The sequence below is a fragment of the Haliotis rubra genome, unplaced genomic scaffold (assembly GCF_003918875.1).
Source record: "Haliotis rubra isolate DU_JTF1 unplaced genomic scaffold, ASM391887v1 Scf536, whole genome shotgun sequence".
Classification (NCBI taxonomy): Eukaryota; Metazoa; Mollusca; class Gastropoda; order Lepetellida; family Haliotidae; genus Haliotis; species Haliotis rubra.
In genome coordinates this window covers 135217-257112 of record NW_025767231.1, presented here as the reverse complement: position 1 = coordinate 257112, position 121896 = coordinate 135217, and the positions used below count along the sequence as shown (strand labels likewise).

The following is a 121896-nucleotide window of genomic DNA, read 5'->3' as shown; positions in this document are numbered from 1 at the left end:
TACACATGAGACACTATTTCACTGGTTTACTCCTTGCCATTATCGAGTAGATAAGGCGGGGTTTGTACCGCGTTTAGTACTAGTCCAGCAATAGCTGGACGGTGAAACCCAATGCAGAGTTTGACACATGTACCCATGAGGGGATTTGAACTCGGGTCTTCTACGGCACACTGCCCTTCTCATGAAGTTTAGTATGTGTCCGTTCTATATGAATACCCATGGTTTGAGTACATAATTGAACCTGTTGGTCAACAGATGTAGTTCTAATGACAAGAAAGTCAAGTAAACAGTAATTGTAAACTAACCGTTGTCCTCACGTCGTGTTTAGGTGGCTGCTTCTCGCCATTGGGTCATCAAGTAGATACAAGTGAACAGTTAAATTGGTGAACACGCGTATGGTTCCATGAACACCCTACCGAATAATCTAACAAGTCTTTGCTAATATAGATGAGCCAAGTTGATCAATGTTAGTGCTTCACGGGACTGACTGGTGGTTTCAGCGGTGTCCTTCCATCGGTTCATTGATTGAAGCACATCAACACGTTATGACCAATCAGCGACCTGTGTTTCCGTTACACCATAATCACGTATTAACGTCGAATTCCCAGTCGTCGAAGCCTCTCATTGTAAATTTATAGCAATTAGGGTCGGACAGAGATATTGGAGAAGGGCGGGATTTTACGCAAAGTAATTCATTCTGTTTGCAATGCATTTTGTCCTGTGAAGAAGAGCAGCATAACGTCTCAGTACCCATTTGAAAAAGGATTTAATAGGATTACGCCTTTACCCTTGGATGCATCAGCTACTATTTCGGTGGATTTAGTGGGCACGCGAAATCGGAATTTAAGCTCTCAGTCACGTTACTTCCGTAACCGAGGGCCTCTGCTGGATATCGCTTTAAATTAATGAAAGAATCAAATATTTACATTTGTGGAAAGTTTTCTACTATACAGTCGATCACACCGCTGTTTAGCATAGGCACCAAACACAGGAGTTCTCTGTGGTATCTGTGGAATAAGGAGCTTGTCAGGTGAGTGAATACTGTTCACGAACGCTTCTGTCTGTAGTGAGTAACTGGCTGTAACAGACTCAGTGTAACAGAAGTGGGGAAAGGATACTCGCGAGTGACTAATTTACAAGGAACTGATCATTATCATCTGCTTGGATACTGTCCATCTGTTGGGCCTACACATTTGAAATACAGTCAGTCATATCAGTTGGAGTAAAATAATTCCCACAAGATATCAACGGGCACTAAACATTTAGATTCTCATGATTTACCTCAGTATCTACTGACGTACATGTTCAAAACAGGGGATCTTATTAACCATGTAGAGCTAAGTGGCATATTTCATTCCGTCGAAGGTGAACTGTCATCTTACGTTATCTTGTCAGTAGAAGGAAAGTTCATTTGCCCTTATCAGTATAGACACTGTATTAACTGAGAATGTAACCGAATAAAGGATGATTAACCTGGGAAGGTTTATAATCTGCACAGGTTTACAAACTTTAATCATTCAGATGAAGTAACTGATGTGCAGTCATCTTGAATCATTCAGCATACTGATATACAGTCATCTTGAATCATTCAGCATACTGATATACAGTCATCTTAATTCATTCAGCATACTGATATACAGTCATCTTCAATCATTCAGCATACTGATATACAGTCATCTTGAATCATTCAGCATACTGATATACAGTCATCTTCAATCATTCAGCATACTGATATACAGTCATCTTGAATCATTCAGCATACTGATATACAGTCATCTTCAATCATTCAGCATACTGATATACAGTCATCTTGAATCATTCAGCATACTGATATACAGTCATCTTGAATCATTCAGCATACTGATATGCAGTTATCTAGAAGCCTTCAGCATACTGATAAACAGTCATCTTGAATCATTCAGCATACTGATGTGCAGTAATCTTGAATCATTCAGCATACTGATATACAGTCATCTTGAAGCGTTCAGCATACTGATATGCAGCCATCTTGAATCATTCAGCATACTGATATACAGTCATCTTGAATCATTCAGCATACTGATATGCAGCCATCTTGAATCATTCAGCATACTGATATACAGTCATCTTGAATCATTCAGCATACTGATATGCAGCCATCTTGAATCATTCAGCATACTGATATACAGTCATCTTGAAGCGTTCAGCATACTGATATACAGCCATCTTGAAGCGTTCAGCATACTGATGTGCAGTCATCTTGAATCATTCAGCATACTGATATACAGTCATCTTGAAGCGTTCAGCATACTGATATGCATCCATCTTGAACCATTCAGCATACTGATATGCAGCCATCTTGAATCATTCAGCATACTGATATACAGTCATCTTGAAGCGTTCAGGATACTGATATACAGTTATCTAGAAGCCTTCAGCACGCATACTGATATACAGTCATCTTGAAGCGTTCAGCATACTGATGTACAGTCATCTTGAATCATTCAGCATACTGATATACAGTCATCTTGAATCATTCAGCATACTGATATACAGCCATCTTGAATCATTCAGCATACTGATATGCAGTTATCTAGAAGCCTTCAGCATACTGATATGCAACCGGAAGCATCATGAACTGTAGTATTGAAACATATTTGGTATTCCAAGGCTTCTTGTGGGTGGTGTCAAGGATGTCCATAATCCTCTTTTATTTTTCTCTTTTTTTCAATAAGGACAATTAGAGATGTATACAGTTGTGCTCAGTAGATGTATTTATACTACTTTTTCGAGATGACATCATTATGATCGATAGTAATGTGCTGGGGGATATTTTCGTGCTGAGGCAAGTCTGGATCTCAAATTGTGCATATCCAGACCACCTGTCATCATTAGGAGGTTGGCATCCCACACATTCCCAGCAAGCCGCACAGGTTTTAAATGCTTTAACAAATAGAACTAGACCTTTCTATAATCTACCGTATGATGTGTTCTTTCATATATTCGATGTCATTTTCTTGCCAATTATTCTGTATTCATCTGAAATCTGTGTATGTCATCCTTCTCGAGAGGCTATTATGTTCATGGTGTTTTTTGCAAAGATATCTTAACTTGACAACGCTGTTACCAAAGTTTCGGTTAATGGTTTGAAGTTTGGACAAACCAAGAAATGAACCTAGTTTCGCTATTGTAGGTATTAAATGCAGGACATAAATGCACAGGTGTTATATAACTAATATGATTTGGGCTTTATATAAGATGGTCAAAATACTGTAACATTTCACGTGTTTCCTTTTCTGAACAAATATGCCTCAGAATTGAAAAACAAAATCATTTTGAAAAGATCTTCTGTTCTACTTCTAAACTGGATTTTCTTTGTACAATGAAAGCTTACTTTTGTCGAAAAAAACGTATTTAGCATGTAAAACAGCAATAACTTACCATTGTGCATTCAGTCTTACCAGGTCACAGTCTCGTGGTTGAAATAGGAGGAAAACTGACTATGTTACTTAAAGATAGCTATAGTCCGTTTGGCTCAAAATCGGACCGATGAATTGCAATCAAACTCGAAAGCAACTAAACATAGAATACTCAATGAAACACTGATCATAATCATAACATCAGACCAACTCTGTGACTTTTTTAAAGACTTTATTACCTGAAAATAATACAGTTGTTTAACAAACTAATATTAAAATTTTGACATTGTTCACAGTTTGTTACGAGGGAGGACTGCAAAGGGAGGAACAGCCAGGTGTATGCGAAGCACGTGCACAAGTGCCGATAAAGTCATTGATTCATTAACCTGTGCTGTGCCGTCTCCATCCTTTCTCGCACACCTGGCTGTTCCTCTCACACCTGGCTGTTCCTCTCTTTACACCCCTCCCCCATAACAAATAGTGAACTGTGTCAAGCTTTTAATGATAGTTGGTTAAACAACTTTATTTATTTTTAGGACATAAATTCTGCCAAAACATCGGTCTGATATTTTGATTATGATCAGTGTTTCATTGAGTACTACATGTTTAGTAGTTTTCGAGTTAGATTGCAATTCATCGGTCCGATTTTGAGCCAAACGGACTATAGACAGATATTGGTCACAATAGGTAGAACACTGACTACGTTACTTAAAGATGGCTAGATAGATATTGGTCACAATAGGTGGAACACTGACTTTGTTACTTAAAGATAGCTAGACAGATAGTGGTCACAATAGGTGGAACACTGACTATGTTACTTAAAGATAGCTAGACAGATAGTGGTCACCATAGGTGGAACACTGACTATGTTACTTAAAGATAGCTAGACAGATAGTGGTCACAATAGGTGGAACACTGACTATGTTACTTAAAGATAGCTAGACAGATAGTGGTCACAATAGGTGGAACACCGACTGTGTTACTTAAAGATAGCTAGACAGATAGTGGTCACAATAGGTGGAACACTGACTATGTTACTTAAAGATAGCTAGACAGATATTGGTCACAATAGGTGAAACACTGACTATGTTACTTAAAGATAGCTAGACAGATAGTGGTCACAATAGGTGGAACACTGACTATGTTACTTAAAGATAGCTAGACAGATAGTGGTCACAGTAGGTGGAACACTGATTATGTTACTTAGAGATAGCTAGACAGATAGTGGTCACAATAGGTGGAACACTGACTATGTTACTTAAAGATAGCTAGACAGATAGTGGTCACAATAGGTGGAACACTGACTATGTTACTTAAAGATAACTAGACAGATAGTGGTCACAATAGGTGGAACACTGAGTATGTCACTTAAAATTAGCTAGATAGATATTGTTCCTGTTTTTGAAACAGTAAACGTTTGTCAAGAATGTACATTTATCACTCTGACATCAAAGCATCTGGGAGTATATATTCGGGACATTTGCCACCAAAACGTATCATGACATGGAACTATTTTGAAGCATCCTCATATGTCTCATACACACATACACCCAGCTTCTGATATTTCTTATTCACATACACCCACCTTATGACATTTCTTATTCACATACACCCAGCTTCTGATATTTCTTATTCACATACACCCACCTTATGACATTTCTTATTCACATACACCCAGCTTCTGATATTTCTTATTCACATACACCCAGCTTTTGATATTTCTTATTCACATACACCCAGCTTCTGATTTTTCTTATTCACATACACCCAGCTTCTGATAGTTCTTATTCGCATAGACCCAGCTTATGATATTTCTTATTCAGATTACCCGTGAAGGTCCGGGTTAGAATATTGATCTTCAGTAACCCATGCTTGTTTTTAGAGACGACCAACGGGATCGGGTGGTCAGACTTGCTGACTTGGTTGACACATGTCATCGGTTCCCAATTGCGCAGACTGATGCACATGCTGTTGATCACTGGATTGTCTGGTCCAGACTCGATCATTAACAGACCGGCACCATATAGCTGGAATATTGCTGAGTGCAGCGTAAAACTAAACTCACTCACTCTTATTCAGATACACCCATCTTAGGATATTTCTTATTCAGATTCACCCAGCATTTGATATTTCTTATTCAGATACACCCAGCATTTAATATTTCTTATTCAGATACACCCAGCTTATGATATTTCTTAGACAGAACTGTCGTTGCTATGTAAGAATCGAGATAGTAGGCTATATCCTGAAAAACGATATGAAATTAGCAACATACGAAATGTTTTCTAGTTTTTTGTGGTATATTTTCTCAGAGATTCTAAACACTACAACACAATGTAAATTGTTTTAGATATATTTTTTCTGTTTTATCCAGAAATAACGAAAAGAGGTAATTTGAGATATTATCTGTTTCACGATTACCAAATGTACCAAGCAGGTATACGGCCCTGGTGCATCCAGTTTGGGATAGTCCCATTTAAATACGTGAGTTATCAATCCCCACTTGATGATCTGACTGGTGGGACGTGCGACGAAAGAGAGATCTGGCTAATGGAATCACACCGCGCCAACAGTCAACGTTTATTACATAACGACAGCGAGTGTATATCAACTGTCAAGACCTGTCACACGGTACAGTCATGAGCTGATCTAGGAAACAAGTCCACGGTATTGGTTTTACATTATCACATGCAAACGTATTCATCATTTATGCCGGATTCTCTAAATAACTAAATTATCGCATATCGATCTCCTTATTCGGTGATGCATATTGTGACTGATTAGGTTATGTTTTACGCTGGAGTAATTTCTATCCATAAATAAAACATTGACATTATTGATCTGAAATACGAACTGTCTGGCTATACAAGGAGGCAGCAGTATGCAAACAAAGCATTGGCAAGCATCCTACAATTAGGTACCTGATAAATGAATATACTGAGACGTATTTGAAATGGTTCTCGTCATTAATGTCGCTGTGTTTTCCGATGTTCCTTGTGATAGGTTTGGCATCATCATCAGTAGTCAGCGTCAAATACCAACTTGCTACTATTGTCAGATACTATTTTCATGAAACAAATAATAAATGAATAAGCCCTACAATAATGTTCATCATTAACGCTGTTATTATTGGAAATACTCTGAACATGTTGTCATGCTCATCCTCTCATAATTAAATTTTGACAACCCGCACTCCTTTCACGCGCGAGGACACACACACACACACACACACACACACACACACACACACACACACACACACACACACACACACACACACACACACACACACACACACACACACACACACACACACACACACACACACACACACACACACACACACACACACACACACACACAACAATAACAACAACACCAAAAAACAGAGTGTCAGTTTATAATGACCATCAATACAACCTCGCCGCTTAATTCCACCCCACCCTTCTCAGTATACTGCTTATCTGGCAGCACACCAAGGTATCGATGGGTCGTTAGAACCCTACCGTGTAGAGTTCAATTCCATTTCAATTTCAACAGATTAGTCTCCATCAAATGTGTACTTCTCTGGGAAGGTCGCCCTAGTTTACCTCAACAAGTGATCTCTCTGTTCCGGAAGGATTTCCACATCCTACGGTGACATTTATTACATGTTAGTTCAAAGAACGAGCAGCAGACCCCCCAACAACAGCTTCCGTTCCATGTCCAATATTGACCGCATGTAAGGTGTTAGAAATCCACGAGCTAGTGAAAAAACACGGTAATTGCGTTGTTCACTTGCCAACAAGATGAAAGTGGCATTCTGCTGCTCCTGTAAGAATGTGTCGACACGTCTACATCGCTTCACTCACACATATGTTGGCAATATGCGATCAGTTGACAGAATGATTGGCAATTACGCGTTCGACATTCCCTGCAATCGCTGCTATCTCCGACAGGTAACATCGTTAGTTCTAGGATAGCGCCTTCAGATGTTTATCACAGCGACTGTTTGGTTTATTCTTTGGCACGTCCTTCTTGGACAATTTGAGATGACCGCATATCGGGATCTATGGGGGTCCTGCTGAGCATAGCTTGCCCATTAAACACCTTCACTAGAATAGGTTACTGTGGGAAAGTCTGTTACAGAGCTAACACAAAAACGTATCACACCAAATGCTGCACTTAAGATTGACCCAATTTCCGCGGTAATCCACAAGATATTTTCATATTAAAATACAACGTAAACATGTCATCAGAAATATTCCCGTCATGGTGATACCATGATGAACAACTACCTTGTCATCTTGAAACAGATGAAAAACTATCCTGTCATACTGACACAGATGAAAAACTATCCTGTCATATTGACATACAGATGAACAACTACCTTGTCATATTGATATACAGATGAACAACTATCCTGTCATATTGACATACAGATGAACAACTACCTTGTCATATTGACACACATATGAACAACTTTCCTGTCGTATTGCCACACAGATGAACAACAACCTTGTCATATTGACACACAGATGAACAACTACCTTGTCATATTACCACACAGATGAACAACTATCCTGTCATATTGACAAATAGATGAACAACTATCCTGTCATATTGACACACAGATGAACAACTATCCTGTCATATTGACATACAAATGAACAACTACATTGTCATCTTGACACACAGATGAACAACTATCCTGTCATACTGACACAGATGAACAACTATCCTGTCATAATGACACACAGATGAACAACTATCCTGTCATATTGACCAACAGATAAACAACTATCCTGTCATATTGACAAAACAGATGACAACTATCCTGTCATATTGACACACAGATGAACAACTATCTTGTCATATTGACAAACAGATGAACAACTATCTTGTCATATTGACAAACGGATGAACAACTAACTTGTCATATTGACACACAGATGAACAACTACCTTGTCATATTGACACACAGATGAACAACTATCCTGTCATATTGACAAAAAGATGAACAACTATCCTGTCATATTGACACACAGATGAACAACTATATTGTCATCTTGACACACAGATGAACAACTATCCTGTCATATTGACAAACAGATGAACAGCTATCCTGTCATATTGACACACAGATGAACAACTATATTGTCATATTGACCAACAGATGAACAACTACCCTGGTCATACTGACCAAGATGAACAACTACCTTGTCATCTTGACACATAGATGAACAACTACTTTGTCATATTGACAAACAGATGAACAACTACCTTGTCTTATTGACACAGATGAACAACTACCTTGTCTTATTGACAAACACATCAACAACTATCCTGACACATTGACACACAGATGAACAACTACCTTGTCATGTTGAAACACAGATGAACAACTATACTGTCATCTTGACACACAGATAAATATGTCAATATGTCAGACTACACGTTACGTCGTCATTGCTGTCAATGTGTCAGACTACACGTTACCTCGTCATGGCTGTCAGTGTGTCAGACTACTCGTTACCTCGTCATGGCTGTCAATGTGTCAAACTACACGTTACGTTGTCTTTGCTGTCAATGTGTAAGTACACGTTGCGTCGTCATTGCTGTCAATGCTTCAGACTAAACGTTACCTCGTCATGGCTGTCAATGTGTCAGACTACACGTTACCTCGTCATTGCTGTCAATGTGTCAGACTACACGTTACGTCGTCATGGCTTTCAATGTGTCAGACTACACGTTACCTCATCATGGCTGTCAATGTGTCAAACTACACGTTACCTCGTCATGGCTGTCAATGTGTCAGACTAAACGCTACGTCGTCATGGCTGTCAATGAGTAAGTACACGTTACGTCTTCATGGCTGTCAATGCGTCAGACTACACGTTGCGTCGTCATGGCTGTAAATGCATCAGACTACACATTACGTCGTCATGGCTTTCAATGTGTTAGACTACACGTTACCTCGTCATGGCTGTCAATGTGTCAGACTACACGTTACCCCATCATGGCTGTCAATGCGTCAAACTACACGTTGCGTCGTCATGGCTGTAAATGCATCAGACTACACATTACGTCGTCATGGCTGTCAATGTGTTAGACTACACGTTACCTCGTCATGGCTGTCAATGTGTCAGACTACACGTTACCTCGTCATGGCTGTCAATGCGTCAGACTACACATTACCTCGTCATTGCTGTCAATGCGTCAAACTACACATTACCTCGTCATTGCTGTCAATGCGTCAGACTGCACGTTACCTCGTCATTGCTGTCAATGCGTCAGACTACACGTTACCTCGTCATGGCTGTCAATGCGTCAGACTACATGTTACCTCGTCATTGCTGTCAATGCGTCAGACTACATTTGTCATGGCTACAATCGTCATGGCTATCAATGTGTCAAACTACACGCTACCTCGTCATTGCTGTCAATACGTCAAACTACACGTTACCTCGTCATGGCTGTCAATGTGTCAAACTACACGTTACCTCGTCATTGCTGTCAATACGTCAAACTACACGTTACATTGTCATGGCTGTCAATATGTCAGACTACACGTTACCTCGTCATTGCTGTCAATACGTCAAACTACACTTTACCTCGTCATTGCTGTCAATATATACACTCCACATGGAGCAGCACAGCATGGACGAGACAGCATTTTGTTATGGAGAGCCATTAACCTGAGACAGACAGGAAACACAGATCTTGAGACAGCAGAGAGCACAGACAGCAGGAGGAAAGCACAGACGACAGACAGGAGGACACAGAACGAGACAGACAGGAGGAACACAACGAGACAGACAGGAGGAGACAGAAAGAATGAGACAGTGAAAGCAGGAGGAAAGACAGGAAAGAATGAGAGAGACAGCATAGACAGAAAGAAAGGAGGAAAGACAGACAGAGACAGGAGTAGCATAAAGAAGAAGGAGGAAAGAGAAAGAAATATAGAAGACAGAAGGAGACAGACAGACAGAGGAAAGAAAAGGTGGTGACAGAGGAGCATAGAGAGAGGAAGAAAGGAGCATAATGAGACAGAAAAGGAAATATAAAGAATGAGACAGAGGGAGAAAGTATAGAATGAGAGGAGGAAAATAAGACAGAGGAAGGATGACAGAGAGTAGTAATATAGAGGAAAGTGGAGGAAAGAAAGAGAGTATGGAGAAAGCATAGTATGAAAGGGAGTATAAAGAAGAGACAGAAGGAGAGTAGCATAAAGACAGAAAGAGTAGTATGGGAAAGGACAGATGGAGGAAAGGAGACAGAGGAAAGAGAGGAAAGGAGGAAATATGGTAGAATGAGAGAAAGAAAGAAAGAATGAGACAGAAGGTGGACATAGAAAGCATGACAGGAAGAGGAAAGCATACATAGAGCAGGAAAGCAGCATGAGGAGTAGCATAGGTGGGACAGGAAAGTACAGACAGATGGAATGCGTCAGGATCCATATTGCCACCTTTACCATGTTCACCGGTTATCGCGAGGCCGTCCGAACTACATGCCACGCGCCAGACCATGGCTCGCCATGTATTAGCCACCGCCAAACTACACTTTACCTGCGCCATTGCTGCTGTCAATGCGCCAGACTACACGCGTTACATTGTCGCCATTGCTGTCAATGCGTCAAACTATTAATGCTACGGGCCGTCACTGCTGTCATCGCGTTAAACCACACGCTACGCCGCCACCAGTTGTCAATGCGCCAACTACACTCTACCTCGTCATTGCTGTCAATAAGGCAAAACTAATCATTACTCTGCGGGCATTGCTGTCAATGAGTAAGTACACGCTACGCCTTCATGGCTGTCAATGCGTCAGTGACTACATCGCTAAGTCATTATGGCTGTAAATGCATCAGACTACACATTACGCCGCGTCATGGCTTTCAATAATGTTAGACTACACGCTACCCTCGTCATGGCTGTCAATGTCAGTCTACACGTTACCCCATCATGGTATGTCAATGCCCAACGCTACACGCTATGCCGCCATGGCTGTAAATGCGATCAGACTACAATTACGCCGCGTCATGGCTGTCTAATGTTTAGACTACATCGCTACCTGCGGCATGGCTGTCACCGCGCTCAGACTACACGTTACTTTCGCTATGGCTGTCAATGCGTCAGACTACACATTACCTCGCCATTGCTGTCAATGCGCCAAACTACATTATTACCTCGCCATTGCTGTCAATGCGTCCAGACTGCACGTTCCCTCGTCATTGCTGTCCAATACCGCGCCAGGACTACATCGGCTCCCTCATTGGCTCGGCTGGTCAATGCGCCAGACTACATGTTACCTCGCCATTGCTGTCAATGCGCCAGACTACACATTAATACCTCGCCATGGCTATCAATGCGTCAAACTACATCAGCACTTCGCCATTGCTGTCACGTGGTAAGTACATCGTTACGTCGTGGCATGGCTGTCAATGTGTCAAACTACATCGCCACTTCGCCATTGCTGTCAATATCGCCAAACTACATCGCTATTTGTCATGGCTGTCAATATGTCAAACTACACGTTACCTCGTCATTGCTGTCAATATCGCCAAACTACACGCTACGCTGTCATGGCTGTCACGTGTCAGACTACATGTTACCTCGCCATTGCTGTCAATGCCGCCAGACTACACGCTACCTCGCCATTGCTTTCGTCAATACCGCCAAACTACACGCTACATTGTCATGGTTGTCAATAATGCCAAACTACATCGCTACCCTCGCTATTGCTGTCAATACCGTCAAACTACACGTTACGTTGTCATGGCTGTCAATGTGTCAGACTACACTTTACCTCGCCATTGCTGTCAATGCGCCAGACTACACATTACCTCGCCATGGCTGTCACCGGCAGACTACATCGCTACGTCGCTATTGCGTCACGCGCCAAACCACACGCTCAACGCCTTATTGTCAATGTGTAACTACACATTACGCCGCCATGGCTGTCAATGTGTTAGGACTACACGCACTCGCATTGCTTTCAATATCGCCAGACTACACGCGCACCTCGTCATTGCTGTCAATGTGTCAGACTACACGTTACCTCGGCATTGCTTTCAATACGTCAGACTACACGTTACGTTGTCATGGCTGTTAATGCGTCAGACTACACATTACCTCGTCATTGCTGTCAATGCGTCCTACTACACATTACGTCATCATGGCTTTCAATGCGTCAAACTACACGTTCCCTCGTCATGGCTGTCAATGCGTCAGACTACACGTTACCTCGCCATGGCTGTTCACCGTCAGTGACTACACCGCTACTTTATCATGGTTGTCAATGCGCCAAATCATACATTACCTCGCCATGACTGTCAATGCGCCAAACAACATCGTACATTACCTCGCTATTGCTGTAGATTCGTCTGACTACACGTTACGCTTGTCATGGCTGGTTCAATGCGCTACAGACTACACGTACACCTGCCATGGCTGCCAATGCGTCAGGACTATACGGGCATTCGCTATTACCGTAAGCCAAACCACGTTACTCGCTATTGCTATTACCGCGCTGTAATTATTAAAAGCATTTCGTTAAGGTTACCGTGGGTATTATCAAGTATATTGCCATATTATTACTGCGCGACTATTATCGCTGCGCTGCTGCTAATAATGTATTAAATCTATCAAGTACTTTCGCTATATTATTAATGTGGTTAAATCCATATCGTGAATTCGCTATGGCTAAGTTACCGTGGTTAAATTCATCAAGTACTCGCTATGTATTACTGTGTTGTCTATACAAGTACCTTTGCTGCATAAGTTAATGTGTTAAATTCATATTACCTTTGCTAAGTGACTATTACTGCATAAATAAATACTGCAAGTATTGCCGCGGTTTGCCAATGCGCTAGACTACATCGCGCATTTCCATTAAGTGGCTGTTACTGCGCTAAATAAATATCGCATTTCGCTATTAAGGTTACCGGTTAGACTACACGCATTTCGGTATTGTTTTCTAATACGCTAGACTATATCAAGCATGCTTGTTAAGCAGCATAAGTACAGACTACATTATTTTCGTTAAGTTACTGCCTTACTACATACGTTTAAGGTTAATAAGGCCAACTATATGTGCCATTTTGTTATGGCTAAGCTACTGTGTTAAATCTATTATTACTTTGCTGCGACTGTTACTGCGCTAACAATATTGCAAGCATGTTGTTATGGCGTTGGCTGCATGGATTCATTGCATTTTAATATGGTTGCTACGTTAAACAATACGCATTTCATTGCGGTTACTGTGGGCTTAGACTTGCGACAAGTACTGTATTGTTGTATTATTGCCAGACTATTAATAAGCATGTTGTTACAGCAGTACGCGCTAGATTTACATTACTCGTTAAGGTTAATGCGTCTTACTACATATTATTGCTGTTTAGGTTAATGTGTTAACGAGATAAGTATTTCGTTGTTAATGGTTAAATTCATATATATATACTTTGCTATGATTGTTAATGTATTAAATAATATTAAGTATGTTGTTAAGTATATAATGTGTTGGGGATTACACGTTACTTTACCATATACACAAGTAGTTAAATAATACGCATGCTGCTATGGTTGTTATTGTGGTTAAATCTATTACTTGCTATATAGTTAATAGGGTTGAATACATTGGCATTTCGTATGGCGGCTACATTGCGGCTAGATTACATTGCATTTTGCGGGCAGGTTAATAAGCTAGATTACTGGCATTTCGTATTGTTATTACGCTAGACTACATTGTTATGGAGCAGTAGCATGCAAGGATTACATATTTTGTTGCGGAGTTGTTAATGTTAGATTTTACACAGCATTTTGTATTATTATTGCTAGATTACATTGCATAAGAGCTATGAGCATATTGCTAGATTCTCAGGACTGGCATTTCGCTATGGTTTCACGCCAGACTATATCGCTAATTCGCCATGGTTAATAATGCGGTCAACCACATCTACCTCACATTGCTGCCAATGCGTCGGACTTACGCCGCCCCGGTATTGTTGCCAATGTAAGTAATAACGCTATGTCAGCCATATTGTCAATGCGCCAGACCACACGCTATGCCGTCATATTGCTCAATGTGTCAAACCACACTTTTACCTCGCCATTGCTGTCACCGCCAGATCCACGCTACCTTCGCCATTGCTGTCAATGTTGCCAAACTACACGTTACGCCGCCACCGTTGTCAACGCGCCAAACTACAATTTACCGTCATTACCGTCACGCGCCAAACTACATCTCTTTAATCTCGCCATTGCTGTCACGCGCCAACCACGCATTCGCATTGCCGTCACGAGTAAGTACATCGCTACCGCCTTCATGGTTGTCAATGCGCCAATTCACATCGCCGCTTTCAAGGATAAAATGCACTTCAATAGACCTCGCCACATTACGCCGCCATGGCTTCAAATGTGTTAGACTCATCAGCACTTCGCCATGGCTTCGCTTCAATGTGTCAGACTCACACCATACCCCATCATGGTTGTCACCGCGCCAAACCACTCGCTATACCGCCATGTATTGTACCGTGACTACATTACTGGCCGCCATGGCTTTCTAAATGTTAGACTACACGCTACCCTCGCTAAGCGCTATTGTCAATGCGGCCAGATCACATCGGCATCTTCGCCATGGCCACCGCGTCAGACTACATTACCTCGCCATTGCTGTCAATGCGCCAAACCGCCACATTACCTCGCCATTGTTTGCTTCACCGCCAGACCGTATCGCCCTCGCCATTATGTCACCGCGGCCAGGACTACACGCTACCCTCGTCATGGCTGCCACGCGCTGACTACATGTTACCTCGCCATTGCTGTCAATGCGTCAGACTTCGCGCATTAATACCCTCGCCATGGCTATCAATGTACCAAACCTGGCGATCGCTACTCGCCATTGCTGCCACGTAAGTACACGCTATACCGCCATATTGCCAATGTCAAACTACACCGCACTGCCATTGCCACATACAAACTACACCGCGGCATCATTGTCATGGCTATCAATATGTCAAACTACACTGCCAATTCGTCATTGTTGTCAATACGCTAAACTACACGCTACGCTGTCATGTATTAATACCGTCAGACTACATGTTACCTCGTCATTGTCACGCGCCAGATTCATCACGCATCTTTGTCATTGCTGTCAATATCAGCTAAACCATACTGCTATATTGTCATGGCTGTCAATATTGCCAAATCCACATCACACTCGCCATTGCTGTCACGCGGCCAACCACTACAAGCTATTTCGCTATGGCTGTCAATGTGCTGGACTTCACCCTTTACGCTCGCTATTGCTGTCACGCGCCAGGACTCACACATTACCTCGCCATGAGCTGCAATGTGGTGCACCACATCAAGGCCTTGCTATTGTTGCTCTCACAATGCTCAAACTATACTGTTCAATCATGCCTTATTGTCAATGTAATACATACACATTACTCGCCATGGCTGTCAATGTGTTAGACTCACATCAAGTACTTTGCATTGTTTCTTAATACTAGGACTACATTGCCACTTTGCTATTGTTACTAATAAGCTGACTACACAAGCATTTCCTAGACATTGTTAATATTGCCAAACTACATCACATGTACTCTCACAGTGGCATGAGCCAGGATTCACACATACTTCCTTTGCTATTGCCACAAGGTCTCTACTTACATAAGCATTATGTATTTTAATAAGGCTAAATCTACACGTTTTGCTATTGAGCATTAATGTATCAGGATTTTACATTGCATTTTGCTATATATAGCCATTGTTGACTTAAGACAGCATTTTATTTTCATTAAGGTCTATATTAAATTCATATATTACTCTGTTATGATTGTTACTTCTAAGCAAATAACATTGGCATTTCACATAGATTCATTAGGATTACATTGCATAAGAGCCAGGAGCAGCTACTGCATAGATTTGAGACACACTTTACAGGAGCAGCACATAGATTTATATGTGGCATTTTGCTATGGAGCAGCCACTGGGGTTAACGAGACAGCATTTTGCTATTACATAAGGACTTGAGAGCCATTTTACAGGAGAAAGCATTGCAGGCTAGTATGGAGCAGCCACAGGTGTTGGGACTACACAAGCAGGCTAAGCCATGGCGAGCACTGGCTGTCAATGCGTCAAACTACACATTACCTCGTCATTGCTGTCAATGCGTCAGACTGCACGTTACCTCGTCATGGCTGTCAATGCGTCAGACTATACGTTACCTCGTCATGGCTATCAATGTGTCAAACTACACGTTACCTCGTCATTGCTGTCAATGCGTCAGACTACATGTTACCTCGGCATTGCTGTCAATGTGTAAGTACACGTTGCGTCGTCATGGCTGTCAATGCGTCAGACCACACGTTGCGTCGTCATGGCTGTCAATGTGTCAAACTACACTTTACCTCGTCATTGCTGTCAATGCGTCAGACTACACGTTACCTCGTCATTGCTGTCAATGCGTCAAACTACACGTTACGTCGTCACTGCTGTCAATGCGTCAAACTACACGTTACGTCGTCACTGCTGTCAATGCGTCAAACTACACTTTACCTCGTCATTGCTGTCAATGCGTCAAACTACACGTTACCTCGGCATTGCTGTCAATGTGTAAGTACACGTTGCGTCGTCATGGCTGTCAATGCGTCAGACTACACGTTGCGTCGTCATGGCTGTCAATGTGTCAAACTACATGTTACCTCGTCATGGCTGTCAATGTGTCAAACTACATGTTACCTCATCATGGCTGTCAATGTGTCAAACTACACGTTACCTCGTCATTGCTGTCAATGCGTCAGACTACACGTTACCTCGTCATTGTTGTCAATGTGTCAAACTACATGTTACCTCGTCATGGCTGTGAATGTGTCAAACTACTTGTTACCTCGTCATTGCTGTCAATGTGTCAAACTACACGTTACCTCGTCATGGCTATCAATGTGTCAAACTACACGTTACGTCGTCTTGGCTGTCAACGTGTCAGACTACACGTTACCTCGTCATTTCTGTCAATACGTCAAACTACACGTTACGTTGTCATGGCTGTCAGTGCGTCAGACTACACTTTACCTCGTCATTGCTGTCAATGCGTCACATTACACGTTACCTCGTCATTGCTGTCAATGTGTCAGACTACACGTCACCTCGTCATGGCTGTCAATGTGTCAAACTACATGTTACGTTGTCATTGCTGTCAATGCGTCAGACTACATGTTACCTCGTCATTGTTGTCAATGTGTCAGACTACACATTACGTCGTCATGGCTTTCAATGTGTCAAACTACACGTTCAACGTCTTGGCTGTCAATGTGTAACTACACGTTGCGTCGTCATGGCTGTCAATGTGTCAGACTACACGTTACCTCGGCATTGGACTTCAGTATTAGCGGAATGAGGCATGAATGTTTATCCCTCGTTTAGAATGTATTTGTTTTTAATGAACACCGTAAGAGATCAGGGGATAACTTTATTTAAATAAATGACAAAATGTTTCAACATTTTGTGGAGGGATGTCAGTGGTTCCATAACGCAGTTTGCAAAATCAATTGCCATTGTTTATTCTTGACTACAGAAACAAGGCAAACACAAATCCAGTTTGAAAAACAAAATCACACTGCTCTTGTAGAACGTTTTAATGATTCAAAATAATATTTAGACATCTCTTTGCGATTTTTGACAACCCTTTTTCCAAATTTAGAATGAATAAACCAGCCCTCAGACGACAATATTGCTGTAGAACCGTTTCAATAATGGTATCCATTGTGCCATTACACGATTGAAGTCTAACAAGACAATGTTGGTAACTACATTAGGGAAGTCATTATTTTCTAAATAATCCACACATAAATGTTCAGTGAAAATTAAACTTTCATCAGCTTTAGAAAGACATTGATTAGGAGAAACGTTAAAAATCCTTCGAGAGCCAGGTGCCTTGTTCTCACACTATATATAATGAGACTGTGTTCACTGTTGCAGTGAGAGAACCTCAGATGTTAGCACCATTATGTGTTATCGATTCCGGTGCTGACTATAAACCACAAAGAGTACTACTACCTGATCATGTCTGTAGCTATGTGTTGGGCTGGAACAAACAATGGCAATAAGAAAGTATTGTACTGAACCACTTATAATGATATGGACTTTCTTTTTCATATTTTCTGCGTAAGTATGTGTTATGAATTTTAAAACGTAACTACAGTTTGGGAATAACTTACACCATTTCAAGGTGATTTTTGTCGTTTTGCAAATATTATTAACCACTTTGTGTTGATTTTGTCTCTAAATATCCTGCTTGTAATTTACAGAAGGAAATGTCACCAGGTTATTGCCCCTGGACATTTGGCGAAGAATCCTCACCTCGTTTCGAAGACATATTTAGTTTTCAACTTTTGTTGCAGGGAGATTGCTTTTAGCATCGGGCTTCAACGAGACCCAGTTACCAGAGATGAACTGGTCGACGCCATTGCCTCGAAGCACTTCAATGTATGACGTCACCGGAAATGGACCAACAACGATGTTTCCAACCTCCAATCGGACAAACGTCACAGTTCATAACCAAGAACAGATGATAGATTTTTTTCAGGTGTGCACCCTTTAAGATTTTGAACACAGTCTATTGAAATACCAACATCTTTAAAATAGGCGATTTTAACAGAAAAACAGTATTTGTGCATCATAGATACGTTTGCTTCATGAATGTCGAAAGAGTCGAAACAATCACGTGTTACCTGTTACAATGTGTATATTCTTTTCGTCAGGACTCGGTTGGACAGTCGTCGTCTCTGAAATCGCAAACCCAACTGTCGAGGTGAGAATCCCATGTCCACGGGTTTCCAGTACTCATGGGTTTCTTCTATCAGGTGGTTGATTACGGTGATAAAACATCTGTCCAAACTGACCATAAATCAAACTCCATGTCTGGTTTTTTAATCACAGGATGAGCAGATAGCATTTCTGGTGATCCTACTCCTGTTGATCATCGTCGGCAACTCAACTGTCCTTGCCGCCATTGCCCTGTCACGTGAGCGGAGAAGATCCCGGATGAACTTCTTTATCATGCATCTAGCCCTTGCAGGTAATAATGATTGCATATGTCACCGCTCTAGGAATGTCAGGTCCAGAGTATGATGGTATGTGTGTCTGTATGTGTATGGATGGTTGCATGTCTGCATGTTGATAACTAACTTCCCATGATGTTGATTACCTGATTGTCTGTTCCAGACTCGATAATATATAACAATCCGCCATATAGCTTGAATATTGCTGGGTGTGGCGTTATTTTACGCCCTTGTGGTACATGACACTGGGAATGTGTTACTCCAGTGTGGTACATGACACTGGGAATGTGTTACTCCAGTGTGGTACTTGACACTGGGAATGTGTTACTCCAGTGTGGTAGACACTGGGAATGTGTTACTCCAGTGTGGTAGACACTGGGAATGTGTTACTCCAGTGTGGTACATGACACTGGGAATGTGTTACTCCAGTGTGGTAGACACTGGGAATGTGTTACTCCAGTGTGGTAGACACTGGGAATGTGTTACTCCAGTGTGGTACATGACACTGGGAATGTGTTACTCCAGTGTGGTACATGACACTGGGAATGTGTTACTCCAGTGTGGTACATGACACTGGGAATGTGTTACTCCAGTGTGGTACATGACACTGGGAATGTGTTACTCCAGTGTGGTACATGACACTGGGCATGTGTTACTCCAGTGTGGTACATGACACTGGGAATGTGTTACTCCAGTGTGGTAGACACTGGGAATGTGTTACTCCAGTGTGGTACATGACACTGGGAATGTGTTACTCCAGTGTGGTACATGACACTGGGAATGTGTTACTCCAGTGTGGTACATGACACTGGGAATGTGTTACTCCAGTGTGGTACATGACACTGGGAATGTGTTACTCCAGTGTGGTACATGACACTGGGAATGTGTTACTCCAGTGTGGTAGACACTGGGAATGTGTTACTCCAGTGTGGTAGACACTGGGAATGTGTTACTCCAGTGTGGTACATGACACTGGGAATGTGTTACTCCAGTGTGGTACATGACACTGGGAATGTGTTACTCCAGTGTGGTACATGACACTGGGAATGTGTTACTCCAGTGTGGTACATGACACTGGGAATGTGTTACTCCAGTGTGGTAGACACTGGGAATGTGTTACTCCAGTGTGGTAGACACTGGGAATGTGTTACTCCAGTGTGGTACATGACACTGGGAATGTGTTACTCCAGTGTGGTACATGACACTGGGAATGTGTTACTCCAGTGTGGTAGACACTGACATGTGTTACTGGGTACATGACACTGGGAATGTGTTACTCCAGTGTGGTACATGACACTGGGAATGTGTTACTCCAGTGTGGTAGACACTGGGAATGTGTTACTCCAGTGTGGTACTCCAGTGTGGTAGACACTGGGAATGTGTTACTCCAGTGTGGTACATGACACTGGGAATGTGTTACTCCAGTGTGGTAGACACTGGGAATGTGTTACTCCAGTGTGGTAGACACTGGGAATGTGTTACTCCAGTGTGGTACATGACACTGGGCATGTGTTACTCCAGTGTGGTACATGACACTGGGAATGTGTTACTCCAGTGTGGTACATGGCACTGGGAATGTGCTCTCCAGTGTGGTTCATGACACTGGATTCGCAGGTTCCGGCATTTTCACGATTTTGACACGGGTCATAGGTTTCATTTTCTTTTTAAATTACACATTTGTACAACATATCGTATGAAACCTTCCTCAGTAGCTTCGATAAACGATTACAAAACCCTGATGCTCACCGTGATTTAAGATGTAGCTTCGATTAACGATTACAAAACCCTGATGCTCACCGTGGTTTAAGATGTAGCTTCGATAAACGATTACAAAACACTGATGCTCACCGTGATTTAAGATGTAGCTTCGATAAACGATTACAAAACCCTGATGCTCACCGTGATTTAAGATGTAGCTTCGATAAACGATTACAAAACCCTGATGTTCACCGTGATTTAAGATGTAGCTTCGATAAACGATTACAAAACCCTGTGATTTAAGATGTAGCTTCGATAAACGATTACAAAACCCTGATGCTCACCGTGATTTAAGATGTAGCTTCGATAAACGATTACAAAACCCTGATGTTCACCGTGATTTAAGATGTAGCTTCGATAAACGATTACAAAACCCTGATGCTCACCGTGATTTAAGATGTAGCTTCGATAAACGATTACAAAACCCTGATGCTCACCGTGATTTAAGATGTAGCTTCGATAAACGATTACAAAACCCTGATGCTCACCGTGATTTAAGATGTAGCTTCGATAAACGATTACAAAACCCTGATGCTCACCGTGATTAAAGATGTAGCTTCGATAAACGATTACAAAACCCTGATGCTCACCGTGATTTAAGATGTAGCTTCGATAAACGATTACAAAACCCTGATGCTCACCGTGATTTAAGATGTAGCTTCGATAAACGATTACAAAATCCTGATGCTCACCGTGATTTAAGATGTAGCTTCGATTAATGATTACAAAACCCTGATGCTCACCGTGATTTAAGATGTAGCTTCGATTAACGTTTACAATACTCTCCGTGATTTAAGATAATTGTTGATTTCAGACTTCCTGAACGGACCCCTAAACGTGATGATAGACCTTATCTGCAAAGTGACCATATATTGGTATGCTGGGAATGTCATGTGCAAAGTTATACAGTATACCAGGGTAAGTAGTTCACGTATACCACCTACAGCTGGGTGAGTGAGTATGGTTTTACGCCGCTTTTAGCAATATTCCAGGAATATCACGGCGGAGAACACCAGAGCAGGGTACAGGATAGACGTAGTATGAGGGAAGTGTTATAGAATTTGTAATGGTATGAACGTTCAGAAAGAAAGGAACAGTAAGTCTCTTGTATTGAAAGCGTCGACCAATGGGTTTCCTTAGGAAATATAGAATTACCCGGGTCAGGTTCCTGGAAGGTAAGAAGTAGTTCAGTGGCCATTTACATATACATATTTCGACAAACGTAATAGCAGTTGCTTATAGGCCTGAATTGATGATGTAGTGTTGTAAAATGAGGGAAAGGTAGTCGTTGTATACTTACACATTAGGTCAGTCTTACTGACACTTCATGCTGCATTCTGACTGAGTGTACTGCTGCTCCCAGATGAAAACCAGTCACGTTTTTACACCCACAACTGCCTGGTAACTATAACAATAATTTGAATTATAAAACACATCTAAAGATTTTTATCACAAAATTTCCGATTTGTCAATCTATTTTCATTAAACAATAAATGTCCCCAGTGCAATGAACATGCAGTTAACTGCCCCCACCACAGTGAAAGTAACCCGATAGGGAGCACTCTGTCAAGGGCGTGTGCAGCTAATCAAACCCTGGACAACCCTGGGTATAAAATCTCGCAAATCGAATCTCGCGTAATGCACTCAGATTTCCCCCGGGATGTTTAAAGGTCATGACGAGGTCTGTTGAAACTTACCGGCAGTATTCGCCCCTGGATAGCTAGACGTTTTCATTCATGGACATGGACAGATCAGGCATATCGTGCACCAAAGAGCACCATCATGCTGGATCATGTCAGTGGTGATCACGTTCATACAGAGGTTACTCTCGTCGCCTCAGTTGGCATAACATTTTGTGTGAACGATCAGATAGAACTTTTGTTTCCTAAGTAGTTTTTAATTGGAACGATATGCGTCTTTTCGTAAAGAGGAGAGATCGGCCACATATCTGCGCAACTTACGTTGATCAGTGTATGGACGACACATTCTGACGTCCACACGTTTTCCCCGAGACAGTAATACACTGATGCAAACACTGACGGACTACTTTCACAAGCACCAGTAAATACAGAACCGTTGTAACTGATCATTTAGACCCTGTAAAATTGAACTTTGCTCATTACCACTAGGATAAGTCAGATAGTTTGGTTGCATGCCCGTTGAAGAATATCTTCGCCTCGAATTGACATAGTGGACGAAATACCACGCCAACTCATTAGGCTTGATCAGTGTTTAGACTGGCAAATGACAGTCTACACCAGTCTTAAGCTGTCTATAAATTTAATTCAGTATCTTTTTGACAGATCTTTATATTCATCTTTCATTGATTGCCTTACTGATCAATGGTGCCTTATACTTCAATCCCCACAGGTTTACGAACAACCTCGGAAATCTCGCCTGTCACGTTTATCTTGAAGGTTATAATTACGACCTGTATTCGATGTAAATGTATTACGACTTCATGTCACTTGGGCTAACCTATTGACGCAGTTCGTAAGACGCTTGTGTTTCATGTAATGATGGTATTATCTGAGTCTGTTTTGTTGCAAGTCAACGACAACAAAAATACTATTGGAGAGCAAGTTGTGAACACATACACACATCTCACCTCTCCTTTTGATGAACAGTTCCGCGTTACAGTTGGTATGCTGTATGTTGCAACAACTGATGTGCAAGGAACAGTCCGCACTGAGGGTGGCATAATTATTTTGATCCAATTTATTCATGTGATTCTGTTAAAATGATTTGTTAAATTTATAGTTAGCCTCCGTATTTCAGTCGGTAAATGATAGATTTGATTGTAAAATGACCTAAACAAATATACAATGGATCATCAGAAAGGTTGGCAGAAGTCAGAAGACAACTAAACACTTTCGAGGCCAACATGGCGGCTTTCATTTTCTTGTTCGTAAGCGACAAGTGCATCTGGCAATTGTGGAAGAACAATGCTGTCGTCCAATTGCAGTTTCGGATCTGCTGCTGTCGAAACAGCAGGTACCTGACAAGTGTTAGCAATTATCTCTGATATTTCATGGCGCATATACAGTTTCAGTCGTCGGCGCTGGTCATGAATATTCTGCTCTGACGGGTATGCATTCATGGACATGGTTTTGTGCCAGTGTTGCTTTATATAATTTGTCATTTATTCGCGGATTATCTGGCCATCCTGTCGCCATCACACATTCTAGAAGTATGGATTGAGTTGATGACGGGTTCTGTGCCTCTCCCCGGGGCAAGTCCCCAGATTTGATGGTTTGACTACAGAGGGGAGACTGACTGGGTTACTGAGATGATTGATTCTGTACTTTTTGGCTTTCAGGAACCAAGTATTTAACCAGTTTCGAGGAGTCAGCCCTGACTGGGTGATGTAAGTTTAGTTCAAGGGATTAAATCAACCTATCTAGACCCACCACGTAGAGGCGTACATCATCAGACCGCTGGGTTTATTATTATTATATTTTACAGATTAAAAATATTATGCAGCAGGGGGGTTCGGGTGATCTGGCACAGTTAGGCTGGTAAGGCTCATCATCAGCTCAGGGTCCTTGTCCCCTCTACACGCAGCCCAGACAGCAAATGGGACTTCTCCCAGGAAACGCTGTCTAGTCGAGCCCATTAGTCGAAGAATATGTAGACTCCTCAACATTGCAGCCATCTGCATGACCCAGTGTGTCAGAAGGGCTGTGCTCCCGGTGGAGAACCCGGGCACTCTCCTGATTTGCGCCAAGAGATCAGGAGGTACCAAATCAAGGGCACCGAGAACAATGAGGAGTCGACAGTGTACTTGGGATGCAAGCGAGACATTTTAATATCGATAACTATTGATACTTGGCCCGTGGCATTTTGTTTGTGGCTGTGGAGAGTTTTACTGAGACCGACAAAGTCATCAATATGCATGTTAGACTTCGATTGATTCCTTGGGAGCACCAATGGCTATGTTGTAATCGTAACGCGCCAACAGACAAAGAAGTTACATGAATAATAAAGTGTCAGTGACGATTAAAACAAAAAAATATACATCTTACAGTAATCAGTAAATCTCCAGGTCATGTGGCAATTTGTCAGTATGTATACTGAACGATACTATGAGGTAATGTACGAAAGGACATGAGGTGATTGACAAAAGAAACTATACCACGCTATTTAACAGGCTTGACGAAAACGAGATTCCAAACAGGGCGTTTTTGTCATCCTATATGCTAATAGACAACAAGGACGGAGTTAGAATGCGCTTGCAACGAATAAAGGACCAACGACGAAATGTGAACACAATACGGTTTTGGTTAAAGTCACTCAAAATGGATGGAATTGAAATGCACGCGACGACCTGTAGAGTGTGCCGGGGTACATGCGCTAAGTCACGTCTCTGTGTAGGATGGTTAGCTTACATTTCGGTCATTAAGGACCAGACATGTTCTTCTGACGACATGCCAGGAGAGCGATCTGGTTTGGGGAACACGTTGACCTTCCAATCGTGATGGACGTAGGTGATGGACGTAGGTGATGGACGTAGGAGATGGACGTAGGAGATGGACGTAGGTGATGGACGTACGTAGGTGATGAACGTAGGCGATGGACATAGGAGATGGACGTAGGTGATGGACGTAGGAGATGGACGTAGGAGATGGACGTAGGTGATGGACGTACGTAGGTGATGGACGTAGGTGATGGACGTAGGAGATGGGCGTAGGTGATGGACGTAGGTGATGGACGTAGGAGACGGACGTAGGAGACGGACGTAGGTGATGGACGTAGGAGATGGACGTAGGTGATGGACGTACGTAGGTGATGAACGTAGGCGATGGACATAGGAGATGGACGTAGGTAATGGACGTAGGCGATGGCCGTAGGTGATGGCCGTAGGTGATGGACGTAGGAGATGGGCGTAGGTGATGGACGTAGGTGATGGACGTAGGAGATGGACGTAGGTGATGGACGTAGGAGATGGACGTAGGTGATGGACGTACGTAGGTGATGAACGTAGGCGATGGACAAAGGAGATGGACGTAGGTAATGGACGTAGGCGATGGCCGTAGGCGATGGCCGTAGGTGATGGACGTAGGAGATGGACGTAGCAGATGGACGTAGGTGATGGACGTACGTAGGTGATGAACGTAGGTGATGGACATAGGAGATGGACGTAGGTAATGGACGTAGGCGATGGCTGTAGGTGATGGACGTAGGAGATGGACGTAGGTGATTGACGTAGGTGATGGACGTAGGAGATTGACGTAGGTGATTGACGTAGGTGATGGACGTTAGGTGATGGACGTAGGTGATGGACGTAGGTGATTGACGTAGGTGATGGACGTTAGGTGATTGACGTAGGTGATGGACGTAGGAGATTGACGTAGGTGATGGACGTAGGAGATGAACGTAGGTGATGGACGTACGTAAGTGATGAACGTACGTGATGGACGTAGGAGATGGGCGTAGGAGATGGACGTAGGAGATGGACGTAGGTGATGGACGTAGGTGATGGACGTAGGAGATGGACGTAGGTGATGAACGTAGGTGATGGACGTAGGTGATGGACGTACGTAAGTGATGAACGCAGGTGATGGACGTAGGAGATGGACGTAGGTGATGGACGTAGGCGATGGACGTAGGTGATGGACGTGTGGCCTCGTGTTGTCAAGTTGAAATGGGGACAGTGGGCTATGCTGTTGGATTGGCTGAGTGAGTGGCTTTAGTTTTACGCCACTTTTAGCAATATTCTAGCAATATCACGGACGGGGACACAAGAAATGGTCTTTAAACATTGTACCCATGTGGAAAATCGAACCCAGGTCTTCGGAGTGACGAGTGAATGCTCGGCTACCCCACCGCCCTAATTTGTTAGAAGGCTAGGTCATCAGATGGAAATACCTTGTCGATGCAAGGCTGTACCCCGAGATTAAGTTCAATCAAAACCTTTACCGTTCGTGACCTCAAATGCAGGTCCGAATCACCCCAACGGCACAGGTTCCATGCTGTTAAGTCACTTGGGGCTTTGACGTTGATATTGCCGTGTCAATGTGATCTCCTTGACTTGTGTATGTTCTGACACCATGTCCAAGGACAGTCAATGCTTATGACGTCACACCAAAGACTATATTCCTGAAATGAAGAATACTTACTACCTTCTTTAGGTGTGGTGCCGCTTAGTCTGTCACTCCTAGGATTGTCCACAGCCTGCCCTCTCCGCCTGTAACAGGATAACCTGATGGTTTGATAAAATAAACAAAACACCTGTCATGTGTTGATTCCACCCCCGTATTGACGGTGCTTTCTCTGTTCTGCTGATACATTTGACGTCGTGCTGTGGATATCAGAGGTACCTTTTAGATGAACACTTTTGATGAATGCCATAGATTAAAATCATATGTTTATAAGTGAGTATTTTTGAGTTGTAGGTACCAGTGTTGCCATGCATATAAATTGCCTGGACTGGTCACACTGGTCATTGCAAAATGGCAAATGTATAAGTTCGGTTTGTTGCTAACTCCCAAGGTGGACAGAATCTAGTTCATAATGATCACAGATTTAGAATTAAGAGCAGAAGAAACACCTCTGTGAACTGTCCGGCAACAATAAACATATCTAACCACTTCATCACAACATGTCGTGATATTCACAACCATACAGGAGACGACAAAGATATTGTCGTTCATGAATTCCTCTTAAGGAAACAAAGGTAGACCTGCCGTAAGAAGGGCTGCGCAATATAACCGGTTCAGACATGAAAACGATACGTATTGCGATACGCTGATCGAAAACCGGTATTTTGACATGCATTCGGAAAACTTCGTAACAGTCGGAAATCTTCGGATATTTCCGTTTTTTGAATTGTTCTTTTCCCTGTTTCATTAGTGCCAAATGTTACTTACATTTTTATTTTGTCATGATTAAAAGTTTTTATAAAAGGTTAATCAATCATAGTGATTTTGTTGTGTTTTTGCTTTATAATCAATCATTAACTCGTTTATAAGTAGTTTATGTTAAAAAAATAATCCTTGCAATATATTGCAATACATATCGCAATATATGCTTCTGCATCGCAATATATCGCAATATGAAAATTCTCTGCAATACCCACCCCTAGCCGTAAGCATGTATTGTCTGTCATTAATACAGTTAAGAATATAACCTTGTCGGAAGTCCATTAGCCTGTGGTGGAGACGACAAAGATATTGTCATTCATGAATTCTTCTTAAGGAAACAAAGGTAGACCTGTCGTAAGCATGTATTGCCTGTCATTAATACAGTCAAGAATATAACCTTGTCGGAAGCACATTAGCCTGTGGTGGAGACGACAAAGATATTGTCATTCATGAATTCTTCTTAAGGAAACAAAGGTAGACCTGCCGTAAGAGTGTATTGCCTGTCATTAATACAGTCAAGAATATAACCTTGTCGGAAGCCCATTAGCCTGTGGTGCTGTTATAAGGCTGCTAGTCTTTCCGGAGAAATCAACTTGTATGATAGTAACATCCTTTTGTTTTAATTTCGTCTCCTTCATTTCGTTTCTTGAAATGTGCTATGACAAAGAGCTGGTAGCCAAAATCCAAGAATCTCAAGAATATCCCAAGTGGTGAAGATAATGTACATAGCGAGAAACATGCCAGGAAATGTTATTGATGCGAATATAATATAAAAGCTAATTAACAACCTTATAGAGTGAAGACGGTAATTACCGTGAACAGATCGCATGGATGCTCTGAGAGTAGGAAGACAACCAGAAGCTGTCATTAACCTCTGTCCTTACTCAGACCCAATTAGCCTTAGATCAGGTGTCCGGTCGCGGTCCTAAAGGTGTCATAATGACGTGTCCTGGAAGTGGTTAACCCCTGGGACCACCACTGCCCGTCGGTAAGGAGAAGTGTACGCAGTCTCGTGTGTGCAGGAATCTATGGGTCGAGTGTAGGACATGGATGGTAGGTAATTGATAACGCTCCCCAGCCCTTCTATTTGCTCGGAAGTACAAGAGTTAAGGCAAAACGTTCATGCATACGAATGAACAATTTTATCAGATTATTCCGGGTGTCAACTTCTAAAGTGAAAAAAATCAATTGCCAACAAGATAAGGGTGTTTTTCATGCTAATTAACCATTGCTACTGGACGATCGTGCGTTTCGTAGTGAATAACACCCTATTAATTAAACAATATTAGTAGGGATGACATAATTTCATGTTTGGCACTTACTGGTTTCCACACTTCCAAACGGTCCAAGGTGTTGTACACGTCATATGTCCACGTTACAACACAAGGGTGCTGATCACCATTGTAATCTGATTGGCACCGGGGTTATCACAAGGTCTTCTTCGGATGATCAGACATTTCGACCTTATGAAATCTTTCTAACAACAGTTGAGAAATATGCATTGTAATTCACATTCTTGGTGAGTGAGTGACTGTAATTCATGGAAATGTACCGAGGAATATGTGGATAAAGACAGAAGACGTGACACAGAACTTATCTGACCCAGTCAGTATTCTTCTGATTTTTTGTTTGTTTTTCTTTCCTTTTTTTGTTAGTTTGTTTCTATTTTGGCATTTGCTCGAAAATACGTTTCTTGACTTCATTCAATATACAGCATTTAAGTTTGGTAATCCTTCAGATTTACCGCAAACCTAAACTGACAGGAAAATATGTCTGATTTACATCTGAAAAATGTGTTTCATCCTTAAAGCATTTACAGTTTCGTACCAGTGCGTGTGTGCGTGTATTCAGTTATCTCTTCGTTAATCTCTATGTCTATGTCGAAGTGCGTGTGTGCGTGTATTCGGTCATCTCTTCGTTTTATCTCTATGTCTATGTCGAAGTGCGTGTGTGCGTGTATTCAGTTATCTCTTCGTTTTATCTCTATGTCTATGTCGAAGTGCGCGTGTGCGTGTATTCAGTTATCTCTTCGTTTTATCTCTATGTCTATGTCGAAGTGCGCGTGTGCGTGTATTCAGTTATCTCTTCGTTTTATCTCTATGTCTATGTCGAAGTGCGTGTGTGCGTGTATTCAGTTATCTCTTCGTTTTATCTCTATGTCGAAGTGCGTGTGTGCGTGTATTCAGTTATCTCTTCGTTTTATCTCTATGTCTATGTCGAAGTGCGCGTGTGCGTGTATTCAGTTATCTCTTCGTTTTATCTCTATGTCTATGTCGAAGTGCGTGTGTGCGTGTATTCAGTTATCTCTTCGTTTTATCTCTATGTCGAAGTGCGTGTGTGCGTGTATTCAGTTATCTCTTCGTTTTATCTCTATGTCTATGTCGAAGTGCGTGTGTGCGGGTATTCAGTTATCTCTTCGTTTTATCTCTATGTAGAAGCAACACAATAAATGACACAGGTCGTATACAATTATCACTTCGGTGTTTAAATCTCCCGACCCTTCATCAGTTACAACCAATAGTTTACGTCAAATAGGAAAATGTATTTTGCGCCTAATGCCCTGACTGATGCTGGTTACTGTGACTGCTACAGTGTGAGATACTGCCTTGAGGAGCGTCATGGCCTGACTGATGCTGGTCACTGTGACTGCTACAGTGTGAGATACTGCCTGGAGGAGCGTCATGGCCTGACTGATGCTGGTCACTGTGACTGCTACAGTGTGAGATACTGCCTGGAGGAGCGTCATGGCCTGACTGATGCTGGTCACTGTGACTGCTACAGTGTGAGATACTGCCTGGAGGAGCGTCATGGTCTGACTGATGCTGGTTACTGTGACTGCTACAGTGTGAGATACTGCCTGGACGAGCGTCATGGCCTGACTGATGCTGGTCACTGTGACTGCTACAGTGTGAGATACTGCCTGGACGAGCGTCATGGCCTGACTGATGCTGGTTACTGTGACTGCTACAGTGTGAGATACTGCCTTGAGGAGCGTCATGGCCTGACTGATGCTGGTCACTGTGACTGCTACAGTGTGAGATACTGCCTGGAGGAGCGTCATGGCCTGACTGATGCTGGTTACTGTGACTGCTACAGTGTGAGATACTGCCTGGACGAGCGTCATGGCCTGACTGATGCTGGTTACTGTGACTGCTACAGTGTGAGATACTGCCTGGACGAGCGTCATGGCCTGACTGATGCTGGTTACTGTGACTGCTACAGTGTGAGATACTGCCTGGACGAGCGTCATGGCCTGACTGATGCTGGTCACTGTGACTGCTACAGTGTGAGATAGATACTGCCTGGAGGAGCGTCATGGCCTGACTGATGCTGGTTACTGTGACTGCTAGTGTGAGATACTGCCTGGAGGAGCGTCATGGCCTGACTGATGCTGGTTACTGTGACTGCTACAGTGTGAGATACTGCCTGGACGAGCGTCATGGCCTGACTGATGCTGGTTACTGTGACTGCTAGTGTGAGATACTGCCTGGAGGAGCGTCATGGCCTGACTGATGCTGGTTACTGTGACTGCTACAGTGTGAGATACTGCCTGGAGGAGCGTCATGGCCTGACTGATGCTGGTTACTGTGACTGCTAGTGTGAGATACTGCCTGGAGGAGCGTCATGGCCTGACTGATGCTGGTTACTGTAACTGCTACAGTGTGAGATACTGCCTGGACGAGCGTCATGGCCTGACTGATGCTGGTCACTGTGACTGCTACAGTGTGAGATACTGCCTGGACGAGCGTCATGGCCTGACTGATGCTGGTCACTGTGACTGCTACAGTGTGAGATACTGCCTGGACGAGCGTCATGGTCTGAGTGCTGTATTGTCACTGCTTAGTTCGTTACGAATATGTCCTCTTCACACTTCGGTCGTTCCATCAAACGACTTACGGCTTAATACGGACCCATACTCAACATTGACTCAAAGTAAATGAATTTTCTGTTGATCACAAAGTCGTGGAGCTTCCAAAATGGACGGCCAGCCCTGTTGGTAGTTGGTGGTCTCTTTTATGCCTTTGTACTCATCACGACGTCATCGATCGCGAGATCTTCAGTGTAAACACCAACTGCATTTCTATAACAATACTATGTCGGTTATTTCCAGGTAATATTTGTTTCAATACTATGTCGGTTATTTCCAGGTAATATTTGTTTAAAGAACAATTACATCCGGCTGTGTGAAACAGTGGATAGTCCCACTGGCGGCAGCTGTATCTGCCTCATACATCTGATCACTTTTCCCAGAGTGTTGATGATGTGAGTGCTTCTTGCTTTATGTTAAAATTCAATATAATTGTTTCCAACTCTGCTGTAATCCAGGGATTCAATTATTAAAGAGAATGCTTCAATTACGTGTCGGCGTAATAACCCAGGATACATTGTGGTGGAGCGGGGTGTATGATAGAGCCACATAAAGCCAGTAACAACGGAGAACTGGATGCATAATTAACTATCCTACTTGCGAGCAACACTGTGGGGTGTGAGACACTACTCACGGTGTGCCAAACATGTTCGCATTTCCATGTTGTTCTACGTTGTAAACCTGGAGCTTCTGGTGTACTTCATGTGATACGTTTACAGCCTTACCCATAGGAGCCAACTGAACTTTGTCAGGCACTCAGCGGATGGCAGTTTAACTTTCAGTCGTTTAAATGTAAGAATAAAGTGAGAATAACATTTCGCATGAAAACAAAATCTGAGAAGAATATTGAAAGGACGTTTACTGTTTCATGACCTGTACTGCGTGCATTATATCCGGCCAAACATAACACAATTACATTGCTGTCGCAGACTTTGACACAAGTTTTCCTTCTGTGTAATATGATGGTAGTATGCCTGTACTGCAAGTACTAATCTATGTCCAAGTATGTCACACTTTTTCATCTGAGACATTTAAACTGAATAACTTTGTTTTGTTTCTTTCTGGTAACCGAAATTCGCTGACGTTGCTAGTATGTGAGGTATCCTGTGAGTATCTGACTGCGTTTTCTGTTTCAGTCTGTGGTAATGTTTGCCTCCACGTACATGCTGGTGTCGCTCAGCATCGACAGACTCGACGCCGTCGCTCGCCCCATGCTCTTCAGTGGAAGCTGTATGTATAGCTATATGGCCATTTGTGGGAGTGCGCGTGTGTGTACATGCATGCATATATTTATGAATGTGTGTTTGTTTTAGTGTGTGTGTGTGTGTGCGTGCGTGCGTGTGTGTGCGTGTATTCAATTATATCTCTTCTTTTTATCTCTATGTAGAAGCAAGACAATAAATGACACAGGTCGCATACAATTATCACTTTGGTGTAACCCAAGAGAACAGATAAAGTGATGGCAGCTCATGAATCACAATTGCGGCGTTCATAATAAACACTTGACTGTCAGGCCGCCGTCCTACAGCTCCATCCAACAACTCCGGCGTTAAATATCCAGCAATTTGTATGTTAACCCTATATGTGCTGTTCTATTGAAGGGAAGCGAGCGAGACTTCTGATAGGTGGAGCGTGGGTACTGTCTCTCATCTTCTCCATCCCCATGTTGGTGCTGTTCCACGAGGCGAACGTTCACGGAGGCCCCCAGTGTTACATCACCATGCAGCATGACTGGCACTGGCAGGTACATCAACGAACAGTTCACTCAGAGCCAACCACGAACAGATCACTTATAGAGCCAACGAAAAACAGTTCACTTACAGAACCAACCACAAACAGTTCACTTACAGAGCCAACCACAAGCAGTTCACTCAGAGCCAACCACGAACAGTTCACTTATAGAGCCAACGACAAACAGTTCACTTACAGAGCCAACCACAAACAGTTCACCCATAGAGTCAACCACAAGCAGTTCACTCATAGAGCCAACCACAAACAGTTCACCCATAGAGACAACCACAAGCAGTTTACTTATAGAGCCCACCACAAGCAGTTCACTCATAGAGCCAACCATAAACAGTTCACTTATAGAGCCAACCACAAACAGTTCACTCATAGAGCCAACCACAAACAGATCACTTATAGAGCCAACCACAAACAGTTTACTTATAGAGCCAACCACAAAGAGTTCACTTATAGAGCCAACCACAAGCAGTTCACTTATAGAGCCAACCACAAGCAGTTCACTTATAGAGCCAACCACAAGCAGTTCACTCATATAGCCAACCGCAAACAGTTCACTCATAGAGCCAACCACAAACAGTTCACTTACGGATCCAACCACAAACAGTTCACTTATAGAGCCAACCACAAACAGTTCACTCATAGAGCCAGCCACAAACAGTTCACTTACGGATCCAACCACAAGCAGTTCACTTATAAAGCCAACCACAAGCAGTTCACTCGTAGAGCCAACCACAAACAAGTCACTCATAGAGCCAACCACAAACAGTTCACTCATAGAGCCAACCACAAACAGTTCACTTATAGAGCCAACCACAAGCAGTTCACTTACGGATCCAACCACAAACAGTTCACTTATAGAGCCAACCACAAACAGTTCACTCATAGAGCCAACCACAAACAGTTCACTCATAGAGCCAACCACAAACAGTTCACTTATAGAGCCAACCACAAGCAGTTCACTTACGGATCCAACCACAAACAGTTCACTTATAGAGCCAACCACAAACAGTTCACTCATAGAGCCAACCACAAACAGTTCACTCATAGAGCCAACCACAAACAGTTCACTTATAGAGACAACCACAAACAGTTCACTCATAGAGCCAACCACAAACAGTTCACTCATAGAGCCAACTGCAAACAGTTCACTCATAGAGACAACCACAAACAGTTCACTTATAGAGCCAACCACAAACAGTTCACTTATAGAGCCAACCACAAGCAGTTCACCATAGAGCCAACCACAAACAGTTCACCATAGAGCCAACCACAAACAGTTCACTCATAGAGCCAACCACAAACAGTTCACTCATAGAGCCAACCACAAACAGTTCACTTACAGAGCCAACCGCAAACAGTTCACTCATAGAGCCAACCACAAACAGTTCACTCATAGAGCCAACCACAAACAGTTCACTTATAGAGACAACCACAAACAGTTCACTTATAGAGCCAACCACAAACAGTTCACTTATAGAGCCAACCACACGCAGTTCACTTATAGAGCCAATCAGAAACAGTTCACTCATAGAGCCAACAACAAACAGTTCACTCATAGAGCCAACCACAAACAGTTCACTTACGGATCCAACCACAAACAGTTCACTTATAGAGCCAACCACAAACAGTTCACTTATAGAGCCAACCACAAACAGTTCACTTATAGAGCCAACCACAAACAGTTCACTGATAGAGCCAACCACAAACAGTTTACTTATAGAGCCAACCACAAACAGTTCACTGATAGAGCCAACCACAAACAGTTTACTTATAGAGCCAACCACAAACAGTTCACTGATAGAGCCAACCACAAACAGTTCACTCATAGAGCCAACCACAAACAGTTCACTCATAGAGCCAACCACAAACAGTTCACTTATAGAGCCAACCACAAACAGTTCACTCATAGAGCCAACCACAAACAGTTCACTTATAGAACCAACCACAAACAGTTCACTTATAGAGCCAACCACAAGCAGTTCACTTACGGATCCAACCACAAACAGTTCACTTATAGAGCCAACCACAAGCAGTTCACTTACGGATCCAACCGCAAACAGTTCACTTATAGAGCCAACCACAAGCAGTTCACTTACGGATCCAACCACAAACAGTTCACTTATAGAGCCAACCACAAACAGTTCACTCATAGAGACAACCACAAACAGTTCACTCATAGAGCCAACCACAAACAGTTCCCCATAGAGCCAACCACAAACAGTTCACTTATAGAGCCAACCACAAACAGTTCACTTACGGATACAACCACAAACAGTTCACTTATAGAGCCAATCAGAAACAGTTCACTTACGGATCCAACCACAAACAGTTCACTTATAGAGCCAACCACAAACAGTTCACTTACGGATCCAACCACAAACAGTTCACTTATAGAGCCAACCACAAGCAGTTCACTTACGGATCCAACCACAAACAGTTCACTTATAGAGCCAACCACAAGCAGTTCACTTACGGATCCAACCACAAACAGTTCACTTATAGAGCCAACCACAAACAGTTCACTCATAGAGCCAACCACATACAGTTCACTCATAGAGACAACCACAAACAGTTCACTCATAGAGACAACCACAAACAGTTCACTCATAGAGCCAACCGCAAACAGTTCACTTATAGAGCCAAACCACAAGCAGTTCACTTACGGATCCAACCACAAACAGTTCATTTATAGAGCCAACCACAAACAGTTCACTTATAGAGCCAATCAGAAACAGTTCACTTACGGATCCAACCACAAACAGTTCACTTATAGAGCCAACCACAAGCAGTTCACTTACGGATCCAACCACAAACAGTTCACTTATAGAGCCAACCACAAGCAGTTCACTTACGGATCCAACCACAAACAGTTCACTCATAGAGCCAACCACAAACAGTTCACTCATAGAGCCAACCACAAACAGTTCACTCATAGAGCCCACCACAAGCAGTTCACTTATAGAGCCAACCACAAGCAGTTCACTTATAGAGCCAACCACAAACAGTTCACTCATAGAGCCAACCACAAGCAGTTCACTTATAGAGCCAACCACAAGACGTTCACTCATATAGCCAACCACAAACAGTTCACTTATAGAGCCAACCACAAACAGTTCACTTATAGAGCCAACCACAAACAGTTCACTCAAAGAGCCAACCACAAACAGTTCACTCATAGAGCCAACCACAAGCAGTTCACTCATAGAGCCAACCACAAAGAGTTCACTCATAGAGCCAACCACAAGCAGTTCACTCATAGAGCCAACCACAAACAGTTCACTCATAGAGCCAACCACAAGCAGTTCACTTACGGATCCAACCACAAACAGTTCACTTATAGAACCAACCACAAACAGTTCACTTATAGAGCCAACCACAAACAGTTCACTTATAGAGCCAATCAGAAACAGTTCACTTACGGATCCAACCACAAACAGTTCACTTATAGAGCCAACCACAAGCAGTTCACTTACGGATCCAACCACAAACAGTTCACTTATAGAGCCAACCACAAGCAGTTCACTTACGGATCCAACCACAAACAGTTCACTTATAGAGCCAACCACAAGCAGTTCACTTACGGATCCAACCACAAACAGTTCACTTATAGAGCCAACCACAAACAGTTCACTCATAGAGCCAACCACAAACAGTTCACTCATAGAGCCAACCACAAACAGTTCACTTATAGAGACAACCACAAACAGTTCACTCATAGAGCCAACCACAAACAGTTCACTCATAGAGCCAACCGCAAACAGTTCACTCATAGAGACAACCACAAACAGTTCACTTATAGAGCCAACCACAAACAGTTCACTTATAGAGCCAACCACAAGCAGTTCACTCATAGAGCCAACCACAAACAGTTCACTCATAGAGCCAACCACAAACAGTTCACTCATAGAGCCAACCACAAACAGTTCACTCATAGAGCCAACCACAAACAGTTCACTTACAGAGCCAACCGCAAACAGTTCACTCATAGAGCCAACCACAAACAGTTCACTCATAGAGCCAACCACAAACAGTTCACTTATAGAGACAACCACAAACAGTTCACTTATAGAGCCAACCACAAACAGTTCACTTATAGAGCCAACCACACGCAGTTCACTTATAGAGCCAATCAGAAACAGTTCACTCATAGAGCCAACAACAAACAGTTCACTCATAGAGCCAACCACAAACAGTTCACTCATAGAGCCAACCACAAACAGTTCACTTACGGATCCAACCACAAACAGTTCACTTATAGAGCCAACCACAAACAGTTCACTTATAGAGCCAACCACAAACAGTTTACTTATAGAGCCAACCACAAACAGTTCACTGATAGAGCCAACCACAAGCAGTTCACTTACAGAGCCAACCACAAACAGTTCACTTATAGAGCCAACCACAAACAGTTCACTCATAGAGCCAACCACAAACAGTTCACTCATAGAGCCAACCACAAACAGTTCACTTATAGAACCAACCACAAACAGTTCACTTATAGAGCCAATCAGAAACAGTTCACTTACGGATCCAACCACAAACAGTTCACTTATAGAGCCAACCACAAGCAGTTCACTTACGGATCCAACCACAAACAGTTCACTTATAGAGCCAACCACAAGCAGTTCACTTACGGATCCAACCGCAAACAGTTCACTTATAGAGCCAACCACAAGCAGTTCACTTACGGATCCAACCACAAACAGTTCACTTATAGAGCCAACCACAAACAGTTCACTCATAGAGACAACCACAAACAGTTCACTCATAGAGCCAACCACAAACAGTTCCCTCATAGAGCCAACCACAAACAGTTCACTTATAGAGCCAACCACAAACAGTTCACTTACGGATACAACCACAAACAGTTCACTTATAGAGCCAATCAGAAACAGTTCACTTACGGATCCAACCACAAACAGTTCACTTATAGAGCCAACCACAAACAGTTCACTTACGGATCCAACCACAAACAGTTCACTTATAGAGCCAACCACAAGCAGTTCACTTACGGATCCAACCACAAACAGTTCACTTATAGAGCCAACCACAAGCAGTTCACTTACGGATCCAACCACAAACAGTTCACTTATAGAGCCAACCACAAACAGTTCACTCATAGAGCCAACCACATACAGTTCACTCATAGAGACAACCACAAACAGTTCACTCATAGAGACAACCACAAACAGTTCACTCATAGAGCCAACCGCAAACAGTTCACTTATAGAGCCAACCACAAGCAGTTCACTTACGGATCCAACCACAAACAGTTCACTTATAGAGCCAACCACAAACAGTTCACTTACGGATCCAACCACAAACAGTTCACTTATAGAGCCAACCACAAGCAGTTCACTTACGGAGCCAACCACAAACAGTTCACTTATAGAGCCAACCACAAACAGTTCACTTATAGAGCCAACCACAAACAGTTCACTTATAGAGCCAACCACAAACAGTTCACTCATAGAGCCAACCGCAAACAGTTCACTTATAGAGCCAACCACAAGCAGTTCACTCATATAGCCAACCACAAGCAGTTCACTCATAGAGCCAACCACAAACAGTTCACTTACGGATCCAACCACAAACAGTTCACTTATAGAGCCAACCACAAACAGTTCACTTATAGAGCCAACCACAAGCAGTTTACTTATAGAGCCAACCACAAACAGTTCACTTATAGAGCCAACCACAAGCAGTTCACTTACAGAGCCAACCACAAACAGTTCACTTATAGAGCCAACCACAAACAGTTCACTCATAGAGCCAACCACAAGCAGTTCACTCATAGAGACAACCACAAACAGTTCACTCATAGAGCCCACCACAAGCAGTTCACTTATAGAGCCAACCACAAACAGTTCACTCATAGAGCCAACCACAAATATTTCACTCATAGAGCCAACCACAATACAGTGTAACATTGATCTTGGGTGGGTACCACTGCATCTTCTTGAGAACTTTGCATACATTAAGTAAACACGTCCCGATGTGCGTGAGTTGCTGTTCAGTTGGTTGTGTCGAATAGGTGAGTGGTATTCCACTCGCTGATATACCGCTCACCCACTCGGCACAACCAACTAAACCACAACTCCCACACGTTGAAACATATACAACGGTTGTTGAATGGGTTAAAAACGATAGGTTTGTTTTGTTAATTAATTAATGACCATCAATCAATGTTGATTCACCGCCAACAAGATTGATGTATACTGTACCGCTAAGTGGCTGAGCTGACACTGAGTGAGTTCGCTAATCACGTCGTTAATTGGGTCTTGGGGGTAGTAAATCAGTTAGCTATAGCCGTTAATTCGCTACTCACGAGTTCGTTATCCACGTATAATTTTAATGATATTATAAAGGACTGTTGACGGGACTTTTAAATTTGTTCGCTATATCCGTTTGTACGCTATATCCGTGTTCGCTATAACCATGTTCGACTGTATATGGGAGTTGTGGTTTAGTTGGTTGTGTCGAACAGTGAACATGTCGATGTGTGTGAGTTGGTGTCTGGTTGCTTGTGTCGAGTTTGCTGCAGTATATCTTATTGTAAACATGTTTCGATGTGTGTGAGTTATGGTTATATTATAGCATAACAATGTACTGACGGGAGTGTTAGATTGACATCAATATTCAACTAGTACTTTAATCTTTCCAAACTAAATATAATTATAACTTCAAGCAGTCACGTGAGGCTTCATGTAAGGTCCAAATGCTACGTGACAAAACAGTTACAAACAGTAATTCGTGTTTAAACTTGTCCTCAACAACATCCATATCGGCCTAGTTTCCTTCCAGCTTTACTTAACCCTGATTGCCATCAGTCTGTTTGTCGTCCCCGCCATCATCATCTGCTTCTGCTACCTCGTCATCATCTTCACCATCTGGCGGAGCAGCATCCTGCTCAAACCTCAAGACACGCCCGAACAGAAGAGGGCAAGAAGGAAGTCCAAAGATGAAGGTAAGAACCCAGCGGTAATATGTCACGTTCCCGGTGACAAAGTAAGATATAAGAAACCAGCTCATGGTCGTCCATTAGTACCAGTCATCTTCTGATGTGTTAGATTTATTAGAGAGTATCGGAAAAGGGGGATGGCATATATTGCCGCGTGTTTATAACACACATATCTTTTTGTATACTTTTTATAGTTAATAAAGTTTAGACGTTTCACAGTCAAGTCAGTTTAAAGCGATTGGTAGTCTGTAAAATACCTGTAGTAATTCCTTTTAACCTGAAGCCATTTCTAAGAGTTAACAACACTAGTTCTACAGGACTGGATACACTGGAGAAGTGAAATATAACGTACGCCTTGTCATAATCATCAGGGGAACCATACATATAGGTACAATGTCAGCACTGATTATTACTTTTGATATGATTAAATCACAGAAACCGTTTATTTTTGTGATTCATCATAAAGTTGGACTTATAGGCTGCGATATTACGCCGTCATACACTATGAAGTTTACGTCGTCATACACTATGAAGTTTACGTCGTCATACACTATGAAGTTTACGTCGTCATACACTATGAAGTTTACGTCGACATACACTATGAACTTTGGCAAAGACTCTCTTGTTCCCGCGGCTGCATTAAATAATTATATATATGTGGCTTTCCGAGTATTTCAATATTATGATTGTCCCATGTTTCAGAACCATGAAGTACACGACTACCCCTGTTAATGGCAGGGAAAGCTTACTTGGGACATTGTACATGCATATACTGTGTGTGGGAAAGCTTACATGGGACATTGTACATGAATGTACTCTGTGTGGGAAAGCTTACTTGGGACATTGTACATGCATATACTCTGTGTGGGAAAGCTTACTTGGGGCATTGTACATGCATGTAATCTGTATTAACTGCCTTTGTTTTCTCTTTTAGAACTTTTAACCGGGAGCCTGACAACTTCTCGGAGCGACAGCTGTACCAGTTCAAGGGGAATTATTCCTCAAGCAAAAGTTCGAACTATTAAAATGACTTTCATAATAGTTTTAGGTGAGGCATACAACAAACTCACTACCTTTAATTCATTCGCGAACGACTTTAAGGCGAGGAATTGTTGTCCTTTTGTGACAGAAAAGATATCGTTTCAGTAAGTGCAGTTTTAAAAAAATACTTTTCTACCAATGCTTATTCAACAGCATTCAAAGTATTTTATACGTACTTGAAACATCTCTGACGACACTTATTAAACGATCCATTTTTTATCGGTTGTCAATCTTTTATACTTTGAATTAACAGAATTAGCTTGCCTGTAAAGTGAATAGTTTCAAAATATCCAGAACAAACGTGTCATCGACGCTACTCAAGTCCGCATCATATAATATGTTGATGTATAATAACCACCTCGGCTGCGGCGACCCATAAGTGGTGAAATCGTGTGTTTGTAAATTTTTAGAATTAACTGTTAAATAGTTTCAGATGTGTATAATTGCACGTTTAGCACTGAATGGGTGATTTGGGATTCAGACCCCTTTCTTAATGTGGGCTGAAAGTTGAAGTGATACAGGTCTCAGATATGTACCACTTACACAAACCTGCCCAAGTCCAGGAGCATGAGTGTGGTGCTCACCAACCTAGATACATAATCGGGATGAGCTAGGATTCAAACAGAAAGTGGGCGACTCGCATAGTGTTAATACAGAATGAAAACAGTTCAACTATTTTGCAGAAGAGAATAATTTGTGAACGTTTTACAGGGGGGAGTATTTTCAGTTTCAGGAAGTAATTATTAAAAGTCAGATAGCGTGCTCGTGACTGTCGGTTTGTGAATGACCTCGCCACTGCAATATAACTCAATATATCTAGGTTTATTTTAATATTTGCCAACATTTGCCAACATTTGCCAACAACGGCTCGCGCTGGCTGGAGTACCATACAGGTGCATGTAGTCATTCGTAGAATGGCGTTAACTGAATAGGCTGCCGGTCTGTACCCTGAACGATATTTTGTCAAGTATTTTAAGTGATTAATAGTCATATGTTAAGATATGATACTAGTTCTGTTTGCTGTTCCTTGTCGACCTATTCGTAAATAATTTAGAGATATTATTCAAATCCGTTCGAAATACTGCCACCATTGCTTTAAGTTGTAACACGCAGTACATTTACATTACAAGAAGAACCCTAACCCAACTATGAATATAGAAACGCTTGGGATTCTATATTCTTTTCTAGATACTCTTAGTTGGGCGAGTACACCATATGCAACAAATCCACGAAGATTATGTTATAAACAAGTAACTATCTTGCCAAAACGTCATACATTATAACCATCCTCTCTTTTTTCAGTTTTTATCGTGTGTTGGAGTCCGTACTTTATATTCAACCTGTTTCAAGTGTACGGCTATGTCCCCCACACACCAACCATGGGAAAGATATCCACATTTGTTCAAAGTCTGGCCCCATTAAACTGTGCCGCTAACCCCGTCATATACGGCATCTTCAGCACACGAATCTGCAAATACTTAAGGTAAGTTGGCGGGTGATGGAGAAGTTCCTTACGACAGTGTTTAATGTTGGAATTATAGCTACCAACCTCGTACACATGGAGTGATGGTTAGAGGAGAAAAGCCATACGATTGTCCATTTCGCAGATGTGATTTTACATATTCAAATCCAAATCAGTGCATATTTTATTTTATCCAGGCTGAATCGACGAGATCGGCTTCAAAACACTAAAGATTTATAGAAGTACCTTTTAAAATTAAAGAAGGCAGAATTCTTCAATGCACGGACCGGGATTTTGCATGAACGAAATGCGTCAACTAGGATAAATAATTATATTGATCGTCTAACATTTATTAACTGAGTCGTAACCATAGGTCTCTTACTACTGTTAATTCTCTCTATAACGCTAGCACACTCTTTATATCCACCTGGGGAAACAGCGTCCAGACATTCTGTTTCATTTTATAGGTATGCATGTTGTTGATCACTGGATTGTCTGGCCCAGACTCGACTATTTACAGACCGCCACCAGAAAGCTGGAAGTGCGTCGTGAAACAACAAACAAACATGTCATAGGTGTAGACGACAGTTAGGTCAACTGACTAGCAAACCTGACTAATTTGTCTGCGTGTTATGGCAGGGGGATTTCCTACAGATTCCCTGACCCCATTTCCTGGAAATTAGTGTACAAAGTGTGCCGTTTATGCAATTAATAACAAGGATTGATCTTCGAACGGACATTCCCTGTTTGATACAGCGAACGTCATTCCAGTATTGTCTAGACACTGTTTCCTTTCGACATTTCGTGGGCTTCACAATAGCCAAATAATGGAAAGTTTATGTTTCATAATAGCATCTTATCGTTCATCATCAAATTATCTTGATGCCATCTTGGGAGACATCAATGAACCCACACAAGGAGAAGAAATGGCATCATTGAATGGAGATAGATTTCATTACTGAAAATACTGCTGACTTACACTACCTATCATAATTACACATACAAAGTGTACGTCAAATAACATTAGAATGCCAAACTACAACTCTAGATATACTAATTACTTTGACCACAACGACAACCCTTAAGTTAACGGCCATCTTGTAAAAGCTACTGTATGAAGACGCCACAAAGATTGTTATTTGTAACGGGATTGACATGAACCGTCAGAGCTAAAGACCAGGCAAGATGGTTTTCGTGTTTTGAGGACTTAATGAGAATGTCCTACAGAAATAATTCTTGATCAATTTGACGGCCCGGGCCATTTCCATGATGACTCTTAAACCCCCGGTAAGTGTCTGGGACCAGGAGGAAGATCTCTAATAATGTTTCTAGGACTTACCCCTTGGGGGCATCAGGCGGACCACAGAAGAAAGCATAGACAATAAGGCTATCTTTTCTCCATGCTTAGACAATCACTAAATTAACTACGGCTGACGGTGTAAGCGGGTTTGGGGCCTTGTTAAAAGCGTTTTCATTTCGTCAAGACAATAGTGCTTGTTCCAGTTTTTCCCTTCACTGATGTTGGGATTTATGACAAGCAATTACTGAAAGCAAACTTGGACTGTCTGTGACAAAGGGATTGCGTCGTTCCTTGTCAGTGTTCAGCGATGTGTCCTTCTTAAGTGACCCGTCTATATTGACATACCATTCGATGTATAGTTAAGATGTCAGCGCTGCTATAACGTGATCCAGGAGGGTGTAGACAGCTGCTGTGTGTCAACTTATTCTATAAATTATGTCTAGTCCAGTCCCTTCTCTTTTCACAGCAGTTAATGAAATAAGGGGGTAGTTGAGAAGCTAGCCGTTGGTTCCTAGTGCAACACGGAGGTGATAAAACATATGTTTCATTGACTGTAGAACAGGGAAATATTGATACCTGCATGTATTTCTGCAATGAGTTGTTCTCGCCATAAAGACTATATACAGAATTCTATGAGAGGGTCCTGTACACATTACTTGGTGATTCATTGTCGAATACCGTGAAAACCTGGCATTCAGAATGAGTCGTCCTTTTTCAGCCATATCGTAACTCAAATAAATGAATAGATAAATATATGAATAAATGACGTTAAACTAACTTGACTATCACAAAATTGGATATTCGACAATGAATATATATATATATATATATATATTGCATAGATAAATAAAAACAGAATGCCTTTTTCTCCAACATGTTTCGTTCTTTACTCTTCAGGGAGATTGTAGCGGTTACAGTATGACGTCATTACATATATATTGTGACGTCATAATAGGGACAACATTCTAGAGCGACAAGGTCACAGCTTGCAATGGTTTAACATTGGTTTGTACTTGTCTATGAAGTAGTGTTCTTTTAAAATTCGTTTTACTTTGTCCGAATTTTGAACTTGATAAAAAGGAAATATTGTAAATTTAACATCGTTTTCTTTCGCACAGACATCTAGATGTTCACTCAGTGGGATACATCGGGTTTCAGGACACTTTATTTGTTGTTTGTGGACACGAACCCGGGCTCTTAAATTTTCTGATTGACCAATATACTGTTCATTACAGCCTGTGCATGTTATGACATATATTATGTTTTTGCAAGAGCAGTCAAAATTCTGTTTTACATAGAATTCTCCGTGTCTCGTGAAAGTTACAGAGTGTCCTTCAACAATATGTCGACACGTTCCACAGTTACCTCTGTTGCATCTAGACACAGTAGGATTTGATAAATTCTGTTTATTTGAAATAAATTTGGCTTTTGTTAGTATCTTTTTAAGATTCTGATTTTGTCTTTTGCTATTTATTATTTTTCTAGATTTCAGAATTTCAGCTCTAGAATGTTGTCCCTATTATGACGTCACAATATATATGTAATGACGTCATACTGTAACCGCTACAATCTCCCTGAAGAGTAAAGAACGAAACATGTTGGAGAAAAAGGCATTCTGTTTTTATTTATCTATGCAATATTTATGACTGAACACCAGTACTACTTTGGACATTTTGTGCGTATATATATATATATACAGTTAACCCCCTGGGTGCCACAGGGACATATATGTCCTTCCCCTTCAACCCTCACTTTGAAGTCCAATAAAAATCAAAATATCACACGCACACAAATACACTTCGCAGTTTCGAATTCTGCGGGAAATTTCCTGTTCCTTGATACCATCCACTATTATTTTAGACAAAGCTAAAGTGATGAAAATGACCTTTCAAAATAGGCTTTATCGAAAATGTCGCCATTTTTGACACAGTACGAAATAGCAATTCACAGCGTAATTTCCTGTATGTTTTGAAATGTGAAAATCGGATAATTACTGGGAGTATTGAATTTCAAAAATAACATATTCATGATCACTGATATCAGTTTTACATGAAATCGCTAATGATAATTCTGAAACGTTGCCGATAAATCTAGAATCGGTTGGGATGTTTTCGACAATACACTTACACGAACGCCGTAGAGCGCTTTCCGCCATATTGGATAGTGTTTACAAAATCACGTTTCGCGAAGGCCGGAATTGAGACGCCGATTACATCATTTATATTTCATATTCAGCTTCGAAAAATGCATCACTGAATTCCCCATACATTTTAGAATCAAATTGCAACTGGTCTTTGTCACCAATACCAACTGTCTAGATAAAATGAGACGAAACATATGGGGTGTGAAAACGAACGCTGTGCTCGAAAGGCTGCGCTGGTTCGAAATGTAAACAAAGACAAATTCCAATTTTACACTGCGTAGCATTTTCTGAAACTTTCCAACATTCATCCGTTTATTCATTGCTTGCAATGGCTCAATACCTTTGTGATATGCATGGAAAGAGTATCGTAGCAAGAAATAGGAAATTATAAATATATACAATGCAATGATTTGATAATTCATAAGAAATTGTCAAAATTTCCGTGCAGCGTGACACAAAATCACGCAGAACGACAACTGTAATTATCTGCATTTCTGGCTTCTTCTCCTACTTATAATGAAAACGATAAAAACATATAACAATACACAGATAGTCAGAATCATTATGATTACTTACATCTCATATTTATGTACAAACGATCCCTGAATCAATGGAAGGGTCCTCGCAAAATCCTGTGTACCCTTGTCAGCAAAGCCGCCATTTTGTAAGAAATCGATCATCGGTAGTGATGTCATACGTCAACACTGTTGTACATATTAGGCAATTTCTTTGAGGTGAAGGTCGGTTGAACAAGAGTAAACACAACCGCCCAATCCTTCCGATTACACTGTCAGTAATATGATGTATATTTTGCGTATAGTTCAGAAAGTTTTTCATGAAATGGACTTCAGTTTCTACATTTAGCCTTGTTCAATATCATATCACACCTGCATATAGGGTTTACAGTGTTTTATTTTTTGAAAGGTTTTGATTGTTTGAATAATAATTATATAAGAAATTGGCACATTTAGTGCAATACACCATATTCTAAACCTTTACACAAGTGTTAGAAGATCAAATGTAGCCATAACTGCAACTACTTTAGTTCCTATGATGTACAATATTCAATGCATTTGGACTAATATTGCAGTTTCATATGAACAGGTTAATGAACGGCGATTTAATTGAACCTTATAAGTAAAACTGATAATATTAATGAAAATGATTTATATATGTTATGAAATGTAAATGCACATATATTTAAAGGAATTGTCTTGTTCATGCATATTGTTGGGTTGTTTTATAGACAAAACAATGATGTATATTGATTGGCCAGGTGCGCGTTTGTCGGAAACGTTTTATGATTCACTATCATTGTATTCGATAATATAATCAACTCATATTCGATTAAAACATATTGTGATGACAGGATATCAAACTCTAACTATATTCATACGAAAATTGTTTAAAAATGTATAAACCATGTCATGTCTTAATTTGGACAAATCTTACATCAATATTCTATCATATAGTTCCATATATAAAAAGCTATGTTTTTGCATCTTTCATTGCATACTTATGAAGAGAAATAGCTACATAATCATAAACAAAGAAAATTCTTATCCTAAACAAAATAATCGGGTGTTGTGAAATATCATTTTTCATTTACGTTAAATTGATGCCAAACAAGGTGCGTGTGTTGCTCACAATAAGATACACAGTCATACCGTCTTATTGTTGATATATTCAGGACACTATCTAAATGGTAAAATCAGCCATTTTATGTTTTGTCTAAAGAGTGTTAAATTCTGACATAGAAGCCGAGACCTTTTATACAATTAATGGAAATTAGGTGAGATATATACTAATCAGCAAACCAATGTCGTCGGAAAATGCATAAAACAAGAAATGACGTCAACGAAAATGTTGTAATATTTTCAGTAATTGCGTTACATTTGAAGATATGGCTAGTACTCTGGTAATAAAATTAGTCAAAATACATCTACACAAACAGGAGAATTTGGGAATCTAAGAACTACCTTATATATCGGATAGGGCCATCCAAATCGCTATTATGTGCTTTCACATGTAGTACGTTGTCATCTTTTCTTATAAATTGTGAAACTACCAAAGCGTATCCGCTCACATTGGAGAACTTTGAATTGGAATAGTTTGGTTCATCGTGAACAAAAAAAACCGAAAATATAGCGTCCGTATCCACAACAAATTCTCTCCATGTGGTCTGAGTTACATTGACCTAGTATTGAGCATAACTGAGTTATACCCCCTTATCATTATACGTGTATTACCTCTTTGTCGTCGTTTGACGTCATAGAAGAAAATCCATTTTTGACATTTATTGCGAGTCATTTGTAATGTTGAGCGTATAACGTTATGCATAAGCACATAAACCCAATTCATATACAATTATGTCGTTCAGATATCAGGCTGTATTTTCTTCGCTCACAATTTCTGTAAAGATGCCACATTAAAAAATTCGTAGCACAGTGCTTTTATCGGTGCGCCATAAAAAGTGGAGAAATTTTTTTTAACGCATAACAAACTTTGGACAACATTTAGCAGTGTCTATTTCTCAAACCGCCGGGGTAGTTGCACTTATATTTACACCAACGGATAAGAAATTTATAATTCTACATTTCTGTGTAATTTTATAGCCGTGCGTAGATCCAGGACCACGCGAGCGCAATTCTCGCACAACGTTCACTTTTCAAACCGTATGAAAATTGGCGCCTGAAAAAAACCTCGGCATCCAGGGGGTTAAACGGATTATGTTATGTGTTATGTACATATATATAACACATAACATAATCCGTTTAACTGTAATCACTTCTCCCTGAAGATAAAAGTGAAACATGTTGGAGAAGATCCGTGTCGTGTGATTATTTCAGCAACTTCTTCTATATATATATATATATATATATATATATATATTTATTTATTTATTTAACACTAGCATGTAACAATAAAGATATTGCTAAATTCAGAAATACATTAAAAAGGGCTATACATTACCAGCAACCAAAGCTTTAAAACTCTTTAAATATATACATGTATTATTAAAGGTAGCATTTTTAAAAGATCCCTTAGGTAGTGATTTCAAATATTTATCCCCTGAGATGGAAAACAACCTTTCAATATGGACTTATGTGTATAATTTGAATGGCCAACACCATAGCATAGCCTGATGATCTCATTAAATGTAACCTTACAATCCAAGTTGGTGTAAGCTAGACTATGTAAGATATCTATATCCATATGGTTGTTCCACTTCGTTTCCATTACATGTCTGAGATAGAATCTGATCGCAGTCTTGTAATCTCTGAAATTATGAAATTAGATGTAGTGTCACAAAACTACATGTACTGCAGCAGCAGCAGCCATAACACCCCATAATGTCAACACGACGGGGTATCTGACAAAATAATAATAATACATGCGTTTATAAAACGCAGCAATTCACAAACGTGATGTGCTCTGTGTGCAAGCAGAGAGTTTATCGCTGGAACTGGTAGTCCTGATCAAACAAGTCTGTCTTTAGCTGTGATGTAAAAGAAGAGACAGTGGTAGCAGACGATGTCGTATTGGCCACAGACAAGAGGATTATACCGTACAACAATAATCTAAAATTACAAGAAACTGTTTACGTTTGTTGTTTATTTGTATACTCTAGAGCCTTTAATACTCTTGAGAAGGAACAGTTATCTGGTAGTCAGGGCGACGCAGTCTCGGACCTTGGTGCTGACATCTTGGTCGCATCCTAGGATCGATCTGTAGATACAAATTGTGATGTATTGGAAAACCTTTATAACTGATCATGCCTGTGTTTATAAAAAAGTTGACTTGTTCCTTGCATTTAAATGGTTAACAACTTAAAACATAACCATTGTGCATTTGTCAGTTATTTGCTTCATTGTTACCTGGATTGGTCAAGTCTTTCACTCACGTGTCACAGTCCCTTTATTCAAATCACTTGAAACTTACAGTCAGTGATAAAATGTGTAGACGATATAAGGACATATTACTTGTGAAATGTGTTCTGTGGAACCATAGTAACACTGTACAGCCCTACCAGGCCAGTGATTGGTATCGTTCTGCTGTATAAATCCCCACATTTTGACCCCATAATCCCCGATGATGATCCTTAATTACTGGCAATTACCAAGTCTGACTTATCACACGGGACTCAAACAGAGTCTGGAATCTCATTATACTCTGTAAAAGAAAAAACTAATATGTAATCATGTGACAAAATGAAATAAAAGACATTTTACCCGAACTAAAATCGTATCACTTGGTGATAATGTTCAGATAGGTTGGTTTCATAAACTAATTTAGGTACAATCGATCCGTCGCGGGCTCTTTCCTCCAGGTGACGCCTTTAAAGTAATCACATCCATGCCATAATAAGGCGGTTAATGGTTCTGCATTGAAGCATTTTGCTTCTCGATTAGGGTCCGGTTTGGAACTTAAAGTGTCTTCTGAAACGCTCCTTACTGCTTCTGTGACACCAGACCACTCAGTGCTCGACTGGAAGCCTTGTTACTTCCAGGTCATTCAAATGGACCATAATATTCCGTAATTTTTAGCGCTACGAAAAATAAGGTCACCTGCTCCTCAGATATTTCTTCAAACAAACTGAGACACAACATTTACTTCTTTATTGACTGGATAAATATGCTGTCGTAGAATTGTCTTTTGATAATGATATTGGTCATATGTGTGCGCCTCGCATGAAAACATTCACATGTCACCGTACAATACGAATTTCCGCTTTTTCAATTTGTGTCATTAGACACAGTGTTGTTTGCAAATAACCCACAGGTGATCATTTTGAATGTGTCGGCGGTAAGCAATCAAGATATATATCAGTATGTAATGCATATTCATTTGGGCTTTGAGAGAAGTACATGTGAAGGTGAAGCGTCTGAACACGTTTGTCAGTACAAATGATTTCCTTCCAGATACTCTACATACTCAGTCGGGATGATTGGAAATGCCTGATCTATTCAACTAAAAGCGCATCTAAGTGTTAATGGGAGACCATTCAGTGACATACACAATATGTATTATAGTCTCAAAGATCTAGTGATCCGCCTCAACAATATCCTGCTGGAAGATACAGCACGTCACGATTGAATCAGCTGGAGGGCAATCTTTGCCTTTCAATATATACTCAAGGAAGAAGTAACTGTGCTTCATACAAGTGGTATCAATGTCGGGTTATTGAAGATAACAGCATTTGTTTGAGCCAGGTCTTTTCACAACCAATTCATATGACAATCCCCATAGTGGCAACAGGTGAGATAGTGTTAGGGATGGAGCCGACAGATGGTAGAAAGCAGGAGTAACAGCGGGGCATGGCAGTACAGCATGCTACATCAGAACGTCTCAAGACGTGCGTCGGCTGGCATTGTCCTGTTGCAACGTGACGCTACGTCCCTGCAGATTGGAGAGACATCGTCTCGAACGATGATCGGTACACCATTCAAATTGCCATTAACAATGGTCAGTTGTGGTGCAACACCAGGCCTTTACTCTTCCGCCCCCAACTGACGAAGTTAAGTAAAAATAGAATGTCAGAGCTAAAGAATGTCCAGTCTTGGACAAAATAGCTGTAAAACTGATATGAATGGATCACTAAAACGTTCTCCTGGTCGCCTGATGACCCTCGATGCATCCGATTGAAACTCGGATTTATATGTGAATACACTTTACCAGTCTTGTTTTCTGAACCGCAGCAACTGTCGACACCAAACCGTATCATGCGGTGACGAGGTTAGTGTATATATAGTTTGGTATCGTTTGCGTATAAACACCAACCAAATGTGGTTGTCTGGTTGACGTGACGTCGCACTTGGATGACCAGGGCCGTTGCAATGACGTGATGTCCTAATGACGATAACGTCTCTAAAGACGACAAATGTTCTTGTAACTTTATTTTGCGCCAGTCCTGTTTGCACTGATTTTTAACATGTCCTTTGCTATCCGTAAGCGTTATTTTGACGTTGTTATGATCACCAAAACATTCATCAAAATATTTAAATATCTTAACGATCAAAACACCAATTGATGTCTTAAAAGCGGCTCAAAATCCAATGAAGCACTGTTTCCGTTGAAGCTGTGGCAAATACATTTGGGAAGCTCATTGTGTGAAATACGACAAATGTTATTTTGCAATATAACATACATAAAAGATGGATTGAACTATATTCCGCTGGTTGGTTATAATGTTCTTTGCCAGATACTTCTCACTGGGGAAAGATGTGCACACTTATTTATCTCTCTTAAACTATTATACATAGGACATTCAAGCGAAGGGGAAATTCAGCTAATACATCTACTTTCTTTGACTTTCAAAATATACACCATTATAATTATTTTCAAGGTGGCCATCTTCCTCTTTCATTTGTTACGATTTTACCCGAACATCTGCATCGACATACTTGATTCGTCTGTAATCCAGTTATTTCTCCTATATGAAGCCGGTTTATGAAACGATATCTAAAAGCACACAGCGCTCAATGACGTTATAGTATGGTTCCCAGCCGAAATTCCCCAGATCCCTTTCAAAATGGAAGTGCTTTATTCAAAGCCAGCATATGTATAACGCTATACAGAGTGCCTTGTTTTACTAAGTGGGTTTTATTAGAAAGTAGGAAATCCATCCTCAGATTGAAAGGAATTCCAATTTATTTGCCGTCTCAAGAGAGTCTTTTCGCAATGGACGTCACATCAACATCTCGGTTCTAATCTCCCGGAGAGAAAAACGTTGTCAACGAAGGGAAATAAAATACCTGTCAGGTGTTAAGTGATTAATGAAATATGTAAATTATTTAAATCTACGTGTAATGTTGAGGCTTCCGTGGAGAGATTGGTGTGCCGAGGACATAATAATTTCTTGACGAATTATTGATTTGGGAATCACATCTTGATTGAGAAAATTGTATCAGCAACGCAAAGTTCCCCTCGCATGTGTACATTAGGTTGACGGGTTTTAGAAAAAGATGTAGCTCTGTAGTGGTTGTTTGGCTACATGTGTTTTAGGGGGAAATGTAGATGTTCAATCACAAATGAAGCCGTACGTTGAAAGTGCAATTTGTCTCATGAAAGCGATTTTAAATAAGTATTTACTCTCGCTGTGCAAGGGTCACTGGGGTATTGACCATTATGCAGAGAATGAAGGATGTTTACGAAAACATGTACACTGTTTCATTCGGTAGAACGGTCAACGATCAGTTCACTGACCGGGAAGTGTCGGCCGCGGTGAACATACAGCTCCTGATGACGAGAGATCGTCTGAATGTATTGATAAACTGACTTACAGCAACAACACTGTATAGTTAGACAACAACAAACAGGACAGGGTTACAGTATCGTCAGATGAACATACCGCTCCTGATGACGAGAGATACGTTACCACAACCTTCCATTGGGAAACGCATAACATGTCTATATAGTGAAGAATGTAGTAAATGTAATTTAACATGGAAAGAATTGACTGAGCATTTCTTTTGTTAACATTTTGCACGAACTGCCAAATAAATGAATCAGTATTAACAATATTTTGGAAATCCCAAGCATAATTGCAACGACAAATGTGAATTAGTTTTATGTTTATTTTCCCATGACTTCCGTCCATTTTTATCCATTCTTTTAAGCATAAGATAATATATTTAAGGTATCTATTTTCTTCCATACTTATTAATTTACGCCAATGCGCCAATACATCCGAGTGAATCACAGTAAATATTATAACGAAAAATTGTAGTTACGACAGCAACATTTGCTGCAGTTACCATTTAAGAATGTCTTCAGTACGTGGTATTCTTAAGTACAAATGTATGATTATACTGAAAGGTTACACACACACAATCCCTGGGTAAATGGATTCATATGCGTGTACTTGTTTACTTGAAGCCATTTGGGTCGAACACGTCAAGTCGTCTCAGATCATGTCACATTGCCTCACCCTTGGACTAATGCATTCCAAATTTACCACAATTGCACACGAAATATGTTTTCAGGACGTAAAAGATATAAGATGTCTCGTGAATTTAATTTCGTCTCTTTATAGGAGTCTCCAGAGATGGATCTTCATTTCTGATTTCATGCTGTCCCACAGAGTTTAAGTCTTTCGGTCTTCGTTTCAGAAGAGTGTACGTGTTCCGGAAGTTGTCTGAACGATGGTGCCGGTGCTGCAATGACGACTCCCCGCGAGGAACGTCTGCGACGGAGTACACCAGCATGTCGGAAACAGACGATATCCGGTTGACCGCTGACCCAGGAACGTCATCACGAGTTGGCAGGGTGCCGTATGTGCGGCAAAAACTGTCGGAAGCGGACCGAGAAATCCTTTCTCTCCATGTGACGTCTCATAATATTTGAGCGAATGAAAAACGAAAAGTTTTGCAAAAAATATATATCTTTTTCCCGAAAACAAAATAACAACTTATGGTGAAAGGATCGGGACTACACTGGGTTTTTGATGTGTGTTGTAAGACCCGATCGAGGCGGCAGGAAGGGTATGTGAAATACCATTAGACACATTGACATACGCTAAAATTAGCGGATTTGTAAGTTCTTTCTACAGTTGTACCTTTGTTTTCAATGTTATATTGTCAGTACTGATAACCAATGAATAGTGACCGCCCAGTGCAATGTCCATGTCTCCAGGACCAGAGTCTCTGTGTTAGGAATGACGGCGTGAAAACTCTTTGATTACCGCAAACAGCGTTGGTCGGTCTACACATCGTGCACTTCAGGGTCTGTGGGTAGATGCAAAATAATTGATCCGATGTCCTGTAAAGCTGAAATACAGCCCGTGGCGTTAATCGGATACAGTTTTGTGCTACTACAATTACGACAAAGACCAAGAGTGACAACGGTGAAGGTCGACCTGAAGAACATCAATACAAATGACGTTCATGTATTGGGCATATTCTGCACCGATACTGCTCAGATTATTTTCATGTTCTGACAGAGACTTATGGACAAATCCTGTTGTTGTTTGTTGGGATGTATTTACACGTGCGACAGATTATATTGTTCTTGTTCTAGTTATCTTTTCTACTGAGTCCACACAGGGTCCTTTGATCATTAAATGTCATAGCAGGTGCTTGATGACACGTCGCAGAGCAACAGTGCTATCTAGCACAACAGGGCGCTGCTTCAGAACAGCACAGCAGCAGAGATCATCGAGGATGGCTGGCTACAATTACGGCAAAGACTGGCAGGAGCTGTAGTATGGCACGGCATAAAATAACAACAAATAATCAGAAGATGTCCCCCATGGTAACATATTCTGTCACAGGACTTGAGGAATACTGAATTTTCTGTCGCGACTGTTATTTCATGTTTTCGATGTGGGGTTTCGAACACTGGAAGTCAAGAGTCACACTCAGATGTGAAAATGAAGCAATAGTAGATGGCATCATTATGTTCTCCGATGTTTTATTCTGGAAAGGTGTAGGCTTGCCTGGCGTCCTGCTGGCGAACGGCGTGCTTTCGTCAGCGTTTGGCAACTTCACGGGTTTGGGGTATGATATGAGTCAGAAGACCAATGCACATTGTTCGTAAAACAATGGCACTGACGAAACAACATTTTGATGTTACCGTTTGCTGGCCGTTTGTTGTTCAAGCCGATATAGCCCGTACCCACAGCCATGATCCCTGACAGATGTCCCATAGAGTATATCTTGAGTGGTGTACAAGAGGAGTGGGGAAAACACCCTGAAATTGTAATCTGCGGATTGATGCGGACCTGTCACGCCGTTGAACCATGTCCCATTACGGATTTAAACGTTCATGTTTTACAACACACACACATGGATTTTACAGAGTTTTGTCTTTGGTTGAAGCCGGCTATCACACGTCCACAGATCACTTTAATCATTACATGCTGAGTCAAGAAAATAGATAACTGTATTGTTACGAGTTTATTCCCATATTGAAACCAACAAACAATAAAGAAATGTGATTTCATTCACAATTGAATTCTATGTTTACAACCAAGGGAAATCAGTACAGAGGTGGCAGTACAAACCCAATGGCAGAAAGCAGTGATAACAGCAATAGAGACAGTGGTGGTAATATTCACCTTGCTACAACACTGGTCTAGCATCCAAAACGCCCTATCCGGAGTGTCCAAGGTGAAAGTTGACTTCAACACAACTGCTGGTTTTCTTGTAACTTGAGATGTAATGAAATATGACGAGGGATCGAATCACGACTTTCATATAGAGAATGACTGTTCTTGAACATTCCATCATATTCTGGGTTTGACTATGCTGGAAAGGCCTTGGCGGTTGTAGTATCAAATAGTACCTTCAAGAACTCCCAGTATAAATATAGGACACCACTGACCAATACTGAATATTCACAAAATTCAGCTCGGGCAGCAATGGAAGGAATCCCTGTTATAACTATTTCTATTCATGTAACTTTAAGAAACCTTACTTGCTGACATGCCGCATTTTAATTTGAATACCCGAATATGTCTTAGCCGAATGTGTTGTGGGTTCCAAGCGTTCAACGTCATTTCCAAAACACAATGCAACAACCTGTATGATCGGGCTTGTTTGATGCACAATTTATCAATTATAACACACAACGATAATGAACAGGCTGTGGGAAGCTAAAATCTCCCCCATCCGTTTCAGGCAACGTGTATCTCCCTATAGAGGAACGTCGTTTATATTTTAGGCATATTAAATATCAATAGTATGCACAACAGTCAATTCTACATTGAGAGATTTACATGATGGCAAGGAAGTGTGTAATGTCTGTCCCATGAGTACATACTGATCACACTGCATTCAGCGAGTGTATAGACTGTAACGTGTTGAAAGACGTGCTATGTCTCAACTAGGAAGAGTGAGTGAGTGAGTTTAGTTTATAGTTTAACGCCGATTTTAGCTATATTCCAGCAATATCACGGCGGGGGACACCAGAAATGGACTTCACACATTGTACCCATGTGGGGAATCGAGCCCGGGCCTTCGGCGTGACGAGCGAACGCTTTAACCACTAGGCTACCCCATCGCCCCCCAACTTGGGAGAGGGGATTATGTATGCATGAATAACCAACACTGTAATGCATTTGCGACTGTTACACAATGCATAACTCTGCCACATAAGAGTAAAACAAACACAGTGAAGCCACATGTCATATGTTTTAACAGCGAATCCAGACAAGTCGGAGTTTTGCATTGCGACATTCGGCGCCCAGTGTCATATATAACACACAGGATAAGTACACATATATACCTGGTACGTGTGAAACTCCTAGAGCGGCTGTGACATAGACACATATATACCTGGTACGTGTGAAACTCCCAGAGCGGCTGTAACATAGACACATATATACCTGGTACGTGTGAAACTCCCAGAGCGGCTGTAACATAGACACATATATACCTGGTACGTGTGAAACTCCCAGAGCGGCTGTAACATAGACACATATATACCTGGTACGTGTGAAACTCCCAGAGCGGCTGTAACATAGACACATATATACCTGGTACGTGTGAAACTCCCAGAGCGGCTGTAACATAGACACATATAGACCTGGTACGTGTGAAACTCCCAGAGCGGCTGTAACATAGACACATATATACCTGGTACGTGTGAAACTCCCAGAGCGGCTGTAACATAGACACATATATACCTGGTACGTGTGAAACTCCCAGAGCGGCTGTAACATAGACACATATATACCTGGTACGTGTGAAACTCCCAGAGCGGCTGTAACATAGACACATATATACCTGGTACGTGTGAAACTCCCAGAGCGGCTGTAACATAGACACATATATACCTGGTACGTGTGAAACTCCCAGAGCGGCTGTAACATAGACACATATAGACCTGGTACGTGTGAAACTCCCAGAGCGGCTGTAACATAGACACATATAGACCTGGTACGTGTGAAACTCCCAGAGCGGCTGTAACATAGACACATATATACCTGGTACGTGTGAAACTCCCAGAGCGGCTGTAACATAGACACATATATACCTGGTACGTGTGAAACTCCCAGAGCGGCTGTAACATAGACACATATATACCTGGTACGTGTGAAACTCCTAGAGCGGCTGTAACATAGACACATATATACCTGGTACGTGTGAAACTCCCAGAGCGGCTGTAACATAGACACATATATACCTGGTACGTGTGAAACTCCCAGAGCGGCTGTAACATAGACACATATATACCTGGTACGTGTGAAACTCCCAGAGCGGCTGTAACATAGACACATATATACCTGGTACGTGTGAAACTCCCAGAGCGGCTGTAACATAGACACATATATACCTGGTACGTGTGAAACTCCTAGAGCGGCTGTAACATAGACACATATATACCTGGTACGTGTGAAACTCCTAGAGCGGCTGTAACATAGACACATATATACCTGGTACGTGTGAAACTCCTAGAGCGGCTGTAACATAGACACATATATACCTGGTACGTGTGAAACTCCCAGAGCGGCTGTAACATAGACACATATATACCTGGTACGTGTGAAACTCCCAGAGCGGCTGTAACATAGACACATATATACCTGGTACGTGTGAAATTCCCAGAGCGGCTGTAACATAGACACATATAGACCTGGTACATGTGAAACTCCCAGAGCGGCTGTAACATAGACACATATAGACCTGGAGCGGCTGTAACATAGACACATATAGACCTGGTACGCGTGAAACTCCCAGAGCGGCTGTAACATAGACACATATAGACCTGGTACGTGTGAAACTCCCAGAGCGGCTTGTAACATAGACACATATATACCTGGTACGTGTGAAACTCCCAGAGCGGCTGTAACATAGACACATATAGACCTGGTACGTGTGAAACTCCCAGAGCGGCTGTAACATAAGACACATATAGACCTGGTACGTGTGAAACTCCCAGAGCGGCTGTAACATAGACACATATATACCTGGTACGTGTGAAACTCCCAGAGCGGCTGTAACATAGACACATATAGACCTGGTACGTGTGAAACTCCCAGAGCGGCTGTAACATAGACACATATATACCTGGTACGTGTGAAACTCCCAGAGCGGCTGTAACATAGACACATATATACCTGGTACGTGTGAAACTCCCAGAGCGGCTGTAACATAGACACATATATACCTGGTACGTGTGAAACTCCCAGAGCGGCTGTAACATAGACACATATATACCTGGTACGTGTGAAACTCCTAGAGCGGCTGTAACATAGACACATATATACCTGGTACGTGTGAAACTCCCAGAGCGGCTGTAACATAGACACATATATACCTGGTACGTGTGAAACTCCCAGAGCGGCTGTAACATAGACACATATATACCTGGTACGTGTGAAACTCCCAGAGCGGCTGTAACATAGACACATATATACCTGGTACGTGTGAAACTCCCAGAGCGGCTGTAACATAGACACATATATACCTGGTACGCGTGAAACTCCCAGAGCGGCTGTAACATAGACACATATATACCTGGTACGTGTGAAACTCCCAGAGCGGCTGTAACATAGACACATATATACCTGGTACGTGTGAAACTCCCAGAGCGGCTGTAACATAGACACATATAGACCTGGTACGTGTGAAACTCCCAGAGCGGCTGTAACATAGACACATATATACCTGGTACGTGTGAAACTCCCAGAGCGGCTGTAACATAGACATATATACCTGGTACGTGTGAAACTCCTAGAGCGGCTGTAACATAGACACATATATACCTGGTACGTGTGAAACTCCCAGAGCGGCCGTAACATAGACACCTATATACCTGTTACGTGTGAAACTCCTAGAGCGGTTGTAACATAGACACATATATACCTGGTACGTGTGAAACTCCCAGAGCGGTTGTAACATAGACACATATAGACCTGGTACGTGTGAAACTCCCAGAGCGGCTGTAACATAGACACATATATACCTGGTACGTGTGAAACTCCCAGAGCGGCTGTAACATAGACACATATAGACAGTCTCGACAGCAATGTTGTTCTGATTCTTTGATGCTCTGTGACTTGGTCAAGATGTGTGAAAGGGAATATAGTCAGATGGCCTACGCAGCACAAGCCCCGTTGTGAATGCCTGCAGTCCGGCGATTAGATCTGTTGTCAAAGGGATAGTATTTGTACAGTCATTCTTTGGTGCAACTCAGCATGATCATTTCAACAAGCAATAGTTTGCATACTTGAAGTGTAAAGCCCAGTCAAGATATATATAACAATCTGCATGTTAGTAATCCATTTGCCTGAAGGCTTCACCACGGACATATACAGGCCTGAAGTCGTTGACTGTGGACTCCAGTATCAGTAGAAGTAGAACACATTGTCCGGCAATAGTGAAAGTGAGGATCTGTTGGTGTTTTGGTGTTTTTGGTGTTGCTCTTCAACCAGTCGGTCTACTCAACTGGTTTTGTTCTTTAGCATAGATTCAGGTTTGGACACAACAATATTTGATTCATAATAGCTTGAACTAGGTTTTACACGCGAGACAGCTTGAGGGTACTGAAGGAAGTGACAGTACAATCAGAACCAGCATCCTTCGCCTGCCAACCGAGAGAAGTGTTTCAAAACATATTTTACTGACGTTTCTTTTGAGAATAATGCAATGACGTTGGTTGTTTGTGATTTATATTGTAAACAATTATTTATTGTTGCTGAAGGGGCAACGACAATAGATATTTGTGTGGAAGACATATATTTTTACATTTTGTTGTCAACAAAAGAAAGGTGAAAAAAATAATTTCAATACTTAAATAGGATCGTATCTCTGGGAACATCACTGTGCTGGCTGTGTGGAGGGCACATTAGTTGACAGATCCCACCTTAGTGAGTGGTGCTACTCGATGCTGTAAAGATTACAACCCCTCACTCATATCTACGTTTTACCACTTGTCAGACAATAAGTGACTAAACTACTTAACTAAACGCACATGTAGAATTTATTGTAGCCAGAGGCCATAATAAAGATCTATCATATGGTCTCTGTTGTAGCGAAGCACAAACATAGCTGACAGAGTTATGTTGAACACAGAAGTGTTTGGTGTTCCCACCTGCTATAATTATGACACACACGTAACGACACCTGCATCGTTTGTGCAACATCACAGGGCAGCTCCGGGGATACACTAATGCTTAGTCCCTGAATTTATATACTATTGATAGTAACAAATAAACCCATTTAAACTGAAAAGGCGCCCTATTGAGTTGGGAGATTCTAGGGGAAATCTAGTCTTGCTTCTTTTAGGGCTTTGGCATTGCAGGGAGAACTAGGCAGAGATGTTCCTGGTTGGTTGATTGATACGAACTCACAATTCTTATGATAACCAATCAATTGTAAATAACAGTTCGGCAAAAACTGTTCAAGAAATCAGTTTCAGCATGAACCACCCATGAACTGTGGTCACGTAGAAATTTGGGCTCATTCCCACTTACCCAACTTGCTGGGGGGATTAAAAGAGATTAACAGTTACGGGTCAGTGATTGTGCAGGGTGAATTTGTTACCCCTGCTTTGGTTGTGACATAAGTTCACCCAGCACTCCAATCAGGGCCAAGAAGAGCAATCTCATGACCACCGGTGAACATATAGTTCACAAGACAAACTAAGTGAACTATATTCATACCATTTGTTACAAATTGAATTTTAATTGAGTGAACTATGCCAATGACAAGTATTATAAAGTATGGAGATTTCCTTGTTTCTCCATTGCACTATGGCAAACGTTTAAGTAAACACTCGTTTCATTCCCAATGGACGTGGCAGTCAGTACCTGGTCTACAGGGGCTGTAAGTTTAGTATCAAGAACAGGAGGGTGGAAAGTGATCATGGCCGCGAAATGTGGAACCATTTCAGAATGGAAGGTCCTAGGACAACAAATCATGTAGAAGGGTGGCATCGTAAAGTGAGTGATGTGTTTGCCGAAAGTCACTCCAACTTTTTTAAGAAGGAGCAAGCCTGGGTAGAGGCATACGTTCTACAGCAAAGAAACGGTGCCAGACGTCCACCTAGGAAGAGAAAATATACACCTGGAACTTAATTAAGCACCCCCTGATATATTTCATGATAGTAGAGCAACTGTTAACCATCGTTAAACATGAATAGTATCTCTGTATTACAACACATCTCTAGTAGTCTAAAAAGGTGTTTCAGTTCCTTTGCACTCGTCACAACGCATCCCTTGTGCACGTGAAGCATACAACCCACACTTTTCCCAAAATTCAGTTTCTCTGATATGCAATTTATGGGTATAAAAGCAGACAAATTTGTAACTGTCTCCATTAATAAATACTGAAATGGCGAGATGACTTTCTGAAGCACTCAGGTGGCAAATTGTAGGCATATATGCAACAGGCATGTCCTTCAAAGCTATTGGACGACAACTGGGCTTGAGTCACTCGGTCATCAGCCGACTTGTCCGAAACATCAGATGACAGGAGATGTGAGAGATCGTTCAAGGCCTGGACAACCCAGGAAGACAACGGCCCGTGATGATCGCAGCCTGGCACGTCTGGTAATGCGAGAACCCTTTGCCACAAGTTCGGGTTTGAAGCGCCTGTGGTTACCCTACAGACAATTATCCACCAGAACCGTCAGAAATCGCCTTAGGGCACTTGGTATGAGGTTCAGAAGAGTCATCAAACGTCCTGCTCTGTCTGATCTCCTTAAGAGACGACGTCTGGAGTGGTGTATGGCCCGTCGGCAGTGGAACCTGAGGACATGGAGGAGGGTCCACTGGTCAGATGAGAGCAGGTTCCTTCTCCATGTTACAGATGGTCGAATGGGAGTGTGGGGCATAAAAACACTGCTTACGTGCCCAGGAATATCCACCCTACTGTTCCTCATGGTGGAGGATCGGTTATGATCTGGGTTTGTCTTTCACACTACTGTAAACTTCAAATGGTGACTGTCCGAGGACATCTTAATGGTCAGCAGTACATCCGGGATATTCTCCATCCAGTTGTCGTGCCTCACTTTGACAACCATCCGTTGGCTACTCACCCGATATTCATGGACGACACCGCCAGGCCGCATCGTTCACGTGCTGTGACCGCACATCTCCAGAATGAGGCTATCATGGCATTACCTTGGCCAGCAATGAGCCTCGATTTGAATCCTTTGGAGCACATCTGGGACTTTCTTGGACGCCGTGTGAGGTTGAGAGAACCCTCTCTCAGAATCTTGCACAGCTGGAAGCTGCTTTGCATGAAGAATGGCGGCAATTGCCACTTGATCGTATCAGAAGGTTTACCAGTAGCATGAGGAGAAGGATTCAAGCTGTCATCCAAGCACGTGGGGGATACACCCGATACTGATGCCAGACGCATCAGATGTTAGCATGTGACATTCCTTGTGCATCATTTCTTGTAATAGTCAGCCATTGACAATGCTACGACCATACTTGTTCAGTGACTATTTTCATCAAAAATCAATAGTGACCAAATCACATTGGTTACGCTATTAAAACAACACGAATTGGAATCATTGTCTTGTTTTTCATTTGCCAATAGATCGTATGTTTCACAATAGCTAAGGTTCCACTATCTTTGCAATAGTGAGAAAGTTACAGCAAGTTTTGTTTCTCATCATCCAGAAAATAGGGGGTGCTTAATTAAGTTCCAGGTGTATATGTTGAACTGAACCATGCCTTGGAAATGTACAAGAGCGAACTAACAACTGGTGCTAGAACTGTCATGTCATACATTGACTCAGTATCACATTTAACTGGATATTAAGTGTGAAAGCTGTGCTGTGAAATATAGATGTAATATGTGATATGATGTTGATGTTGTATTAAGTTGTAAAAATGGATAACTTGTATAACTGGATAACTTGTGTATATAATTAATAAATATAGCCAAACATTGAGTCAAAAGTAGTAGTATTTTATCTCATTTGGTCCCGGATACTATTTCACAGGGAACAAAATAAGGGATTAAAGGGGATTATCACACCCAGTGATTTCTTATACTGAAACAATAGGAGTTGGGTAAGTGGGAAGACCCCGAAATAATTACAAATTTGGTCGCCATCCTAACGCTAATCCCCCGGTAAGCCCTTACATAAACATTACTGTAACAACACTAAACATCGAAGGGTACCGTGTTTCGCCTTCGTGCGAAAAGCTAAAACTAAAAAGTCGCCTTCCTGCGAATGAACCAATGTGAGACATGGTTAGAAGGCAGATCCGCGCTTCCCTTGCATCAACCTGAAACGTTGTCACACCAGGGATAATCTACAGCTACGTCTTCTATTCTCCCTGTCACACTGCACTCCAACCCAATACTTCAGAAGTTGGGATCAAAAAGTAGTGCTTTGTTTTCGAGAAAGTTTGTCTAAAGACACGTAAAGTGTTCTTCGTACATTATAGCAGTGACCTGTTTGAGTGGTGCGTCAATATCAGTGTGCCCTTATACCCTGCTATGAAACTCAGCTGTAGGGATTATTGTCAGTGTGTTTCGTAATGGCCATGCTATGATGAACGTACAGGGGTGAGCATTTGCGAGGACGCATGAGGCATTCGTCCCCACTCGCCGTAAACTGCAAGAACTTGACCTGGGTTAGGAATGGTACATGGGGCTACCAAATCAATATGATTTGACTTGAGACTTAATGTCCTACTCTCTGTACTGTTTTCATCAACACGAGGGTTACAGATCGCTTAAGTATATTTCTCTTAAATCTATAAAACAAATAGGATTCACTACCAATGAATATTGAAACTTGAATTTGTAATCACAGTTATAATTATAGTATTGTTTTATCAAACCAGGATATCAGTTTGTATATGTACTACGTTCAGTACACTTTGAAATAATTATCTCTCATAATGAATATATATACTACATTACACAGAATATTGCAGGCAAAGGCATGCCACTTACTTACCCCCAACTCCACCCCACACATTCTCTCTCTCACACATGTACACACACACCTGGCAAAGCTTATCTACACGCTCCATTTCTCTATATATACAGAAGTTCTTCATACAGCTTCTTTAAGAATCAAAGTAAATTATCACAAGGTTTGAACACCATATCAGCTTTTCATGTTGAAATAAAAGAAAAATGAAATAATCATGATAATGCCTCAAGATTCATTAGTTGTATTTTATCCCACAAGTTGACAGTGAAACAAAGTTCTTTATTCAAATGATGGCATGAAAAGATTAATATATATGTATACGTGTACTGACAACTATCACAGCGATACACATACTCCAGCTATGACAGGGATGATCAATCAACTTCACTAAGGGTAAACACTGTCAGTATGTTAGATATGTGGACTGAGTGTGCACCTCATATGATCAATGTCATTTTGACAGGAACACTGAAGAACAAGCATCATGAGGGGGTGACATGTCCCCCAAGATCATAATGCCGTTCAGTGTTTTTCAACATCTCCAATCCTCAAAAGGCACCTCCTACCTACTAGACTGATCGGTATAGAAAGTTTCATCCAGAAATACTAAACAGTTTTTGAGTTATGCTCCAGAAACAAGGACTACATTTATTTTCAGTATGATCTAACTGACGGTCACAAAAACGACAACAAAAATTATAATAATAATCCAAAATCGTCAAAAGGCACCAGTTGACCACTAGACTGATCTGGATAGCAAGTTTCAACAATAAATATTAAATGGTTTAGTAGTTTTGTTCGAAAACATAAACAGACCTGTGTATAAACAGCCAACAGCTATGTTCCCACAGTTTTTAAGGCAGGGGCAATCCTGCAAATGTTCATATGTGGGACATCATTTACATATGAGTCAAGAACGTCTTAGCAAATGGCCTCACTGGCCCATGCTGTGGGTGATAAACTTGGTCATTGTCAGTTACATGGAGTTTCATCTCACTGGACCTTGTGTCACCATGTGGCCTCACTGGCCCATGCTGTGGGTGATAAACTTGGTCATTGTCAGTTACATGGAGTTTCATCTCACTGGACCTTGTGTCACCATGTGGCCTCACTGGCCCATGCTGAGAGTGATGAAACTAGGTCATTGTCAGTTACATGGAGTTTCATCTCACTGGACCTTGTGTCACCATGTGGCCTCACTGGCCCATGCTGAGAGTGATGAAACTAGGTCATTGTCAGTTACATGGAGTTTCATCTCACTGGACATTGTGTCACCATGTGGCCTCACTGGCCCATGCTGAGGGGCTTATGAAACTTGGTCATTGTCAGTTACATGGAGTTTCATCTCACTGGACCTTGTGTCACCATGTGGCCTCACTGGCCCATGCTGAGAGTGATGAAACTAGGTCATTGTCAGTTACATGGAGTTTCATCTCACTGGACCTTGTGTCACCATGTGGCCTCACTGGCCCATGCTGAGGGTGATGAAACTTGGTCATTGTCAGTTACATGGAGTTTCATCTCACTGGACCTTGTGTCACCATGTGGCTTCTACAGAGTATATATATTCTGTGAAAAACATTCTAAACTAGTGATCTCTCAGTTGAAGCAAACAATTTATTTACCATCTGGCTATATCTCACAGGAGGTTAATGGATGTACAGATCTACAGCCAAGGAACTGACAGAGACACAAACTGCAAGAGGCTTTCCATGGCCTCTTGGTACTGACGCACATGTCATATGTTCTACAATCAGTCAATGGTTTTCATGGTTTAACTTCAAACATGTGAAACCAACAAGCACTGAACAGGCTGATAACATACATAATGTAGGTTGCAATAAATATCATACACTTGTGTTAACAATATGGTATAGAACGTATCAAACACAGACTCAAATATCACCATTCACTGTATTGCATGTCGCCCTATATGTTCCTACAGCAACAGCACTCAACTACTGATAAGTAAACATAATACTCACAAAGTCTCATAAACATATCTATATTTCATCCATACAGCTTCAAGTAGTGCAAAATCATTAACACCCCTAGAGTTACCTCCTTCAATTAATACCTAAACTTTTCACGTGTCGTATTGTGGAACATACCTCCATGAAATCTGAAACCTTGAAAGTAAAACACTGATATCCACAGGCAGACCTCTCAAGAAGTTGTCAAAGTAATTTTCATTATGTGAGGAAATCATCACATGGACACATGATTGCTGAATGTGTTGAATAACATGTCCGCCTGTAAACATATCTGCTACATCAGTGACATGTTGTTGTGTTAATGTACTGCTGCTAGACATCAACTGTGATGTACACGTATCTATTTATTGGCAAACTGGGAGGACACCCAGGCCAGCCCCCACTTGAGGTTGGTCAGCATAAACTTGAGAGCCTTTGTCCACTGCTCCTCGGAGTTGAACTGTATCCTGCAAACAGACATGAAGCATGTACAGCTTGTACTGAGCTCATTCAGCTGATTGTACATACCATCCACTGCCATCACCATGTTCCCCTGACATGTCACATATACACTTGTACTGAGCTCATTCAGCTGATTGTACATACCATCCACTGCCATCACCATGTTCCCCTGACATGTCACATATACACTTGTACTGAGCTCATTCAGCTGATTGTACATACCATCCACTGCCATCACCATGTTCCCCTGACATGTCACATATACACTTGTACTGAGCTCATTCAGCTGATTGTACATACCATCCACTGCCATCACCATGTTCCCCTGACATGTCACATATACACTTGTACTGAGCTCATTCAGCTGATTGTACATACCATCCACTGCCATCACCATGTTCCCCTGACATGTCACATATACACTTGTACTGAGCTCATTCAGCTGATTGTACATACCATCCACTGCCATCACCATGTTCCCCTGACATGTCACATATACACTTGTACTGAGCTCATTCAGCTGATTGTACATACCATCCACTGCCATCACCATGTTCCCCTGACATGTCACATATACACTTGTACTGAGCTCATTCAGCTGATTGTACATACCATCCACTGCCATCACCATGTTCCCCTGACATGTCACATATACACTTGTACTGAGCTCATTCAGCTGATTGTACATACCATCCACTGCCATCACCATGTTCCCCTGACATGTCACATATACACTTGTACTGAGCTCATTCAGCTGATTGTACATACCATCCACTGCCATCGCCATGTTCCCCTGACATGTCACATATAGCTCATTCACTTGTACTGAGCTCATTCAGCTGATTGTACATACCATCCACTGCCATCGCCATGTTCCCCTGACATGTCACATATACACTTGTACTGAGCTCATTCAGCTGATTGTACATACCATCCACTGCCATCGCCATGTTCCCCTGACATGTCACATATACACTTGTACTGAGCTCATTCAGCTGATTGTACATACCTGATTGGCGCATCCACTGCCATCGCCATGTTCCCCTGACATGTCACATATACACTTTGTACTGAGCTCATTCAGCTGATTGTACATACCATCCACTGCCATCGCCATGTTCCCCTGACATGTCACATATACACTTGTACTGAGCTCATTCAGCTGATTGTACATACCATCCACTGCCATCGCCATGTTCCCCTGACATGTCACATATACACTTGTACTGAGCTCATTCAGCTGATTGTACATACCATCCACTGCCATCGCCATGTTCCCCTGACATGTCACATATACACTTGTACTGAGCTCATTCAGCTGATTGTACATACCATCCACTGCCATCACCATGTTCCCCTGACATGTCACATATACACTTGTACTGAGCTCATTCAGCTGATTGTACATACCATCCACTGCCATCACCATGTTCCCCTGACATGTCACATATACACTTGTACTGAGCTCATTCAGCTGATTGTACATACCATCCACTGCCATCGCCATGTTCCCCTGACATGTCACATATACACTTGTACTGAGCTCATTCAGCTGATTGTACATACCATCCACTGCCATCGCCATGTTCCCCTGACATGTCACATATACACTTTGTACTGAGCTCATTCAGCTGATTGTACATACCATCCACTGCCATCGCCATGTTCCCCTGACATGTCACATATACACTTGTACTGAGCTCATTCAGCTGATTGTACATACCATCCACTGCCATCGCCATGTTCCCTGACATGTCACATATACACTTGTACTGAGCCTATTCAGCTGATTGTACATACCATCCATCGCCATGCCATCGACATGTCACCATGTGTACTGAGCTGACATGTCACATATACATCGCCATGTTCTTGTCACTGAGCTCATTCAGCTGATTGTACATACCATCCACTGCCATCGCCATGTTCCCCTGACATGTCACATATACACTTGTACTGAGCTCATTCAGCTGATTGTACATACCATCCACTGCCATCGCCATGTTCCCCTGACATGTCACATATACACTTGTACTGAGCTCATTCAGCTGATTGTACATACCATCCACTGCCATCACCATGTTCCCCTGACATGTCACATATACACTTGTACTGAGCTCATTCAGCTGATTGTACATACCATCCACTGCCATCACCATGTTCCCCTGACATGTCACATATACACTTGTACTGAGCTCATTCAGCTGATTGTACATACCATCCACTGCCATCACCATGTTCCCCTGACATGTCACATATACACTTGTACTGAGCTCATTCAGCTGATTGTACATACCATCCACTGCCATCACCATGTTCCCCTGACATGTCACATATACACTTGTACCTGGAGCTCATTCAGCTGATTGTACATACCATCCACTGCCATCACCATGTTCCCCTGACATGTCACATATACACTTGTACTGAGCTCATTCAGCTGATTGTACATACCATCCACTGCCATCACCATGTTCCCCTGACATGTCACATATACACTTGTACTGAGCTCATTCAGCTGATTGTACATACCATCCACTGCCATCACCATGTTCCCCTGACATGTCACATATACACTTGTACTGAGCTCATTCAGCTGATTGTACATACCATCCACTGCCATCACCATGTTCCCCTGACATGTCACATATACACTTGTACTGAGCTCATTCAGCTGATTGTACATACCATCCACTGCCATCACCATGTTCCCCCTGACATGTCACATATACACTTGTACTTCGAGCTCATTCAGCTGATTGTACATACCATCCACTGCCATCACCATGTTCCCCTGACATGTCACATATACACTTGTACTGAGCTCATTCAGCTGATTGTACATACCATCCACTGCCATCACCATGTTCCCCTGACATGTCACATATACACTTGTACTGAGCTCATTCAGCTGATTGTACATACCATCCACTGCCATCACCATGTTCCCCTGACATGTCACATATACACTTGTACTGAGCTCATTCAGCTGATTGTACATACCATCCACTGCCATCACCATGTTCCCCTGACATGTCACATATACACTTGTACTGAGCTCATTCAGCTGATTGTACATACCATCCACTGCCATCACCATGTTCCCCTGACATGTCACATATACACTTGTACTGAGCTCATTCAGCTGATTGTACATACCATCCACTGCCATCGCCATGTTCCCTGACATGTCACATATACACTTGTACTGAGCTCATTCAGCTGATTGTACATACCATCCACTGCCATCACCATGTTCCCCTGACATGTCACATATACACTTGTACTGAGCTCATTCAGCTGATTGTACATACCATCCACTGCCATCGCCATGTTCCCCTGACATGTCACATACACTTGTACTGAGCTCATTCAGCTGATTGTACATACCATCCACTGCCATCGCCATGTTCCCCTGACATGTCACATATATACTTGTACTGAGCTCATTCAGCTGATTGTACATACCATCCACTGCCATCGCCATGTTCCCCTGACATGTCACATATACACTTGTACTGAGCTCATTCAGCTGATTGTACATACCATCCACTGCCATCGCCATGTTCCCCTGACATGTCACATATACACTTGTACTGAGCTCATTCAGCTGATTGTACATACCATCCACTGCCATCGCCATGTTCCCTGACATGTCACATATACACTTGTACTGAGCTCATTCAGCTGATTGTACATACCATCCACTGCCATCGCCATGTTCCCCTGACATGTCACATATACACTTGTACTGAGCTCATTCAGCTGATTGTACATACCATCCACTGCCATCGCCATGTTCCCCTGACATGTCACATATACACTTGTACTGAGCTCATTCAGCTGATTGTACATACCATCCCACTGCCATCGCCATGTTCCCCTGACATGTCACATATACACTTGTACTGAGCTCATTCAGCTGATTGTACATACCATCCACTGCCATCGCCATGTTCCCCTGACATGTCACATATACACTTGTACTGAGCTCATTCAGCTGATTGTACATACCATCCACTGCCATCGCCATGTTCCCCCTGACATGTCACATATACACTTGTACTGAGCTCATTCAGCTGATTGTACATACCATCCACTGCCATCGCCATGTTCCCCTGACATGTCACATATACACTTGTACTGAGCTCATTCAGCTGATTGTACATACCATCCACTGCCATCACCATGTTCCCCTGACATGTCACATATACACTTGTACTGAGCTCATTCAGCTGATTGTACATACCATCCACTGCCATCACCATGTTCCCCTGACATGTCACATATACACTTGTAATAATGATAATAATAATAATAATAATAATTCATGATTTCTATAGCGCATCATTCACAGTCCTATGCTCTGTGCGCTTAGCAAGGGAAAGCCTGGGAGAAGAGAACAGTCTTTAATTTTGACTTGAAAGATTCAAGTGAAGAGGCAGATTCAAGGTTTACCGGAAGACGGTTCCATTTGTACAAAGGTAATAAAGTTTACCTTCAAATCTTTCTCAATAAATTTAACAAACCTTTGGATAATAGGATGATCAACAATCGGCCTTATCTGGGCTGATAATCAATTTGTAAGTATGTATAAGATTCTGAGCCAAGTATACATGGGACTGAAACTTTCACAACTTTAGTAAGAGCCTCCCCATAAACACCATGCAACCATCGACTGCTCTGGACTCAGTCTGTAATGCTAACTAGTAGAGGACAACTGTCAGCAAATCAACACAACCGATCATACTGAAGCATGCTGAGTTGTGGACGTTGTCTCAACAAAGTCATATCAACACAAATATATGTCCCATGTTAGAACACATGCACCAGACTCAAACCTTTCTCATATCCACTGGTACATACTAAATGTGTCATGCTAATGAATATAGCATCAACCGTTACTTGTCATCATTATACAGATGACAGTGGACTCACTTGATGGAGTAGGAGTTGCCTGTGCTGGAGTCTTCAATCTTGCCGTTCTCCATCCTGTACGGGAGACAGAAGCCTGTGTCACCTCGCTCCACCTCCTCCTTGAACTACACACAAAACATCATCACTCAGCTTGTAGATCCAGGTGTTATCATATATATGTATCCCCATACCTGTTGAGCACTCATGGAGAAATATGACAGGAGGAGTGTAACATTATTAGCATCCCAATGTGTGTTTCTTAGCATGCTTAACTGGAATATTTATGAGCATATTCACGTACTTCATATATACATTTATCATTTTAAAATAAGCACAGAAAACCAAATTCATTGTATCACATACTTCCTCAGTATGTTTATATGAAATTATTAAAATCTAAATATTTTAGATATTTAAATACTTACCTTACCATAGGTTTTGTTCATATTACCTCAAGCTCCGCTTAAAAGAGATCAGACAGTCGTTGATTCGCCATTCTCTAGAATGGCTGCCCCAAGTATCGACGAGTGTACAGGAACGGAAGTGACGTGATCTCCCCTCTCCACGCAAGCGTGGTCTATCCAAAAATCACTTTTACTGACCAGGTCTGAAGAGCCCAGAGAAGGGAGGAGCATCCAGCATTGGGAGGGAGTTACTGCCCTATGGTAAGGTAAGTATTTAAATATCTAAAATATTTAGATTTTAATCAATTATAAACTTACCTTACCATAGGTCTTATGCTTATGGATTCGCAGAGGCATCCAGTGTCGAACCGCTAGAATGACTGCTTGAAACTCCAAGTTGTTGATATGCCAGCCTAGCTCGGCGTCGGACCACAGCCCCGAGGTGGTCTGGTCGTTGAGGTGTGCACCCAAACCCTGAAGAGACGTGTCTACGAAAAGTTCGTGATCGTGAACAAACTCTGTCAAGGAGACTCCTACGCAGACGTTCGACTCTACAGTCCACCAGCGGAGGTAAGTGTGGAGATGCAGAGGCAGAAGGAACCTTCACTGGAGGTTGTCCGCCTGGATGTAAGACAAGAGGAAGCGCTGGTAACGGCCAGAGCATCAGACGACCTCTGAGCGTCAAGTCCTGGGCTGAGGTGAGGAGACCTAAGAGGGACTGCCACTCCCTGAGCGTGAGTGGCTGGGACAGACCTCGGCTGGCAAAACTGACAATTTTCCTCCAGCGATCCTGTGGAATTCTGACAAGGTCGCAGTGAGTCAGGAACAAGCCTCCTATGAACGTCAGTTCCTGGGATGGCTCCAGGTGGGACTTGTCTGTGTTGATAATCCACCCCAGTTGCTCCAGGAGACGAATGGCAAAGTTCATCTGTTTGCGAAGCAACTGAGGGTCGAGGTGGTTCATGAGACAGTCGTCTATATAAGGGTCGAAATCGATGACCCTGAGATGGAGGAACCGAGTGATCGGCGAGGTAATCCGAGTAAAAAGCCACGGGGCCGTGGAAATTCCAAACGGAAGCACTTTCCACTGGTAGTGGGACCCGTTGAAAATAAACCTCAGGTACTTCCTGTGGCGATGGTAAATGGGCTCATGCAGGTAGGCATCCTGGAGGTCGAGGCTGGCCAGCAAGACCCTGGGCGCAAGCTTGGCACGAGGCTGTTCAAGGGACACCATCCGGAAGTGAGGCGGCTCCAAAAGGTAAAGGTGGTTGAAAACTGCCATGTTGTGAATCATGCGCATTTTCGTTGAGTCTTTCTTGGGAACCAGGAAGATGGGTGAGTAGAACCCCGGGGACTGTTGGGGGTCTAGCACTGTCTCTATAGCTGCTTTGTCTAACAGAGTCTGAATGTTGTCTGCTAGCGGTAACTGTTGTTCTGGAGCATACATGCGTGACTGAGGCATAGTAGTCAGAGGCGGCGACACGGCGATTGGCAGCTTGTAACCGGTCTTGAGAATGTTGGTCACAAACGGATCTTCTAGGACTGTCCAATTGGGCCAGAAGATCCCCAGTCTCCCGCCTACTGGAGTAGGATGAACCCGCACGGCTGGGGGCGGGTGGTCCCAGTCGTGTTGGTTCCAAGCTTCAGCGACCTGAGTAAGGGCGCTTCCCCCTACCCCTGCTCCCGGGGCTCCCGGGGACGGTCCTGCTGACGGCGCTGAAAGTCAGGGTCGGACCTGCCATGGCCACGTCCTCTGCCGAAGGTGCTACGGACGGAGTCTCATCTTGGGACGTAACGGCCCTTCCCTCTACCCCTCGTAGACAACTTGCCACGAAAGGCCGAACTCAGAGTTTCGAAAGTAGACAGGGACGCCTCAGTATTAGTAAGCTCCGCGTGTTCCTTATAAACCTCCGGAATCCGGTCATCAAAGAGGAAGCCAGATGAGAAAGGGGCTCTCAACAGCTTTCTTTTGAACTCTTCCTGCCACGAGCAAGGCTCAATGAACCCCATCCGCCGGAACAACAGTCGTCATGGCCAACGCCGTCCGAAGGTGTGCCAGTAAATCATGTAACACCTTACCCTGCCATTGTAACAGGTTAGTAAGGTGTTCTGTCCTCGACGCATTGTCTTCAGTCAAGTCCCAAGCTGCAGCCGAAGTTGCAGAGGCCTACGCCGAAACAGGCTTCAACATCCTCTTGAGCTCTGCATCAATAGCCAACATCTTAAAGTCCTGCACTCGGTAAGAAGACTGTGGAGAACCCGATAAACAGTTTAGCAAAGTCGGCATCCAAAGAGGCCACAGCATCGGCCACCATCGGGTAAGGCGGGAGGAGTAACTCGGGAGAAGACCTAATAGCTCTCGGGTCGTCAGAGCCTGAAGAGGGAGAAGGACAATCCGGCAGTCTGTCGGCAATCCAGTCAAACACAGCAGATAGGGGGAGGCAAGTACCCCCATCATCTTCCTCTTGTAACATCTCTTCGTTATAATCAGGAGAAAAATAGCGCTCCTCAGCGTCCTCCCAGGACACAGTAGTAGCATTTTACCATTGGCCAGAAGCAGCATGCGTCGGGCGCTCAGATGACAGCTGAGAAACAGCACTAAAGGTAACTGTAGGGGAGTGTGGCCTCAACGAAATGGAGGCGACCTTGAACGGGACTGACGGTAGTGCCTCCCACGAGTCGGTGACCTTGAACTCCTCTCCCTATCATTGGGACATCTGGGAGAGCGAGACCTGGAATCAGACCGACGACGGCGATGACTAGTATCAGAACGAGGACTTCGAAAACAATGGCTCTGTCGAGGAGACCTAGAGTGAGACCGCTTAGAACGACAGGAGCGCCCGGCTTCCTGGCATCGGGAACGCTCTTCCAATAACTGACGCTGTAAATCCTCCTCTCGAGACAACGTAGACACGGGAGCCTTCTTGGGAATACGGTAGTCTGACAACGGCATTGGTGTTGGCGTTGGGGGAGGCGCTGGTTGATGCAGCAATCCAGCGACGTCAGAGCTAGGTGCCACTGGGACAGCGCTAGGTAACGAGGGTGTCGGCGCTGGAACGGCGCTAGCTTGGGCTTCAACTGCTGCAGGCAAGAGGAGCGTCCTTAGAAGCTTCTGTACCTCCGGATGAGATAAGGCATCTCGCTGAGATAAGTCCACAAAGGCGTCAGACGGGCGCTTGGCGTCAGGCATCAGCATACGTGGCACAGGTGTAGACATCTGTTCTGCTAAAGGAGAGGAGCGTCCGTCCGGCGTCCATGGAAGAAAAGATCTGGACCCCAACGAAGAAGACATCTTCCTCTTACGCTGTGACAACCGTTTCTTCTTGGCGGCGGTATAAGCCTTAAAATCGGCGACGGATAACGGAGTACAAAAATGACAGCGCTCAGCAAGTCAACAGGCCACAGTAGCGCAGTCTGGGCACCAAGGGTGGGGATCCTTGGCAGACTTCTGCACCTTGCAGATACAGCAAAACTGCCGGGTCATGCACACAAAGGCTGTAACACACAAAAACAAAAGTGAAACGTAAATACTACGTAAACACACAGAAAAAAAAAACCTGCAGAGAAAATGGAAACACCCCTGCAGCAAGAATGTCCAAGCAGGCGGCAGTAGAGTAACCAAACAAAGATGGCTGCCCCCACTGAGCCGAAAACAGCATGAAATACAAGCACAAATTAGGCAATAATATCAAGAAACACAAAACTAAGCATGAACATTATGGTGAAAAAGACATAGGGGAATACAAAACACCAAACATGCCCAGTGGAGCGACATGCGCGACATGGGAACACACCCCACACCGAAGTGAGAGACACGAGGCAGTCAGGTAACTGAAGTTTACTTTAATTCTATTCTTCACCCACACAGAGAAGAATATAGGATATAAAAAGCATACATACCGAAAACAAACAAGAACTTTAATATCTGAAAGAATCAGTAAGTAGCAAACTAGCGAAATCAAAAAACTTCTGACACGCAGTACGCTTGAAGTAAAAGTGATTTTTGGATAGACTGCGCTTGCGCGGAGAGGGGAGATCACATCACTTCCGTTCCTGTACACTCGTCGATACTTGAGGCATCCATTCTAGAGAATGGTGAATCAACGACTGTCTGATCTCTTTTAAGCGGAACTTGAGGTAATATGTATAAGACCTATGGTAAGGTAACTTAAAAATATGAAATATAGGTAGTCTCTAGCCATCTTTCACCAACAATAAACTCATCCTTGAAAACTTGTAATGATCTCTGGATCACAAATCATGTTTACACCAAATACTGAAGTGACACAGTTGAACATCAGCAATCTTAAACCATTGCTAACATCACTGCCTACCACTGAACATGTTAATGCACCCTTGGCACTAAATCTTGTAAAAGACCAACCTGTTGTAAGCAGTCTAGGAAGGCCACCATCGCTTGGTCAAACCTGAAAATAGGTGACGTAATTAAGAACATACAAGCTATTGAGAAGTGTCCAAGAAATAAAAAAAGCCACCAATATATGGAGTACTGAAGGCAATGTTACCAACAATGATCCCCTTGTGGCAGAGGCACACTGAATACCAATCACATATAAACACTCCCTACATGCTACAAGGAACTACACATGATCTGTCCTGAATGAATTAACATGAGAACTTCAATATTACAGAGAGAGACAAACATTTGTTTTGTTCGCTCTTTAACACCACACTCAGCAATATTTCTGCTGCATGACGGTGATTTGTAAATAACCAAGTTTTGAAGTTATTGACAACTAACCAGAGATACACAATAGCATTTAACTATGAGGCTAAGATGTATGTTCACAGTAAAACCAATTCTGAGGAGGAGATTAGGGGAGAAGGTGCACATCTTACACTGCCTCACATCAGTTCGTAATGATCAAGTTCATTCAGACTATCAGTCTCATGGCTCAGGTTAAGGTGAAGAAGTAACAAGGAGGATGCTCCATACTTCATGAGGGTGGGCTCAAGGACACGTCAGACTGGCTTCTTCTACAGGGTTTAATCCAGAAGCACAGATCAACACAGATTCAGGCACACACTCATAATGCAAGCTGCCAATCAATCCACAATCAGCTAATTCCACTGCATATACATACGACTGTGGACAGTTATTTATTGTTTTCTAAAAGCATTCAAAAGAAATATGTATACTATTTATGACAACTGGAAGCCTATCTTCAAGGCAGAATCAAATACTGACTACAACTGCCCAAGTGGAAAAAACGACCACCTACTTTGTGTCCCAGAAGAAGCGGAATCCCCCAGACCCATAGAGCGGCAACTCCTTGGATTTGTCAGACAGGGACTCCAAGTAGGAGTGGTTTCCATACGGCACTAGTCGGAATCTGCCCGGAAACAGATTACTGTTGATTAATCTATAATAACATTGCTGTTAGTTGGACATTGACATAATCCATAAAACACACATTGCAATGTCAATATAAGGAAATGTGAAGAATGATGTAAAATCCAATGAAAAATGTTACTTATATTCCAGGGATCAAATCTGTAACCTTCATATCTGTAGGCTAGTGAGTGAACCCCTAAAAATACCATAAACATCTTCCATCAAAATAAATCATGAGGACTATTATTTTTATAATTTTAGACGTGTCTCCAGGGCACATTGAAAAAAAGTCATCCATGCCATTTCACTATTTTGTGCCATGGCACACAAATTAAGCACTGCTTTCATCACTGCATGGTCTCGAACAGGCTGTAGTGTGAAGGACTAAAATGAGCAATATCTGGAATGACACTATTGATACAACTCGATTTGAAAACACTAAAAACACAAACTGTGCAATAAACATCATACATATATTGTGAATGATCCAATATGTGAAATTGGAGATGTAAGTATACTGCATGGTTTCAGTACCATCATGATAAACACAAAGTCCATGATGATGGAACCAATCTCAATATTGCCTTGGACATATTGGACCTGATTATTATGTTTCCATTGGAACCGTTTGAATACTGAATATGTTTTGACACTGTCATAGAAAACAGATTGCTCCATATTCAGGAACCTTTTAATTAAATAACTTGGTTTGATATTCAGTAGCTCCAGCATGTATGTGACAAGATGTTACCTTTGGAATGTGAGGTTCATCTTCCTGGCCAGTGAATGTAAGAGTAGCACAGTCTGACCCCAGGCTGCATTGATCTCATTCCAGTCAACCTGCACAAATAACAGCAGGTTGTCACAAGAAAGGTACAGGCCACTTATCAAGATCTACCGTACAAGTTGCAATATGATACATAGCAGGTTGGAAAAGTTAGGCTTTTGCACATCAAGGTGAGTTTCCTGGTAAACATGACGAAGTCATTATGTATCAGTGCTACAATCGGCAGTAACAGTTTACTGGTGGTCACAAACCTGAATGTGTTGAATAATCTACAATTACAGTCTACTCCTTGATACTGACATAACTGACACATAAACCACTGCATTCCAACATATACCACATAGACCCACTCACTGGCACACTAGGAAGACGGCCAAGACGGAAGTTATTTATGGTGCCAAAATGTCCAGAGTGCCTGAAAAAGATGGATTCAAATAACTTGTGTCAAAATCATGTGCATTCACTACATGAAATGGACAAAAATGCGTTATAAAAATCTGACTGAAAAACATTCCACAAATTATATACACTCACCAGATATGAAATGTTGCATTGAACACATTGGTTTTCTTCAGTTTATCGAGTTGAGCCTGGGCGTACCGAAGCTGGTTGTCGACACTGAAAGGAGGTGAGGGAATCTACTGATTCAGGGTTTGAAACTGATCACCTAATTGGATAGATAGATTGTGGCTCACGTTCTCTGTGGTGTATATTCCTAAACAAGTAAACAAACCATTCCTGCATACATCTTTCCACTTTGGTTTTAGAAATACAATGCAGAGTGTCTCTAAACAAAGGAGCCTTAACATCACTACTTCACGTCATCTTTAGGTGTTTAAGGATAATAGCAAAGACCTGGCTTTCCATGTTAGTGCCCCAAACAATGGAACATACTGTCACCTTCTTTGTTCATCTTCCAGCTCCAAGGCCTGGCGTTTGTACTCATTGTAATCTTTCCGGTACCTGAAGAGAAACATGTATATGCGGATTCACTTCCAACAATATGATCCTCACAGTATCACACTTAGACATGGGCATGTGTCCCAATCACAAAAGATATTTAATGATGTCCCCCCATATTCTTAAACCTTTATTACATGGATTTGGCAAATCTTCTGCACTATAACAAAAACATGCAACTTATATATCCCTTAATGATTGCTTTACAGTTGTGGTTGTGGTCGTGAAGCCTAGTTCCCCCAGAGTTATCTCCCTTACTTTGCCTCCTGCTGCTCCAGTTCCTCGGTGTTCCTCCGCTCGTTCTGAATCAGCTCCATAAGCTCCTCCCTCTCCTTCTCTACACTGGACAGCTGCTGCTTCAGTGTCTCCTCCTCAGCCTGAAGCTGTCAACACCAACATGCCACATCTCAGAGAGAACCAGGCTTGGAAATAAAGCAACACCAGAAGGCCTATCAAACACTTAGTGAAATCTTTGTGTCTCCAAGGTTTTATGGAATGAATTACCATATCAAATGGATATAAGTCATCCTGTAAAAACCTACTGAAAGTGAAGCTTGCCATGGCGTGTTCAGAGACTGGCATGAGAAGTGTACGAACCTGTTGTAGTTCTTTGTCGAGGGCCTTCTCGTCCACCTCATCCCCAGATGTACCCAGTTTCTCCAGGAAGTCTCTGTACACACATCAACACATACAACGTCAGACTGGATACAATCATGTAGCAGTTTCAGCCTAACCTTAGCATGGCCACATGCACAATTCCACACAATTCAGTTTCAGCAAGTTCATACTGAAGACATTAATAATGCAATTTTTCAAGTAAAATTGATATTTTTATACTTATCTTGACTCATGATCTTTTGCTTATCTCCCTTTCCCTTGTGAATGGTAGTGGAACACTTGAATCTCTTGAAGTTCCCGAAGCGGACGAAAAATACACTCACCCACGAGTTACCTCCCTTTTCCCTCGTAAACAGTCATGTCACCAGCCTTATTTGACACTTCTCCTGATTTTTCCTGCCCAAGCACTTGGATCTGCTGTGCAATCTGGTGTGTTTCCAACGGGTAGGTCGGGAGGGCTTGACCTCATGAGTCAGGATAAGTATAAAAATATCAATTTTACTTGAAAAATTACATATTTTTTCTTATCCTGACTCATAATCTTTTGCTTATAGAATCGTGCGGATTGGTGGTGGGTCAGGCCACTTCCTGGATTCATCAGCTGTCCTTTAGATACGTCCTGTATCCTAACTGCCTAGCAGCATTTCTGAGATCCTATTCTTCCAACTTCCGTTATAACTCGGGGGGAACCACTTCTTGTCTTACTTCCATCTCAGACAAGTTGATTCTTGTGGATTCAGATAAACTAGTATCTTTCTATTACTAGATATCTTATAACAACCCATACATTATGATAAGATCTCTATCATAAATGAGTTGCGACCCCTTCACGAAAAGGTAAGATCTTTACCCGTACAGGATCTTTAATCACTCATGCTAGTCTGTCCTAGACTGTGTGCATGGACTTTCAAACTAATACTTTTCCTTAGTAAAAGTTATCAACAAGTCAAAGTGATAAAGGGTGAGATTTTCAAACGCAGCGCCTTTGAGGAACCATTAGTTGCTGTGCTACAACGAGAGGCCCAAATTGGTGAATGCCGGAGACGTCTTCAGTGGCTATGTCTCGGAGGTAGTGGTTGGCAAACACTGTGTCCGACTTCCAAAAGCAGTCCGCCATAATTGCTGATATAGAGCAATTTCCATGCAGAGCCAATGTTGACGCCAGTGCTCTGACTTCGTGTGGGTTGGAAGCTCTAGGAGGTTCTAGTCCTGCTGCTTTATAGGCTCTCAACATGACAGCTCTCATCCAGAACGATATCGTCGTTCTTGAGACTTCTACTGATGTCTCTGTGGATAATGGGATGAACAGGCGCTTGAAATTTCGTCTCCTTGTCTTAGTCTTTTGAAGATATATCTTCAGGGCTCTGACTGGACACAAGGATAGGTCCTCTATATCCTCTAGTCCGAGGATTGTAGAAAGCGCTGGTACGTGGAACTGTCTATCTGGCTGACCAGGTAGTGGGTTCTTGGCAATGAAGTCCAGCGTATGTATCTCTGATATTCGAGCTGCCGTGGCTAACAGAATCTTCTGTGTTAGCAGCTTGAAGGTAGTCTGATCTAGAGGTTCGTAGGCATCACTTGTAAGATGACGTAGAATTACATTCAGATCCCAGGCTTGAGCTCTGAACTTCTTTTGCTGGTCCTCCAGTTTGAAAGATCTCATCAGAACAAGTAATTCTGGTACTTTTGTCAACTTGATGCCTGTTTTCATGGTAATCACTGTACTCATGGCAGCGAGGTATGTAGATAATGTCGAACCTTTCAGATGTCTAGTCTGTCTAAGATGACACAGGTATTCCGCCACTTGAGGATGAGTAGCTTTCATAGCAATGAAGCCTTTCCGCCTTGCATATGTCTCAAACTTCAGCCACTTGTCATCATACAGGTTACGAGTAGATCTGGGTAATGCTAGCGTTACTGCCTTGGCTGTCCTGGCGGAGTATCCTCTTTTCTTCAAACATGTTTTGATACGGTCCACACGTGTAGCTGGAACAGTGTTGGGTTCCCGTGGACTTGCTTGGTGTGCGGATGTATTAGTAGGTTCCGCCAATCTGGTAACTTGATTGTTGAGATCTTCTATTAGGTCTAGGAACTATACTCTTGCTGGCAAGTATGGCGCGACCAAGGTCAGTTGTAGCGCCTGTGTCTGCTTGATCTTCAACAGTACTTTCGGTAGTATTATCAGTGGTGGAAACGCATAAGCGTTTAGTCCTTCCCATGATATGTTCAGTGCATCTGTTGCCCAGGCTTGAGGATCTGGAACTGGTGAGACAAACGTCTGTAGTTGTTTGTTGAACCTCGTGGCAAACAGGTCTACGCATGGGGATCCTATTTCCCTTATGATGAGCCGAAATGCTTCTGGATGGAGCATCCATTCCGTAGGTGACGGGTGCAGTGGTCAGGAGAGAGCGTCTGCAAGCAAGTTCTTGGCTCCGGGTATCTGACACACCTTTATCCAGATGTTTGCTTCCTCCGTGATGTCAAACAACTGGAATGTGAGCTGTAGTAGGCTTGGTGATCTTGTAGATCCTTGCCGATATATGGAGAATGCCACTGTAGAGTTGCCCGTGTGGACCATCAGCATTCTGTTGATCAGCGAGCTCGACCATAGTTGTAAGGTGTTGATCACAGCTTTCATCTCCAGCAGATTGATGTGAAGATGCTGCTCTGTTTTGGACCACTTCCTTGATGCAACTTGATAGTTGAGATGTGCACCCCAACTTTGTATCGATGCGTCTACGTAGAGATGTGTGTCGAAGGCCGGCTCTTGTAAATAGGTCCCTCCGCAGACATTCGAACTGTAGGTCCACCAAAGTAGGTACCTCTTAAGATTGTCTGGCAGCAAGATAGGGTCGACGCTGTCCAGATGTTTTGTCAGGAACCGTTGCAGCGGCCTTAGTTGTAACCTTCCTGTGCGAGTCAAGTCCTGCGCCGAGGTTAGAAGACCGAGTAGACATTGCCATGTTCGTAGTGTTAACAGAGAGATGACTGCTTGTGGAATCATGGCTTGTATCTTGACCCAATGATCTTCTGGTACCACAATTCGATTCTGTGTTGTCTTAATTCTTATTCCCAGCAATTGAAGATCTTGTTTGATTATAACTACAACTTCATCACTAGCCATCCTAGTTGCGTGAGCAACTTCATTGTGAAGTTCAGCTGCTGTCTGAGTTGATAGGCACTTTGAAGAACCTGTATGCTGTCGTCCAGATAACTGGCACTGCATAGACCTCGATGTTGCAGATAGGTGCTGATATGCTTGGTTATTCGTATGAATAATCATAGAGCCGATGATATTCCAAAGGATAGGACATTCCATTGGAAGTGCTAACCTCTGATTGCAGTGATGATACATCATTCTTCCCCTTATATACGCAGGCGTATGCGATCTGTGTTGATCAGCATACATGGAAGCGTTGTCTATTTATAGCAAGCCTGGCTCCAGTGTAGCATTGCAGGGGACAGGTACTCATACCGACTTTTATCAGTGACAACTTCCAAAATAAACATCGTTAATGCTGCTGTCAAGGCTAGACATCTATTAGATTCCCATGATGATAACAGGCCGTAGTTGTATACTGTTTCCAAGGCTGCCGATGAAGTATTTCCCAGTACCACGGGTTTGTTTACAAGTAAGTAAACATGCTGGAGCCTGCTCTGTCAGTGGGAGGCGTTGTCTGACGTGGACCAATCAGCTTCCAAGCATGACGTCACTGGTGTTGTAGCAAGTTGGCCTCCATAAAATCTGATGCAATTAGTTGGTTGAGTAAAAGCGTAATTCTACACCACTCATATAAACCTCTTGAATAAGGGTTGCTCCAAGTGTAAATCTTGTTCAGTGATATAAATCACGTATTCCCATTGTGGGTAATATAAGCCAGCATGATGAAGGAGGTATGTCTGTATTGATCTTGAAGAAATACCGATGTTGTATCTAGTTGATAGGATATAAAATCCTAATCCCCACACTGAGTGACGAGTATCATCTGTACGTCCGTTCAAGGATTCTTGAAGGCGTTGTTAACCTTAAGCCCTTTACAAAAGTCACCTTGAGGTTCTCCAGTACTTGAGATATCGGCTTCATAGGTGATATATTGGAATCGAAGTCATCAGCCTATATGCAGTACGTCTCTATTGGGTTGGAGTGAGTGAGTGAACTACAATATCCGCAGGCCATCTGCTACCCGGTATAAGACCTCAGCATCCGTATAGATGAAGTGATTCCTTTCATCAAGTAGGTTGTCGTCCGAAACTGAACCTATACAGGTATATAGTTTGTGCAGGTTGTAGAGTTGTGCAGGCTGTAAACTGCAGAGATCGCACATGGTGTAGATCTTTTTGTTGAGTTTTGCACTCACACAAAACCATCCGTTTTCATCATTGCTTTGTTTATTCAGCCATCTGGTAATAGAGTCGACGTAAATATCCTGCCTGTTGATGTAAGGGTTCGTGAACCCTGTAGATGTCTGCGTTGCTGTTATCTACCTGTAGATCTAAGAGTTCTTGAACCTTGTAGATGTCTGCAACTTTCTCAAAGCTGAGAGTAGGATAGAAGGTACCTTGGATATAGGTTCAATCGGAGGAATAGTCACCGAGTCAAAGTCGTCATTACGCATCTTAAAAGTGTAGACTTCATCTATATCCTTAGAAGGAGACTCCAAGTTCAAACCATTGGCTATCCAAGCTGTAACCTCTGAGTCCGGGAAGACTATATATCTCCTATCTTGAGAGTCCTCTCTTCGCGAACCTCTATCTGTGGATTCATCTCTTCGCGAACCTCTGTGACGTGAGCCTACTCTTCGCGAACCTCTGTTGCTAGATATATCCTTTCGCGAACCTCTGTGACGTGAGCCTTCTCTTCGCGAATCTCTGTCTCGTGATGAGTGACTTTGCGAACGTCTGTGAGAGATATGAGATCTCGATCTAGAACGGCTAGGTGTAGGAGATGGATCCTTCGATGTTCTCGAACGTTGAGGGTTCGCAGATGTAGAACGGTGAGTAGGCATCTCATGTCTTTTACTCTCCTCCAAGATGACAGAGTCGTCCGACTGTGGAGACCTTCGCAAAGGTGTACGTTCGCCATGCGTACTCTTGAGACATAGTTCTATGAGGAGTAGGTTCGCGCAGGTCCGTAGGTTTGCGCACGATGTCAGTAGATGGGAGGCTTCAGAGCCTTCGCTTCTTCCTCAAACCTACATTCCATCATGGCCATCATCTGGTTGGTGAATTGTCTCATAATTTCACCCGGATCAAGTTCTGCATTGATTGAAGCTGCTGCGGTGTAGAAGAAGCGTTCATGAACGCTGATGAGTTGTGTGCCTCGACTTCACTCTGTTGAGAAGTTTGTGGTAGTTCGTCAAACAGCTGGCCTGCTGTGACCGTTGCAGGAGACCATCTAGTAGTCGTGGAAGTCGATTGAGTTGCCGATCTCGTAGGAGCTTCGGGTAGAAGTAACCGGGGATCAGCAAAAAACGTCTTCTTCATGCGAAGGTAATATCTCTTTGTTGAAGGATTTCTGATGCATTGACTTACGTCTTTTTCTTAGCTTGAGTCAGAGTCAACTGTGTTGTAGCCGATCTTTTCTTGGCCCCCGTACCAGCAGACTGCCCCTGCAACGTACTCAACATAGCACCAGTATTATGAATTTCAGCAGTAGCAAGCAACATATGGTTTGTAGGCTTATCTCCTGCTTTATCAGCCGTGACTTGGGATGACTTCCTTACCAGATCCATGGCACGTCTACAGATATAAGACAAATATTGATTAAATTGTAGATTTGATAAATCAACACAATAAGAACAGCGCAAGCTGGAAGAACATGGTTTGATGCACGAAGGGCATTGGGGGTGAGGATCAGCCACGGATAACCTGTGCCTGCAAACACTGCAAGATTTCATGAAATGTAAACAAGTTACATCACGATAAAATTATGACACCAATACAAATAATTTTTTAATTTGTTTTTACATATAACACAATGTAGTTATAGCCAAATCCATACACAGCATAATTTTGAAGAATAGGACCTAAATAAAAAGGATATAATGCCGTATACAGGACTCCAGTGCTCGCCCAACCATCCACTTCGGGGAAAAGGGAGAGAGTGACAAGTAAGGCTGGTCACATGACTGTTTACGTGGGAAAAGGGAGGTAACTCGAGGGAGAGTGTATTTTTACGTCCGCTTTGGGAACTTCAAGGGATTCAATTGTTCCACTACCATTCGCAAGGGAAAGGGAGATAAGCAAAAGATCATGAGTCAGGATAAGACAAAATAAGGTTTGTATGGCAATGCTCACCTGTAATCTTTGCACTCATCCTCTGTCACTTTCAGCTGATGATCCAACTGATCCAGCAGGTTGTCTGTGCATTCCTGCAACCATGACAACGCAGGAAATTACCAAACCTCAACAATAACTACAGTCGAAGTGCCAATATGTTGTTGAAATGTTATTCACCTTGCCATAACTGGGTGCTACAATATCTAAACCAGGACAAGATTACTTCCAAAGGAATATTTGTTTTCTTCATGTTTCTTTTGTTATGCAGAGAAGTATCATTCTGGAGTAAAATACATGATTTTAGTCATATTGAATTATGCATATGCAGTCTTAGAAAAATGTACTGACAGGTGATACTGACCTCACAAAGTGGGTGGTCCACCTCAGACTGACCGGACATGATGTCAAACAGGTAGCTTGTCACCTGCACAGAGAAGGAAGTGTGTCTCATGTTATGATTGTTCAGCAATGAGTGGGAGTGTGTGCTGTGATCTGATTTTTTGGAAAGCATTGGTAAATGAGACTGGATCCCTCAGAAATATTAATCATAACGCATATTTATTTCTTGCATCCTTGCAGCTGCAGCCAATGCCAGATGAAATAAAGTCTTGAATTAGAAACTCAAAGTCCACTTCCTGAACAGGTTCATAAACACCACATTTCAGATATTGAAAGTCTATACTTGGTGAGTTTAACTCCTCTATCCACTGTCAAGACTGATCTGATATACATATCAGTCAATAAATAAGTGGCTGGGGTAGAACGTTTCAGGTGTCTTGTACTTCTGAGATGATATAAATATTCTGCAACTTGAGGATGAGTAGACTTTGTTGCCATCAACCCCTCCCATCTTGCAAACTGGTCCAGATACTTCCATTTATCATTATAGAGACTTTTAGTAGATCTTCTGATACCTAAAGATCCACCCTTGGCAGCTCTACCTGAATATCCTCTGATAAGGTTGATAATGATGTGTTCCATACATGAAGTTAGAGAGGTTGTCTTGAATGAGGATGAAGAAGATTTGGCCAGTTTTGAAGCTACAGACTTGGTGTTCCTGCTGCAGCTATAAGACTTGGAAACAACATTCTCAAGGCCAATAATGCGCTACTGAAGTCAGTTTCAAGTTCCTTGTTTGCTCAGTCTTCCCTATAACTCTTGGAATGAGTACCTGTGGAGGGAACATGAAGACCTTCCCAGGATATTGCTAGCATGTTGACAGTTCATGATAAAGGGTCTGGAACTGGAGATACGAAGGTTGCTCTCGGTTTATTGAATCTCGTTGCAAACAGGTCTATCGGTGGACAACCTTGCTGCTGTACTGCCAGTTGAAATGCTTCCGGATGTAACCTCCATTCTGCTGGTGATGGCTTGTTTGGCCTGGACAGCACATCTGCTATGAGATGTTGCTCTTATCATGAAGTTAAGACCCTGTCTGTCAGTTCGTACATCAAGGAAGTCGACAGGTTAATTTACCTGGGCAGTGTCGTCAGTAAACATGGGGGGACGGACGAAGACATCAAGTGCCGAATCAGCAATGCCCGTCACGCCTTCAACACCCTACAGTCAATGTGGAGATCAACAGTCCTCTCACTTCACAACAAGATCCGGATCTTTAATACCAACGTTAAGTCGGTCTTACTTTACGACTCAGAAACCTGGCGGGTAACCAAGCCCAACACCCACAAACTCCAGACATTTAAAAACAGATGTCTAAGGAACATCCTCAACATCAGGTGGCCGGAAGTTGTATCAAACGAACAACTGTGGGACAGGACCAGACACGCCCCAATCGAATCCGAAATAAAAAAAAGGACTGCCTGACTGACTGACTGAGTTTGGTTTTACGCCGCTTTTAGCAATATTCCAGCAACATCACAGCGGGGGACACCAGAAATGGGCTTCACACATTGTACCCATGTGGGGATTCGAACCTGGGTCATCGGCGTGAGGGGCCAACGCTTTAACAACAAGGCTACCCCACCGCCCCTCAAGAAAAGGAAATGGGGATGGATTGGTCATACGCTCAACAAGCCTGCCTCTAATGTCACCAGGCAGGCCCTTGACTGGAAATTAGTGGAATCCACAAGGGAAGTGAAAAGTGGGTTGACCAAAACAAACTTGGTGCAGAATATATCGACGCAGAGGCGAAGGCAGCTGGAATGACGTGGGCTGAGCTGAAGAGGAACTCCCAGAACCGCATCCATTGCAGGGGTGTTGTTGCAGCCCTTATTTCCCCGAGGAATTAAGAGGAGACAGAACAGAACAGTCAGTTCGTACAGTTCAAACATAAACTGTTGAAGACTTGCCTACCTTGTTGTGCCTTGTAGATCGATGTTGATTGATTGATTGATTGATTGATTGAATGTGGGGGACAACAGAAATGGGCTTTACATATTGTACCCATGTGGGGAATAGAACCCGGGTCTTCGGTGTGACGAGCAAACGCTTTAACCACTAGGCTACACCATCGCCCCAATATGCCTCAAACAATGATGGCTAAAGTTGAATGTTTGCATGGTTTGAGCTGCAATATGTTCATCATGCCAAAAGCAAGCTATTTGCAGGTACCCAGCTGTGTCTGACCACACTTACATCTCTACTTTCAGAACAATCAGTTCAATCAATGGTCACACACTTCAATCCACACAACGATGTTAACAGATGCTTGATGGGCATTTAGAAGTTGGAAGGTAACATAACAACATATGGTATTCATTTACAGCCTCTTTCTTATTTACAACACAACACTTCTTGACTCTTCATCAGGTGAATGGTAACACCAAACATATTGTAGGACCCCTCAAATCTGCCAACCATGAAACTCCCCCTGGCGTGCCTGCAGTGTAATCCCTGACATCTATTGTTTAGGAAGTCATGTCTGGTGAAGACAGTCTGTGGACTCTACAATACCAACCAGAAGGGACCGCTACATACCTTGAGTCTGGTGAAGACAGTCTGTGGACTATAGAGTACCAACCAGAAGGGACCGCTACATATCTTGAGTCTGGTGAAGACAGTCTGTGGACTATAGAGTAACAACCAGAAGGGACCGCTACATACCTTGAGTCTGGTGAAGACAGTCTGTGGACTATAGAGTACCAACCAGAAGGGACCGCTACATACCTTGAGTCTGGTGAAGACAGTCTGTGGACTATAGAGTACCAACCAGAAGGGACGCTACATACCTTGAGTCTGGTGAAGACAGTCTGTGGACTATAGAGTAACAACCAGAAGGGACCGCTACATACCTTGAGTCTGGTGAAGACAGTCTGTGGACTATAGAGTACCAACCAGAAGGGACCGCTACATACCTTGAGTCTGGTGAAGACAGTCTGTGGACTATAGAGTACCAACCAGAAGGGACCGCTACATACCTTGAGTCTGGTGAAGACAGTCTGTGGACTATAGAGTACCAACCAGAAGGGACAGCTACATACCTTGAGTCTGGTGAAGACAGTCTGTGGACTATAGAGTACCAACCAGAAGGGACCGCTACATACCTTGAGTCTGGTGAAGACAGTCTGTGGACTATAGAGTAACAACCAGAAGGGACCGCTACATACCTTGAGTCTGGTGAAGACAGTCTGTGGACTATAGAGTACCAACCAGAAGGGACCGCTACATACCTTGAGTCTGGTGAAGACAGTCTGTGGACTATAGAGTACCAACCAGAAGGGACCGCTACATACCTTGAGTCTGGTGAAGACAGTCTGTGGACTATAGAGTACCAACCAGAAGGGACCGCTACATACCTTGAGTCTGTGACTGAGGTTCTCCATGCTACCAGGCCCAGTCTCTCCCAGCAGAGTGAAGTCCTGGCTGCTGTCAACTTCACTGAAAAGTACCGATGAAATGTTTCACACCTACTGAATGCCACAAACATATGTATTTACATCTCCATCACAGATACATTAAGTTCTAATGTTCAGACATGGTCATGTCCTTACTATTTGATACAAACAACATTTATAAGTGAGTTATTGTTACATCTAAGTAAACACCATCAAGTTTTAAGACTTCAGAAAGAGCTACCAGATAACACAAAATGGACTGTATTCTTATCACAGACACAGAACATGATCAACTCAGGAACATATACATGATAATTGTACATCCAAAATCATCATGTATACTAGCCACATTAAAAAACTGTGCATTGTCAAAATATGATCCCAGTTGATAAGTACGGTAACAATGTCAAAGGTACATATAAACTTTAATGGAGGGATCATGAGACCATAACTAGTCGGGAGAATTTCAATTGAAAAGTCAATTACAATGACGTCACAAGTCCACAAGCAGGACAGGGGTCAAACGACCATGTCACAAGCTCAATAACGGGTATGTCCACCATCGGCATTGAGAACAGCAGTGCATCGACGATGCATAGAGCCTATCAAACGTGCAAGGAAGGCTTGTGGCATGTCACACCAGATTCTCTCAAGTTCTGTTGCAAGGTCAAGGACTTTATCTGGCGGATGAGGAAGACGGCGTAGACATCGATCCATCTCGTCCCAAACATGCTCTATCGGGGAAAGATCCGGTGAATTTGCAGGCCAAGGCAGTAAGTCAACGTTGTGGTGTTGCAAGAAATCCATAGCAACCCTTGCCGTATGAGGGCAGGCATTGTCCTGTTGGAATGTTAACCCAGGGCCATGACGTGCAGAAAAGGAATTGCCACAGGTCGAAGAATCTGATCTCTGTAGCCCACACCAGTTAAGTTGCCCTGAACAATCACCAAAGGAGTTCTTTGGCGTGCTGTTATTCCACCCCAAATCATCACGGAACCACCACCAAAGCGATTCTCCCCAAGACACAGGCCTGTGCAAAACGTTCTCCCATGCGTCTATAGGCACGTTGACGTCCATCACTATGAGAAATGTTAAACCTGGACTCATCTGTAAAAACAACATTTCTCCACCAAAACAAGTGTCTGCGGACATGATTTCGGCACCACATTCGGCGAGCTTGTCGATGAGGTTGTGTCAGGATAGGCCGTATGGCGGGACGTCGTGGTCAGATCCCGTGATGACGTAAACGTTGTCGAACTGTGTTGGGGTGGATACGGCGAAGTCCTGGGATGGTTCAGGCAGTCATCACTGCAGTCTGAAACCTGTGGCGAAGATGGGTCACCCTTATCCATCTGTCCTGTCTTGGCGTTGTTACCGTGGGCGTCCAGAACGGCCGCGTCGATGGCGTCATTTGTGTTCTGGTAGCGTCTCACCAGTGCAGAAATGGTGTTCCGGTGTCAGTGGAAATGTGCAGCCACTTGTCGTTGAGACATTCCCCCACGGACCATCCCAATGGCCTCATGACGTAGTGCAGACATGAGCCTTGGCATGCTATGCGTTTCAATAGCTGTTTAATATTTTGAACGATCGCAAGGGCAGGGGTTGAGCTTTCCAAAGTGACAGTATTGTGTGGCATTCATTTGCTCTGTTTCTCTTTCCCGGAATGCACGTGCAACAACGTATTGCACGTCTCAAGGACGAACCCACTGACGTCATGGAACGTGGCACGTGCATGCATGTTGGATACATGTCACTAATCTCTGAGTTTAAATCCTTATGTGTCTACACAGGTTTGATAAATTTAGATTTTAAATTTTTGTATGCACAGTTTCTTTATGTGCCTAGTATACATAGTTTCTAATTTAGTCTAGTATCACAAACAGGAAGTATGACAAGCAAATAGGGCTGGGACGGGTCCAAATTTTCTAACCGGGTACGCCATGCCCTATTACTCTACCCTACCCTGATACCCTTTCAAATCAAGTAACAAGTAAGTAAATTACGTCTATGTCTTCAAAGACAATACAACCTTTTAATCCTGAAAGAATAACATATTACATTGTATAATCTATTAGTCACATGATCATAACAGGTGAGGCTATTGAGACGGGCCAGTTCCAACTCATTACCCACCCAAAGCAAGCAAGTATATATACAGTGTTACGCATATTGTATTCAAAGTCACTGTATGAAGCCACGACACTGTACATGCTGCATCCTCGATTATCTCCAGGGAATATGTTGCAACAAATCTCAACTATGCCCTGGAGGCATCTACGGGTCGGCCCGTTGATTTTATTACCTCCCTTGGCTGGCTTTTTATCCAATCACAACTCACTTTCGCTTCTTAAATTATCTAACCGATTAAATTTGGGACACAATTGTTGCAGAGGTACTCTGAAAGAGGTAGAAGAAGTTCTTGCATATATTTTCTTAAAGAACAAATAAACTTTGTTTATTTGTACTCTTTTAACTATTACATATGAAAGATTTGTGGTTAGTCTTATGCGGAACACCAAATTCATTCTTAAAAAACTTGTGGTTAATTAATACCGAGCGATTAAAAGTTGCCAAAAAGTCGCCTGCTTCACTCTCGCCCGCCAACGAAACCACAGACAGGTTACGTAACTCTGTCGCCAGAGCACTGCAGTGACGTCATATGAGGAAGGATTTTCAGTTAGTTGTATAGAAAGTGTGTAGCAAGCTCGTCATTTACATGATTTCTCGACATCAACGAAGACATGCCGAATCGTTGCGTTGTCGTCAATTGCTCTCAGGGGTCGGGCGATGGTGTCACCATGCACAGATTTCCACAGGACCCCGCAGTTCGTGCTAAATGGGTTATGTTTGTGAGTGCGAAGTGAGCGTTGTGGAAGCCTGAAACGATATCTTACTTGTGTTCAGATCGCTTCACGGAAGTTAAAGAATCAAAACTACTTACTGGTTGTAGTAAAATATGTATATGATTGATGACTATAAAAAATGTCCATGACACAACTTGTAACATAACGATTTCTTCCTCAGAAGCGAGGTTGTTGTCGAAGTAACAATAATACTGTAAGTACACCCACCTCGATTCCACGAGAGAAATTGTTATGTTATAAGCTATGTCATGCAAAATCCTAATGGCCATCAATCAAATACATATTTTACTACCAGTAGAAAGTAGTTTGGATTTTATAACTCAGTGAAAACAAACCTAAATAGCATTTATCCTCAGACTGGCGGATGTTCGCGACAGGGCGCCACCATTTTTGAAAATCGTAAAGTCACGGGCTACAATCTGTTAGAATTAATGAGGTTATGGTTTGTTTTCATCAAGTTAGAACATCAAAACTACTTTCTACTCGTAGTTAAATATGTATTTGAATCATGACCAAAAGGATTTTGCATGACACAACTTATAACGATTTCTTCCATGGAAGCGAGGTGGGGGTCGAAGTGACAATACTGCGCGATAAATTTCTTGCTACATTCACGTGGTTAACGTCCACTCACCAGTATGTAGATACTAGTCAATGTGCGTCTTTATATTTGGTCTTATAATCCTAATTAGTTTATTATCATACTTGTATGCATTTTGAAACTAAATAAAAAGCAGACGATCTGCTGATACTTATAGTGAATTTATAACAGAACTGTAATATCTAGACATTTTATAGTTTGCCAATATGAATCATAATTCGCACACACACCCTAGTGTATGTTGTCTGTCTCATTACACTTCACAGCGAAAACAATGATTCTGTTGAATGCTACGACAAATGAATAAAAACAAAATTCAAATATTAAAATTAAAACAGATTAAAGTTATAGGAACAATGTCAGGCTATTACCTTCTTCGAGGAATGTATCCATCAATATCCACAAAAACGAGTGATATGCCATTCATCAGCAGCTGTTCCAAGTGATGTGTGTTTTAACAGTCTAATATACGAAAAAGTGACATATCGTTTCAGGTATTTCAAATTGGTGTATAGTCTCATTGGTCACCCTAGATAGCACACCTGGCAACTAATTGCATAATGTCCGCCTTTCTTTAAAAAAAGTAATTTAGTTAGCCAATAATGAGCAATCAATCAATGTATTGGTGGTTAATCCTTTGAAAGAAGGACGTTGTTTGTTTGCAGACACAGACACGACAGAGTGTATTCAGTATAGATTAGTAAATCTACATTAATAAACACTGCCTTTTGACAAATATGCTGTGTAAAATAAAAGTAATTAATCAATCAGCGTGTTATCGGTTAATCCTTTGATCGATGTTTATAATGTTGAGTATTTACTCCAGACACAAGAAATGCCAAATGGGAACCTTTGTCGTGTAATCTAAGTGGTGTTACCACTAATTATACCTGTTATAAATTATTAACTGACCATCAAGTGAATGATGACAAATAACGTGTAGGTTAATATCACCTAACACGGGTTACAACAAGGGAGTATTACTTGCTGTATTAGAAGTTTATGGATTCAAATAAATCAAATGTGAGTTTTTAATATCATATGTAATAGACGTGATATTTTTACAAGACATGATTGAATATCGAGGTAAAAAAACACAGAAATGGGATCAATTTGGATCAGTCATTATACCATCCAGGCATTAGAAAACCTGAAAAAGCCCACACTGCTTTGATACTTTATTACAATCAGACAAGAACTACCGGGGATATTTACAAATAACTGCATCTGATGGGCATCCACCCTTCTTAATGTTGCACTGTTTAGGTTGAAGAAATTAACCATTAACCTCGCGATGAGCGAGGCTGATCATCGTTTTCGCTATCACTAGCGTCTGGCTCGAACAAATCAGGCCTAGTAACAACAAGCGATTTTGACAGAATCATCAATGAAAACAAGTTGTAAATCGGAAACTAGACAAAGCAAGAGACAAAATTAAATGACAGTAGATTGTGAGAACATATAGCTTTCATTTTTCACAACAGTTGTCACGATTTCAGGTTTATACAAACCTGTAAACAAGATAATTTACCCCCTGAAATGTACATGAACTCTGCATCGGCCCTCATATCTATTCCTCACATGACGTCACAGAGGCGGCTCTGATTGGTTGAAATTTCATTCGCGGGTGAGAATTGTGCACTGTTGTCAAAAAGGTCAATTTAAGTTAATTAAAGATCGAAATGAGTAGTTTTAATGATGGGGTTTCATTTGTAACGATGCCAATTACTTAGTGATTTATGTATTTGTACCCCCCTAGAGTATATGTGACCTTTAAAGTTTCAGACCTGTCAATTTGTCTGTATGATTTCCCCCAAAATCTGAGTCGCACTGCCAACAAACCTTCGCGGCTGCGACCACTATCTTTGTTACACTGCCAAGCTCGGCTGTAACGGTGGCTTAGCTGATTCGCTAAGTACTGTGAGAATGCGGAGCCAGCAAAGGGAGGTAATAAAATTATCGGGGCGAGCCATAGATGCATCCAGGGTACTTGTGGAGATTTATCGGAACATATACCCTGGAGATTATCGAGGATGTACATGCTGTTGCTACATCACTTATAAACATTTCCTATATCATCAGTAGTTGTCAACTACATTTGTCAACTACATACAAAACAATCAATTGTTGCTTACACTTTAAAACATTCCAACTTGCATTAAGTTACATAATCATCAATCTGACATCTCTCCCTGTAGTTATTATAACAACTTACACTTCTTACTGACAACTAAAACAAATGTTAAAGAAGTAATTCTCATACTCTGTGGGGCCAATGACCTTCCTCACAAGATTTCCGTCTTCTTCATACTCAAAGTCCTGCAAAAGATGAATATTGGATGAAACCAGTCCAAGAGAATGGTGGTGAATGAGTCCTTGTGTTAATAGGGATGTACAGACACAACTATCTCCTGATACCTTATGTATCATGGGACTCACAATTCATTACATGTAATGATATCTGTTTGGAGGTAATTTTTATATTTCATCATGTTCATAGGACACAAACACAAGATGTCTGAATATCAGGTGTCATATTTGGAAATGTATGTCACATTCAGTCAGTACTATATTTCAGATATAACCATGATAACTGGACTGTTAACATAATTATAATGCATCATTGACATTCCTCTGAAGTTTGATAAATCATATATGAATGGATTGACATAAAATATGAATCAATACAGGTTTGTGTCTCAATACACCTCAGAAATATATTAAATAGCTGATGTATTGGTGAATCGTGACACCCCTAGTAACAGTATCATGTAGAGAAATCAATTCCAGCATAGTTACAGGTCATGAAGTTGCAGGTAGGCATTCATACAATCAAATCACTTAATTTGCATCAAGGGTCAGTATGTCAATGGTTGTGTGTTTAAATCATGCATGTGTGACGTCACACCCTTAGCTCATGCCTGGTCCGAAAAATTAGAGCTCCGCACACTGAAGCTAACAATGCAAGCAGTGCTTGCATGGAGACTAGGACCTCACATCATCACACATGCTTCTACCATGTTATACAGCATGTATTCCCTGAGTGGCCAGTCTCTAGATTACACAGTCGTTAATTGCGGAGTCCACTCCGGGACAGACTCCGGAGCTCGGAACTTATCATAGTGTTTGGTATAGCAGAACATTTGAAAAGACTTTGTAGAAGTGAAACTGTGCCAATTGATGGTACCTTCAATGTGTGTCCCAAAGTGTTTTTCCAGCTGTACATCATTCATTCGCACATGTTTAATGAACTCTTTTGACTACTGACAGACAAGAAAGGAACAACAGGGATTTACCTGGAGTGCTGTATTTGAGGGTCCCTGGGACTCATACTCTTAATTTTCAGGGGTCCTGGACTACAAAATGGGGGTCCCACTCCCAGACACTTAAATATGAATAATTATTATTAATACTGTTATTGTATTTTGTATCATGATCATCATATTGTTACAGTAATTAAATTGCAAATGATGCCATAACCCAGCTAGTAGCAAACTCAGTAATAACTTATTGCTACTTGATTGGAATTTTTACAAAAAGTATTTGGACTTTTTCTGTGTCCCTGGTGGATGCACTAATATATTTTGTTGCATCCATCGTCAATTTTTATGAGTATAGGATGCAGGAATTCGCATCCTGTAAATCCCTGAACAACATATCACAGAACTGATTCATCTTTTAATGGTTAAGTGTGACAAACTACAACTATCCTTTTCACCAACAACACTCATAGTGGACTTTGAATTATCTGTACACATATGAATATGCTGCATGATTGAAGATCGCTCCGGGCATATTAAATTGGTTGTATAGGTCTGTGGCCACTCAGGGACAACTCAATCAGGTCGGTAGCCGCTCTGGGAAGCCTGATTAACAACCAATTAACAGGTGTGAAAACTTGGTGGCCACTCTGGGCATAAATTATTATACAGTAACCTACCACCACTTTCTCCCTGATGAGTTGATCAGCATCTTCTGATTCCACGGCACATGCTAGAGGGGCTACAACATAAACATGCAGCACCTGTCACATTAGCATTGAGGATTACACTTTGTTAAGTAAAGTCATTGATTATATCAGCAGCTTCATACAATTGACCATACTTTGAATCATGTCAACTATGATATTTTCAGCATTTATGAAAATATCGGGCACTATAAGTGCTATCGATATTAAACAATAATAATAATAATAACAATAATTATAATAATAATCATCTTCTATAGCGCACAGTCTCCAAACACCAAGTGATTGCTCGCGGTGCTTAATCAGAATCTGATTCTTATTACCCTGGATAACCCAAGCTGCCTGTTAGGCGCTAGAAGGTTATAGTCACATGACTTTATCCAACCGGGTACCCATTTTCTGTTGGTCAAACAGAGGCAATTTGAACAAACTCACTTGCCTAAGGTGAGACCACATGCATCACATGTGGCAGGACTGAAGTCCTAGAAACTCTCAGGAGTCAAGCTGCCAAACAGGGTCACCCATCCAATTAGTTCATATGAATAAACTCGTATTCCAGCAAAGGCCTACATAGAGCACACCTAGGTATAGTGCAAAGTTGTCTAGTTATATGCTGGACTACCATCCAATACAAGTGCATATTGATTCATTTTTCTCATATTCACCTTTCAAGCATATTTAGAACTGTCCTTTGCATTATAGGAGTTATTATCAAGCTTAGTCACTTAGTGTTTGCTTAGATGTATAGTACTCGACCTGTTAACTCCGTCAGGACTTTCTGATCCAGTGACTGAAATGATGAATCTAATTTCAAGGGCTGGCGACATCGTTGACACACGAAGCTAACGTGAGTCGTTCCAGCTTTTCCTGCCTCGGGCCTTGGCGTAGCCATTTAAACACAGATCGTTCATGGAGCAAAACAAAATGTAATACAATCCATATGAGGAAATTGTCTGGATGATCAATCCTCTGAACCCGTCCCCTTGACCAGAAGAAACACAAGTTTTGGTTGTCGCAAACGTAAACACCCAATCGCCTTTTCTAAATCTAAAACTGGATATATATCCACTGATGTTATTGGCAATGGTAGCACATTTGACTTTTTATTTATTGTGAATATCTTTAGATAATTACAAACATAGGATTTGAGATCCCGCATTTTTGCGACAATCCATATTCAAGTTTACAGAGCAACCGGGCCATGCTTCCGCCTTTGACAGTGCTGTGCAGACGTGTGTACCCAGTCATCAGAGGTAAAATATGTTGTGAGATAAATACCAGCTTCTAACACCTATCTAGGTGAACGCTTCATGTTCACGTTTTGTTAAAAAAGTGTCGTTCCGTTATAAGCAATTTATTGAAAAAAGACACTTTTATTTTAGTGTAGCCAAAATATTCCGTAGTGGTTCCTCCGTAGTTTTTTTATACACCGTACATTGTCATTATATTTGAGAACATCATTGTCCAAATTGGGAACTGATCAGCTGTCTGAACATTCATAATTTATGGCTAGTGGGGGGTGATGATGATTTAAAACATGTAAAAGGGGGGCATTCACATTGTATATGCTTCTCCTCTGCTTTGAAAAAATCATCATTTCAGCAGCTGTAGGCGTTATGTGGGGAGTCCCACATTCACACGCTCGATATATAGAGAGTGACATCCTGTGAACCACTGACTGTGTATCATAAGAATCTACGAACAGTAACAAATGATCCTGATGCCATTTGGGCACACAAGTCCAATTCCATAATTTACAAGTTCACACCGAGGAGAGTGGAATTAGCTGAGAGGGTGGGAACTAAAAACATCTGTAGATGTCAGACGTCAAATTCACAGCTTATTTTGCATGCTCTGCAATAATTCATCTGGTGACTTTGCGACAGAAAGGTGTTGTACTGAACACTGTGAGAATAATATGATCATACTAAGGAACAAGGAAGACATAAGCATGGCTGGTAACACCCTAAATTGGCTTTTCAATATTTACTGAAGAAATGTAACAGGGGAAAGTGGCTTAAGTGAAAGTTCAAGGGCAGTTTACAGTCACCAATATTTTCAACACTGAACCAAAAAAACATGATAAATACAACAGAGGGGCACGGTGGGCCAGCTGGCTAAGGCGCCAGGCTAGTGATCCAACGAGGCTTGAGGTGTCGGGATCGAGCCCACCTGTGACCGGGTGTTAAAAGCTTGGAGTCAACTTTGTGTGCAGACTCTTTCAGTGTTGTCACAACCCCTAGTGTACAGTACACAACCCTGTGCACTTAAGAGAACCCACAAATCCTTTGGTATATGACCAGATGGTGGCCACATGAATACGTGCAAACACCTAGTTGCAGGTACAGCAACGTGCAGTGAACTTTGTCAATATATTGTGACTATGTGTCACAGTCCACCCAGCTGTGAATGGGTGGTACCTTGTTAGGATGAGAAAGCCACAATAACTCGGTGTGCCTAGTTGCTGCAAGAGTGGTATACTCCCCAGGGAGTTCAGATTGATAATACAATGTGCTGTTGAGCTTGACATCCAATGATCGAGGAAAAATACCAGCGCCTTGAGCATGCACTAGTTGCCTGGATATGTATGCTATATAAATATCCTTTATTAATATTATTAACAGAGAAATTAAACATGTTAAAAGCAACACCCAACAAAACGTTCGGCATGCATGCTTTAAAATACACAGGAATTGGGACATCCCCTTTCAAGTCCCAGCACGTCTTTCTCAGCATTTTATTTCAAATCAGAGCCAAAGAACTAACTGATTCATTGCATGGTAGAGATGTGTCACACTATATGGTATGGTAGGTGTCCAGAAGTTGTTCAGACCTGCCTTGTTTGGGTGTGTGGAGCTTAAATTTAATATACTTAGTAAACTGCATTCCTGTGCATAATAATGCAAATTAGAAAAATACAATATATAATGTTTGTATATAAGTTCTCATTTATAATACATTAAGCCCAATACATTAAGTACAGAGTTTGACAAATACGTGTGGTTTTTTCCAGTTGTCACCCTGCAGGGAAGGTGACACGGAAACTTGTTAAAACGTCATTGACCAATGAAATTAAAGTATTTTACATGATGGTAAGATACCGTTATATGTTAAAACCAAAATATAATATATATTCAAAATAAAAGTACTTTCATAAACAGGTGCTTACTGTAAAATGTGATGTTGCAGGTTATAATTACCAAACAAACATCGAAAACTCTCAACATCGCTGGGATTATTCACTGACAATGTGTAGAGAGATGATACTATCATTGATGGATCGCCAGGGACTCACTTAATGACCCCATATACAGTCCAACACATTAAATGAAACACAGAGAACATATAGGTTTGGTCTAAGTTATATTCTCTATATTCACACCCTACTGAGTGTGACCAACTGGGTTGAACATATTTCCAAACTGTACCCATGTCATGATAAAGCCATTGTTCCAGGGTAAGTTTGTCACAGTGATTGCTGTTTGCATGTGTAATGAAGCCAGGTAGTGACCAAGACAGTTCACACATGTACACACATCTGTCAGCATTTAGGTGTATTTATCAATGAATGTGTGTGTTTCTGTCAGTGTGCAGGTATATGCATGTGTAAACATGGTATTGGTAAAGGTGCTTGTGCACAGGTGTGTTTACAATTTTCAGTGTACAGTAGTATTATGTATCTTTCAGTGGGCAGGTGTGTTTACTTATCATTGTACAGGTGTGTGCATCTCCAATGTAGTAGTGAGTGCATCTCTGTTAGAGTACAGGTGTATTTACTCAGGTGTGTGTATTTCTCAGTGTAATAATAATAATAATAATAGTGGGTATTTGTAACTGTGCCTATATCCGTGCATTCAATGCTCGCTCAAGGCGCTACAAAAGGAGTAAGTCTATGTACGATGTTGACACGAGATTACAAATAGTTGTAGTTAAAAGGGAAGAAAAGATCTAAGAGAAGGCTCTGGAGAAGTAATAGGTTTTTAGAAGGGACTTGAAAGAGTTCAGTGATTTGGCACATTTGATGTCAACTGGCAGTGAATTCCAAAGCAATGCTGCAGTGTACGCAAAGGTCCTCTGACCATAGGAGACAAGTCTGACTTTAGGGACTGTAAGTAAGTGCTGATTTACAGATCTTAGACATCTTGCACGGGTGTACAGTGTAAGGAGTTCAGACAGATACTCTGGAGCCTGAAAGACATTTATACACATGGCACAGGTGTAAATTTAAAAAAGCTGCACTGTATCAATAACTCATGGATATGAGGTTATATTGAAGGCAGAAGATGACCTTGAATGGTTGAACACAACCAAGCCAGCTGTCGTTCATTTCTGATGATTGTCAGTTTGTAACAGGATCATGTTGTCAACCGAGTGGAAAGTTACCGAACTGTCATGTCATGTCTTCATGGAATTTGTCCACGTGTGGCACTGTCTTCATCAGCTGATGGACATCAGAAAATACAACTATGTTCTTAAATGATTTATATACCTTGTTAATTTTGATAAATGATTGATACACATACTTAATTTACACATATTTATGTGTCTCTCGTTCATTAACAAGTTTCTCTGTAATCAATCTGTCAATATTTTTCAGTGGTATAAGTTGCTTTCTGTTGTGATGTTTGTATGTACAGTTAGTGAGTCTGCCCAGGAAATGTGTACGTCCTTGTGGCTACTCAGTGAGTCTCTAGTGTCAGGTTGATTTTTCTCATATTATTTTTGTTTCTATTTCATTGACGTAATTCAGTATTGTACATTGATGTGCGGGCATATAATATAAGAAAATGTGAAAACTGTTTAGAAGTGCAAAGAAACCAAAACTTCTCGGAGATATGGCATGGATAATATGAAGATGGATTGATACTTTAAAGGCTTTGTGTCACATGAAGTTTCAGAGATCATCTCATATAGCATATAGTTTTAGACTGATCACTGTATCTTCTTCTGATGTTTCAACTAGCACTCTAGATAACACTTTGTCTGGTGGTCCCAAAGATGACACATATCCAATTCAAGTGGAGGCTGCCCACTGCATGGTTATGGCTGACCCACATGTTTCAACTGAGCATATCTTGACACTGTTAGACTCAGCTTTAGTTCAGTCCAGCCCATCCTAATGGGCAAATTCCACCTTAGCAGACAATCCACAAGATATGCTCCGGTAGCCAGATTGTTGGCACAGTCAGACACATACCCAATGAAACATATAAAGGGACCTCCAAGAATGTTTAACCAGTTACCAGAAGAATCCTTGAACTTTCTGAATTGTAAACATGAGAACCAGATCCATCATGTTGACCTACAGGTGAAGCAAGCCACAGATGTGTTTAACCTCATCTGTATGGCATCAGTTGGCCAAGTCAATCAATGTTCGTGCATGTGTTCTGCAATGAGCATGATGAGGTCAGTCTATCAAAAGCAATATTCACTACAGCTGTCTTGGTATATCAAGGAAACACTGTGGAAACTTCTATTCAGGTGGTCTACTGCTTCAGGACAGTGGGCCTCTGCACAAGTGGCAGTAGCTGCAGCAGCTGATTGTGGCTTTACTCATTTGAAAACCTTTGGATGTCAACCATTCTCTAACGTATCAGCACAACTCTGGAACGCTCTTCCAATTGAGATGAAGACTTTACCATTCAAACATCAGCTCAAGACGTTCTTATTCTACTAGCATTTTATGTTCCACCTATGCTACTCTGACATGTAGTTTTCACTCTCCCTGTTGTGCTCCGAGCATACTTGTGTATGGAATTAAACGCTGTATAAGCAACATTATTAGTATTATTATTACTGACTGCGGCATTATAGGGTTGTAACGATTCACTTGTGTATCCGGTGCATCAAACCATAGCCCTTCCTGAAATCAGTTCATTATTGATCACTGGAATTGAATATTTACCAAGACCAAGTGTAATATATTCAGGGGATTATATTAAAATCATAGAACTGTACTTTGATGTCCAACATTCAGAAACATATCCCATTTAATCAACAACTTGTTTTTGGATTGGTCTTTTACATTAGGTCACGGTTTTACCGGTATATCGCAATACACCTAAACGATACGTATTGCAATGTTTTTTCTCAGAACCGGTATATTGGGTAATAAAAATATATTAAAGGTCACATGCAACGTAAAACACAACTTTGCAGATTCTGATACCTTTTCGGTATGGACATACCGAAACAAATCGTCAAAAATGCAAATTGAACTTATAAAGTTGAAAAATAACGCGATGGAAAAAAAAGCGCGAGAAATCGGAGTTCAAACGTTTCACTAATTTTCCCCAGACTTTTCTGGGGAAAACGGGTTTCAACAGCTGGGCTGCGCTCATAGCACGTGCACAAGTAAATAGGTTTGTGCAGCTTGGAAGCGGGTTGTCGGGTGAATACTCGGTGAAGGCTTTGGTGTGAGCTATTTTTCTAATGTTTTGTTGATATCTCACAGCTTTTTATATGTTATGACAGTAAATTAACTGTTTATATAATTTCATTTGTCTATTTCACCACACGTTCTTCTTACAGAGACACTTTCTCAGTTCGATACTTAAAAGCAATGTCATTATTTAGCGTTGACAGAATTTCTAACTGTGATATAGATATGTCGTTGTCACAGACAAAACTCAATGTCTTGTTTTACTGACACCTGTGTGTCTGCCTGCCTCTCTGCTAATGACAATATTCAATACACAGCTGCTATCACTGACCACATGCAATTTGAACTTAACACCAATCAGGCTATACACCATAAACAAAATGCATTGATTTATGGCCCGAGTTCGGTCTCTGTCACATTATGTAATTACACAGACAGGCAGGTGTGATACTTGAACACATGACATGTTCTGATGTCTGTTGATTGCAAAATGTTATACACAAAAAATGAGCATGTATTTACAAAACCCAACATCTCTCTATATATATACGCACAATTAGCCGTGAAGGCATCTGCAAATGAACCAGCCGCTACACTTGAGTGCACACCCACCCGCTCTGACTGGGTTCGGTATCCCGGCTGCTTTGTTTCTTGGGAAGTAAACCGAAGTACACAATTTTGCACTTTCGATTTGCGATTGTACGCTTATAATTTTGTTTATATACTTTTTCGTAACCAGCAATGTATATTATATGTCATGAATATGTGATAATTGCGTTTTAATTATGTTTGATTTTTTGGTTGCATGTGACCTTTAAGTTTTGCAGCCCGAGACGGTCTAGATTTCTGACGGACGGTCTAAAATTACATCTAACCAGCCAGATGGTGTGGTAAAAATTTAGATGTTCCATACATCTGAGTAAATTCACCATTCTTGGTCTGGTTAAATCTATTTTGGGCTGGTAACATTTTGAAGTTACCAGCCCTGATGTCTGGCTTGATTTTTGGCTTATTTCATACACTGAGTTTTGTGATTATCTCTATGGTTTAAGTTGAAATCTCCACACTTTCATTCACATTTAAGTTTTCTTATTGTAATTAATTTGACAAAACATCATACATTACATACAATAAATTTTATAAAAAAGAAACACAGTCCCTTAAAATCAAATCTAATTTCGATATTTCTGCTATCACAACCATAACATTTATATTTAGGGCCTTAGTATGTAGAAAAAAGGCTCTGAATGTACAATCAGTGTCACTCACTGTCAAACACTGAAGCACAAAAATATACCGCAATACATACTGGAATACGGGTACCAGAATTGCAATATATTGCAGTACAATTCATTTCCCAATACAAAGCCCTATTAATAGTATTATACACATATACTGAGGGGAACAAAATAAGGGATAACATGAAAGCACAAGTGTTCCTTTATTTTATTCCAGGTTTCTTCACAAGCTTGTGAAGAAACCTGGAATAAAATAAAGGAACACCTTTACTTTCATGTTATCCCTTATTTTGTTGCCTCAGTATAATTGAACATATGCAACAAAATGGAAATTTAAAAAATTTAAAAGATATTTTTCTGAAAAAATACACAAGGCTTTAAATCTGAAAATGTGTAACAACCATGTTGACATTTTTAGTTTTTCTCTTCTGTTTGCATGTTTTTCATGGTTAGAGACCAGTGATTGTTGCCAAAATACTCACTGTAACTTCTTATCTAGAAGCTCATCTCACATTTCTTCATGGTTTTCAGCAATCCAAGCTTGTCAGCCAACTGACTGGATCGTTGGTCAGGCTTACTGACTTAGTTGACACATGTTGTTGTATCCTATTTGTGTAGATCGATGCTCATGCTATTGATCACTGAATTGTCTGATCCAGACCCAGTTATTTACAGACCGCTGGAATATTGCTAAGTGTGGCGTTAAACAGCAAACAAACGAAACTCAAATATTATAATTGGTTACTGATGACATCTGACAGGGTTGGGATACGAGGCCAAGGAATTTGATATTTGACTGAATCATGATACAGCCAATAGGTTTGGTTGTTGAAGACAGTGTTGCAGAGATGTCATTTTCCTCCTCAAGAAACATCTTCATACTTTGTAAACAATGCCGCAATATTTTGTATTATATGAAAAAAGTGGAAGCAACTTGAATCCAACTTGGCATGTGGGTATGTTGGGTATGTGATTACAATGTGAAAGCAGAATATGTGTATGAAAGCCCAGATATGCTTAGGTTGTATCGTAATTAATTAAGAACTTAGTCATTTTTATACCATACCTAGTGAATAATGAATCATGCAAATGAAAATCTGTCCTGCACTGCCACAAATAATAGCTCTCAAGTATCAGAGTCAGCAAAACTTACTACTTTCTCCCAAGGATTTTCACATAGATTTTCCTCATCCTAATTTCCTTTAAAGACTTTTTCAGTGGATTTGTGTTTTCCACAGTTAATGTGTTGTGAATGTTTGTGTTCAGTTTCCATGGAAACCAATTGATATTGTCACATTATCCTGTATTGTGTATTGATCTGGACTTGGCCTCAAGGTCTGCTAAGACAATTACAAATTGAACAATCTCATAACAAGCCCACATAGCCTGGAAGAAAAGTAGAACGGCTATTAGCAGGCATGCTCCAGTAAACATGCTAGTGTTTAAGTCATAGTAAATTGTCCGACTACAATGAAACCTCAGTCTTATGTTTTTGTGCTTTTGTTCATTTAATAGGTGTGTTGGTAGTACTTTCTGTTTAGAACTGAACTTGGAGGATGCATCTGTCTTCTGTGCTACTCATACACATAATATTTCTTACAACTTCAGTTAGGAAATGCACAATAAATGAAACAAAAATAAAATACACTTTCAATTGAATATGGAGCAAATGTTGATGATGATATAGAGGATGCCCTACCATGCTTGCAGTTGATTTGTTTTACATCATTTTGGTGCATTCTGAGACGTTCAAGGCCACAAGATAGAATAGCGTCACTAAGATATTTGTGCTGACACTTTCTGCATAAGGATTGATGCATGTATATAACTAAGTTGTCTTTCTTCAGGATGGGGCCCTGCCTTGGATAGTCATTCAAGTTTTTTTGTAAATCATGGTTTTATATTATTATTAGTTTGTGAGGCATAAAGTTTCATATTTGTTTATATCTTTACAATCCTACCATATGCAGCTTGCCATGTCTATCAACATCAAGGTCATCTTTCAGATAGTTGTAATACAAGATTGTGTCTCTTAGTTTAGTGTATCAGTTAATGTTGCACTTAAAGTAATTAGGCAAATTAGGTCAAGTTGTTGATACAAATTAATCGGATAGTTTACCATGCTATACTGGTGGTTACAATCATGAGTTACAAGCAGTTATAATATTATATGACATGATCGTTTGGAAGTAAATATGTCTGTCATATATCACACAGTCAAACATTGTAGTGCAAGAGTGCACCACCTCCTGTCTAGTACAGCAGGTTTTTCTCATCCACACTATAAACAGGCCTCTAACTTTGATTACGGGTGGTAATGGAAGTCCCCAGTAGCCCATGCATGTCCTGACAGGTGACCAAATGGATTGCATGGTCAGGCTTGATGCCTTGGTTGACTGCATGTCACCATATCCCATGGATTGATGCTCATGACATCGATCACTTGATTGTCAGGTCTGAACTATATAAGTTACAGACTGTTATCATCAGCATATCACATGGCTGTAGTATTGCAGAATGCAGCATTGATTATCACAAACCATGGAGGTCCACTGAATATGATGCTTTACGACTTATGTTGTTGGTTTTATGTACCATATTTTCTTGTATGATATTGCACACTCTAATACAGTATATATATAAGGTTTATTACAATGAGGGGTTTTCTGCCAATTGCAGGGATTGAAATAATTAACTATGATATTTTGTTAGAATTTTTCTATAGATGAAGGTGACTGGTATTTTAGCAGAATTACTGCAGCCCACACAGGTATAGACATAGGCCTTAATTACTTGTCTATGAGATCAATATCTATTAGCTGGTGTACATTGACAGCAGAAATTCCCATGCACCACACAGTAGTGATCATTTCCACTTCAGTCTGTTGACAGAGCTACCTTCAGTCATCACAGGTACGTTATTTTGTCCTGTGTTATGTTTGATATATCTGTGTATACCTGTAGTAACAGTACTCCTTGTACATGTATTTAGTTGTTCAGGCTGTTTATAGTTCACCTCAGAATGTCCTTTTAGTACTGTTTTATCAGTTTGATTGAACATGTGTAATGTGTGGTTTAGAAGTTGGTTACAGTTGTGGTCCTGATCACGGCATATCAGAATCATGTTGCTAGTTACAGTTGAGTGGTTGTTCAGGGACGACCTGGAACCTCTGCTGGTCTGTCATCCTGTGTGTGATTCCATGGTGATTCCAAACACTTCATCACCGCAAGTCCTGTGATACAAACTGTTGTCTAGACTGATTGATATTGAATAATGGTGAACTTGCAACAACAGTTTTTCACAGTTTGAAAAATTCACTGGTCCACAAAACAGCAGCTGGTTCTTTTCAGAACTATTAATACTAATATTGAGCTATTGACTGGCTTTTGGAAACACTGAAGATATGTCTCCTTAGCATTAGTAGAAGCCAGTTTATGGAGATTTCCAAAATATTTTTCATTAGTAAATGTCATTAAGATTCTTTAAGACTGATGTATAGCCCATTACGTAGGTGGACTAAATATTGAATATTTTCATTTTTGTAAGCAGATTTCATTTAATCTTTGTCTACAATCAGTTGCCATGGTTGCAGCCAATGAGCAGCAGTCAGTCACTATGGAGATTCTCAGTAAAATATGTCTGCATTATTTTCTTTTGGTACAGTGACTTTGTTCTTGTACTCTGACGTGGGTCCTTGCTCACAATACCAGCCAAATGATTGTGCTATTCACATGATAACAGTGAAATGGGTGGTATACTGTGAGGCTTTATGCAACTAACAAACAAGATCAAATTTCCAACTCAGAGTAGTACTCAAGTAGTGTATTGGAATAATGTGGGAGCATCTGACGGTGAAACATTGTGTGTATCTTCTTCCACTAAACAGTCCTCATGCTATGATTGTCATAACTTAAGTCTGTGTTAAGTACAGGGAATTACTGCTTTGTGTAGTAGGGCCCTGGATCTATCTCTTGAGTACAACAAATACGTTTACTTCTTTCTGGTTTTTTCTGTTCAAAGTGTGTCCGAAACGCAATCCTAGCAAATATATTATGTTTATGGTTTCATTATTTATTATGTAAACTTTATTGAAGATGTTTGAAGCATTAAACTGAAGATTCTGCTCAGGCATCTTTGTGACTCACTCATATCCTTGAACAATAGAAATATCAAGGGTAATCAGTGTTCCCCGAACTATTCCAGTGCAAAGCTCTTTTCTTCCAAACTACCAACGCATGAGTATGTGACTGACTTATTAACCTGATTAAGGTTATTACCGTGCATGGTCTAAGACTAGATGTTTTATTTTGAGCATGTGTCACAGATTAGACATCTGGATAGTAATTCATTATGTAGGACATCTGTTTCTTATCTGATCATGTACATTGTCGTTTAGCCTTGTTTAGGCCCATCAACAATTAATAGCTTTAGCATGTAACTCTGTCATATTTCTGTTTGTTTTCTGTTTGGTGATTTATCTTGTTGGTACCCTTCCAAATAGGACCAAAGATACATGTTGGTTTGGAGGGAGCAGCTAATCACACTGATCAAATGAGGATATCTAGGTGGTCAGTAGTTGCCTGGAACTTCAACAGTAATACCATCAGAGAGTAAGTGAGCAGATGAATCAAATGTTATCATAACCTGATTCAAGACCGCTATGATTGTATGTCAGTCTAAGCCTTACATGACCTGTGGAGATTCCATTGTAAAGTAATCTTGAGAAACATATGTATGTCCCATGAAGATTCCAGGGTAAAGTTGTCTTGAGTAACATATGTATGTCCCATGGAGATTCCAGGGTAAAGTGGTCTTGAGTAACATATGTATGTCCCATGAAGATTCCAGGGTAAAGTGGTCTTGAGTAACATATGTATGTCCCATGGAGATTCCTGGGTAAAGTGGTCTTGAGTAACATATGTATGTCCCATGGAGATTCCAGGGTAAAGTGGTCTTGAGTAACATATGTATGTCCCATGGAGATTCCAGGGTAAAGTGGTCTTGAGTAACATATGTATGTCCCATGGAGATTCCAGGGTAAAGTGGTCTTGAGTAACATATGTATGTCCCATGGAGATTCAGGGTAAAGTGGTCTTGAGTAACATATGTATGTCCCATGGAGATTCAGGGTAAAGTGGTCTTGAGTAACATATGTATGTCCCATGGAGATTCCAGGGTAAAGTGGTCTTGAGTAACATATGTATGTCCCATGGAGATTCCAGGGTAAAGTGGTCTTGAGTAACATATGTATGTCCCATGGAGATTCCAGGGTAAAGTGGTCTTGAGTAACATATGTATGTCCCATGGAGATTCCAGGGTAAAGTGGTCTTGAGTAATGTGTCCCATGTATGTCCCATGGAGATTCCAGGGTTCAAAAGTGGTCTTGAGTAACATATGTATGTCCCATGAAGATTCCAGGGTAAAGTGGTCTTGAGTAACATATGTATGTCCCATGGAGATTCCAGGGTAAAGTGGTCTTGAGTAACATATGTATGTCCCATGGAGATTCCAGGGTAAAGTGGTCTTGAGTAACATATGTATGTCCCATGGAGATTCCAGGGTAAAGTGGTCTTGAGTAACATATGTATGTCCCATGGAGATTCCAGGGTAAAGTGGTCTTGAGTAACATATGTATGTCCCATGGAGATTCCAGGGTAAAGTGGTCTTGAGTAACATATGTATGTCCCATGGAGATTCCAGGGTAAAGTGGTCTTGAGTAACATATGTATGTCCCATGGAGATTCCAGGGTAAAGTGGTCTTGAGTAACATATGTATGTCCCATGGAGATTCCAGGGTAAAGTGGTCTTGAGTAATGCATGTATGTCCCATGGAGATTCCAGGGTAAAGTGGTCTTGAGTAACATATGTATGTCCCATGAAGATTCCAGGGTAAAGTGGTCTTGAGTAACATATGTATGTCCCATGGAGATTCCAGGGTAAAGTGGTCTTGAGTAACATATGTATGTCCCATGGAGATTCCAGGGTAAAGTGGTCTTGAGTAACATATGTATGTCCCATGGAGATTCCAGGGTAAAGTGGTCTTGAGTAACATATGTATGTCCCATGGAGATTCCAGGGTAAAGTGGTCTTGAGTAACATATGTATGTCCCATGGAGATTCAGGGTAAAGTGGTCTTGAGTAACATATGTATGTCCCATGGAGATTCCAGGGTAAAGTGGTCTTGAGTAACATATGTATGTCCCATGGAGATTCCAGGGTAAAGTGGTCTTGAGTAACATATGTATGTCCCATGAAGATTCCAGGGTAAAGTGGTCTTGAGTAACATATGTATGTCCCATGGAGATTCCAGGGTAAAGTGGTCTTGAGTAACATATGTATGTCCCATGGAGATTCCAGGGTAAAGTGGTCTTGAGTAACATATGTATGTCCCATGGAGATTCCAGGGTAAAGTGGTCTTGAGTAACATGTATGTCCCATGGAGATTCCAGGGTAAAGTGGTCTTGAGTAACATATGTATGTCCCATGGAGATTCCAGGGTAAAGTGGTCTTGAGTAACATATGTATGTCCCATGGAGATTCCAGGGTAAAGTGGTCTTGAGTAACATATGTATGTCCCATGGAGATTCCAGGGTAAAGTGGTCTTGAGTAACATATGTATGTCCCATGGAGATTCAGGGTAAAGTGGTCTTGAGTAACATATGTATGTCCCATGGAGATTCAGGGTAAAGTGGTCTTGAGTAATGCATATGTATGTCCCATGAAGATTCCAGGGTAAAGTGGTCTTGAGTAACATATGTATGTCCCATGGAGATTCAGGGTAAAGTGGTCTTGAGTAACATATGTATGTCCCATGAAGATTCCAGGGTAAAGTGGTCTTGAGTAACATATGTATGTCCCATGGAGATTCCAGGGTAAAGTGGTCTTGAGTAACATATGTATGTCCCATGAAGATTCCAGGGTAAAGTGGTCTTGAGTAACATATGTATGTCCCATGGAGATTCCAGGGTAAAGTGGTCTTGAGTAATGCATGTATGTCCCATGGAGATTCCAGGGTAAAGTGGTCTTGAGTAACATATGTATGTCCCATGGAGATTCCAGGGTAAAGTGGTCTTGAGTAACATATGTATGTCCCATGGAGATTCCAGGGTAAAGTGGTCTTGAGTAACATATGTATGTCCCATGGAGATTCCAGGGTAAAGTGGTCTTGAGTAACATATGTATGTCCCATGGAGATTCCAGGGTAAAGTGGTCTTGAGTAACATATGTATGTCCCATGGAGATTCCAGGGTAAAGTGGTCTTGAGTAACATATGTATGTCCCATGGAGATTCCAGGGTAAAGTGGTCTTGAGTACCATATGTATGTCCCATGGAGATTCCAGGGTAAAGTGGTCTTGAGTACCATATGTATGTCCCATGGAGATTCCAGGGTAAAGTGGTCTTGAGTAACATATGTATGTCCCATGGAGATTCCAGGGTAAAGTGGTCTTGAGTAACATATGTATGTCCCATGGAGATTCAGGGTAAAGTGGTCTTGAGTAACATATGTATGTCCCATGGAGATTCCAGGGTAAAGTGGTCTTGAGTAACATATGTATGTCCCATGGAGATTCCAGGGTAAAGTGGTCTTGAGTAACATATGTATGTCCCATGGAGATTCAGGGTAAAGTGGTCTTGAGTAACATATGTATGTCCCATGGAGATTCCAGGGTAAAGTGGTCTTGAGTAACATATGTATGTCCCATGGAGATTCCAGGGTAAAGTGGTCTTGAGTAACATATGTATGTCCCATGGAGATTCCAGGGTAAAGTTCAGGGTAAAGTCTTGAGTAACATATGTATGTCCCATGGAGATTCCAGGGTAAAGTGGTCTTGAGTAACATATGTATGTCCCATGGAGATTCCAGGGTAAAGTGGTCTTGAGTAACATATGTATGTCCCATGGAGATTCAGGGTAAAAGTGGTCTTGAGTAACATATGTATGTCCCATGGAGATTCCAGGGTAAAGTGGTCTTGAGTAACATATGTATGTCCCATGGAGATTCCAGGGTAAAAAGTGGTCTTGAGTAACATATGTATGTCCCATGGAGATTCCAGGGTAAAGTGGTCTTGAGTAACATATGTATGTCCCATGAAGATTCCAGGGTAAAGTGGTCTTGAGTAACATATGTATGTCCCATGAAGATTCAGGGTAAAGTGGTCTTGAGTAACATATGTATGTCCCATGGAGATTCCAGGGTAAAGTGGTCTTGAGTAATGCATGTATGTCCCATGGAGATTCCAGGGTAAAGTGGTCTTGAGTAACATATGTATGTCCCATGGAGATTCCAGGGTAAAGTGGTCTTGAGTAACATATGTATGTCCCATGGAGATTCAGGGTAAAGTGGTCTTGAGTAACATATGTATGTCCCATGGAGATTCCAGGGTAAAGTGGTCTTGAGTAACATATGTATGTCCCATGGAGATTCAGGGTAAAGTGGTCTTGAGTAACATATGTATGTCCCATGGAGATTCCAGGGTAAAGTGGTCTTGAGTAACATATGTATGTCCCATGGAGATTCCAGGGTAAAGTGGTCTTGAGTAACATATGTATGTCCCATGGAGATTCCAGGGTAAAGTGGTCTTGAGTAACATATGTATGTCCCATGGAGATTCCAGGGTAAAGTGGTCTTGAGTAACATATGTATGTCCCATGGAGATTCCAGGGTAAAGTGGTCTTGAGTAACATATGTATGTCCCATGGAAAAGTGGTCTTGAGAATGATTCCAGGAATTCCAAAAGTGGTCTTGAGTAACATATGTATGTCCCATGGAGATTCCAGGGTAAAGTGGTCTTGAGTAACATATGTATGTCCCATGAAGATTCAGGGGTAAAGTGGTCTTGAGTAACATATGTATGTCCCATGGAGATTCCAGGGTAAAGTAGTGGTTCTTAAAGTAATGTATGTGTATGTCCCATGGAGATTCCAGGGTAAAGTGGTCTTGAGTAACATATGTATGTCCCATGGAGATTCAGGGTAAAGTGGTCTTGAGTAACATATGTATGTCCCATGAAGATTCCAGGGTAAAGTGGTCTTGAGTAACATATGTATGTATGTCCCATGGAAAGTGGTCTTGAGTAACATATGTATGTCCCATGGAGTTCCAGGTCTTGGTCTTGAGTAACATATGTATGTCCCATGGAGATTCCAGGGTAAAGTGGTCTTGAGTAACATATGTATGTCCCATGAAGATTCCAGGGTAAAGTGGTCTTGAGTAACATATGTATGTCCCATGGAGATTCAGGGTAAAAGTGGTCTTGAGTAACATATGTATGTCCCATGGAGATTCCAGGGTAAAGTGGTCTTGAGTAACCATATGTATGTCCCATGGAGATTCAGAGGGTAAAGTGGTCTTGAGTACCATATGTATGTCCCATGGAGATTCCAGGGTAAAGTGGTCTTGAGTAACATATGTATGTCCCATGGAGATTCCAGGGTAAAGTGGTCTTGAGTAACATATGTATGTCCCATGGAGATTCCAGGGTAAAGTGGTCTTGAGTAACATATGTATGTCCCATGGAGATTCAGGGTAAAGTGGTCTTGAGTAACATATGTATGTCCCATGGAGATTCAGGGTAAAGTGGTCTTGAGTAACATATGTATGTCCCATGGAGATTCAGGGTAAAGTGGTCTTGAGTAACATATGTATGTCCCATGGAGATTCAGGGTAAAGTGGTCTTGAGTAACATATGTATGTCCCATGGAGATTCCAGGGTAAAGTGGTCTTGGGTAACATATGTATGTCCCATGGAGATTCCAGGGTAAAGTGGTCTTGAGTAACATATGTATGTCCCATGGAGATTCCAGGGTAAAGTGGTCTTGAGTAACATATGTATGTCCCATGGAGATTCCAGGGTAAAGTGGTCTTGAGTAACATATGTATGTCCCATGGAGATTCCAGGGTAAAGTGGTCTTGAGTAACATATGTATGTCCCATGAAGATTCCAGGGTAAAGTGGTCTTGAGTAACATATGTATGTCCCATGGAGATTCAGGGTAAAGTGGTCTTGAGTAATCCATGTATGTCCCATGGAGATTCCAGGGTAAAGTGGTCTTGAGTAACATATGTATGTCCATGGAGATTCCAGGGTAAAGTGGTCTTAGTAACATATGTATGTCCCATGGAGATTCCAGGGTAAAGTGGTCTTGAGTAACATATGTATGTCCCATGGAGATTCCAGGGTAAAAGTGGTCTTGAGTAACATGTATGTATGTCCCATGGAGATTCCAGGGTAAAGTGGTCTTGAGTAACATGTATGTCCCATGGAGATTCCAGGGTAAAGTGGTCTTGAGTAACATATGTATGTCCCATGGAGATTCCAGGGTAAAGTGGTCTTGAGTAACATATGTATGTCCATGGAGATTCCAGGGTAAAGTGGTCTTGAGTAATGCATGTATGTCCCATGGGAGATTCAGGTAAAGTGGTCTTGAGTAACATGTATGTCCCAGGGTAAAACTTCTGAAAATTTATGATGGAGATTCCAGGGTAAAGTGGTCTTGAGTAACGTGATGTATGTCCCATGGAGATTCCAGGTAAAGTGGTCTTGAGTAACGATGTGTATGTCCCATGGAGATTCCAGGGTAAAGTGGTCTTGAGTAGCTTGTATGTATGTCCCATGGAGATTCCAGGGTAAAGTGGTCTTGAGTAGCATATGTATGTCCCATGGAGATTCCAGGGTAAAGTGGTCTTGAGTAACATATGTATGTCCCATGGAATTCAGAATAGTAAGTGGTCTTCCATGGAGTAAAAGTATTGATTATGTATGTCCCATGGAGATTCCAGAAGTGGTAAAGTGGTCTTGAGTAACATATGTATGTCCCATGGAGATTCCAGGGTAAAGTGGTCTTGAGTAACATATGTATGTCCCATGGAGATTCCAGGTAAAGTGTAAAGTGGTCTTGAGTAACATATGTATGTCCCATGAAGATTCCAGGGTAAAGTGGTCTTGAGTAACATATGTATGTCCCATGGAGATTCCAGGGTAAAGTGGTCTTGAGTAAGTGTCTTATGTCCCATGGAGATTCCAGGGTAAAGTGGTCTTGAGTAACATATGTATGTCCCATGGAGATTCCAGGGTAAAGTGGTCTTGAGTAACATATGTATGTCCCATTTCCAGGGTAAAAGTGGTCTTGAGGAACATATGTATGTCCCATGGAGATTCCAGGGTAAAGTGGTCTTGAGTAACATATGTATGTCCCATGAAGATTCCAGGGTAAAGTGGTCTTGAGTACCATATGTATGTCCCATGGAGATTCCAGGGTAAAGTGGTCTTGAGTAACATATGTATGTCCCATGAAGATTCCAGGGTAAAGTGGTCTTGAGTAACATATGTATGTCCCTTGGAGATTCCAGGGTAAAGTCTTGAGTAAAGTATGTATGTCCCATGAAGATTCATGGGTAAAGTGGTCTTGAGTAACATATGTATGTCCCTTGGAGATTCCAGGGTAAAGTCTTGAGTAAAGTATGTATGTCCCATGAAGATTCCAGGGTAAAGTGGTCTTGAGTAACGTATGTATGTCCCATGGAGATTCCAGGGTAAAGTGGTCTTGAGTAACATATGTATGTCCCATGGAGATTCCAGGGTAAAGTGGTCTTGAGGTAACATATGTATGTCCCGTGGAGATTCCAGGGTAAAGTGGTCTTGAGTATCATATGTATGTCCCATGAAGATTCCAGGGTAAAGTGGTCTTGAGTAACAGTATGTGTGTCCCATGGAGATTCAGGGTAAAGTGGTCTTGAGTAACATATGTATGTCCCATGGAGATTCCAGGTAAAAGTGGTCTTGAGTAACATATGTATGTCCCATGGAGATTCCAGGGTAAAGTCTTGAGTAAAGTATGTATGTCCCATGAAGATTCCAGGGTAAAGTGGTCTTGGAGTAACGTATGTATGTCCCATGGAGATTCAGGGTAAAGTGGTCTTGAGTAAAGTATGTATGTCCTATGAAGATTCCAGGGTAAAGTGGTCTTGAGTAACGATGTATGTCCCATGAAGATTCCAGGGTAAAGTGGTCTTGAGTAACATATGTATGTCCCATGGAAGATTCCAGGGTAAAGTGGTCTTGAGTAACATATGTATGTCCCATGGAGATTCCAGGGTAAAGTGGTCTTGAGTAATGCATGTATGTCCCATGGAGATTCCAGGGTAAAGTGGTCTTGAGTAACATATGTATGTCCCATGGAGATTCCAGGGTAAAGTGGTCTTGAGTAATGCATGTGTGTCCCTTGGAGATTCCTGGGTAAAGTGGTCTTGAGTAATGCATGTATGTCCCATGGAGATTCCAGGGTAAAGTGGTCTTGAGTAATGCATGTATGTCCCATGGAATTCCAGGGTAAAGTGGTCTTGAGTAACATGTGTATGTCCCATGAAGATTCCAGGGTAAAGTGTGTCTCTTGAGTAACATATGTATGTCCCATGAAGATTCCAGGGTAAAGTGGTCTTGAGTAACGTGTATGTATGTCCCATGGAGATTCCAGGGTAAAGTGGTCTTGAGTAATGCATGTATGTCCCATGAAGATTCCTGGGTAAAGTGGTCTTGAGTAACATATGTATGTCCCATGAAGATTCCAGGGTAAAGTTGGTCTTGAGTAATGGTCATGTATGTCCCATGGAGATTCCAGGGTAAAGCATGGTCTTGAGTAATGCATGTATGTCCCATGGAGATTCCAGGGTAAAGTGGTCTTGAGTAATGTCGTATGTATGTCCCATGAAGATTCCAGGGTAAAGTTGTCTTGAGTAACATATGTATGTCCCATGAAGATTCCAGAGTAAAGTGGTCTTGGGTAAGTGGTCTTGAGTAATGCCGAGTATGTATGTCCCATGGAGATTCAGGGTAGGGTAAAAGTGGTCCCATGAGTAATGCATGTATTGTCCCATGAAGATTCCAGGGTAAAGTGGTCTTGAGTAACATATGTATGTCCCGTGGGAGATTCCATTGTAAAGTGGTCTTGAGTAAAGTATGTATGTCCCATGGAGATTCCAGGGTAAAGTGGTCTTGAGTAACGTGATGTGTGTCCCATGGAGATTCCAGGGTAAAAGTGGTCTTGAGTAACATATGTATGTCCCATGGAGATTCCAGGGTAAAGTGGTCTTGAGAGTAACGTATGTATGTCCCATGACCGATACTGAGATGTCTATTGGACACCCTGACTGACATACTATACCTTTTGGACCTCTATGATCAGACACTGACACGATACTGAGATGTCTATTGGACACCCTGACTGACATGCTGTACCTTTTGGACCTCTATGATCAGACACTGACACGATACTGAGATGTCTATTTGACACCTTGACTGACATGCTATACCTTTTGGACCTCTATGATCAGACACTGACACGATACTGAGATGTCTATTGGACACCCTTACTGACATACTATACCTTTTGGACCTCTATAATACAACACTGACACCATACTGAGATGTCTATTTGACACCCTGACTGCCATGCTGTACCCATTGGACTTCTATGATACAACACTGACACCACACTGAGATGTCTATTGGACACCCTGACTGACATACTGTACCTATTGGACTTGTATGATACAACACTGACACCATACTGAGATGTCTATTGGAAACCCTCATTGACATGCTGTACCTATTGGACTTCTATGATAGAAGACAGACACCATACTGAGATGTCTATTGGACACCCTGACTGACATGCTGTATCTTTGACCTCTATGATACAACACTGACACCATACTGAGATGTCTATTGGACACCCTGACTTGACATACTATACCTTTTGGACTTGTATGATACAACACTGACACCATACTGAGATGTCTATTGACACCCTGACTGACATACTATAACTTTTGGACCTCTATGAGACAACACTGACACAGGCTACACAAAACAGTGGTTGTCTGTTGAAAATGTTCAAGTTTTTAGACTGGCCCAGCTACAACCCAGATCTTAACCCTATTGAGAATGTGTATGCAGACTAATGAAAGACATAGAATAAAACCAAAAGACTTAGGAAATAATGTGGATATGAAGAAACAAGTGGTTAAATGATATTGGGAAACACTATCACCCACGATTTCCTACAAACTTTGTTCCTTTTGTTAGTGTACCTAGGAGCATTCAGTCGTGTATAGCAGGGCAGGGAGGTCTCACAAAGTACTGAAAAAGACACTGTGACTGTAAGAGAATCCTCATATCTCAACATATTCATTTAAGTAAAATTTCTATAGTTTTTATATACATGTATTAAATATTTGCCAAACAACTTTCTCATTAATTTCTGTGAATACTATGCATACTTATGATAGTCCTGGACTTACAACTCTGTCATAATTTTTGCAGTAACTTAATCATCAACATCCAATTGATGAGATGTTTAGATAATTCACTTGATTAGTATCAAGTATCAGGTAGTATCCAGCTTTCATCAGCATGCACACTGACTGTAAGGGTCAACATATTACATCATCAGTCCCACACAATCTAGGATCATCAACAGCACATTACCATCTTGCACTCAATAAGCTCTAGGATAAAATAATGGCAACTTTCGAAATGAGATGCTAAGGGCAGTTGTGATAGGATGAAATTGTCTGTCTATTATGTATTGTATAAGATGTATGCGGAGGGACAATTGTGTGATTGCCTCCAGCTGTATTGACTGCCGCGTGATCACAGCGGTATACATAGCCTGCAGCTGTTGTACATAGCTACCTGTACAGGATCTTAAGTCCTTACAAAGTACACACCACTGTAGTCACTGAGTCAGCAAGGAGAGAAAGGTGTTGCAGTCAGCCAGTCAATCACTTCACAGTCTCACTGGTATTCCTTGTACGCATTTGGTTGGCTCATCCTACTGGTGGTATGTATGGAATTGTTCACAGTGAAAGTAGAGGTGTACAATGTTTGCCATTTACCATTATTCTTTAGTTCATGCTTACAGGTGTGTATTGTGTGTGAAGTATGGTGCCTCACATTCCAAGTGTATGATCCTGTGTTCCAGCTGTGTCCCACACCCTCACCACCATGTCAATACTACCCTCCATCCGCCCCATTGTCATCAGCGCCCATCTGGCAGCCGGGGAAGAGCACGCTTGCTCAACATGTTGTTTCTTGGAATTCCCCAAGCAGCTTCTCCTTCAGTGTCTCGCGTAAGTCTCTCCTCCTCTAACACGTTCAACACAGTAATGTGAACAGTACATGATTTAACTTGTCTGAGATGATCACTATGAGTTTATTGGCCCCAAACCCACAGTCTCTGTTCCTGGGTTTCAGAGTGTATGAGTAGCATACTGCCTAAATCCATAGAATCTTATGAGATATCTCTGTTACTAGGAGAAACTACAGACCTTATGAGATATCTCTGTTACCTAGGAGAAACTACAGACCTTATGAGATATCTCTGTTACTAGGAAGGCTTCACAGACATTTATGAGATATCTCTGTTACTAGGAGTTTACTTGTGTACTTTTCTATATAAACTTGTAAACACTTTTATGGGTAATGTTTCAATATGATTATTTATTCAAAGAAATATATCTGTTTTAGATACTACACCGAGATCCTCGGCCAGGTGAAGTTGATGGCAAAGGTAAGACAGTATTTAGAATACATGTGCATGGAGTTATTTTTCACACAGAAACGTTTGGGATATAGTCTTGACAGGAATGTCAGCATGAAGACTGGTAGAGTTTCCCTGTGGGAGATAAACATGGACCACAACAGTGTGTCCTCAGTGACTTGGCACCACAGAATTCTAGATATCAAGTGATATACCTCTGTGTGACATATGTATGTATTGTCTCTTATACGTAACCTAGTGGTTAAATTGTTGTCTCCGTCGTCCCCTCTAAGGCCTGGGTTAGATCTCCCACATGGGT

At 41.7% G+C, this 121896-nt stretch overlaps 2 protein-coding genes across 2 annotated transcripts; one reads left to right on the top strand and one right to left on the bottom strand.

The window, feature by feature from the left end:
• The first annotated feature begins 658 nt into the window (after positions 1-658).
• On the top strand, positions 659-55602 carry LOC124253226 (cardioacceleratory peptide receptor-like). Its single transcript, XM_046686949.1, has 10 exons — positions 659-1030; positions 18784-18968; positions 19322-19460; positions 22016-22119; positions 33069-33162; positions 33534-33676; positions 40483-40645; positions 41574-41687; positions 42983-43163; positions 54697-55602. Exons 2-10 carry the CDS (start codon positions 18831-18833, stop codon positions 54929-54931), a joined length of 1311 nt encoding a protein of 436 aa, XP_046542905.1. The 5' UTR covers positions 659-1030; positions 18784-18830; the 3' UTR covers positions 54932-55602.
• Positions 55603-67031: 11429 nt separating this feature from the next.
• Positions 67032-99410, bottom strand: LOC124253225 (beclin-1-like). Its single transcript, XM_046686947.1, has 16 exons — positions 99173-99410; positions 98390-98451; positions 96713-96768; positions 90946-91027; positions 87552-87614; positions 87209-87282; positions 80891-80963; positions 80552-80676; positions 80234-80296; positions 79868-79951; positions 79688-79748; positions 79298-79386; positions 78434-78544; positions 77575-77617; positions 72808-72911; positions 67032-67874 (listed from the first exon to the last, which is right to left on the bottom strand). The coding sequence occupies exons 1-16, from the start codon at positions 99306-99308 to the stop codon at positions 67769-67771; spliced, it is 1332 nt and encodes a 443-aa protein (XP_046542903.1). The 5' UTR covers positions 99309-99410; the 3' UTR covers positions 67032-67768.
• Between the last annotated feature and the right edge of the window lie 22486 nt (positions 99411-121896).

Excerpts from the sequence above, each read along its gene's own strand:
- LOC124253226 (XM_046686949.1), top strand. The coding sequence starts at position 18,831 with ATGAACTGGTCGACGCCATTGCCTCGAAGCACTTCAATGTATGACGTC. Across the intron at positions 33,677-40,482 it reads AGCATGACTGGCACTGGCAG|CTTTACTTAACCCTGATTGC; the intron begins GTACATCAACGA and ends GTTTCCTTCCAG. Across the intron at positions 41,688-42,982 it reads GACTTTCATAATAGTTTTAG|TTTTTATCGTGTGTTGGAGT; the intron begins GTGAGGCATACA and ends CTCTTTTTTCAG.
- LOC124253225 (XM_046686947.1), bottom strand. The coding sequence starts at position 99,308 with ATGGCTACGCCAAGGCCCGAGGCAGGAAAAGCTGGAACGACTCACGTT. Across the intron at positions 87,283-87,551 it reads TGGACCACCCACTTTGTGAG|GAATGCACAGACAACCTGCT; the intron begins GTCAGTATCACC and ends TCATGGTTGCAG. Across the intron at positions 80,297-80,551 it reads CTGGAGCAGCAGGAGGCAAA|GTACCGGAAAGATTACAATG; the intron begins GTAAGGGAGATA and ends GTTTCTCTTCAG.